Source organism: Eucyclogobius newberryi, unplaced genomic scaffold, assembly GCF_026437365.1.
Source record: "Eucyclogobius newberryi isolate DKJ021-1_F unplaced genomic scaffold, fEucNew1.0.hap1 SCAF_14, whole genome shotgun sequence".
Lineage (NCBI taxonomy): Eukaryota > Metazoa > Chordata > Actinopteri > Gobiiformes > Gobiidae > Eucyclogobius > Eucyclogobius newberryi.
In genome coordinates this window covers 18211072-18355250 of record NW_027315768.1, presented here as the reverse complement: position 1 = coordinate 18355250, position 144179 = coordinate 18211072, and the positions used below count along the sequence as shown (strand labels likewise).

The following is a 144179-nucleotide window of genomic DNA, read 5'->3' as shown; positions in this document are numbered from 1 at the left end:
CATTCACTTCCTGCACTACATCTGTACAACTATAAATGTGTGTACATATTAAGCCTATTTTTCATTTTTATTTTCATTCTATTATTATTTTTTGTCTGATAGCCTGTTGTTCTGTCTTGTTCATTTTTCATTGTTTTATTGTTTTGTGTCGCATCGAATTACCAAGTGTTTTTGAATTTTATTCATTGAAACAAGAAGAGGAGAGTTAAAACAAACTAAACATAACATTTGTATATTTAACATACTTAGCAGCTTGATAGTTTCCTTTTAAGAAAAACCTGGAGGGCCCTTGGAATCTTATGGGGAAGATGTTTTTGGGTTTATTTGTTGAAGTGTTCTGAGGTTGAAAGGGATTTGGTGGTTTTCAGAGTTCGTACTTATAAATTCACACAATAATAACACCCTTCCAACTCAGAATTTATTTATTTATTTGTCTATGGGAGTTTTTATTTATTTAAAGGAGATCTTCTACTGAAAGTGTTTTTCAGACTTCCTATAAGTGATCTGTTCTTCTGTATCTACCTCTGTATCTACCTGCGTTGCACCAATGAAATTTCCCCATGTGGGACAATAAAGGAATATCTTATCTTATCTTAGAATTCCTACTAGGAAACTCAGAACATTTCCGAGCCCGAGTTAGAAAATGCGCCCTGCTTTCGGTGACAGTTGAGCACCCGACAGCTTCATTAAGGATAATATTATTTTCCCTTTAGTTTCTCTATTATTCACTCCCTGTCTGTGAACCTGCTCCTGCCTTTGAGCTTCTGCTGTTGTAAATGTTCTCTTATGGTCTGATACAAATGCTGCTAGATGATACATCAAACACAAAAGCAAAAATTCCCTCTTGAATGATGTTTTATCTGAAAATGCAATAATAATGTCCAGGTTCATAAATGAATCTTCATCTGGCTGATTTGAACACTTGAACACCTTCTTTTTCCAACTTGACAACTGGAACACAGAAACTTCACTCACTTCGAGGTCCAAGTTCTGACTTCTGGAATGCAGCTTAAAGCTCCAACTGCTGAAACAAGTAAGCTCTGCACAGTTGGAGCAATAACAGGGAAACTACTATAAGTTTCCATATTTCCAAAGAAGATTAATTTCAGCTAAAAAAAGTTCCACAGACAAAAAATAAGCCAAAAATCTATAGATATATTATTCTGCTAATCAGTCGAAATGTTGAGGAGCCTTTTTTGATTAAAATAATGTCAGTGCTGAACGTATGGGCTCTAGTGTTTGGTCCAAATGTTTTTCTTGGTAATAAACAAACAGGGTTTGGAGGGTGTCCGGTTTGGGGACCACAGGATCTCATCTCTGCTGTTTGCAGACGATGTTGTCCTGATGGCTCCATCAAACCCGGACCTGCAACATGCACTGGGACGGTTTGCAGCCGAGTGTGAAGCGGCTGGGATGAGAATCAGCACCTCCAAATCCGAGGCCATGGTTCTCGACCGGAAAAAGGTGGCTTGCCCTCTCCAGGTGGGTAGGGTGTCCTTGCCCCAAGTGGAGGAGTTCAAGTATCTCGGGGTCTTGTTCACGAGTGAGGGAAGGATGGAGCATGAGATCGACAGGCGGATCGGTGCAGCGGCTGCAGTGATGCAGTCGCTGCATCGGACCGTTGTGGTGAAGAGGGAGCTGAGCCGAAAGGCAAAGCTCTCTATTTACCGGTCGGTCTACGTTCCTACCCTCACCTATGGTCATGAGCTTTGGGTAGTGACCGAAAGAACAAGATCACGGATACAAGCGGTCGAAATGAGTTTCCTCCGCCGTGTGACTGGGCGCTCCCTTAGAGATAAGGTGAGGAGCTCGGCCACACGGGGGGAGCTCGGAGTAGAGCCGCTGCTCCTCCACGTCGAGAGGAGCCAGCTGAGGTGGCTCGGGCATCTGTTCCGGATGCCTCCTGGGCGCCTCCCTCGGGAGGTGTTTCAGGCATGTCGCACCGGGAAGAGGCCCCGGGGAAGACCCAGGACACGCTGGAGAGACTATGTCTCTCGGCTGGCCTGGGAACGCCTCGGGATCCCCCCGGAGGAGTTGGAGGAAGTGTCTGGGGAGAAGGAAGTCTGGGAGTCCCTGCTCAGACTGCTGCTTCGCGACCCGGCACCGGATAAAGCGGCAGAAAATGGATGGATGGATGGTAATAAACAATATCAGTTGGGTAATTTTAGGTCCAGATTTGTATGTCTAAAAGAGTGGGGTGCATGGAGGCAGAGTGGTTAGAGCTTTCACCTCCCAATAATGAGTTTGATTCCTGGGCCAGAATCGGCTTCTTCTCACTGTTCAAAAACATGCATGTGTTAGGTAAATTGGCAACCCTAAATTGATTATTTTAGTGCAGTTTAAAATCTGAACTTTCAAAAGCCTGGAGATCTCTATCTTGCCTGCATCTGGAGTTTTAATGCCAGTAAAAATGCCACATGTGCCAATTTTTGCAAATTTTCACTATTTATCGAACTTCAACGGCTATTTCTCAAAAACTGCAGGGATTTGGTTTGTGGAACTTTTTTCATGCTACCTCAAGTATTTAGCTTTAAGAAAACACCAAAAGAAAGTATCCCCCATAATGTTGCTACGGAATCCACTTTCAAGCCACTTTTCTGTCTTCGGCAAATGGCCTAAGAAGAGGAAAATCACAAACAATGCCATTATAATATAAAAGGCCTGGGCCTGGAAGTAAGAGCTAAGACATCATCACTTAACAACCCCGACTGCTAATTAAGAAGCGTAAACCCATGAACTGCAGGTCAATACAAAGTCATCTACACTATAATTTTGAGTTGAAGGCACTTTCTGTGATAAAATGTGAATATATGATTATATTTCTGTGATGTATTTTATCTGCATAATAGTGATATTTTATCTGCATCATTAGTCTAAGAGAATAACGGGTGTGTGACAAACTGCATTTGTTTGTGAAGGTATCATAAAGATGAGCCAAAGAATGTTGCCCCGGGGGGGAGTTGCACCCCCCCTTGCAGGCTTTATCTCTACGGAAAAATACCAAGTGCCTTGATGTGAGGCTGACCAATGAGAAATGTGACCCGCCTTATCCAGAATATCTAATAAAACCAACCAGCATGGGAAAAAACAGGGTGAGACGCGGGGGTGAGACGCAGGAGGGTCACGCAGGCTGCTTACCACAGCTTGCGTGATCAGTCCCCGCGTTTTCTCCCAAGCTTGCCATACAAATGTCTGACGTTTCTGTGTCGTTTCATATTCTAAGTTGAATTGTGTTCTCTATGTGTTAAGGAATAGCATCGTGCATGTCTCATCCCAAGGACATGTTTGTCTAATTCCATGACATTTTCTGGTCCTATCGAGCCGGACGACCAGCTGCCTTTGCGGAGATTGACGGGTGAATCGGTGAAGTCTGTGCACAGCAGAAAGGAAGTCCACTTTTCCCGTGGCCGCCCATCGCACCTCATTCTCCGCGAGGAGAGCGCGTCGTTTCGAAGCAGCAGGAGAACACAGGCGACGAAGAAGGTCAGACAAAACTTTGTGTGTGAAAGAGTTAGCCATGAAACGTTTTATGCATAGGAAATATGTCGGTGTAATCCCTCATTCGTCCAGGCGTGTTCCATAGTAGAAAAAGCTTCAGTTGTAGTCATCTGGACTCAGTTTGAAAAAGTAGACGTTTCGACTCTCATCCAAGAGTCATTGTCAATAACAGAATTTAGGTCGAGAACTCCGATATTAATACTGTTCTGTGGTAAGACCCGCCCATTGGGAGGAGCCTTCCTGAAGTAGAAAGAGTTGTTTGTTTCAACAGAAACTCCCCCCTTGTATCTACCGAGCTAGCCTATTCAGAATCTTAATGGGCTATTAGAATCCTCTTTGTCTTTGTGAGACCCTGGCTCAACCACCCTGAGTACCTGATTAGCATCTGAATGTCCTAGTCCTCTACCACCTTTCCAGGGGTTCAGAATCCCATTATAAATAACAGGAAGATTAAACCTTAGCCCTCCATTTCTGTTTAAAGAAGGTCTTTCTTTTTTAACAAAAATAGCTTCCTTGACTCCTCTTTCAAACCATCTTTTCTCCCTGCTTAAAACCTTCACCTCACCGTCTTCAAACGAGTGATTAGAGGCTTCAAGATGGAGATGCACGGCACTCTGTGGTCCTGAACTTGTATTTCTTCTGTGCTGATAAAGCCTCTTGTGTAGAGGCTGTTTTGTCTCACCTATGTACCGTTCTTTACAGAGCAATGTAGTTTATTCGATCCAATGCAGTGAAGAAAGCTACATACATACATACATACGCGCGCAAACGTGGAGACCAAACTTTTAGAGTTTGAAACTTTTAGAGTTTGAAACATTTAGAGTTTGAAACATTTGGAGTTTGAAACAAATGGTGGTAAAACAGATTTACAAGTTACAGGTTTGGCAGTGTAAGATTACACACATAGACTGATTGGACACACAGGGTGGGGGCCCAGTGCCGTGGAAGGGGGGGCTCAGCCAGGGATGTGACCACTGACCTGTGAAAGGTCAAGAGGTGACATTGCGGAGTGGAAGACAGACGCAATTCCATCTCTTCCTTGATTACATCTTGGATTAGTGAACGTTGTAAACTATCTGGATTATTTAATTTTGTTTAAATGTAGTAGTTTGAGAAATGGGAATTCAATATCTCAAAAAGGAGGGATATGTACGTGTAAACAAATATTCCGAATCAATAATTACTAAAAAAAATTGTAAACAAGAAAACTGTTTGAAATGCACTGAATTGTCGAAAAGACTTTGTTTATCACCGCAGCAGAGAGCGTGTTGGAGATGTGGTGTTTACAGAGACGAGCCAGGTGGACGAGCAAAGTGGACGGAGCCACACCGTGTCGTCCTCACACTGACCATTGGAGGGACGAGAACATGGGTGCTCTCATGGGAAAGTGAGAGAAATGTCTGGACAACACAGCGGCAGATCCATAACATCGCAGACGCAGGACTTCGTTTGTGTGAGTTTTGTCAAGAGTCTACGGTAGAGTACAATACTTTGCTACAATGGATGTGAACACAGATTCTACAGTACGCAAAGTACTATACTCTGCTACGATGAACGAGAGCCAGAGGCTACGGTGCGCAGAGTACCATACTCTGTGGAAAAAGAATCAACAGTTATCATCATCACAGCGATGACGGTAATATGGGTGCTGAACACCTGTATTATACAATCGGGACAATCGGGACAATCGGGACAATCGGGACAATCGATCAACATACTATGGTGTGTCACAACTGTGTATACCGGGAAATGAAACATACACAGACCTAAAATAAAGGGAAGAAAATGAGTGATCATCATGGAAGGTTATGAAATGTATAATGTATAATGTATAATGTACAATTGACATGACAGAGGCTGAAGAAACACAATGGCATATTATACAGCCACCGTTGTTTGCACTAACTAAGAGAGCCTTTTTTATCTGCTACAACATAACTACATGCAATGTTAATGAGATTATGAATTGAGATGGGAAATTTACCAGTTCATATGTGTCATAGGTGTGACCGAAGCGAGCAGCAGGAGGAGGTCTCTTAAGGAACCAAGCGAGGACGTATGGTGATGTGGGGACACTTGTGGGACGTTGTGCCTATTTATCCCTTTTGAGGCCAGTCATGGTCATAACAAAGACCAGCATCACCCAGAACCATACCGCAGGGTCAAGGTCGAGAGGTTAGTGGACAATCTGGTTCCAGTAGCACCTGATACTACGTATTTGATTCTATTGGGGTGTCCAGAGAGGTCCCTGACGAGTCAAACTGACTGACCAGAGAGCAGCGGGTTTAAGGGCTTTCCGCTTGTACTTCTATATTTCCCATCACACCGCACAAAATTATAGACAAGATAAATTGTCTGTTTGTCAAATTACAGATATTGACCAATCTGACTCAAAATTTAGGACAGTAATGCTGTAGAAATGTTGTGGGCCGAGAGAAAAGGAGTGTGTTCAATGTTGAAAAATATGCATTACTTTTTGAGTGTAAAAGTGTCATTTTAACACCAATATGAAAGACATGTTGAAAACTGAAAAGAATAATGTGTTTGGCATATGAGACAGTGACTAATGCTTTGATAAACAGGAGGGAAATGTGATAAAATGTGAATATATGATTATATTTCTGTGATGTATTTTATCTGCATAATAGTGATATTTTATCTGCATCATTAGTCTAAGAGAATAACGGGTGTGTGACAAACTGCATTTGTTTGTGAAGGTATAATAAAGATGGGCCAAAGAATGTTGCCCCGGGGGGGGAGTTGCACCCCCCCTTGCAGGCTTTATCTCTACGGAAAAATACCAAGTGCCTTGATGTGAGGCTGACCAATGAGAAATGTGACCCACCTATTCCAGAATATCTAATAAAACCAACCAGCATGGGAAAAAACGAGGTGAGACGCGGGGGTGAGACGCAGGAGGGTCAGCCAGGCTCCTTACAACGGCCTGGCTGACACAGTCCCCGCGTTTTCTCCCAAGCTTGCCATACAAATGTCTGACGTTTCTGTGTCGTTTCATATTCTAAGTTGAATTGTGTTCTCTATGTGTTAAGGAATAGCATCGGTGCATGTCTCATCCCAAGGACATGTTTGTCTAATTCCATGACACTTTCTCCATGATGCTTTGTCCATTTGAGTAACGTAACGGCCATGACGTTCTACTCACAGTACAACTTGTGGGTTGTGAGTGTGATTCTCCATGTGCTTCCTTTGAGGTGTCAGAGCTATAAGCGTTGGAGAAAAGCACAGCTATAATTATTAAATGAAATCTAACATGGGTGAACACAGGTGGTGTCAGCAGGCTTCAAAGCGTGGGCTTGGGTCTGCCTCTGACAGGCAGGGTGCCTTTGCAAAAATAAACTCGAACTGACATGAATCACTTTGATTTCAAAAGTGGTAAGCACAATGGTGGTACCACATTCAGAAATATAAGCAATATCCATAACATTTATAACAGACCATTTTGCCTACAGCGTTATTTTTTCTCCTGGGTTTTTGGCCCTTTGGTTTTGTTGGACAGGACAGATGGGGAGAGAGAGAGGAGGACATTCACTAAATGGTTGTAGTCGAGATTCAAACTCGTGACTGCGGCTGGCTGCACCTGGAGCCCGGCAAACATGTGCTGTGCCGTAACCTCTCGACCACTGGGCAGCACAAGTGTTCATTTTTTTAATGACTGGACTATAAGTGACAATAAGATGTCAGCTGTGCAAGTTTAGTATTTTTTGAATGGATAATAAAATTAATAGGACTAGACTTAGGACAGCTTTCCGTTGTTTCTTCCTACAAAATGTACACTTCATGCAAATACCACTGAGTATTATGACTGCTTTGTGACAAAACACACAGCTTATTCACTGTTTCCATAAGCAAATGGAGCATGAGCACTTTTAAGACCTGCATGTTGGTAATACACACACGGAACTGTCTGGAACAACAGTTGACTGCGTCCCAAAGAAGACAATGTGACGCTTTCTTGGTGAATTGTCTATTTGAGAGAATTAAAGTTGGCTAAACAAATAAAAAGTTGGATGTTTTCTAAGTAAGAGCAGGGCCTATCTGCTAGGTTACTATAGAGTATTATTGGCCTATTTGTTGGTAAATAAGAATTATCCGGTGGTATTACCACGCTTCAAAAAATAAGTATGACACAGCTTGATTCCACTGAAGTTTAGCCTCAGAGTCACAGTTTTACATTTGTTTCTCTGATGATGAAGAGATGTTATTATTTCACTGCTGATCAGTCTAAGGTCGAGTCACACTATAGAACTTTTCTGGAAGGGGTCCACCACCAGTTTGTTTGCTTGGAGATGATATTGCTTTGCCTTCACTGTCGCCCTCCGATACAACAGCTGTTGAATTAATGTAACTGCCAGATTAACTTGAAATGTACACCGTTTTCCAAGAAGCAGACTTGAAATTGTTGTAATTTCATGTAATGTAATGTAATGTAAAACACTTACACCGTTAAACGTATACATAGTTGCTTAAATTATCGCCAACAAAATCTGACTTCAAGGTCACTATTATGTTAGGTAAAAATAAATACACATCCCAAGATCAGATATCCATTGAACAGGATTAACCTGGGTGAAAACAAAGATGACGACTGCTCCATGTGCTATTCAGAAACCTCTGTCACCTGTAAATTATTATTCATTTCTTTTTTCAATTTTCTTTTTTCAATTTTTGTATTAGTAAATATACAACAACAACAACAAAATATACAACAAACAAAACAAGACCAGAGAGTGACAAGACAATTAAATAGGTCCCATCTGTCCCAGAGTCTGATATATATTTGTCCAAATATATATGTTCAAGTCAGTTATTCCATTTAGTAAATGTCCAAAATGATTTAAATCCAGTCCTTGATAGTCGGCTGTGTCCCTGCCATTCATTTCTTTGTTGTTGACTTTTTTGTGACGCCAAAGTTCCCTCCACAGGTATCCATCAATCATCTCCTCCAGAATATTGGTGTTGAAGACAGTCGGCAGAACCTGATTGAGCTCAGTCCAGTATTTATGAATAATAGTAACCAAAACACATGGTAGTGATGAGCCACTTGTTTCTTAGTTTTTCTTTGAAACCAACAGTAATGTAAATAGGGGCATAATCAGTTTGATCTATTGTGCTGATATTTTTTAAAACTTATTCTACTTTAGATTGTGTGTGGATTGGAGAAATTAGTATAATGGAGAGAACTGGGATCAATTTCCCTCCAGATATCAATTAGCCCTGTATATTTTATTGATTTGTAAAATGTCTTGTATATACATTTTCCAGTGCTTTTTGAGCTTGATACATCCATTGTAGGTTATGTAAGGTTATATAAGTGACCATGGATCCCTGATCCTGACCTGGATTAAAGGCTCTCGGGCACACCTTCCACAAGTCTCGGATTGTTTTAAGCAATAAAAACAATTTAATTTATGCATCACTATCATTCCATACTATGGAGCATTCCTAGCAAAGCTATAACACCCTCCAACAGAAAGGTCAATGCACCTTTAATGAACTAAACCTAGCTTCTAACATGTATTTGTACTGGGACTCCATATAGTGAGTGAATTCAGGCCTGTTCATGTGCTGAGAATGTAAAAATCTATGTGTCTTCTATCCGCAGGTTAAGCCACTGGAAACACAGCTTCTGTTGAGAGTGTAGTTTGAACCACTGCACACAGTTCTTTTACGTGGTACCCAGCCCTTTTCTTGCTGACAGCCGACTCTCTGTCTGATCCAGTCCTTGTGTCTTTAAAAGCCTTAATTTGACTATTACGTCTTCTGTGTGCTCTCTATTCTATGTTTACCAGCCCTGCCCTCTGCACTGACCTTGACATTTCCTTAGTCATTCGTCATTTTATTTTATAGTTTTGTCGTTGTATTTCATCCCACAGATGAATAATCATGACATGTTTACGTGTAAGTGTATATTACATCTGCTTTCTGTAAATCATAAATTATAATCAGTGCTTCTCTGCTGTTTACAACAAATGGCTCTGGGGGATCTTTATTTATACAACTGACTCATGCCATGACATAGGAGGTGTGTTTCATTAGACAATTACAGACAGCACGGTCAAGAGCTGAAATCTGAAAAGGCTGCGAAGCAAGACAGCTCCCGAGACTGAGCAGTAGTTCCATTAACAATATATGTTACTTAACCTCTCTGGGCCAATGCGGGCAGGCGTAAAGAACAGTGTCTCGCAGCAGCTGGTAGTGTGTAGCCACGGCTCTCAGCACAGTCAAACCTGGGAGGACACCATATGGACCGGCCAGTGCAACAGTTGTTCAATTTTATGTGCTGGGTATAACTGCCTATAGTACATCAATCCTACTGACAAACTCACACAGGACTGAATCTGGAAGCAGAACAGAAAGGACCTGGTTGCTTCAGTTCTCTGCTCATTACAGACAGGGTTTCCAACAAAGTGTGGAATGTCTCAGTGTTTCCGCGATTCTCATTCGTCAGTTTCAATCCAAATACAGGCTGTGATTGTGACGATTGTGATAAAAATACCTGTTTTTCAACTGTTTCAATCACATTTGGTTGGACAGGTATAATTCAACGCACTAGAACATAGAGAAGTGCTTATATATGGGCGGTGAGCTGGTTGTTTCAGGTTTACGTATTATTGTGCAGCTAAATAAACTTGCAGACAGTTTCAATAAGCCAAATTTCCACCTGTCGGGGTGTAATGTTTTAGGATCAGACACAAAGTCCGTGCTCTTGAACGCTTTGGGGGCTTGTCCGATGAAGAGGGCTTGTGGACAAGGAAGTTTAGCTGTAAATGCTTGCAAAAATTTGTTCTGGCAAGTTGTCGCTGCCATCGATTTGCTGTAGGTAAGGATCAAAGGATAAAAAAAATCAATAATTTTCATATTCATGCACTGCTTTCCATGAAAGCAGAGATAGGCAATGACATGTGGTGACGTCTTTAAAATGGCTTTGACGATACATAAGTCACAAATAAAACCCATGGATAGAACGCAACTTACTTCTTATGTAAAGATTCTGCTCTGATTAAGAGCTCCTGCTATTGCCGTATGAGACAGAGCCTGACCTGAGTCAATTGTAAATGCAAGCCCATTCATTAGGTGTGCTACTTGAGGAGCACGCAGTCGTGTTTGGACAGTCATTGCTAACAGCGCTTACAAAAGCCGTGTGTTCTGAAGAATACAGCTCATTGTACTCGCAGGCGCAACGCTGATACTGTAATTCTCCGCCGTCACTTATCTGGCCGTGTAAATACCCGATCCACCGGCTGCTCCTGCAACACCCGAGCCTCACACGAACCTGGATGAATACCGCTGTGCGCACAGGCCCCTCCGGAGACAAGGCTGTATGCGTCATTCCATGGATCAGCCTATTATCCCAGGCCAAGGATGGCAGGGGCCGGGAGAGTGAGGTGCCCGGAAAGGTGATAGCAGCAGACAATGGAAAGAGAAGAAAAGAAAGAGCGATAAAGCTGAGAGACTGGTGGTGGGAGGTGAAATTCATAGACTGCTGAGCCAAAAGCATTCTCAAAGTTCTGGATTTTTTGTGGTTGTAAATGGAAGCTAATAACGTCACACAAATCATGCTTATTTTAGAACATAATTAATGGGAACTGATTGCAGTAAATGGTGTTTTTTTTAGTCAAGCACAAGAGGATTTTAGATGTGTCATAAGTGCTTCGAAAATATAGTCAGTGTCTATCTTTTGGGGTTGTAAATCATCTGACATCTAACATGCTTTAGCTTTACTAACATCAATAACACAATTTATATTATAGACAGGCACACATTTTTAAATCAGATGCCCTTCCTCATCCAACTTCCCAGTAATATGTCTTGTGGCAGGTAAGGTTCGCCCCCTGCATGACTCCATTGAGACTTCTGATGGAGTTTATGTCATACTTTGGAAAAATTCTAGGCGAGGCAAAAGCATCACCATGGAGACAAGCTGGGGGTGTGCTCCAGACCATGCGAGGAGTCAGGACTGTGGAGGCATAAGCATGTTTCACATCGTATTTTACAGACGCAGTGAAATAAATGCTTGAGACGGGTAAAAATGAACAACCTCACCATTCCTGTAGTGGTATTAAAATGTGCTAAGCCTATTGACACTCTTTGTTTGTCACTGTTGTCAATATAGAATAAAGGAACAGTATAACAAAATAAAGGCAGGCAGCGTAAACAGGTCAGCGCCGTTGGATAATTGCGTTACTCCCAGAATGATTCAGACATGACATGCTGTTGTTGTGTCCCACAGAAACATGAACCATAAATGAGAAAATAAAAATCCAGGGTCACATTTATTTGTCCTGGTTCCTGAGTCCACTCCGAGTGCACTCTCAGTAACAGGAGATTTAATGAATTGAGCTGCTCATAATGAAATGGATTTGAGATGTGGGACAAAGGCCAAACCTAAAAGAAAGACAATCAGATTATGAAAGAAAATAAGACTATTAAAGCTCCTCTCCATTGTGGATAATGTAAAAGCATTGGGGAGAGAAATCAAGCTTTAATACACTGGTTGCACATGGCAGCAGAGGACCAGTTCAGAACTGTCCTAAATGTTTCAATTGTGGAGACAAATCTTACACAGAATGTATTGTCAGTTATCATGTTTTACATGTTATTTTCATTTTCTGCTGACTCATGTAAATAGCTATAACTTCACATTTAATTCTGCAGTTTTTGTTTTGCTATTCCAGTTATTGAAATTAGAATGTCACAATTTTGTTTACACCTAATTTGTTGCTGGCGGTGCTCACTTTTTAATTCCCTCCTGTCCAGATGGAGTCTCAAACGTAATGTTGGTGAAGAGCAGCTGCAGCACATGCACAGAGACAGGTTCTCCCAGATAAGAGGAAAGCTCAGCGTGGATTAGGAAATCTCTAAGCTGGGGTTGAGGCAGGGTGTCCCGGTGTTAGTTTGGACATCTGTGTGTTCGCCTGCTCCAGGCATGTGAGCGCAGGAGGAGAGAGAGGGCGGGGCCGGCTTCTGCACTAAAGCCTTCCAAAGGAAAGCATGAGCCAGGGTCAAAAGGTTGGCCTTCTTGATGTAAACAATACTTTGTGTGTTGTGGTGTTGTGGGTTCGTCATAATGCAATGGACAGACTCAGAAAGTAATGTAGGGTCAAGCAAAAGAAGACAATGTGTTGGTTAAATGTAGCAGAACAAGGAAGGTTTTATAGGACATTTTTATTTAATGAAATTAAACTTGAACAGTTATTTATTCATTTGATTTGTCGGCTGAAAGACATATAAGTTAGAAAGCGCACAAGACAAAAGATCCAAACAACACAAACAAAATTAGGCTACGTCTCTTAACTATAAATAATAATAATCAAAATTATATATATATATATATATATATTTTTTTTTTTTTTCTTTCTTTCTTTTAATATATATTTATATATATATAAACATGGTCCGTATGAAATGACAGGATTGTCTTGCTTTATGCAAGGGATATAAACAATACTGTGTGAACACAGTACATCGGGTTATATTTGTCTGTCCTGTACCTCTCTACTTCATAGTGTATCGGCACAGGTTTGGAGTGTTTTTTTGTTGTTGCATTAATTAACTAAAAGACATTGCAATCTGAGAGATGTAGCCTACTTACTTCATCCCCCAGCATAGCAGTTTAGCCCCTCATGACGTTTTACCCTGATAAGGAACACCTATATCCCCCATCCTCGCCTGGTGCCTTTTAATTATCCAAAGCGAAACATCTGTTTAGTATTTAAAGATGCAAAATCTAGACTACGAGTGTTTTACATAGGGAAAGTTTCTGTTGATGGAAGGAACACAAGAGCACAGTCAAATCTACCGTAGTTATAAAATATATGCAAATATTGATTTATATGAAAATAAGAGTTGAATTTCTATGGGCTCAGTAAAGACATGGCCTACTTCATAGTAGAAACTTCTAATTCACTACAGTTATTGTACTATTGAACAACTGCTGTGTATAACATTTTTGAAATAGTGCATGATATAATAAAATCATTATTTATCATATAATTGTGTAATTGTGCACAACTGTGCCCAAAATTACAATTACAATAAATGCAAACACACCTGTTTAATATACTTAAGTTCAAATAAACAAGTTTCAATATGTGGCCAACACATTGTGCACAGCCTTTACCTAACACACCCATGGCCCGCACTCTCTGTCTTTGTGACACGTAGAGTGCACACTATGTAATTCTATTGCTGTTATATGTTGAATCATTAAACTTTAGCATTTGTACTATTTGTCCTCTGAATAAAATGCAAAGTGCAATTTATCTGCATTCACAGGTACTTTTTGGGTTTTATACAAAATGCTTTGTCAGAAATTAAATTGAATGGGCTAAATTTAGAGTGGAGGAATGGAGGAGGGGAAAAAATATTAAAATAGTGACAAAATCACCATCACCAACAGTTCAGAGTAAGTGAGTCAGATTGATGAAGGGCATGTTATACATTGAATATGATAACTTTTCAGCAAATGTGTTTCTTATTTGCTATATGTTGTTTTGTTTTTCAGTGGTTACTAGGCCTATTACAAGATAAGTAAGCCACCACTTCAACAGACCACTTCAGCCACCTCTTCAACAGACCACCCAGTGCTCCATTTAATAGTTAACCTCAGTTTAACCACAGAACTGCCCTATTTCATCTCATTCTTTATCTACTCTCACCTTGTCTTGCTTGTGAATGTCAGTGAGATAAACATCTGGGAAAGTGGAGTGATCGGCCACAGAGCGCTGCTGCATCTTTTCCAGCTTTAACTTCATGCCATTTATAGACACACGTACAGGACAGGCTTTCACACTCTCCAAATACTGTGTTAGGGCTTCTTATAATGACGGTAACAGAGCTATTTCCCAACTTTCAGCACAGATCCTGTAGCAGCCACCCAGGATGTCAGTAAAGCATTTCTTTAAAAAGTTTCTCTCTCCTCCTACACCATATGAGTCAAATATCATTATCACAGCATGCAGCTCCCTGTATGTAATTAGTCTTAGGTGCATGATGACATTTAAGTGGATTTAATGATGTTTTGAAAGCAGAAGGAAGAAGGTGGTTCAATTATTTTCTGCACAGGAGTGACAATATAAACGTCCTGTTCAGGGGTGATGTGGGTGGCTGCATGTGATCTAATAACAATCATCTTTGCACCAATTGCTGGGTGTCACTTTTTAAAGTCAACAAACCCATTACACATACACACAACTGACACAACTTTATGTATTTTTTGGCAATGATGGACCGCCAGGGATAAAACACTGTATCTGCCACTTTCCAATCAGAAGCGTCAAGATCTGCAGCAATTTGAACTTTGTCAACACAGACCACTGCTGCTAAGAAACACCTCGCTGTTTTCGAGACCCCTTTTCCAAGTTCACTGCCTATTTAGGTCTTTTGGGCTTGCAATGATGTTTTCTGAAACATTGAAGACAAAATGTTCTATCCCAAACGTGCGGTCATCTCAATTTAATCTCCTCACTGGCAGATATAATGATTTGTGCACATCACAGGTCATTTGACTATCGGATGTGTGCTTACTTTTCAAGCGCCGATTCTACTTTGCATAGAGTCAGTGAGATGCAGTGTGCGATGGTTAAAGGAAAGGTATGGCCAATGATGTCAGTAGCCTGCGTCACAGCCTCAGGAGCACGTTCACAATCCCCTTAGCCTAACTTGAGCTGTTCACTGGAGCTCATAGGCATTAATCAAAGCTGCTCTTCCAGTAGTAGCTTCTTTGTGGACCCACGTCAGTCTGTCCATATAGGTAAAGGCTCTCAGTTCATTGAAATAAAGCCACAACATTGTCTGACCTTGAAGCGCCTGTGTTTTTCTACTGAATATTTCCAGAGGAGCACTAATCTATTATGGTTATCCCTCCCAGGGGTATGACGCAAACTGGCTCCATCTTAATATGCTTTCTTGATAGTGTTTGCTGCTAATAAAGGCAGATAAGACAGGATTGTTGGACTGCTGGGTGTTTTGGCTTCCCAGTTAAACGAGCCAGTGGTTTGCATTTATGCTTGACTGTATAATAAACATTGACCTCAGTACAGACATTTAAAAGCTGCACAGACGTCATGGTGGCAATATAAAATTCCCCAAAGAGTGTTGAATCACAAGGATTGGTGTTGCATTTATGGTTTCGCCCCATGTTATATGGGCTTTTATGGAGCACAATGCCAGGTTTTGTCGAGAGATAAATCATTTTCATGCTTCATTTCATTTGTAAAAGACATACTGATTTCCTTCAATTCAACCCAGACTTATGCAATGTTCATACAATGTCCTATAGACCATTTCAGCCTGTACAAAGTGAGTCAGCAGCACATCAATAAACTGTTGACATAACTCCTGACGCTACAGGGAAGTATTGACGTGAAATGCAGCAATCTATCAAATGTGCGAGGGGAAAGAATTCCGGTGTCAGACTTTGACAATACATATTATTTCAGGTATTTAATGGGTTCTGAAAATTGGTTTATCAGCCAGAAGTGTATCAACAAATCAGAACTATCATCATTTATCATAATCATTATTTATTAACAAAACAGATTTGGCTTGTTAAAGTTGCACAATGTGTTACTTTTCTAGCAAGTTGATCAGTGGAAAGATGAGCACAGTCATTCTTTTACCAAAAGGAGAATTTGGGACTTGCAATAAAGTAAAAAGAAGTTCAAACCTAATGCCTAAGGTCAATTGCATTTTAAGGTAATTATATTGCATTATTATTTGTGGGTTAGGAGTTTTGTTAGGTTGAGTTGACTTTAATAAGTGGGTTATATCTTTCTTTTTATATTTTAGCTTCCCAGGAGCTTGATTTTTATCAGATGGTGGACAAAATGGAGTAAATGCAGAAAAGGTCAACCAGGCCTATACATACCCACTGGAATTTTATTAATCCGGCCAAACTGAGAAAGCAAAGTGTGATCATGTTCACTTTAAAGACACATCATAGCCTCCTCTTCTCAGCGTTGTTGTTGAGTAAGACTTTAGCGGCTTTGAGTGTGTGAGGTAACCCATTAACTGGTTAAAGCTGTCGGAGGGGCCGTGACCACACAAACACAACGTTTGTCCAGCATGTACGTCAGGAGGCAGCTGAGGTTCCTCCCTCCCCGCCGCACAGCCATCAACGCTGGGAAAGAAAAACAGGGAGAAGTGTTGTGATTGTGGACTGTACAAAACAACCCACTGTACAAACACACAACATAAGACAAATAAGATTACAGTGATATTTTCTTATCATGATATATCTTTTATAATCCGTGACATTGCGTCTACTATAATCCTCCTTGGCATTTAGGCTGAACCACACTAACAGGTGTCATGTTTAAGACAGGATTATGATGGCTTTAGTGTGCATTAGAGTGTGCATGTGGTTCTAATGTGCACAAGTGTGGGAAATGGCAGCCGCAGGCCCATTAGGGCTGTTTATTGGGTATTAATTAACCACATCGTGGACTGACGTCTGCTGTCTGGAGGCTTGCAGAATGACAGCATCTGCAGCTGTGCTTAATCGTTAACTAGGTCACTTTAGCTTCTGGGTTGTACATTGTACACACATTTCAGTCCGTTTCACAGGATGGTATTTTTTCAATCACAAATAATTACCATGCAAGGACAATGTGGCTCTGAATAATCCACTTTCCTTTCTGCAGCACCGGGCTCCAAGTGAAAACTATTGTCATGAGCAAGTGATTTTTCAACCCTGTTTGTTGTGAACAATAATACTTTGTTTATGCTTTTTATGCAACATATGGTTTCCACACATACATATTGACCTTTAAGGAGTTGTGTGAAAGGCTATGCCATAGAGACTGACATATTCCCAGAGTTTATGTGTTTTCATGATCATTTCAAGCATAAATTCCTTCCTGCATTACATGTGACTTTGGCATCTGTGCACCAGCTTTTTACAGTTCAGAATAATGTCTTGCAGCCAGTGTTCCATAAACACACTACAAGAAAAAGCAGCACAGTATCTCTATGTCCATAAGTCATGTAATATTACAGCTATTAAAAAAACGTATTCAAAGTTGCACTAAATTCCACAAAAATATCCCTGTGCAGCACACACAATGTAAAAGTCCTGAAAGTCAAAGAATGATCGAGAATAAAAACCTGCTAACCATAATCTGTGTGAGCTGGAGCCTCGCTGGCGTCATCAGCCCCCCCCCCTTCCTCTCTCTTGCACTGACATCACTGCTGCTGGGTCTGCTGCTGATGAGCCTATACCCTGAGGGCTCCTCATCACATGCACCCCCACCCATTCAGTGTGCGCCTGTACTTTTGTGATAGCCAGGGACAGGTGTGCCGCTTGAGCTGTGCTAATCTAGTGAACATATGCTCCTCTCCCAGGTCCTTTCAGCCGAGCGGTGTGTCATGCAGTCCTGAATGTTGTGCTCGACAGGACAATGCAATGGAGAAGCTCATTGTCACTCAACAGTAAGCAGGCATATTGGTTTTTGAGCACAATCAATAGCTCATATTCGTCATATTTAGAAAAACGTTCGCTGACGTATATGGCCGTGCAGTTGGGACAAGATGAAAAGGATGCTGTTGATTTTAATAGCTGGGGATCTTCTCTTGATCTGATTACTAATGAGTGAAGGATGATGGCACACAGTTTATTGATTTTGGGTCTATTCAATTGTCCCTTCAAATGTCCCCTTGAGTCCTCTCGTGTGCTGCCCAAAGCTGTAAATCCAAAGCCATTATGAGCTGAGAGTGAGTATGACAAATCATAATGGAAGTTGTTTGTTCTGAATTGACTGGTGAAGGGGAAGAAAATGACAAGGTCACGAGGTGGTGTCAAATGGGTTTATTTCAACATATGAGTGAAAGAAGCAACCTTTGAATGCATTATCGGATTTTGTAAAGATGCACTATATGTAACTTCTCTGTCTTGTCTTAGTGGAAATGTTATGTCCAGAGCCAAGGTGCAGGTCAGATCTGTGGAAAGGTGACCCTGTGCAGCAAAAACGCCTGTAACTAAATAAATGCCAAAATATATCAGTTTAATTCTATTCAAAGCAATAACACATGAAAGCGAGCAAATGGTGGAGCCTGCACCAGAAAAGTGACCTGGTGCTCCTTTAGTGAAATGTGAATTCAGTGCGGTTTTAAAGCCCCTATTTGCTCATTATGAAGGGAAATATTGTACAACACTTAAAAGGAGTGTGTTGCAAGTGGTTTATTGTCCATGCTGCTTGACTCCTGCAGCACCTTGTTAACATAAGAGAGCTTTTGAGTGGAGTAATGTTCTCATACATTTGTGAAATAGACTGCGGTTATTGGCAGTGGCCCTCCAAAGCCCACTGTTTGTGATACCTAACACCAGTGCGTCATCCCTCTTTCATCTGCAAGGAGTTTACGCCGAGGTTTATTACCAGACGTCAGCAGCCAGTCCTTTGTGCTGCCGTCAAGGCGCAGATATGAGGAGGCAGTGTGCGTCGCAAACCGAAAAGGAAAAGCGCTCTCTATTTTGTGTTTGTCGAACTATTTGCGATGCCACTCTTCCGGAAAAAGCCAACTATAATAATGCAGACTGAGAGACTGACAATGTGTTCTGGTGAGAGTCATTCCCTCAGGTTGGATGTTGACCCGGGCTGATAAGTTATCTATCTACATTCCTGGGAAGGTCAGAAGGAGCAGGAACAGGAAACAAGCCATATCCCACATGAAGCCGTCACATTTGGAATTTATTATTGGAAAACCCCTTGAGATGTGCACGTTTTCAAGGGGGTCAACACATAATACAGATAATAAACAAACCTATACAACAAAGTTCAAAACACACACACTATATAATACACAATACACATCATACAAACAAGACAAACTGCTCCTATGTCCCTCTCTTATACATAGTTTAGTTACTCAGCGGTCAGTTTAAATCATTTGACCTGGGTAAATTGCATTGAATTTAAATTGAATGATTTGTTTAATTTCTTTGGTGTTAGATTTTGATTCGAATTGCCAATTTTGTTAAGCCAGTACAAATTTCCCCACCCACTCCTTGGTCTAATCATCTGAAAGATTGGCAGACGTAACCATTCACAGTGAGAGCAGACACCTTAATTAAATATTTTAATTACGGCAGCTTCATTATTCGGGGGGAAACTTAAGCCGTATACAGCTTTTGGGTGTGCGATGAGTGTTTTGACTTGCTTTTAAATGCCTAACGATTATTAATAGGCTTTTAGAAAAATATCTCGTCATCAAAATCAGTCATTGATTCTGCATCAGGAAAGTACATCAGTGAGTAGGCACCAACAGCTGGTACCCCGTCCTTTTTGTTTTTTCCATGAAGACCATTTTTAAATATATTTTTAATATATTTTTTAAACAAAGGAAAATGACGTCAAACAGAATTAAAAATACATCTTTCAGAGATATCCTATATATTGGGTGGAATGTGTGGGCGCCGGTTTAGTGCACACACGCCACCCAAAGCTCATCAAATGAAAACAGATATCTGCTGCCTCCTTGTGGTGAGTTTAGTTAAACACAGTTCAGAGCAGGCCACTGTAAAAGTATATATAAATATATATATACAGTACAGACCAAACGTTTGGACACACCTTCTCATTCAAAGAGTTTTCTTTATTTTCATCAACACTATGAATTAACACATGTGGAATTATATACTTAAAAAAAATATGTCTCATATTCTAGGTTCTTCTAAGAAGCCACCTATACCTATATATATATAAATATATATATATATATATATATATATATATATATATATATATATAGGTATAGGTGGCTATATATATATATATATATATATATACCTATATATATATATATATATATATATATACATATATATATATATATATATATATATATATATATACATATATATATATATATATATATATATATATATATATATATATATATATATATATATATATATATATATATATATATATATATATATATATATATATATATATATATATATATATACACACCTATGCCTATACCTATATAACTCTCACCTCAAGCCTAGGGCCTGGGAGCTTGAGGTTTCTGCGCAGTATCTTTGCTGTTCCTGCAATGCACTTTTCTGGACCGAGATTTCCGATGTCTTTCCTGGGGTCACTGCCCCAAGTGCTCCGATCACTACGGGCACCACCGATACCTTCACGCTCCAGGCCTTCTCCAGCTCCTCTCTGAGGCCTTGGTATTTCTCTAGTTTCTCGTGTTCCTTATTCCGGATGTTACCGTCCCATGGCACTGCGATGTCCACCACCACGGCTTTCCTCTGCATCTTGTCAACCACCACTATATCTGGTTGGTTCGCCATTACTATTCGGTCTGTCTGTATCTGGAAGTCCCAGAGGACCTTAGCTCGGTCGTTCTCCACTTTTGGTGTTTCCCACTTTGTCCTTGGGGTCTCCAGCCCGTACTCTGCACAGATGTTTCTATACACTCTGCCAGCCACCTGGTTATGGCGCTCCATGTATGCTGTCCCTGCCAGCATCTTGCACCCTGCAGTTATGTGCGGGATGGTCTCAGGGCCCCCTTTGCACAGCCTACACATTGGGTCTTGTCTGGTGTGGTAGATCTGGGCCTCTATTGATCTGGTGTTCAGGGCCTGCTCCTGTGCTGTCATGATCAGGGCCTCTGTCCTTCAGACCGGCCCTTTCTAACCATTGGTAGGATTTCGTGATATCAGCCACTTCAGTTGTGTTCCGGTGGTACATCCCGTGTAGGGGCTTGTCCTCCCTTGATGGTCCCTCATCAGCCTCTGTTCCCCATTGAGACATTCACTGAGCACGTTATATATTGGGGCCTTGTCCTTGACGTACTTGTGGATCTTGGACGTTTCGTCCTGGATAGTGGCTCTCGCACTCACTAGTCCATGACCTACTTCCTTACGGCTAGTGTACAGTCTCAGGATGCTGGATTTTGGGTGGAACCCTCCATGCATGGTCAGGAGCTTTTGCGTCTTAACATCTGTGGTCCGTATCTCTTCCTTTGGCCCCCTTATTATTCCTGCAGGGTATCTGATCACTAGCAGGGTGTAGCTGTTTATTGCCAGGGACCTGTTCTTGCTGGCCTCTAAGGACTTGCCTTACTCGTTGTAGGTATTTGGCTGTGGCAGCTTTCCTTGTTACCTCTTCGAGGTTGCCATTTGCCTGTGGTATTCCAAGGTACTTGTAACTGTCCTCAATGTATGGTGTTGTTACTTCTGGGAGTGAGACCCCTTCTGTGTGAACTACCTTCCCTCTCTTTGTCACCATTCGACTACACTTCTTAAACCCGAATGACATCCCAATGTCAGTGCTATAGTCTTAGTGATTCTGGTCGTGAGAATCAGTGAGTAAAAGTCTCGCTTGTTTTTAGCATACAGTTTTATGTAGAGGAGGTGACAGATTGTGGGCCCGTTCCTGAGTCGATATCCATAGCCAGTCTTGTTGATTATTTGGCTGAGACCCATTTGGTTCAGACCTATGCAGAACAGTAGTGGGGGCAGGGCGTCTCCTTGGTATATGCCACATTTGATGGACACATGTGCATGTGGTTTACCACTGGTCTCAAGGGTGGTTTTCCACTGCCGCATCAAGTTTGCTATGAAGGCTCTTAGAGTCCTATTGGTGCTGTACATCACCAAGCAATAATCAGGCAGTAATCAATCCAGGCCGTACACAGATATTGGTGTGTAGGGTTCTGCAGTCTTGAGAGACTGTTCTGTTGACCAGGAGTTGATGTTTGACTCCTCTGGTGTCTTTGCTGATGCCCTTCTGTGCTTTGCTCATTTTTTGATCCATGTGTATAGATGCATGCAGTGTTGGGGAGTTCACTTTCTACATGAACTAGTTCAGTTCATAGTTCATACATTTTAAAATGAACTAGTTCAGTTCATAGTTCATAATTCAAAATGTTGAACTAAGTTCACAGCTCCAAAAAATGAACTAGTTCAGTTCTTTTTTTCAATATTATGCAATTGTAATTGTTCTAAATTCTTTCCTTCCCCCATTTGTTGCTGTCCATTCAGTCCACACTAGCAGCAGTTGCAGCTTTCAGCCCCACAGTCTATTCTCAAAAACATGAGGGAAAACTTGCTGGGCAAAGTTTGCACATAAATGTTAGATTGTTCCCATCCTCACCGACCTCATCATAAAACTCACGTAACTGGTCGTAAAAGGGCGACTCCTGCTGCTCCGTTGACTACACGTTGCGGTTGCGTCCTTACCAATATAATACATCCATGGTCCTCACTGCTTTATGTTTTGATGCGCATGCGCAGTGCGACACGCGAAATCTCTGTCTCCGCGATCTTTCGGCCTCTACAACTTTGGAGCTCTCACACTTGCCAGACATAGGCTGTTTTTGGGCAACTTAACAGTGTGTTTTTCGCCTGGAAGTCTCTAGAAATCTGACACTTTATTGAATGAAAATAAAAAGAACGAACGTGCCGTTCACAGACACCAGAAAGAACGCGTTCATATTATCGTTCGTCAGCAGTAATACAGTTCGTTCAGTTCACGTTCACCAAAATTATGAACGCGTTCATGAACTTTCGTTCAATGAACGCGTTCAGGCACAACACTGGATACATGTGCCCTTGGAGGGATCCTTCAGGATCAGGGTAGTACGCCCTTCGGTTAACAATTTAGGGTGAGCCCAATCCCTTAGCAGTTGGTTCATTTGTACTGCCAGGCGCTCATGTGAGTGTTGTGAGTTTCTTTAACAGTCTTCCTGAAGATGTGAGACAGGCTTCTACTCTGACAATGTGCAAATCTAAGCTAAAAACAATTTTGTTTAGCTGTGCATATGACTGAAAGGATTTTTCTTTGCACTCTTCTCTTTTATGTCTTAAATTGTTTTGTGATTTCATTAGTTTAGACAATCAGTTGGATTGATTTAAAAGGGAGTTGGACTCCGAAAACACGTTACCCTTTGTGGCTTGGTGTTTTTTTTAATTAATTTTCTAGTTAATTTTATTGTATTTCTGTTTCTGTAATTTCTTTGTGATTTGAATGCATTTTTCCTGCTGTGAGAAGCACTTTGAATTGCCTTGTGTATGAAATGTGCTCTACAAATAAACTTGCCTTGCCTTTAGCCAGAATGTGTGAATCATGTCAGGGCCCGGTGTTGTCCAGTTGTGGATAAACTGACGACACATTATGGATGTCAACCTACATTTAGCTTTATTTTTTTATATTTAAAATAACTAATCTTCATTCTTTGCATACAAGTAGGTACTGTGTTCCACTTGAGTACTTTTCTAGCAAAGGTTTAATTTTTACAATAAATTGGGTCTTTCACAATTAAGGTAAGGTTAGTTAAGGTTAGTTAAGGTTACTCCTGAAGACCTTCTATGACTCTGTGGTGGCATCAGCCCTCCTGTATGGTGTGACCTGCTGGAGCAGCAGCATCACAGAGAGGGAGAGGAAGAGACTGGACAAAGTCATCAAGAAGTCCTGCTCCGTCCTGGGCTGTGCTCTGGACTCGGTGCAGGAGGTGGGGGCCAGGAGGGTCCTGGCTAGATTCACATCTATGTTTGACCTTGAGAGACTGATCCACCCTCGCTGTGGGAAGGAAAGGTTTTGCAGGTCTTTCCTTCCTGCTGCTGTCAGACTTTATAACAAACACTGTTAGTCCTGAACACTCGCAATACTGACCTAACCATGTGCAATTCTGTCATATGTGCAATTACTGTCGTGATTCATTTGCAATTACTGTGAAATTCATGTGCCGTCGTGACACATATTCATATTCATGTGCAATTACTGTCGTGATCACATGCAATGGTATTTATGTATTTATTTATTTATTTTTTATCTTTATTATTTTTCCCCTCCATCCCTTGTTGGGAAATGGGAGGTTTTGTCTATGGGAGTATTTGTTTATAGGAGATCTTCTACTGAGAGTGTTTTTCAAACTTCCTATAAGTGATCTGTTCTTCTGTATCTACCTCTGTATCTACCTGCGTTGCATCAATGAAATTTCCCCATGTGGGACAATAAAGGAATATCTTATCTTATCTTAATTTGGTTAAGTTTAGGGCTTTGGATAGTCCCGCCCTGCACTTTAAATAGTTTATTATTTTTACATATGATGTACAAACTCTCAATTGGAGACAAGCGCATTTCAGATGTAAATCTACAAAAATGTTCTTCATCCACATCAGCTTCACTTTCAGTGGGAAACACAAACAAATCATTTGTACGGACTATGATGGAGTCCAGTCCGGGTTTCTTCTTCCACACAGAGGCGGCGGTGCAGACCATAAATCCAGTCCACGGTTTGCTTTGTGTTGTCAGGCAGACGGAGCACCGGTGTCTGCGGCGTGTTTCCTCGGCGCGCTCACGGTAAACCTTCAGGCCGTTGTCGTGAAGTACTTAAACATTGCCAGTTGCGTGTTACAGACATGTCTGCTGGGCTGGAGTCTGGGTTTTCGAGTGAAGAGGTGCTCGCGGCCCGTTTCCCGCTGCACCGCGCCTGCAGAGACGGGGACATCTGCGCCCTCTTCTCGCTGCTTCAAAGCGCCGCCACCACCGCTGACCTCGCTGTGGAGGACACGTTCTACGGCTGGACGCCTATTCACTGGGCTGCGCACTTTGGAAAGGTGCATATTTCCTCTGTTCATTCTGTTGGAACTGAACACATTTTTTTTTTTGTAGCTAATATTTCCGCGAAGACATGGCGTTGTTTCTCCTCGGCCATTTCCTGATGTTTGACTGTTCAGAGCCGAGACGAGCGGCCATCGCCACAACTCGCGTTCTTACGTCAAAATCGAAAAATTAAACTGTTATTTATGCGTAAAGCCTCGTATTTTGTACTGTGCGGGATGAGATGAGTCATTTTATTGTCACAATAGGCGGGAAGAATGTAGGCCAAAGGCACGGCTGAAGTCTACAAATAAACACGCACTTTTAAGTCAAAGGAGCGTGTTTATTTGTAGACTAGTGCTAAATATGTTTTGGGAAACTATGAACACGAATGTATCTGAAGGTTCGAGGTTGAAATGTTGACCTTGTATGCGCGCAGTGAATTAACTTGGCTGCCTTCCCCGCGCTATTTAATCATTCACACACGATAGACTTTAGTTTGGCGGTGTAACGTGCCTGTACCTGCTCTCTCTGTCTCATCATGTCTAATTGTTTGGTTGCTTCTGTGTTGACAGCTGGAGTGTGTCATGCGTCTGGTTCAAGTGGGCTGTAGTGTGAACGCAGTCACTTCCAGGTTTGCACAGACTCCCACTCACATTGCTGCGTTTGGGGGACACCCAGAGTGCCTGTTGTGGCTTCTCAAAGCTGGTGCAGATATTAACAGACAGGTAAGATGCAACATGTGTGAGTAATAAGAGCACAGCAGGGTTTGGCTGATCCCATCAGTGAGGATTTTACCACTCAAAGGTCATGAACCTTTAAGCATAATGTTGTGCCTACTTCTAGACTTGACCCATTTGCACAGAGGCAGTGATGAGGTGCTTGCAGTGTTTTTATGTAGAGCTTGGTCTACTTTCTGCTTAGACGGTGCCACTGACTCGGCGTATATTTAATGCGCTGCTGCACAGCTGAGAGAAATTGTATTTATAGGTCAGGATGACGATGTGGTGTCGTCAAGACGCCATCATGAATTTGGATTAACAAACCCTGTATTTTAGAAGAAGTTCATTTTAGTTTATGAGCGGTTGCTGCCTCATTCTTCCTCGTTCCTCTTGTTGGGTGTGACGGGAAGTGTGTGTGGGCAGTTGTGATGTCTGGGTGAAAAGTTCAGCCTCTGCATAAACTTTTACTGCTTCTTTTGGTGTTTAGTCTTTCGTGATGTTTTGAAGGAAAGTTCTCATCTGTGAATGTAACATGTTGTCATCACAGGACTATGTGGGCGAGACGCCCATCCACAAGGCTGCTCGAGCGGGCAGTCTGGACTGCATCAATGCTCTCTTGGTTCAGGGAGCCAAGGCTGAGTAAGTTCTGTGACCAGATCCCTCTTTTCAAACCTTTTTTATTTTGTGTTATTACAAATAATATACTTTTCCTTTTTTATGAGGAATCACCAACAAACTCAGTCAAATAAAACATTGGCTCTTATGTATCCAAATATTAAACTTAAAGTTATATTTTGTAAGTACAGTCGGATCAATTTGTACTAATAGTGCTTTTTTACAGTTTTGCAGTGCGAGCGTTTAAGTGCTGCCAGAATTCTTAAATTTATACACATTGAGTTCATATTTGGACATGTACTGTTTTAAAGAAGGCTTTAAAATAAAAAGTGACTTTATTATATGATAAATGAATAACATAACTGAAACGATTATCCTCCTCGAGGCCTTCCAAAACAACTCTGATGGCTACAGTGACTACATAAAATCACATCCTTTTTAATACAAAGTGAGCGATTGACTCACTAATGTCTCTAATGACAGTCTAGTATTACAAACTATTCTTTGCTGTGAAAAGTATAACTCTTGTGTAAATATTAGCTCATAAAACTTTACTGCTTATGAAAGTACTTGATTTTAAGGAGCGTACTTCTGATTATGAGCGCTTGCATTAGCCACACTTAGTTTGGGTTAATTACGATGACTTGGCGCAGTGTCGTTCGATTTAGATGCATTATGTTAACAGTTTGATGGTGATTCCTTGAATGTGAACATAAATACTAATTTGTTGCCATCAGTGCAACAATGTATATTAAGCTGCCCTCTCTGTGTCATAAGGTTTTAAATTCTCAGATTCCTTTCAGTTTTATGGCCTTATGTTTTAAAACAAAAGACTGAATTGTACGGGATGTTTAAGCTTATTTAAATGTTATGTTATTATTATTATTATTATTATACACCTGAAAGGGCATCTTAATGTAACTGTTTAAATTCCCTATTTAGACCAATTTGCATGTTTAAACTAGAGTGTAGTTTTCTATGTTAACATTTGTTTTGGTTACTGTTTTACACAGCAGGGATGGCCAAATGCACAAGTCCTGAGCTGCATCCAAATAAGTACAATTGTTGCATAGAGTGAAACCCATTAGATTTATTTCAAAGTTGGTAAATCATTTATAAAGATGTTCCTACAAACATCTCTGATAAAATATGAAGAGAAAAATGGCTTTAGACTATTGTAATCGTGATGCTGGTGGAACTGGGCTGAACTTGAACACGTCATGCCTTTGCCATGGGCCCAGTCCTGGATGGGCAGGTTTGGTGGTCCACTGTCCAAAGCGAGCCATAGCATCCTGTTTTAGGGGTTTAAAGTGCCCCAAACAATTCAGCGTCCAACACTGGCCAAACTGGTGAGAGGCATCAATTCTGAATCTCCAAACCTTTGTGGTATGAATGATATATTTTTTCCAAAATAAAACAAAATACTTGTACTTTGGTGACCGCAGTGGTTACGCAGCAAACCCCTGTCCTCTGACCTGGAGCATCGTAACTCGCTCCTTGATTAACATAAACCGTACATCACGGCCTGGGACTGCAAGCAGAAGGAGAGATAGCTTTACTGCCATTTAAAGGTTTTTATTGATGATAATAAGCAACAAAAAAGTAATTTGAACTTGACTAATTTATAGAATTTTAGTTTCAAATTCATATTGGCTTTTATTTATATGATGCAAAAGTATAATTGGATCACATGGCTCATATCTGATCATATAAGTTGTGCATCATTTTCTAAAACTATTTTGTTCAATATTATCTGCTATTGGGCTGCAACGATTAATCGAGTAAATCGAGTAATTCACTTTGATTATCATTTTATTGCCTCGATGTTTCATGTCGGTGTAATCCCTCATTCGGCCAGGCGATGATTTATTTAATTTGCATATTTAATTAAAAACAAGTGAACCTGTGGTGCGCAGAGCACATGGAACCACTTGTGGCACTTTGGTTTCACACTGAGGTTGTTCCACCTGGACCTGCAGCAACTAAAGCACATCGGAGGAGAGCGCGGCGTAGTTTAAATGTTTGAATGTGACTGGGAAGCAGAGTTTTGTTGTGGGAAAGAACATGCAGAACCGCAATTATGAAACAGAAAGTCCGCAATGACGGGGCGACGACTCAGAGGCTAAAGTGAATGGCACACGGAGATAATGCTGCAAAATGACTTGCAGCTTAAATGTCGCTGTGTAAAAGTCTGCAAAATGTAATGGTGGAAAAATCCGTCTGGCATGCACATATTTATGGCCAAATAATCACCATACAAATCATGGATCTCACATGGCGACTCAAGCTAAAGTAAGCGGCTAACATTAGCAACTTTGCGGCGTAAAGGTTTATTTAAGAGCGTTTTTGTTCATATTCTCAAGTCAATAGTGCGTTTTAACAGCTCTTCTGCTTCATTCGGTCGCGTTGTGTCCAGTTAAAAGACCCGTGGCTGTTGTTTTTCCTGATTCTTGCAATGCATTGTGGTATACACTGACCAGTCGAGTGACCATCGCTTGACACCACTTTTCAAGGTGCATTGTAGAAAATTGAGTGCACGAGTTAAAATAAATAAATACAATATTATTGTTTTAAGCAGACATGATTTAATATGCTTTTAAAGGGTTTACGGAATGTCAAAAAAATGTACAGATTACTCGTTTAATAGAAGAAAAGGATCTATACTCGATTACTAAAATGATCAATAGTTGCAGCCCTAATCTGCTTCTGATATAGATGTTATCCATGCAATATATATCCACAAAAATTATATGTAAACTTAATTGTAAATCAAATTCCCCTGTTATAAAATGTAAAGAAGAATAATCCAATACAGATGTATGCAATACAATGTACTGAACAGTTCTGATTACTTGGGACTTATAGATATTATATGAATAATTGATGCTAATTGTACTGTAATCTTATTTTAAAAGTATTAAGGTTTGAAAACACTTAACTTGGATCGTTTGTAACAAATGCAAGAAAAAGGGGAAATTATTCAATAAAATGATTGACTTCTGTATTCTATATCTATAACCTCCCAAGTGTACATTTATGAGGACATGCTCTGATTTCCTTGTGCATTTGGTTATTTCTGATTTGTAATCTCTAAAAGTAAATGTTTATCTTTTCCATTTACAGATTGAACACTAAATGGGTAGTTCAGGATCTGTAGCTTTTCACAGGAGAGAAAACACATGGTGCAGGGAGCAATGAGGCTCATGACAAACTCAAAACATCTCAATCGTTTTTGACTGATTACTTTCGAACGTTGGGTTTTGCATTAGATGTTAGAGTTTTAACTTTTGAAAAAACACATGCCAAATTAAATGCCAATAGTCATACGTGACGTTAACAAAAAATTGCATATGTTTTTTTTTGCATCTGATGCACTTAATTTCATCCATTCTCTCACTGGATTCTGTTGAGGCCTCTGTCTTGAGTCTTGTCCGATGTCCGGATATTGTATTCAGCTTCTCTTTTATATGCCAGTCTACAATCCATGTATATACCTAGCTTAATATTTGTAGTCCAGCACTTTATCACAAATCAGGATTAGGAAAAGAAGCAAATATAGATCGTTTGAAACTTATTTGGTAGATTTTACCAAGAAGAAACCTTTTCCTTTGTACCAAGTCTTTGATGTCATGATGCTTTCACCTTCTTGAAACAAGCTCCAAATATCTTGTCCAGGACAAAGAAGAAGGTGCTTTTTTTTCTTTACTGGCCTCTCCTGATGTAGAAGTCACATGACAGGAGCACCGTGTCAGTTCATATGAACAGCTCATGGATTCATCACTCATGGATTTCCTGCGTTTCTTATTCCTCCTTTTCCTGGCAACACCCCTTTATTGACATTCCAATTAAAATCATTCAATAATATATAGTTAAATCTAATTAAAATGCAACATTAAAATAAATCTAATCTAATTCAAATAAAAATGCAATTCCCAGTTTTGGCAAAAGGTAAGATGAAATCACTAATCACTGTTACCAACAACAATATGAATGAATTTGTCATGAGCCTCAGAAGTGGTAAGATGTTGTCTGGACAGCAGCTCAGAGCAAGACACGAGAGCAGGGAAAACAGGCTTTAGCTGTCTACATATGATCTATTAACTATATTATGCTAACACTCATTTTGTTAAATGTCATTTCACTGTTCTGAAAATATCTACGAAGAGATGTTTTGTTGTCTGTCTCAGTATTAACCATATACTATAATACAGTCTTGTTTTGACCTATATTCTTTGTCACCTTTTCCTTCATGAAAGTGACAATAAGCTACACCAAACGTCTTGATACTGTTAACAGAACCAGAACCGTACGTCTTAATGTTTTTCAGCTATTGAATTGGAAATGACTTGGTTTTTTCAAGTAATCCTAGAAAGGGGGAGAATAGACACTGCTGAGTCTGCCCCGTTCCCTGGGATAGCCGCACTGTTGTGGCATTGAGTGTTCTCACTATCGCTTCCTATCTACACACTGGCAAACTGTTGAGGTATTTCTTGCGGTGATTGGTTTTAATGATAGGTTTTTAAATGAATCACAACTAAAGAAATATACCTGCATGCTTTGCTTCTTATTCATAACTGTTTATATGATTAGATTTTGTTTTATTTTTTACATATTTTGTTTCTGGTCTTGTCAACTAATCATAGGAGCCTGTTAAATGGACAGGTTTAATCACGTGAGTCACATGTCAACAAGTAGCATGATTGTAGGTTGCCTCTTGAACGTTAGACAGTAGCTAGAGAAGATCAAAACTGCTTAGGACGGGAAAAGCAAAGCATACCAGGCATTTATAAAGAATTGACGCTTCCTTTTGTTTCATTGGATCTTTTGATTTTAGTTAATGATGGTCTCACAAGGAATGACTTAAGTATCGGAAATCTATATTTAATTCATTGTGAGCCATAAACTCACGATTACGACTTTGCAAATATTGTGCGCAGCCCATGGAGCACAACACGGCCTGTACAGAGCCTGTGTTTGAGTCCTAGCAAACTGTATTCTATAGTAAATGTACTTTTATTTGGGGGCCAAATTTGAGCCAAGATAAACCATGTAAGTATTTCACCTAGTAGTTTAGTAGTTCTATCTCTTGACTCTTTTTTTTCACTGTATTTATTGAGACTTTATAGAGGGGCAGAAGCTGTCTGGACCACTTGACTTGATTTGAAATGCTCGTTGAGATGTACCATCTCATTATCGAAAGGGTCCAGTTCATCATCAAATCCCGCCCTGCAGTAATGCTCCCTTAAATGATATTATTTTGACTAGAAAGAGAATATATGTTAAAAAAATAAGCTGACCAAAAGCAGCTTCATAGCAGAATGTTTCAATTAAATGTTTGCATATAGAATGTCTATTCCTTATTGAGACCATTTTATAATTTTTAGTTATGAGAAAAAAAATTGGAAGCGTTAATTTTGAAAGGTACAATGTGCAACGAGTTGTGTGATTTTACTTTTATGATTTTTTTTTTTTAAATATTTTGTTTATGAAATTGTCCACTAGTTCTTAATGTTTTCACTTTTTTCACAAATTTAGTTGAAATGCAGGTAAATCACCTTTTACACAATGATTGTTCAAACAGTAAATATGTCACTGCACATGCCACTGTAAACCACAAACTAATTCATTATCATTCACTTGTGCAGCTGCAGTAAATATAGAACCTTTGAAAGAAAGTCACACTCTTTGACAAAGAAGTGTTGTTTCCTTTGGAAACTAACTATGCTAACAATTATGATCTAAGTTAAGTAAACTATTGTTTCATGGTTAAATGAAAATCGAACACTCATTGGCTTTAATCGTGGCTTGAATTTAATTCTGTACACTTTCACGTGCATTAATGGGTACCACAGTTACACCTCAGAATACAGACCTTCATACAGAACACTGCTTGTGTGGTTACATCTTACTGTTTGTTCATTCATTTTTGTCACTTAAAATCACCTCAACTCTGCTGCGCCTTGACATGGTTAAAACAACTGTGTGTATTTTGTGCACAATAAGGAATGGTTTGCATTTTGAAGAGCAATGAAGCAAAGTGGTTTTTTTTTCTCACCAGAAGTGTTCAACTTTCTTTGACTATTGCTTTTATAAGAAGACCCATGGATTTCTTGAGCTTGAATTTTCTTTGTGGATCCTCGATCAAGAACAAAACCAGCAATGTTTTTTTTTTTTTTTTTTTAATAGCTGTCCGACATTTTTATAACCACATGTGTTATAAATGTGTTTTTCTGCAGCTTTGACTGGAATCTGGATTTTTAAAAATTAATTATATAACGAATACTCTTATACACCAGAAGAAATACTCCATACTTGAAGATCTTTGGTCATGTTGCTTCTGGAAAGTCTTCAACTTTCAACTTGCACAAATGTTGGAATAACACAATTTTTTGGCAGTTGACCAAAGTTGGCTTAACCATGTCACGTTTGCAGCAGTTATGTTTCCTGTTTGAGGAGAATTTATTTTAAATTCTAATGATCCAAAGGGATCAGATGTCATTTTCCAAAAATGACAAAGTATGTCAGGATAGTTCAGGACAGATTGTGTCTGTACATATTAAATGTGTGTGTTTGTTTGTGTGTGTGCGCGTCTGTCTGTGCAGGAATGCTCTAGAGTATAAGTGTGTGTCTGCGAGTGACTGGCCTTTGTCTGTGTGACACCAACAGCAGGTGTATGTTGGTGACACTTGTTCTTTTTGTGCAGTTTGAGGAATGCCAGTGGGCTGACTGCTGCCGACCTGGCCCACGCTCAGGGATTCCAGGAGTGTGCAGAGATTCTGTCCAATGCCCAGAACTTCCAACAAAACAAGGCCCAGTCCCAAAACGGGCCGTTTGTGAACGGCACATCCCAGAACGGGGGCCACTCTCACCCCTCTATCCAGGGACGCAGCTTCTTGAATGGCACTCCAAACAGAAAGAGATCGTTTGAAGGCATTGAAATAAATCCAGTGAAAAAGGCTAGATCCAATGGTAAGCCATTTATTTATTTTAACATGGATATATTGTTAATATTGTTGCAAATGCAGTTTGTAATAAATCTTGTTTGTAGGTCTGGACAAAGCACCAGTTTATATTAATGATAATGGGCCACTGGGAGGCGCTCAGGATGTTCAGATGGAAAGCACTAACATGGAGTTGTCCACTGCTACAAGCTCAGGTGGGCCAGGATCATTTGCATTAGAGTTAAATGGATTTTCAGCCCCGGGTCCAGGGCCCAATGATCAGTGTAAAGACTTTGTGGAACAAGACAGTGCAGGCCAAGCAGCCAAAGAGCTGGAGGTGATAACTGTGGCGTCAATGCAGACTCACTGCCACTACACCAATTCATACGCTTATTTATAGAGAGCTTTGTACTTTGTAGATTCATTTCTAGATTCCACTTGGTGTGTCTAGGCTGTATTTATGAGTAATATATGCAAATGTGCTTGTTTTGATTAGTGGGAATATACATTTGGAAAATGTAAAGTGTGTGCTTATTGCAAGTGCATAAACTTAAATCTGATTCAAACTCTAGTACTGTACACAACACAATGTGTGCATATGTGTCTGATTTAGAAATGAATCATTCCCTTTATTCTTATGATTGCTTTAACTGACTTTTTTTGGGTCAGATTCTGCAATAATGTTGCAGTAGCATTTCTCAAAATAATTAACTCCTGAAAACATTTACATGTGCTGTCTAGTGTATATATAAACCCAAAGCATATTCTGTTATGAATGTAGCCAGTCAATAATACATCATAGACCATCATATTCCATTTTCAGTATATCTTCCTAAACTTCCTAAAGTTGTAATTTGTGCAATTTATCTGTTTGTAGTTTTGTTCAATGAGTTAGAGATTCTTGTGTTTAAACCTGCACTTTGGTTGTGTGATGAGCTCATTTAGTGGGTTGCATTTAGACTTTTGTACTTTCATATACATAAAGTGCATGAATTTCTATCAATTTAAATAAGCTTTGCCTTATTACTTTTAGCTATATGCTATTGATTAAAAACGGCTGTACTGTACTTTTTTTATATACTTTATATTTTCTGTGCTTTTTTTTTTCTTCTTTCTTTTGTAAAAAGTTGAGTTTCACATTTGATATGCATCTTCTAGCGCTTAATGAGGTCCTTTTTTGTTATGGATATAACTATTAAACACAACATTTGTCAGACTTATGATTGTGGTGGATTTATTTATTTTTATTACACAATTTAATCTTTACTTATCAGATGATTATCATTGACAATGTGAGGTATTGTGTTTCTGTTTTCACCATTATGCCTACAGCTCACAAATGCTTTAATTCTTGTACAACAATGAGGTCACTGTGTCATAACCTCCAAATAAGGAAGTGACCCATTTCCAATAAGGTCTTGTACTAGTTGCTGTGGAATGTGAAGTGTATAAATGTGCAAGTTTAAATCTTAAACACTATAATATTTAACTCGCCATATAACATTTTATTATTTGCCACAAAACACATTATTATTTCTTTATATTTTTTCAAGGAGAGGACGACTTATAATATTCATCGTTTGTCGTTTGCAGTGACAGATGAAAGGCCCTTTACCCCTTACGATCACAGCCAACCTCAGCTTCCACTTGGGTGTGGCGCAGCAGCTGAAATCAGACATGCTCACAGTGATTTGCTTGAGATCCACGGCACAGCAGGCAGCCAGGTGGAGCACCAGAAGTCTGTGACTGCAGAGCAACTGTACGACCATGCCTTTTACAGCACCATGCTGCTTTATCATGGATCTTAACTCTATTTTGGCAGAATGTACTGTATTGTATGCCTAAGCCTAAAGACATTTGGCCTTGAATTTGAAAATATGTTAATCAGTGTTATCCAATAGGAGATTATTGTTTTAAGAAAAAAAGTTATTTTGTTCAGTTAAATTTGAATCTAACACTAGACCAAAAATGTGCAATGAAGTAGTCAGTTGGCTCGTATGTGTTTTGTCTTTATACAATCAGATGTGATTTTCTGTTTCAGTTAAGTAATTTTGATTTTACTTAATAAAAAAAACAAAAACTTGTTTTTTTTAGTTTTGTGATTGTAGCATAGGCCAGTGTTTCTCAAACGGTGGTAGTGTTGCATTGACCCTGTAAGTATTTGTTTTTATCTTGATACAAATCTGTTTTTGTCCTCCTTTGAACTATTTCATCCATGGTTTAGTCTCATTTTAGACTTTCTTTAGTCTCATTTTAGATTATGGTTTAGCCATAATTTAGACATGGTATTGTTCGGGTTTATGCCCGGAAAGCCAGTCATGATCTTAGTTGGCACTTGGCGTGAAACGTCTGAAGACCACTGGTATAGAGGCTCTCCTTTATCTTTATGGCCATTGCAGTTAAACTATAAAAGTGTGGAAAGGGGCCCCTGTGGGCCCCTGTGTCACGTGTACCGTGCAGCAGGCCACCTGTGGCAGAGCCCGACCTTCACGCTGCACAAACATGACGTCACACTAGCCACGCTCCTTGCCGAGCGAGTCCATGAGGGAGGGGAGCCTGCCACACTCAAATGTAACTCATGCTGTTTAACAATACGTCCTGGCTCTATTAATGGCTTAGATCGTTGTCAATGATCGCATTTATGCATGTCATGCATGTGGTTTTGCTTAGGTTTGCAAAACTGTATTTCAGTTTGTTCTATGAGCAAAGGACGTCCACGTGAATGAAGTGGTCCGTCTCTGTGAACCAAACTCGGCCAACCTGAGTGTTGGGATTAACGAAACCTATCGGGGCTAAAGGGAGCGGGTGGTGTCAAGTAACTAACCAGTAAATACGGCAAAAACACTTATAGAAGACGCCCCGCACATTCAGCCTCGTCTCGATACAAGCAGCACATAAAAGAGTCATGTCTACTCCGGCCAGAAGAAGACTTATGAGAGATTTCAAAAGGTGAGTTGTCCAAAGCGACAGTGGTAATGTTAGCTTCCTTCCGATTGCTAACTTTAGCATAGCATTATATGCCCGGTTTCAGCTTCCTGTTATATACAAGGAGGACTTTTAACTATTTAAACGATATATTATCTTCCTATTTATCTCTACGTTACCAGCGTCCGACGGTTGACAACTTACTGCTTTCTGCCGTCGTGTGTGTTGGACATAGATTAAACATTACAAATTATATTGTTTGTTTAATGATCATTGACATGACGCAAATCTAAAACCACCATTAGCCTTGGCCCTCGGCAGGTTTAAGGAGGTTTATGGTACTGGTGAAATGCTATTTTTGACTCTAACTAACTGAAGCTAACGCTAGTGTATTAGTCAAACTTATAAAGAATCAGATAAAGTTACAGAAGGTTTAATGTAGGCTAAAAGTTGAAGTGCCCATGACAGTTTTTTTTTAAATTATTATACCATTTGATTGGATAGTACCTGTTTTACATCAGTCAAAGATGTGTTGAGAAAAATATGTAAAGTAACAGGAAGTAGCATTGAGATCTGTAAACAATCCCTCCATCGAACTGTGTCAATATAGAAAACCCCATCCTAAATACAAGGGATAATTACACGAAAAGAAAACCTGTTCTGACTGTTTAACTAAATAAAGGTTTTGTTACGTGTTTTCAGTTATCAAATAATAACTATTGTGTAAATTGGACGGGCTTTGACCCTTGTTTACAGTATGGTTGCTAAGTAACAGTTGTGGAATTACCTCTGCCTATGTCACAGCTGCTGCCCATATCCAACCAGGAAGTAACATTATAAACTTCACCAACATTTTCAAACTAGGGAAAACTAGGCTAGTTCAAATGTGTTTTTCAATATGGGAGACAGTCGGCAAAGAACTGGAGTCGTTCCTTTTTGAATACTGAAAATATGAAGTTCAAGTCAACGTTGTCGAACACGTTCTGTTTATAGGCTACAGGAAGACCCTCCAGCTGGTGTTAGTGGCGCTCCATCAGAAAACAACATCATGGTGTGGAATGCTGTTATTTTTGGGTGAGTTAATTGAGAGTGAGAATTGAGTGAGATTAATTCATCTTTCTGCAAATCCTCCTTTTCTTCTTCTTTCTTTTGTCTTCATGTAAGTGACATAATGTGATTCATGTTACAGGCCAGAAGGGACTCCGTTTGAAGATGGTGAGAAATCTATACTACATAAATATTCTATACCGGTATTTCTGTATTTTTTTTACCTTATGTTGAATATGTTTTTGATTTGCTCCCAGGTACATTTAAACTCATTGTAGAGTTCACAGAAGAATATCCCAATAAACCACCCACAGTACGATTTTTGTCAAAGATGTTTCATCCAAACGGTAAGGGGCATATTTTTTTTATTGAACTCTTCAATTGACACGATAATGTTGAATATTTTCAACGCTCTGTATATTGTCCTCTCAGTCTATGCAGATGGAAGTATATGTTTGGACATTTTGCAAAATCGTTGGAGTCCGACTTATGATGTTTCTTCCATCCTTACATCCATTCAGGTAAAAACGATCCGACACCACTGTTTTGCTTAAACTGTCTACGCTACAAGGTTGATAAAGGATTTCTATTGATTACAAAGCTTGCAAGTCTTAATTAGTGAACCAGTTTATTTTTATGATTATAGAACCATTTAAATAATTTACCCAAGTATAAGAAATTGTCGTTTGTGAAAATAATGACGTTCAATTCTCTTTAAGGGCAGTTTTTTGTGTGAGACTAAAACATCTGTCGCACATGTTTCAGATTTAATCAGACTGTTGTAAATATATTTGTTTTTGTGTATAAATATATTGAGTATACTTTTTTTCTCTCCTTTAGTCTCTTCTTGATGAACCAAATCCCAACAGTCCAGCCAACAGTCAGGCTGCTCAGCTTTACCAGGAGAACAAGCGGGAGTACCAGAAACGTGTGTCTGCCATTGTTGAACAAAGCTGGAGGGACAGTTGACCTGACAACCACTGTAGCTGTTTCCATTGTGTGCGCTGCAATTTTTAGTCAAGTACCTCTTATATTTGCCCTCGTCTCCCAACCACGTTTTTATTTCAAGCTTTTATGCACTTTACCCACTATTTCTACCCTCATGAAGTAATTCTTGTCTGCTAGGAGTGATCTTTTTCAACCAGTTGAAGTCCATCAGGGGATCATTTCTGAATCTTGCCTTGTTTTTGTTTTGTCGTCACTATGGACTAAAGGGACATTACGATTCCCTCCTGGACGAAGTCCGTGGTGTTGTGCAACTGCTCTTTTACACAGCAGTTTTCAGGGTTTGTTAGTGAATGCCTGTCCTACAGGGGTAAACCATTTAAGTAGCCCAAACATCACTCGGTAAATTATATTGGACAACTTCACACTTTCTTTGCTGTGTTGTGAATTGTTACATGCATGACAAGTGTGTTCATATTTTTGTTCGGTACTTGTGTAAATAAGAATTGCATAACAAAAAATGTATGTACAGATTTTGCACTTGTTCTCATGCCATTTTTCAGTACTTGTAAATAAAAACAGCAGTTTAATCATGACATGTTAAAAGTAAATTATTTCACATGAAAAAGACAAACACCAAGCATATTCTGAAAATACCCTTTAATGAGTAACTTGCATGTATTGCATGATGGAAAATGTAAATGCGAGAGTTCTTGATGCATGCAGATCTGTGAAAAAGGAGTACTCTGGTCAAAATGATTTAATTTGCAAAAAATAACTTTACTAGGACATTCTTTACTGGCTGTTCAACGGCATTAACAGCAAATACAAATTGGACAGATATTCTACAACAATGTTCATCAGCACAGGTAGTCATGCTACCTGTTGTAAGCCCTATCCTTTTTAGCCCTTTCTAAGGCCTTGTCCATTGTCTTCTCATTGTCTCCCCTACATTTGGGACAGTACCACTTGCCTTTGGGCTTGTGATGTAGCCCTACACAGGAAAAGTGGAACCACTCGATGGGACACTCGTCATTATCACAGCCTATCATCTCACCGTACGACACCTGTTCACACAGACAGTATGTGGGCTCATCGGGATCAATTGGCAAATCTGGGGGAGATACTTCACGCTCAGACTTTCCTTTGGACCTTTTCTTCTTTTTAGAAGATGCTTTTGCCCTTTTCTCTCGAGATACTCCTACTTCATCAGAGTGATCCAAGCCCCCATAACTTTCACGATTATCTCCATTTTTCTGCCGTCTCAAGCGTTTTCCTCCAGTCTTGTCCCCACTTCCAGAGCTTGGGGTAACCTCTTCACGTTTTTTCTCATGGTGAGCAGTTTTGCCAGGTGTTATGGATGTAGCTGCTGCTGATGAGAGGGAGGCCGCAGTGCTTGTCAGCGAAGTAGCTGGTGCCACGTGACTTTCTGGAACTTCTTGCGAAGACAGGAGCACTTCAGAATGCCAATCCAACTGTCGTGTTCGGTTCTCCACCAACTCCACCTATGAGTACAGCGAAACACACAGATCCTTAACCTTAATGTATTGTGCAATCATTTTATATTCTCAACTGTGATGAAAGCACAACACTACATACCATTTGGCCAGCAATTTGAATCTTTTCATCTCCCAGCTCCTGACTTCGGATCAAAGCCCGCTGAATTGATAACTGAAGCTTTCGCCTTTGAACAGAGTCAGTTTCTTGACAATACTTTTCATAAGCCTCATCAAGCTCCATCAGGACATCTAAAAAGCACACAAGCAACAAGCATTGGTTAAAAGAACTAATCCATGTACAATTCAACAGTGGTAATACCTTGATACTTGGCATCAATTTCTTTCATGATTGACACACTTCGCTGCAAATCACATGGCAGAGACTCGACCAGGTCCAGATATTCCTCCACATATTTGACAACATGGCCTGGCTCGCCATTGGTTGGGTTTAACATGTCTGCTCCGTGTAAATGCTGGCTCTTTCAATGAGTCAATCTATACATTCAAAATAAAAAAAGTTGTAACCAGTGGCAACAGACTTATTTAAAATAGATCCATTTATGTAAAATATACATTTAAAACTAACAAATAGCACATGTCTTGATAATTAAGATTTTTTCATTTTTTCAATGTAGTCATATAACGTTATTCTCCAGAGTGAAGATGGACATAATGCCCTGTCCCAGTATGTTCGACTGTCTCAATCCTCATACATGAGTCACTCCCGCGCACTCCATGCACTTTCAGAAAAGACACACTTTAAAGATCATTGCATTAATAAGCTAGCATCTACAATTAGCGAACATAAGCGGAGAATACGCCAAGGCCAAAAGCGTAATGTGAATGCATTACATTAGCTACATGTTCTACTATAACGTTAGCGGTAAACCATAGCACCCTATAATTGTGTTGTTCGGGTAAGATGAAGAGTAACAGTTTATTCATACTTGTGTTCGCCGTAAAGGGCAGTCTTTATTAACATATGCAACTTAGCAAGCATATATTATGTTCAAATATGTGACTTATCTCATAAAAATCGCTTTGAGTTGTGATACTTTAAGCGCGCTAGATTTACATTGTTCAATACAGAGCGAGTTAGCAAATTTGGCTTTTGTTAAGCGGCAAGTAACAGTTACTCAATGCTCGCAAGGGAAGGACAAATAACCACGTTATAAAGCGAATATAGTTATAGGACACAACAAACCGTTAAAGGACAAAGCGTGTGTTGTTCTTATTGCTGTCGTGATGCTAGTTTACTCTCGTTGCTGCTAGCGCTACGTCACGTGTGTCGTGCCGTCATTCAGCAGCAGCACGCATGCGCAGTTTAAAACGTTCAGTTTCTGATTCCAGCCTCCATGTTGTACTCATGGATCTATTCATATCGGTTATACTTCATATTCTACTTCAATATTATACTACTATGTTCTAGCCACCTGATCAAAACGATAATACACAGCGCTCTTTGATCACTTCCATACGAAGAGAACAAAATATGACTACACAGGGTTGTAGTGAGGACTGTAGATGTCTAAATATATTGACCTTTTTTGTTACACTTTTCTTACGTAGAGCAGAAAACTGTTTTAGGCCGTTGTATTGCATAATTTGAGATGCATAACCACAATTGGCCCTACATATTGGCCTCAAAATATTGTCCATCAGTTACTCTGGATCTTTAAAATAAAACAATACAATGTACTGGCCACTAACAACCCATGGCTAATCTCTACCCAATCCAGACCCCCTCCAACCCCAGCCTGCACCTGGAAATTCTGTCCATGAAATAATTGAGCTCTGGCTGCACATTATGCACTGTACAGGTCTGACTTTCTCATGGAAATGCAAACACCCTAAACCCAGTCATACAGGGACCAAATCACACCTGTTTAGCTGTATTGAACAGTTGCTATAGGACTGTAGGACATTACAGTGAAGTGAAACATTCAGGAACTAAGGAAACCATTAAAATAAGTGTACAGTACAGAACAGATCAAGGAGAACATTACTGTGCTACTGGTGCGATGACAGAATAATCCAAACTTTTATTTACATAACTTTTTAACTTTCAAATAACTTTCTGAATGCAGAGCCAATCTCCTGGATCATATCTGATGTAGTAGTGGATCTGCCATTTCTCTGAAATGCTTGATTGTTGCACTGTCTGGTAAGAGAACACGCCCCATAAGCTGCAACCACTGAAGGGTTTATTCTGAAAGTAAATGAAAAAATATTATGATGATGTTGTAATGAATATTATGATAAATTACCAGAAATAACTTCACCCTCTAAAGTTTTCAGCTGTGGAAGCACTATGGGCCCAATGTGTCAATACTCCCATAGATCCTGAGAGAAGATCACCTTGTCCACCGCAACGCCGGCCACTGCCTTCAGTACTGCAGGAGATAACTGAAGGACAAAATGGGTTTTCCATTTTAAAAGTCTGTATAGTTTTTCATAACCTCTTATGCCCATGACAATACAAACCTTTGCTTCCATCTGTAATCAGATCCTGTTCTCCTTTTAACACTACAGTGAGATTCCCCATCGCGATGCTGAACTGTGTGACACTGAATTTGAGGTCACTGGTGTTCATAGGTCCTAATAGCTGTATATTCACAAAGAGAATTACAAACTTAACATTAAAGTATTTTGACTGGCTGCCCTGGATCACATACCAATGCATCATAAAGTCGGGTAAACTCCATAATGTTTGGTGTTAAGATGCTCTTGTGGTACCCTTGAATAACAGACGGCTGCTGTGTAACTAGCCATAATCCATCCTGTTGAAAAAAAATAAAAATGTTTTAATGCGAATATTCCGGGGAAACAGCAATATGTGCAGACAAAGAAGTGTACCTACTGCATCTATGACGACAGGAATGTCTCTAGCTTTTGACTTGTATATTATTTCCTAAAAGAAAAACACAAAAACAAATGTGTACTTCAAAATCTGAAAAACAAAATATTTTCAACCATTTAATACCTTAGCTATTTGAAGTATGTGATCATCTCTTCCAAGCCCTGGTCCCACCACAACACTGTGTAGCCTCGGAAGCCATTTTTCTATTTCCTCTAATGCATTGGAACTGTCTCTGGACAAACATAGCACATACAGTGACATTTTATGTTAAATAAATTCCATTAAATATCAAATAATGAAAAAATATCAGTTGAATTTCTACTTACAAGATAGGGTGAACAATCAGTTCAGGGCTGTATGATTTAATGACAGGTGCAGCATCTTTTGTGCAAAACACATGAGCCAAATCAGCCCCCTAAAAACAAAACGATCAACCAAAAACAAAACAATAATTCATAAACTACAAAGTTAAACTTAATGACTTACCACTTTCAGTGCAGAAATAGCAGCAAAATAAGGTGCTCCAGTGTACCTGAAATGATATACGTCAGTATAAAAACAGAAGTTACACAAATGTTATTTGCAACATACTCTTGGCATCCTCCGATGATTCCAATCCGTCCATCTTGTCCTTTATGCTTCTTCGATGTTAATGGAGGGATTGTTCTCTTAAACAGTGCAACGATGTCATCATTCATTCTTTGGTGTGATTTAGAGCTTAAACTGTAGTAACGCTCAAGCACTGGGAAAGAACAAATAAATGTGATTGAGCAAAACTTTATTTTGTTGGTGGAATAAAAATGAAAGCTTTGGTGTACAACACACAGTACGTGTTCACAGTGCTGAAAGGTTTCGCTGACTTAGGAAAAACACAAATATAAAACATATATAAAAATCAGCTCATATTTATTGTATTTTGCTATTGTATTTGGCCATACATAAGCAAACAATGCACAATGTGCAAGTGATCTGTATTCACAGCAGGGCAGTCAGTGTTACAATTTTAATGAAAAGTGATTGAATTTTTATCTTTCAGAACCAGTTTAACTTCAAACTTGCTACTACATTTAAAGTAACAGTTATTGTTATTTTTTTTAAACCTTTGCATTTTGCATTTACTTTTATTTTCTTAACATAAAATCCATCTCAAAGCTTCCAGAACGGCTCACAAAATACCTCCTAATTGTTGTACATCTTGGTTTAATACTGGACTGTGTGGCTTGAAAGACTCGGCTTGTGGTGAAGTGCGTCTGTCATGACTGGGCTGACTCTCTGCACATGTAGGGGTGGCACTGGTGGCACTGGTGGCACTGGTGGCACTGGAGGACCCAGAACAGGGCCTGGTGGAGGAGATGCTGGAAAACATCTGTCCCAACATCTGTAGCATGTGCATCTCTCTGCTGTGTTCAGCCTCTCTCCTGCAATCTTCTGCCTTTAAACGCTGCTCCTCCACTCGATAGAAGTTCTCCTCCGCCTGGGCACTCTGCTCCAGAAATTGCTCCAGAAGTTTCTCCAGGGGAAAGTTTGCTCTGCGTCTCCTGGGTCGCTTGGGTGTTGGAGCAGGCAAAGCGTTTCCCTTATGGCTGCTAGATTGAGGTCTTACAACATTGGTACCTTAAATAAGAATTGTTAATGTTAAACAATTCACAGAGTCACAACAGAGCAAACATTTACCCATGAATTGAAAACTGTCTTTTGACTTACTATTTCTGTTCACTATCACTTTGACAGGAACAGGGCTTGGTATGCTGGCATACTCCAACTTCACTTGAGTCTCGGCAGGACAATGATAGTCCTCAATATGTTCAGAATATGATTCTTGAGCATCCTGTCCTTCTTCATCAAGACCATCCACGGCTTCCTCTTCTCCGGGCCCACACTCCAACATCTCTGGGGGGTCTAACATGGTTGGACGGTTGCTCAGGATCCCCTCCATAACGTCATAGAACTTACAGATTTTGTGATACTGTCCGCTGTTGCGCAGGTTGCCCTCTTTAGCCAGCAAGAACTGTCTCTTGAGGCTCTTGATGCGGACCCTGCATTGCTCCGGGGTCCTGTCAAACCCCAGTGCCGCCAGTCTCCGCGCGATGTCTCGATACACGAAACTGTTCCGAAAGCTCCCGTCCAGCGCAGTCTGGATGTCCTGCTCCCCCCAGATGTTCAACAGGGTCCTGGTCTCTACGTCCGACCACAAGAAGCCCCGCGTGTTGGCGAGCATCTCTGACCAAAATGTGCCCTCACTTGCACACAAAGCTGTCTTATGAATGGTGTCTCGTTTATGACAGACGGCAGCTTCTTCTAGCCGCTAGCTGCGGTTTGGCTATCAAATCCCTCAGCTCCAGTTTGAGAAGATCAACAAAAGGTAGCAGAGTTTGTAGTTCAATAAAACAACGAAAAGGCCACCATCTTACATCTGTACAAACCTAACCGCGGCTTAATGTGACATCTTTATGTGCAAGTACAAGCGCGCGGAGACACATCACCCGTCACGTCTGTTTATATATATATATATATTAAAAAAAGCACGTAGCATGATAGAAAAAGCGGAAGAGAGAACAGTTTTAATGTGCATAAACACAACCTGCAGAGCTGACCTGCGATCAGTCTGGAGCCCACGGTCACCGCCCCCACCCAAACATTTTGACGACGACACCCGAGTCCGCAGGGTCCTAGAGACGCAAACTCATCACACAAGTGCACACGGGGGACTTGGAGCGGGACGGACACGTTTACCTGTTACGTCCAAGTACATCCACACAGCGCACAGAGGCAGCACCAACACCGTGAGGAATAGACACAGCGCCCGAGTGAGGCTGGGGCCGCTCATGAAGCCTCTAAAGTCCGTACTCACACCGCTACACTCGGCATTGTCCTTACCTACTCTGTGACAGCGTCTGAGAGCGGACAACTGCACGCGAATGATCCCGGGCATGAGGCGCGGACCCACCGGGAGGCGCGCGACCACAACAGGAAGACTTCCCCTGGTGCGTTCACGGCTCCTCGGACACAGCCACGTCGAATGAGTTGCTTGTAATAGTGAAAAAAATAATAATAATAAAGAAAGAAACAAGAAAAAAAGTTGCTCTTAATAATGGTGAATTTATTTCCTTGGTAGATGGCAGTGTATTGGCAATTAATGAACTATTTCTATATTGATTCAGATTTTCCCCTTTAAGGCATTTAAAACAATGTCGGACAGCAAATAACAAGGCAACTTTTATATTCATTTCTCATGCTTGGTGGAAATGTATTTATCTTTTTAGTCTAGACATTTATGCATTTAAGCTAAAATGTTCATGCTTTTAAAAATAGAGACGACGTAATGAAATAAAGCGAGTTTGATGCCTTGAAAACAAAGTTCGGGCATTAGCGCCATAATCCCCCTCTGGCTCGTCACCTACTTCCTGTTTGAACATCACTACTTTTCTGAAGTTTCTGTTCCCTGAATTACACTTCACACTGAGCTGATCTGAGGAATGCTGCCGCGGGGTATTTTAGATTTTCATAAAATGGCAAAACTCACAAGACTACGGGCTCACATCATTTAAAGCAGAGACTTTTCCCTCTAAACTCTGCTGCTTTCTCTAATTAACAGAGAAGCGGACCACGACGCCATGCCCGAGGTCTCGAAGCTGAAGAAGCCCGACGTGAAGCTCGTGCTCTTGGGGGACATGAACGTGGGGAAGACGTCCCTGCTCCACCGGTACACGGAGAGAAAGTTCAAAGACACCGTCAGCACAGTCGGAGGGGCGTTTTTCCTCAAACAGTGGGGGCCATACAACATCTCCATTTGGGACACAGCGGGTAATGATCTCTTTTAGTATTTTTGAATACTTAAGTGTGCTTCTGTTTGTAGTTTAATGTTGTTTACCCGAGGAGTGACCTCCTCCACCTGGGCCAATCTCGTACACGTGACTTACCTCTAGATCCTCACGTCCACATGTTTAATCAGCTGCAGAAATCTGAGATCAAAATCCATTTGGCATAAATATCCATGCTTTGTAGATAAGTTTTAAGCTGCCCTAGTGTCCTAGGGCTTTTTAACAAACCGGTAAAACCAATTCTTATCAGTATTTTCAATCCTGCTAATTTATGTGTAAAGTTTGTAGTTGATTTAGAGATTCAGTCCATAAGATCCAGTTGCTTGGCTTAACTCATTTTTTGTTTTAGAAATATTGTTTTTGTCACTTTGATTTGAATTTTAACCTGAACTAACCCTGACATACTTTGGTTGATAAGAGGGGTTTGAGTCAACATGCCTAATCACAGATATTTCTGTGACTCTCTGTGAGGTAGAAAACGCTGACTAAGCGGGAAGTAATTTCAGTGTTTTTAACAAGTGTTGATCTCTACTCAAACCCACACAATGAACTTTTCCCAGGCAAATGGCTGTTGGGCAGTTTTCACACTGTGGAGCTGTTGAGGTTTAACCATAACATGTTTTAAGAATTGTTAAGATCCAACTCTGTTCCTCTTATTGGGTCACATGGTTTTGCTGCTGTGACCGGAAGAATTGACTGCCTTTAATACACATAGTATATTCCGGACCAGATGTTTGCCTTTAATTTGGGTTTTAGGCGTCAGTGTTTTACAGAATTTACACATTTGCAAAATAATGTCAAAATACAAACATTATTCTTGCATAATTATTTACACCGAAGACATATTTTCTTACAGAATTGCCACATTTGTTTTAAGCCGAATGTCTTTCTCACACAATCAGAAATAATTTGAAAACACACAATGTGCCCTTTCACAACCAAAGTACAGCAAGGCTCCTTGTTCTCAGAGTAAAACATTTTCAGGACTCATTCCCCACCTTTCTATTTGTCTTTTAGTTTTGTAATTTCTTCAGTTTGGATTGCCACCAGTGCTAACATTAATCTATGGGACATTTTTTTTGCCACAATAAAATTGTCACAAGATGTATGTATGTGTGAAGAACAATTTCTCAATATTGTTTCCCTGTTTAGCATGGACAAGAAAGGGTTAAGTGCTGAAACGTTGAGTATCTGCTGTAGTTCCTCTTTTACCCGTATTACTATAACACAGGTCATTCAAATGTCCTTACTTTTGAGTTATAATAATAAATAATTTGTCTGTCTCTCCAGGTCGGGAGCAGTTCCATGGTTTGGGGTCTATGTATTGTCGTGGGGCAGCTGCCATCATCCTGACTTACGACGTGACCAACTGGCAGAGCCTGGTGGAGCTGGAAGAGCGTTTTCTATCACTGACAGACACTGCTAACCACGACTGCATTTACGCTGTAGTGGGCAACAAGGCCGATCTGACTGACCACAAAGCCCAGTTACCGCAGACTTTGGACTTGGGGGACCAAACCAATAGTGAAGAGTCGCAGGTGTTGTCGGCTTGTCCCACGCCGCCCGCATCCCCTGCCTCCATCTCTGGTGTACTACTGCGCAAACAGGTCACCCATGATGACGCTGTAGCTCTTTATGGGCGAATAATACGCTACAAAGGCATGGAGGAAAATTGCACCATGCCCGCTGAGAAGATGTGCTTTGAAACTAGCGCCAAAACAGGGTATAATGTGGACAGTGTTTTTGAGGCACTATTTGACCTTTTGTTACCTTCCATTCTAAGGAAAAGAAACGAGGACCAAGAGTCTCCAACAGTGGACTTGGAGCACTGTAGGACAAGTGGGGGCAAGCGGAGAAAGGTTTCCTGCTGCTAGGAGCACTTTTAGAATAATTACATATGCATATGAAATTCAAGAACTTAATAAAACTGTGATTGATATTTTACTTGCATTTCAAATATTGACAAAATCTATGACATTTCATTCTTCAAGTTTTGTGGGGGGAAAAAAGGGGACTTAAATCTTATTGCTTCTCTCTTTAATCTCTGAAATAGCACTTTAAAGGGACCAAAAGAAAGAAGAAATCCCTGCAATGATGTTTGAGGGCGTCATTGTATAGGTTTTTGCATTTTAAACAAACTTGTTGATCACCATTGTTCACTATTGGTCCCATAATATTCAGCATGGTATAAAAAGTGCATTCAACTTTTTTTTTCTTCTGATAAAATTTAATAATAAAGTTGTTGTTTTTTTGCAATTGTAATTTCTTCATAAACAAATGACAAAAGACCTTTAACAAACCCTATTTTAATATCTTACAGAAAAAAAACAATCATCTTAAATTCACTCTTAAAACAATGATTGTGCCATAATAGTGGTTAACCTGATAAAAATATGTACTGCTATTCAGTCTCAGAACAGACAAGAGTACACACAAAACCAATACCGTACTTAAAATAGAAATATGTATAACCACTCATCAGTTTAATGTCAAGTGCATATATGTAGCTCAGGTTGGTGACACAAAAGAATGAAGGTGAGGGATCAAGTTTGCTCAGCAGAGATAAATAACTAATCAGTGCATTCTGTGAACATACTTATAAACAAATTGACAAGAAAAAAGGCTGTTACATATTTTCAAGAATAAGAGTAAAAAACATCGCTCAGAAAGATGGAGTTAGTGACATTGTGTTCAAGAATATAGCATTATCTATAACATGGGAATCTTTGGTTTGGCTGTATTGATGGATAATACAATTTGAGGTAATAAGTTAAAAAGCACCAATCAACACATAAGCGTTCATAATGTGATTTAGCCTAATTAAGAAACAATACTGTATTTACATCAAGGTTTAAAATGCTGGGAGCAGTCTTTGAAGCTTGTCTGTATCCATACCTGTCCTATCCTGGAAGCATCAGAGGAGGACATTCTCACAAGTTTTTCATGCAGACCTGGCAGCGGCTGATGCGGGACAGGAGTTGGCCAGCTTTTAGTGTCTCTGCTGCTGGTTCACTGTGGAATGACTGGTCTATGGACGTTAGCCAGAAACTGTGCTTGTTAGCAAAGTAGTGACAGGTGCCCTTGGCCCCATTGCACTCAACGAAGGGCGTGGTCCTGAAGTCCTCCAGACAGGAGCCAGGAGATGACAGCGACTGTCCTCCGCCTTCATTTCCAGCGGCAGTATGCTGTGATGAGAAAATGTGACCAAATATTATGAACTCGGTTTCAATTCAGTTTCATGTGATTATACCATGACATTTATACTTCTATTTTTTCAAAAAATTCTGTCTAAAATGAACCCCAATTAAAACCCTTTGGAGTACAAACAAATGGCTTGACTCTGTGTGAAGCTGAGGCTCTGTACTTTTGTTTTCTTATGAAGGGTTTACTCTAATTATAAGTAGAAACCTCTGCACAGAGGAATTCAGATTTATATATGGTTTCTGGAGGAATTGGCTGATTGACACTTGTTTTTGTTGGGTTTGAACGATTTTTTTCTTTTTTTTATAAAGCTGAAGGTTACTTCACTAAAAGTGAGTTTTAGGGACTTGAAATAAATCAAAAATGTCCAAGGGGAATCCATAAATATGCCCGATACATTTTAAAATACATTTTAGGGTACTTTTTTATTTGTGGGTTTGGAGAACAAAATGACACTGATTCTCCCCAAAATGACTTGATTTGACTGGAAATAATTAGGTTACAGCTTTATTTGTAAGTGCAACATATCAAGAAGCTTGAGAGTTTTATCAGAATCAGAAAGGGGTTTATTGCCATTGTCAGTGAACAGAATTCACAAACTAGGAACTTGCTTTGGTATTAAGGTGCAACATAAAAAAAATAATCATAATAGTAGCTAAATATATCAAAACGGGCTTGCATAAAATTTAGAATTTACAAATGAAATAGATTTGGTCTGGATATATACACAACTTACTGATGGTCAGAAAAATAAATGAACAGTGCAATGAATGATTATTGGTTTGAATGATTATCATATGGTGGACAAAATGGAATAAATATAATACAATTCCAAAGTTTCACATGTAGAACGTCCTAAACGTAAAGGGTTAAAAAAGTAATAATCCAGGACTCACCATGAGAAATGAATATCCAATCCATAAACTACGCCAACCAACTGGACACTGTGGGATAGTGATGTCCTGGCTGTGGACAGCTATAGCCACAGACGGAGCCTCACAGACCGAACAGCGGCTGATGTAAGGCTGGATGTCCCCCTCCTCCACCGGCATCATGGGGATAGGAGCGGTTGTCGACAGCCAATAGGACTTGTCATTTCTACTGGCGTAGTAACATATGTCTCCAGGATTACAATACAAGAAGGGCATAGTGCTGAACTTTGGGAGACAAGAGCCAGCCAAACCTAAAAGCAAACAGCAAACAATAAGGTTAAATGAATATAGATAATAATAATAATAATATAGACACAGACTTATGTTTTTATGCCAGTACTTACCAAGATCCTGGTTGTGAGCTTTTTCCTGGCCCTCAAAATATAGCAGACTATATCCATCCCAGAGTTTGGCCATGCCCACGGGACACATGGGTGTGTGGTCTGTTTGACTATGTTTGACCAGCAGGTATCCCACACTGACACTGCGGCCAGGCATGCCAGGCACACCTGGGCCACCGGGTCTGCCACGGTTGCCTGGTGGATAAGAGGAAATTTTATAATACATTTTATAATAAATACTGACTTTTATCTGATTAAATCAGATATTGAATACATTAGAAAAAAGTGTGTAATAATATCTAGTTTGAAAGTTTGGACTCTAAGTCTCTCCCAGACAGAATTAGCACATGCTTACTTATTAACTAATCATTAATTGATATGGACATAGCAATTACATTGGACAAACCAGGTGCATTGTTTTTGTGTTAAAGAAAGAAATATGCAAATGTTCAACACCTGTCCATAGGAACTTTTAGAACAGTTCACAGTTCAACACTCTCAACATTATAAGTTAGTAAAGGTAGTTACTGTAAGTATACAATAATACAACATGAATTTTACTCAAATTTATCACGTATGCAACTCAGTTTTAAGTCAGTGGGAAGAGAGTATCAGGCTGGGTCTATTGAAAGAAAAACTGGACTGTTCAAAAGATGTTCTGAACTACACACTCTCCATTGACAGAGGCTCTGGTGTTTGGTCTGAGCCCTGATGCCTGACAGCCAGGCCAGAAAACAGTGGGATTCATGATTTGTCAAACATGAAAACCCCCACTATTTTCTACTGTGAAAAGATTACGTTTTGCCCGATTTCACAATGATGCCAGTTCATTGGTTTTCTGTCTAATACCTTCATTGCCTGCTCGTACAATGATATGACTGGCCTAAGTGTTGAGGGAGGTCTTTGACCATGAGATGAGACAGAAAGAGAGATGTGAGAATGTCATAGCCTCCAGAAAGAACAGAGCAGCTTGATGAGACAGCTCCCTTTACTTCTGATGAAACGAAAATGGCTCAAGTTCTGTTTAACCTTTTATGTTTCTTTAACTTCTTCACTTCAATTATTTCATAATTCATGCATACATTAAAAGGGCTATCTGAACAACGTACTCAGATTGAAAACAAATAGCAACAGTTTTATTAACATGTAGGGTTAAGTGGGATTGTGTAAGCCAGGTGTTTAAATATAAAGCAAACATCAGTGGTTCTAACATGAAACCTTGTGGCACTCCCATGTCATTAGTTTCTATCTTTTCTGTAACATGTGGCTGTACTTGTATCCCTAATAAAGATGACATGAAATGAACTAAATAATAGATTCAATAGCCTATATTTGACAGAAAAGTGATATTTTATTTGATATTTAATATATATATCCTCTGCTACTTGCCTGGATTCGAATATGGCCCCCGGAAGAAAACTTGCCCACCCCTGTTTTAGAGGTTACTCTTCCCACTGTGAGTTACTCTAGTAATCAAGTGACAAAATATTATGTGTCAATGTTAAATTAGTCCTTCAACATACGAGCAGGCAATTACTCTTACATTTAGTCACCTAGATATGTTTTTACTCTTCTTGAGCAATTTTTTAGACCACTATTTTGTGTTTCTACTGGAACAGTATTATTACAAAGTATTGTTAAAGGAATAATAGAGGAAACATATGTTAGTCCCTTTTTAAAAAGAGTGCATGCGCACACTCATCCCCGTGCGGAAGCACGCAACAGCCTCGCTGCTACACGTGTGTTTGTTTATTAGCCTGACTGATTGGATCGCATCTCTGGTCTCCGCAGATTTCCATCTCTTTTGAGCCAGGTCGAACAGTCTTTCTCTGTCGTCATTTTGTACTGTACACTGAAGGAACTCGCTAAACACACACCGGCATATCAACCACGCATGCGCAGCCAGGGAAACGTGCTGCTCTCCCGGGGACGAGCCAGAACGAGGCTGCAGCTGTACAGTAGGTGCGTCCTATGATTGACATGTGAATGAACTAGGAAATGAGACTCAGATTTGGCACCAAAAAATCCTCTATTAATTCCTTCTTACTTGAATGCAAAATGTTTGGCTAATTCTACCAATCCTTAGCTGAATAAAAACACACAGGCTCTCATCATAGTTACACATTACTTCTTTCACAATGATATGCCTCAAGTAATTTAGTTGATATTTAAATCCAATTAGGCTCCTACCTTCCATTCCTTGTAAACCAGGGTGTCCTCCCTGACCAAATTCTCCACGGAAACCAGGTGTCCCTGGACGGCCGCTAATACCAGGCATCCCCTTTACACCAGCAATCCCAATATAACCTGTACAGGGGAGGCACAGAAGTGTAATTTGGGGTTTAACTTTTCACAAATACTTTTTCATGACAACATACCTGCATCTCCAGGAGGCCCCCGTGGACCAGTATCGCCTTTGAATCCCTTTGGTCCCAGAATACCCTGTGGCCCTTGAGAACCTCTTTCACCTGGAACTTTGACTGGCAGTGGAGCTGGTCCTTGATCACCTTCAGGTCCAGGGGCACCTGCAGCAGATAATCAGTGTCATTACTACATTTGTAAATAAAATATAAAAACAAAATCACATGTGATAAGATAAGATCGGTTTACCTGGGATTCCTGTGTTTCCTTTTGTCCCAATTGGTCCTCGTTCACCTTTGATGCCTATTGGTCCAGGGAGCCCCATCAGACCCTGATCTCCTCTAATTCCTGTATTAAAAACAAGTGTGAATATGGATATCTAACCACTTATCCATATGCATAATTTTATGTTGGTATACCTTTTTTTCCTGAAATACCATTGGGCCCTCTGTACCCTGGTGAACCTTGGTCTCCTTTGAACCCTTTAAATCCTCTTACTCCTGGAAATCCATTTGGTCCTGGCACTCCTTTCTCTCCAGGGGGTGCACTGGCACCAGGGAGACCCCTCACACCAGGGAAACCTGAAGACATTTATACATATTCTTTACTGGTGCCCAGCCACATAAAAGTGTCCACTCTGACATCCACTCACCTTCATATCCTTTAAAGCCTTTGGAGCCCGACTCTCCAAAGGAACCTTTTCTCTCAGTTGTGCTGTCTAGTCCCACAGGACCCCTAAATCCTGGTAGTCCTGGTTGGCCTTGGTCACCTAAACATATCCAAAAGTAAAAGTTAGAGGAGGAGCAACAACACAGATTGAAACAATTTTGGGATACGAACCAACAATGCCCGGGAAGCCCTGTAAACCATCTTTTCCTGGAAGACCTTTCTCATTGTTGAGTTCACCATTCTCTCCTTTTGGGCCTTTCAGACCACTTTCTCCATCTGGTCCACGAACATCAAACCCTAAGGAAAAATTACAGCAGATGTTTTATAGCTATTACTACAACAGGCTAATACAGATATTTAAAAGATACATTAACTCAAAGAGAGCACCATGACTGAAATACCTGGTGTTCCAGGGAGACCCTTTTGACCTTTCAGTCCATGCAATCCATACAGCCCCACCAAGCCTGGGAATCCTTTGTAAAAACACAGAAAGCAGTTGACTGAATTTAAAATTTTGATTACATCTCAAAACAAAGGCAGAAATGAGGTAACTAAAACAAGTGTATATAGTAACAGTCTTTTGAACAGTAGAATTGGGTAATACCTTTGTTTCCTGTGTGACCAGGAAAGCCAGGGAGTCCATCTTTCCCTGGTAGTCCAGGTGAACCTTTTGGTCCTTGTTTACCAGGGGTTCCCTTCTGTCCACCTGAGCCTGAAGATATTTGATTGTTTAAATACATTGCATACAAAACCATGACTATACTTGCACTTGTTCTGCTTTTAAAATATACCTTGGTGCCCAATATCTCCCCCATCTCCTCTAAACCCAGGTCGTCCATCAATGCCATCAAATCCGGGGGTACCCCTGTTTCCTGTGTTTCCAAATATCCCCTTTTCACCTGTAAAAAAATTTAAAATCCAGAATGATCACTTTTGATGGTCTATTACATCAAAAGTGCTGTTGGAATTTACCTGGCTGTCCGGGCAAACCAAATTCTCCTCTCAGACCTGGAGATCCTGGTAAATCTATACGAGCTCCATGTTTTCCTGTAACAAACAGAATGTTGATGAAAGATTTAAGTTCAGTACAGCTCAATTTCAGTAATCTACCTTTGATTCCTTTTAGTCCTTTTTCTCCCGAAGCACCATATGCTCCTGTAATTCCTTTAATGCCCTGAAGATAAATGAACCAAAGCATCATTTATATATTTCCAAAATTATTTTTGTCATTATTATTTCACAAAAGGTCTGATTATAACACAAACTGACCTTATCACCCGGCATTCCTTCAAACCCAGTAATTCCTCTGTATCCATGGATACCTGGCATTCCTTTTATTCCTGGAAGTCCCTGAGCACCTGGGTTTCCTAGGTGTCCTTTCTCACGGCTGGGGTCTCCAGGAAAGCCAGGATGACCTTCCATTCCTGGGACGCCTGGGAGTCCTTTTGAACCTGTATCAGAGACAGACTCAAATGTAAATAAACCAAAGATCTAGAGTCAACTGGATGAGACTGACTACTTACCTCTTGGCCCAGTAAAACCATATTTCCCCAAATTTCCACGGTCTCCTTTGACTCCTTTCATATCAACTACTATATTTTGAGGGATATGCGGCTTCTCTCCAGGTCGGCCGTCAAGACCTCGAGCCCCTACAGATATTGATAAGATGCAGATAGAGTTCAGATAGCTGATGAAATGTAAACTAAGTGACTATTACTCTGAGCATCACCTTTTTCTCCTTGGGAGCCTATCAGTCCTTTCGAACCACTTTCACCTGGCAACCCAGTCTCCCCTTTGACCCCAATCAAACCCTTTTCACCAAGATCACCCCTCCGGCCTTCAAAACCCGGCAGTCCCGGAGAACCCTTATAGCCTGTGACAAGGTTATAAAGTGACCAAACAAATAAAAAGTACATCACGATAATTTCATTTTATAATGTCAACCTTTAATTCCTGGAACACCTGGTTGGCCATGTGAACCAGGAGATCCTGGTTCTCCGGGCAGACCATCATGTCCAGTGAAGCCCACTTCACCAAAGTTCCCTGGGATCCCCTTCATCCCCACTGGTCCTGGGGGGCCAGGGTCACCCTCCGTTCCTCTCGTCCCAGTGAAGCCTGAGACAGGGTATGGCAATTATTGAAGGGAAAACTCCACCGTATAAATGTTTTGACATAAATGCTCAAACCTGGCAGTCCTATGGCCCCACGAGCACCAGGGAGCCCAACACTACCATCATCACCAGGGTAGCCATACTTCCCCGCTGGTCCAGGTCTGCCCTCCTCACCCAGCAGGCCAGCAGGACCTGTTTCTCCCTTGAAACCAATCATCCCAGGCATACCAATCATTCCTGCCAGCAGAGACAAATCACATAAGACTCAAAATCTTACTCTCATCATACCATAATAACAGTAGTACATGGCAGAATCTGACCAGTGTATCCAGGCCCTCCTTCCTCTCCAATCAGGCCTTTTTCTCCCAGTGGGCCAGGGAGTCCAGTCTCACCAGGGGAACCAGGCATTGCTCCAATGATGTCCCCATGAGCACCTTTTTCACCCTGGGTCCCATATCGCCCAGGTTTACCTACCAAACCAGGGTTCCCCACAGTGCCTTTGACCCCAGATCGTCCTAACTCGCCCCGCGACCCTGGAAAACCTGTGAGAGAGATTCAATATTCATGACAGGGGACCTTTCCGGACAGCAGCAGATCTCAGTCTCATCACTTACCTGGAGGTCCAGGGCGGCCACCTTTGCCTTGTTCACCCTGTTCTCCCTTTTCTCCTAATGTTCCCAATAAACCAGGCGGGCCTTTTTGGCCTTGAGGTCCTGTAAGAAAACAAACAAAACAAGGAACAAAATAGGTGTGTTAGACCTGATAAAAATATGAAGCATCTGTAAAATCAATCAAATCCGTAGTTAGATGAGAACTACTGTCAAGAGAGGCCTTACCATGTAAACCAGGAAGTCCCGGAGATCCAGGGAGTCCAAGGGACCCAGGGAGTCCAAGGATGGTTTCACAGGGGCCTATATGAGAAAACATTACTTAGGATTTCACACTGGTTTGTGTGAAGAGCAAAGTGGGACATTCATGTGAATTCTATGTTGATGCCCAGCGTGAATGCATTGAAAAATCAATTTAAATTTTTAGCTTGTATTTCTATTGATTCAGTACATCAAAGCAATACAATATGAATCATGCATACCAGTAAAAATAGAGGCAAAGCCTTTAAGAGTTATCGAGGGAGATGAAAATTATTAGTGAATTATACCAGCTACCTGTCACATCCAACTGTTCTCCGTCTGCTGTGGGATTACAGCCGCCTTTCAGTTGTAAAGGAGATGAAAGAAAAAGGCATTCGGAACAAGAATTATTCAAAAGCACAAGCATTATCTCAAACAAGCTGAGCTGTGGCTAGTTTGAGAGTTGCAACCCCCTGCATTAAGTATACAACAGGAGCAAAGAAAGTAAACAGTATTTAAATGTCAAAATGTGCTTAATATTCATGCATTTCCCAGTTACAGGCCATTAATGTCCATTCCTCTTTTTGCATCATGAACAAAAAATACAAAGCTGTTATTGAATGGCAAAACGAAGGATAGAAGATAATGTCAGAGAAGCCTTAGAAAGGAATAAATAAATAAATAAATAAATAATAGTAAGGAGTAAAAACAGGTTTTGGTTCAATGTACCTGGTGCGCCAGGTGTTCCTGCAACTCCAGAATACCCCGGAAGGCCATCGTCTCCAGGTAAGCCCCGCTGACCTTTGACACCTCCGAGGACTTGTCCTGGTTCTCCACCATGCCCTGGAGCACCAGGTTGTCCCCTCCGACCAGGAAATCCCTTTTCTCCATATTCTCCTCTGGGACCCTCTCCCTGGAATAAGTATTAGGTTTACTCGACACATCATGTCTTTTCTGGGGTTAGGGAGAAATGAATAGAGTTGACTGCAGACTTACAGGAAAACCTCGGCTACCAGGAAAACCTGGAAGTCCATTTGGACCTGAAACCCCTGTTACTCCGGACTCTCCGTCGATGCCCTCATCTCCTGGATCACCACTCTGTCCTGTACGAATCACATGGATATAGTCAGTTTGGTGTTATAGACACTTAATGGTAATATTTCTTTTACCTTTTTCTGTGGCCAAAGTCAGGTCACCTTTTCTGCCTTGAGGACCTGACTCACCGTTGACCCCAGGGAATCCCTGCACTCACACAAGAGAAATTATATTTTAAAAGACAATTCTTATACTTTATACATATGTGCAGTACTCACAGGTAAACCGTCATTTCCCCTGAGGCCTGGGTCTCCGATGTCACCTTCTCGGCCATACTCTCCAGTCATGCCTGGGTCTCCTTGCTCTCCAGCTGGCCCCTGGGGTCCAGGAGGGGAGTTATCAGTGCTGCATTGACAATCTCCATGGTCACCTGAATGTACATAATATTATAAAAAATTAAATTGAGAAAATCAAACAAAATTTGATCACATTGTGATTGTACTGAGGTCTTAATGAACCTTTGAGTCCTTTGAACCCTGCGTTGCCTGGCCGTCCTCTTCCCCCTGGAGCTCCTTTAAAGTGCTCGCTCACTGTTAACAACAGATATAGTCAGTATCCCAGGCTACTCCAAAATTACACAGATTATGGGACCACTCACATGATCCCAGAGGCCCGGGCAGGCCTACATCTCCTGGTCGACCTCTCACGCCTTTAGGTCCTGGACTCACTGCAGAGACACCCGGTTCTCCAAGTGGGCCCTTGTCTCCAGAATCTCCTCTTTCCCCAAATTGACCCATAAAATCAAATACTGAAACGTAAATGATGTATTATTACTATTTTGTAGTAGTGAAACTCGGTGGAGAGCACCTTTAGTGAACTGACTATGCTGTTGTGAATCAAAGACAGGACGTCCTGGGGGTCCAGGGATGCCAGGGTCACCAGTCAGGCCCCTCGCTCCTTGTAGGCCCTGTTCGCCGAGAGGGCCAGGTTGACCAGCTTATCAACACAAGTTAAAAGATAATTAGTGTTGTCACCATTTCATAAAAACTAAAATATTGCATTTCATTATTCTAAATATAATTATTCAATAGAATACATTTTTCAGCCAATTGAAAATCTAAACAGTTAGTATCTGTTTATTTACTTGTTTTACCTGATGAAGACCAGGGCCAAAGAGATCCAGATGAGATCAGCTCACCAGCTTCACCGCTATCTCCCTGAAACAAACCAACTCTCCATTTGTATTTGTGCACTGACATCATAATAACCCTTCTTGTGTTCTGTTTCAGTGCAGGCTGTGTATGTTAATGTCTACTTTCTTGTGTGTATCGAGAGGACTGACTTCAGACACACCTTTGAACCAACTAAGCCACTTGGACCTGGATCACCCGACTCCCCCTTAAACAAAAATAGGAGTGATTGAAGGAAACATATTTTAGTACAAGGCACGTTTCCCCAAAACACACCCTTGGTCCAGGAGTCCCATCGACACCAGTAGGACCCTAAACAACCACACAAAAAACATTTAGATTCTTACAAAAAGTCTTACAGAAGATTTATATGTGTGTCAGACAAACCCGCGGGCCAGGAAGCCCCATCACACCAGTTTCTCCTTTGTTGTCAGCCTGAAATACACAACAATTGCATTTATTTCATAAGGATCACTGCTGTAATTGCGTTATGTTTTGCATGATTTGTTGTTTATAAACAGACTTGATCTCCTCTTTCTCCTTTTTCTCCTTTTTCTCCTTGTGGTCCCTGGAAAAGCACACATAGGCTTATAAATAACTTGTAAATGTGTATTATGTACAATAATAACAACTGAAATGTATCGCACCGATGGGGCATCCTCAGGTTGTTTATGCTGATGAGTAGAGTTTCCTGGAGATCCTGGAGCTCCAGTCTCTCCCTTGTGAGAGAAAGAGGGAACGCAAACAATCATTTTGAATCAATAAAAAATTGCCACTTGTTCTAGTATTAATCTTGATTAAGGACACAGATGGCAAACATCTGGTACTTTGATAAGACGTACACAATATTAAATATACTATGTATTATGTGTACTATGTACCTATAACATCATGTTAAAAGAAAACATAATTACATAATAATGAGATTAATACAAATATTATTATCATAAATGATTCTATTCTCCTATAGTAAAAAAGATTTAAGAGGTAAACCTCATAGAGCTGACCTCGGGACAGCCCTAACAGCACTAACAATAGCATTGGTAGAGTTCACAAGTTTACACATGAATGTGAACAGTAGATGTGGATGTAGAGTAGAACTGACTGTCACGACTGTGCCTAGGAACAGTCTCATTGAATTATTAAAGTCCACTGTGCTTCTGCACACAGGACATTTTGTAGATCCACCAGTTAATTGTCTGTTCTGATATGATCAGTGAATGGCACTCACTGGTTCTCCTTTGACTCCTTTGAAGACTTTGGTCATCGTGCCCTATGACAACACACAACACAACAGTGTATTTAATATAATCTTCATCATCGTCATCATCATCATATACTGTACATTTTTGTGTGAGTACCTTTGGTCCGCGGGGCCCTGGAGGGCCCGGAGGGCCCTTTAAAAACAAAGACAAAAATAATGCAAGTAACTGGAGTGTGCTTCAACATAAATTACATACGTCACACACTTACCTTTGGTCCAAGAATACCTTTATTTCCAGGCCAACCAGTGTTTCCAACAGGTCCCTGAGCACAAACATTTATACTTATCATACTTATTTCAGAACGAGGTTGGAGGCTTATTGTGGTTGCATCTTACAAAAATCCCATTGATTCCTGGAGTGCCTGGATCTCCCTAAGGATTTAAAAGGAAATTAAAATTTGTAATATTTTGAAAATTATGTTTGCTTTATTTAGCTGTCCGTACCCTGAAGCGTTCCATGAAGACACTCAGCTCTAGCGAGTCTCCCTTCTGCCCCTTTCTTCCTGGAAGCCCCTAACAGACCAAAAGGAAATATTTCAGTCACTTTGTAAATTAAATAATTCTCATAAATTAATTACAGAGAACGCTTTAAACCCACAGGTATACCAGGGACCCCATTGAAGCCTGACTGTCCTGATCGTCCGGACTCTCCCTGAGTCCCATTACAGCCGTCGGCTCCTGGCTTTCCCCTGGGCCCAGCTTGTCCTGGATGGCCCTACAGAACACATGAAGACATGTAGAATAATTTTCTACAAATAAATAAGTATCTGTTGTCTTTATCTTGTATTTACTTACAGGTATTCCATCATTTCCAGAGAAACCAGGAACACCGGTCATTCCCTGTGAAGACAAGACACATTGTTTTTGGTATAACACAATTAATCTGTATGGTAGTTTAAAAAGTCCAAGTAAATTGACTCAATTTTGGCATAGCAATTTAATTTACATAAGGAACAAAAAATATAAAATGTTTAATCTTAATTATTACACACCTTTGAGTAAAAGATTGAAAATTAATAAAAACCTATACTTTACCACACCGCCTTTAGGGCCCCTGAGCCCCGCTCGTCCTTGGTCCCCTTTCTGTCCTTTGTGGCCCTCAATGCCTGTGTGTCCTGGTCGCCCTGGAGGGCCCTGCGGCCCTTGTGGGCCAAGTGGCCCAGGTGAACCCTGATAATACACACAAAGCAAAAAGGTGTTTTTTACAGAAAGTGCTGATAAAGAGTTGTAAAAACTGTCCCCCGCAGAATCTGTGACTATAAAAGAGTCAATCTAATTGTATGATTTTACCAAAGAAAACCCATTCACTTGTTGGGGGAAGGGGGCAGGACTCAGAAGGAGTTACTTTAGCAACGTTACCAAGGATATTTTTTCTTAACACAAGAGGGAGACATAGGCTATATATTTCTGGGAGTAATTTCTGCAGAACTATTTTGTGGCATCTAGTGGCCAAATAGTTTACAGCATATTAATGATGACGATCACGACAGTAATAATAAAAACCTCAACAACTGAACGCACCCCGATCACATAAAAAGCATATTATTTAATATTGATTTATTCAGAGTAATTCATCTAAATATGAACAAGGTGGCTTGCCCTCTCCAGGTGGGTGGGGAGTCCTTGCCCCAAGTGGAGGAGTTCAAGTATCTCGGGGTCTTGTTCACGAGTGAGGGAAGGATGGAGCGTGAGATCGACAGGCGGATCGGTGCAGCGGCTGCAGTGACCGTTGTGGTGAAGAGGGAGCTGAGTCGAAAGGCAAAGCTCTCTATTTACCGGTCGGTCTACGTTCCTGCCCTCACCTATGGTCATGAGCTTTGGGTAGTGACCGAAAGAACAAGATCGCGGATACAAGCGGTCGAAATGAGTTTCCTCCGCCGTGTGGCTGGGCGCTCCCTTAGAGATAAGGTGAGGAGCTCGGCCACACGGGGGGAGCTCGGAGTAGAGCCGCTGCTCCTCCACGTCGAGAGGAGTCAGCTGAGGTGGCTCGGGCATCTGTTCCGGATGCCTCCCGGGCGCCTCCCTCAGGAGGTGTTTCAGGCATGTCCCACCGGGAAGAGGCCAAAAAACCCAGGACACGCTGGAGAGACTATGTCTCTTGGCTGGCCTGGGAACGCCTCAGGATCCCCCCGGAGGAGTTGGAGGAAGTGTCTGGGGAGGAGGAAGTCTGGGAGTCCCTGCTCAGACTGCTGCCCCCGCGACCTGGCCCCGGATAAAGCGGGAGAAGATGGATGGATGGATGAACAATTGCAATTGCAAAACTACATGCATTTTAAAGTGCTCGCTCAACACACCGGCTGGTTTGACTTTAAAAGGATAAAGTCAGGCTGAGAAAAGTCACTAATGTTTTCTGGATATTTATATTATATAGCTATAATTATTTAATTAATGCTTTAATGTATGTTGATAATGGTGTCGCTCTGAAAGATCAACAAGATCACATGAAGTGGATTTTGATTAGACCAAATTAAAGACCAGTCCAACTTAAAAAGGACAATCTAAGACACATGTACCCGGACACTATGGGAATATGGAGTTTTGAACGGAAAAAGAGTTCAAAGGTCAATGAGTTACACTCCCTGAGTTTTGTGAGAATTAATAAACAGAGAAAGTCTTGTCCCCAGACAAATCTGGTTCATTGACAAACACCTTCTCCACCAAAAACATTTGTCTCTGACCTTCTATCAAACAAAATAGAAATGATATATAGAAACTACATTTTTAGGGTGATATTTCTCTATATCCGGAGAAAAGCCATTTAAAACTGTTAACCGTTCAAGCGTCTGTGGAGACATTTCGTGTCGCTGATGTTGAAATAAAGTATCTTCATCCTCAATGATTGTGTCTGGAAGGAAAAGCTTCCCCTGCTCACTGTTTCACTGGGAAATAAATCCTTGGTTCAGACTTGACATTATCATGACCAAAAACAGATCTCACATCAATTAATCACAAATTATAATGAAATAAGGAAATAAATCAAGCAAATCACTATGTGTCTCACACAGCTATCATTTATATCAGACACAGTAGGAGTAAAAACAGGAAGAGCTTTTGACTCAATCATTGATACAGTGCAATATTTATAAAGCTATAGTGGGAATGTCCCATCTCTTACAAAGATATTAAGGCCAGGCAGTAAAGCATATGTAAAGGTCTCTATTGCAGAACTGTACTTGTTTTATCCTCAGACTAAATTACATTTATGTATTAATATACAATATACACAATGATTTTGTAGCTGTATAGATGTATATTTAAACTTGAAGATTTGTCATTCAAGTTCAGATCTTCATCAGAATCTAGATCACTGATCAGATTATTGTTGATTGTACTAGTTTGGATACATTTTATTATTGCATTGCATTTCAGACTTAAAAAACAAAACACAGTACATTCAAGCTTTTTGAGTTGACTCTTGGCCCATCTGCCTTCATCTCTCTCCTCATTCTTAATGCCGAAGCTTCCACTGAGAATTTCCTCCCATCCTTTCCCAGAGACTTTCCCTGCATACCTTGGCATTTCCTTTGGCTGTTCTTTTGTTTGCTTGACCTTTATGTCATATATGATGGAGACGTACACAGTCAAAACTTTGCTGGTCCTTCCTCTACATTTATACACTGTGAAAACTGTAATGGAAGTACAAATGGGGTCAGAATAAAAGATCGCCCTATGTATACAATACTGCGCAGGCCTTTTCCATGGCACTGTGGCTGTTTCGGCTCACATCAAGAAGGTCCCAGTTCCTCCGTGTCTGGGTCAAACTGAAACATTCACAAAAAATCTATCACAAAGAAATGGATGTCACCGATTGAATCAAGGACTGGGCTCAATTAACTATGAGTATTTATAGAATGGGGGGAAAAATACTTTCACAGTTTATTTGAAAATTGAAAGTGGGACAAATATACCAAGAGACAGATATTCCATTTCGTAGACAATTTATCCTGTTGTACTTATTTTTATTTGGTCTTTTACACACCTTTTCAGATTTCAAGCTTTGCTAAAATACAGGGCAATAAATTCAGGATTCTTAGACTGAAGGTGCTGATAAAAAACTAGATTTGTGTTCTTGAATCCAGGTGTTCTTACGAGCATGTCCTGGTTTTGTGAAAGGAAATGTGGACATCTTTGAAGGCGCTCATGATTTTAGCAGATTATGAAGCTCAGGAGACCAGCGCTGCCCTTTGGCTCTGTAACTGTACCTGTCTGTATTTCCTCTTCAACTCGCAGCTGGATCGCGTCACACCATAAGCCTTTCCGTCTCGTGAGCTCCGTAATGGGCTGTGGGCTGCCATCAATCATGCACTTACGGACAAGAGGACACAGGACAGGAGGACACAGGGCAAGAGGACACAGGGCAGGAGGACACAGGGCAGGAGGACACAGGGCAAGAGGACACAGGGCAAGAGGACACTGGGCAGGGGGACACAGGGCAGGAGGACACAGGGCAGGAGGACACAGGGCAGGAGGACACAGGGCAAGAGGACACAGGGCAGGAGGACACAGGGCAGGAGGACACAGGGCAGGAGGACACAGGGCAAGAGGACACAGGGCAGGAGGACACATGGCAGGAGGACACAGGGCAAGAGGACACAGGGCAAGAGGACACATGGCAGGAGGACACAGGGCAGGAGGACACAGGGCAGGAGGACACAGGGCAAGAGGACACAGGGCAGGAGGACACAGGGCAGGAGGACACAGGGCAGGAGGACACAGGGCAAGAGGACACAGGGCAGGAGGACACGTGGCAGGAGGACACAGGGCAAGAGGACACAGGGCAAGAGGACACTGGGCAGGGGGACACAGGGCAGGAGGACACAGGGCAGGAGGACACAGGGTAGGAGGACACAGGGCAAGAGGACACAGGGCAAGAGGACAAAGGGCAAGAGGACACAGGGCAGGGGGACACAGGGCAGGAGGACACAGGGCAAGAGGACACAGGGCAGGAGGACACAGGGCAGGAGGACACAGGACATGAGGACACAGGGCAGGAGGACACAGGACAAGAGGACACAGGGCAGGACACAGGGCAAGAGGACACAGGGCAGGAGGACACAGGGCAGGAAGACACAGGACAAGAGGACACATGGCAGGAGGACACATGGCAGGAGGACGCAGGACAGGAGGACACAGGACAGGAGGACGCAGGGCAAGAGGACACAGGACAGGAGGACACAGGACAGGAGGACACAGGACAGAAGCACTGTGTGGTGCAGGTGAACTGTGCGTGTCCCTGTTTTAACTTTAACTTTTTTGAAAAGTTTTGAAAAAAAGAAGAAAACAGCTGTGGTTTTATCGTGGTAAATAGATCAGGAAAGAGGAGCTGGCTTTAATAGACAGAAAATGGTGTTGTAAACCGGCCTATGAAGTCGTAAGACTTAAAAAAAAAAAAGGTTTCTTTGTTCATTCTGCCATAAATGACCATCCTATAAAAAACTCGAGTCATTGTCTATTTATGGGACCATTGAGATTATGAGGTCTACCAGTGGTGGTAGAAGTTTATTACAGAGTAATAGCAAAAGTATAAGTATTATAGAAGAAAATCTACTTAAGTAGATTAAAACTGTTAGAACGATCTGCTATCAAGTAAGTAAGTAAAAGTAAAAAGTATCCACTACTAGTACTTAGTACTAATAGTTTGCATCTGTTTGACTGGTAAATCTACATTTCAGTCAAAAAATAATCATATATATACAATATCATATCTGAATAATAAATACTTGATATTTTAGTATTGTAGGAAGGTCACAATATATTTTTTTGTTTTTTGTGAGAAGAAACATCAGAGTTCAACAGATAATTACGATTAATGACACCATGACTAAAAATCTGTGAAATCTTTAGTTCACTTACATTCACAATGACTAATAGATCACCACTCCAGGTTTGTGACCTGCTTTATGAAATTACAGCTTATTGGCATCTTGTTAACAGAGCTTTAACAGAATTATACCTCTTGTGTTGTCCTCCTGTTTCCTTAAGCCTTTTAAGAACGAGCAGACATGAACCTTCACATCTCATACTATACTTCACTGTCAATGAGATGTCCAGCTCACACTCTACAGCTGGAGGAATGTAGGAGGAGGATACAAACGAGAGAATCTTAACCAAAACTCTAATTAAACCTGACACGTTGTGGTCATTTGGCGTTGAAGACTGCGTGTGGCGTTTTACAACTCCATAATAAGATCCAGAAGTGCAGGTGTGAGATAAGTGTGGCGGGGGGCGGGCGGGGGGCGGGCGGGGGGCGGGCGGGCTTCTTGTCATTCACAGGCACAGGGTGAAGTGCTACTCAGATTACAACCAATACAACCAAGACACAGCTCCAAATCAGCGAATATAGCCACTTATGCTTGATGCTTTTGTAAAACATAGTGCTGTCTGGTGGTTTAGTGGTTTAAGCAGCAGCACATATGCCAGGCTATTTGCCGGCCTCAGCATCAAGATCGATTTGGGTCTAATAAAGCCTACGGGCTTCAGAAATAATAGTAAGAATTCAACTAATTTGACATAAACGATTATGGATAAATATCTGACATACATTTACATTAAAGTTAATACACATTTGTTATGGTGATGTTATGGTCATTTATGCTGTATAGACCTAATCTCATACCTCATAAAACCTTAAAAGTGTTTAAATATTCTATTTCAAATGAAAGCAGTTAAATACTATATTGTATATTGTTGTTGTGCATGTTGACTTCCTGCTCCTGCATGTAGGCCTGTGGAGGCCTATGTATAAATTATGTCAGAATTGTGGTGTTGGAGTGTTTTGGGGATCTAGAAAAGTACTATTACTATTGATAAATGATAAAAGAAATGTTAGACTTCACCAGTACTCTAACACTGAATTTGTTCTGATAATGATAAGATAAGATAAGAGAACCTTTATTTGTCCCACAATGGGGAAATTCTAGTGTTGCAACACAGATTAGGCACTAAAGTATAATAAACTCTTATAATCATAATAATTCTCTTGACCCCTTGAATGTTTGACCCCTCTCACAACTCCATTCCAACCCTTTCCTTAAAAAGTATGGCTTGTGCTTACTTTTCTCAGTCCAAAATCAATGATCTATTAAAAGATCCCATGTCTGACACCATCAATTTTCTCTGTAGCCCGGGGCAGCCCCTGGGGAGGAGAGTTTGGGAGAACAGCAGTAGGAACAGGATGGGAACATGCAGCCCTGCAAACAGACCTCTGACCTGGGACTGGAATAAAATAATCCATAAACAACTGACCGGAAGCTGACTCGGCTGGTGACTGTCTGGAAAAACAAAGATTGGATGCGGAAACAGTGATACAAATCTGTACAGGAGCACCTTTAAACAAAGGTGTAGCACCTAACCCGCATGGATGGGCTCATTTTCAATTTTTATTAATAAAACTGAAAAAACAAGTATTCCACTTAAAAACACACATCACTCAAGAAGAAATCCTTGGTCATTGACTGTCTGTGAGCTCACTGCAGAGGAATGCCACTCCTTATTTAGGTGTGAGAGTTAGACATTGGAATGAGTAAACGTTTAGGATGAACTGATGGGGCCGTGACTCTGCACTAAATATAGACAAATATATGAAATGGTCCTAAAATGGTCATAGATTTTGTATTTTTAATGTTTAAAATTTAAAATTTCAAAATGCCTATTTGCTTTAAACCACCAGGGGGAGTCAAGGGGCTACAATGACAAGATATCCAAATGTTGTATTTGACATGGCAGATCAGGCAGGGTCTTTTAGATAACTGGTTGGTTTAATGCAAGAGCTTTCATCCTTGGTATGCAATATAAAATAGGTATGCAACAGGTCTTTAAATAAGTGGATTATTTGTCTGAATTATTTACAGTTGCAAGTTGAAACGGTTGAGTTGAGATGTGGCCTCAATATCAAGTACAAAAGTCAGTCCGTTGCTTATAGACTCCCACATTAGTCTTTGGTGAATTACCTCCACCAGCTCACGTGTTTTTCTTGGACACATTTTTTCTAACTCATTTCCTGCACATCCATATCCCTGTATATGAGGCCTGGGGGGAACATGGGGTCCGTTCCCCAGCAGGTTGAGGCCCAGAGGATGGGGATGGCTCTCCACTGGACTCCCTGAAGACATCCAGGGCTCGGTAAATAAACAAGTAGAGATGGTGTTTAAAAATGTATGAGCGAATGTTTAGATTTTACACGGTCTCGAGTTACAGGTCAGCTTTCCAAAAATAATGATCCACTTAAGATGACGACCTATGACCCCGGTGTAAATTTTTTTGTAAAGAAAATATCCGATCTTCCTGTTGCTTGGCTTTGTATACCTCAGAGTCTTGTTGTATGAAAACATCTGTGTGCTTGACTGAGGAGGGGGACTTTATGTTGTCCTGGACTGACTCTGTGTGAAAGAGCCTTTAACAACTTATAGAACCTTCCAGTGTTTGGAAACAGAACGTCTACATTCTAAAGGCAGGTACCGTTGCCTTTAATGCATTTTCAATGGGTGGGAGAGTTAGCGTTAGCCTCCAAACACGACACATTATGAAAAAACCAGGGCAGTTTTGGCGACTGGAAACCACTTGTCCACACGTAACAGCCTCATTAGAAAATATTACTGTGTGTAGAAGTGTTAAGCACAGTTTATTCATATCGCAATCAGTGGCAACACAAGCATACACGCTGGCGACAACATAAGTACATTTTCTGTATGGATTGAAATTAAACTACAATTTTGTTGCTGCCTACGATTCTCACATTGATCCATTTTTAGTCCTTGCAATTATATTTTGAATAATCAAGAGTTGTAATAGTACTACCAATATTACTATACTAGAGTTTTACGTATAATGTACAATGGAGACTGATTTTGAAATACTTTTAGCTATTTTCAGATTCTAAAGAGTGAGTATTTCCTATGTCCATTTATAAGATTATTTTAGAATAACTGGCCCCACACAGTCAAATTGAATTGAACTCGTGCAGGCTTTGGGCAGTATACAACATATACAGGCTGTTTTATCTGGTGCTTACTTCCCACCACTGTTCCTTCTGTCCCACATTGAACTTCTGTTTGGAAGAGTATTGCATGCGTCATACAGAGATCTACTTTCAGTAATCAGGAAAACATGAGAATAACTTTTAGTACAGCGTATTTGTCCAACACCCCACGCCTCTGACTCATCCCATAAAATAACAATGTAGGGATAAAAACATATGACGTTTAGACTGGCCATCACACTGTCATCACTCTGGCTCTCATGTGGCAATTTAAATCTCAGTTTACGTTCAGTTAAACTGTTTAGACGATATTTTCACATCTGAAGGCGTCACGTGTACATGCTAATGCCAAATAGGTGATAGCATCCAGACCTGTTGGACAGCTCTCAAGTGTCCTTGAGTGAGATCCAGACTGAGGGGGAGATCCCAGTCTGGGAACTTGGACCTCCGGTGATCCCAGTGGTCTTTGGGGGCCCGACACCTACACTATTACCTCATGGCTTAGTCATGTCCCAGCTCCGAGCACACGCGTGTATAAACAGGACGCAGCTGTGGGGTGTTTCAATGAGGTGTCGACTGCACCTAAGATCACCACCTGCGAGCCTGGATCTCTTAAATCTGGCCTGTCTCAGCCTATGTTTCGAATCATCAGGGCCATTATAGAGCCATTACTGCACCATCCATCCAATCACCCAGAGAGAAGGGTCCTCCTGGTTAAAGCTGTGCTCCGTCTGATGCCTACACATCTCACCCTGGGGACGTCGGCCTGTGTATTATTCCAAATGAAGTGAAAGGGTTCAAAACCACATGAGGTCGTCATCAAATCTGCCAATCAAATAGTGCTTGATCTGAAACAGATCTGGGATTGGCCCAAAGCCTGTCGATTAGGCTTTACTCGGAAAACACTTGCCAAACCACTGTAGTCAATTCTGGTAGACGGTATTGTGGCTGAATTGTTTAGCGTCTATTTAAACATTCAAAGCAGTTGGAGACTGTCACCATGGCATTGACTCTACAATAAAACATCACCTCAATGCTGCAAATGTGTGAGATGTGTTGAAAGAAAGAACATAACAAACCCTCATGAAAATCACACTGGGCTCATGTCAGAAGGTCGAATAATGAAGGTTGACATCGTACACTACTTGTCATCCCACATTCAATTAAAATACTTTTCTTACTCAACAAACTATACAGCTATGGTGTTAATATCTCAATAAATCCCAGTAATCAAATCTCACACATGGCTTCTTTTTTGTAAACAGATATTCAATTGGATGAACATTAAGTATGACCTTTTCTAGCAATCCACGTTTAACAAATTTACTATTTTGTTATTTAAAAAGCCCAAACATTCCTTTCCTACACACAATCTGTAAACACTTCCAATGGGACTCTTTACCAATGATCCTGATCCAGTTTGGAGCGTTTTGCATCTTCCCACAGGAGGATATAGTACCGCCCGCTGTCCCAGCAGCTGTTGTGGATGTAGGCTATCAACCAGCAAGTTTCTTATGAATGTGTGTTTGTATGTCCGGATAATCTGTTTTCCGAAACAGCGTGTCAAGATCTACATTTGCGTCACGTATTTCCACATCTAGAACTTGCCCACGTCCTCCTCTCTACGGACAATGAGGTTCTGAGAAAATCCGGAAGGTTCTGGGAGGACTTCACGTGGGTGGACTTGGATATCTAATTGTTTCCTTTTCTGCAGGACTCTGTTGTAGTTTTCACAACACAGCACTGATGAGGAACACATGCCGTTGCCGTGGCAACCTGCAACTCTGGCCACATTCCACCTTCGACCCTGAGGACGCTCTTCACCGCTCATAACTTATATACTCACTACTGTCTGTGCTGCAAAAACATAGCCCAGACAATGTAAATACTGGCAGTGGAAACTGGTGTGGACTGACAACACCATGAGAAACGCAACGTTAAACAATCTATAATGTGTTATTGTTGAACGTGACGGCAGAGCAGTTAGTGACGCTAATAACCTCATTAATGACGTCATCATTTTGATCTGTCTCAGTCCTACTACATCTTACTCCAATATACTCTTGATAGAGACACGTTAGAGGCAATTCTGACCCACTTGGGGTCTAACAGAGGCCAAAAGTACAGGTGAGATAGTGAAGAGACTATGGCATTTTTGGTTATTATATGGTTTGGTTATTATATGGTTATTTTTTGTACGGCGTCAAGCTTGAAATAATTCAATTTGTTCTTATTTATGGAGGTTTTTTATTTTATTTTGTAGAGTAAGATTCCATATTAGTGATACTACAACCACAATACAGTTAAACTACACCTGAAGCCGACGGGTCCTTTCTATTTGTCCTTGACTTGCCTGTAGTGGTGGGTCATGGTTACTAAGGCTTGTATCTTCATCACTGACACGACCAAACACTTCATGTGTCTTGTACTTGCCAGAGTGAACACTGACGTTAACAGTGGCTAACTATCTTCTAACGATCGGTGTAAATCATGAGTGTGACCGCATAGAAACCAAACAATGATACTCTTGTTCTTAAAGATCACCCATCATTTTAAACGTGGCCACGTCACAGCTGGAGCGGGACACTGGGCCACACACTGTAACAATCAAAGGAAATGAAATGAAGACACAATTTATTTTCAATACATGAAATGTTCCCAGATAAAAATTTATTAAATGTATAAAGTAAGAACTTAACTTTTCATACGATATAGAATTTCAGTTTTCAACCTCTTGAGATAGTTACCAGAATGTTTGTAATAAGCAAATTACTTGAATTACTGTAACTACAACAATGGTGAAAGTCAATTATTATTATTATTTTGTAAAAGTCTTTAGTTTCTTTATTTTGATTTGTAGCAATTACAAACTGTACACTTTCAGCTGTGCACATCTATGTGGAAGGTACATCCGCCACACTGCTGTATATTTTCACCAGATCTCATCTGGGATGCTGTAGCATGTTTAAACTCTCTGACCTGTAGCGAGGGTCATTGATGGACTTGTACACAGTCCATGGTGGTGTATGAACATATGCTCACAGCTGCTGCTCTGTTTGTCTAAGACTTATCCAGAGACTACAGACTCCAGCAGACAGTCACTGTGATCTCAAATCTTAACATACTGTAGATCACAGCTAAAGAAAATCCTCCCGCTCCACAGATTTAGTAACACACATTTTTTCATCTTCAAATTGCAGTTCATATGGTGGGGTCACTACTGAAATGGATGGGTCCGCTGATTGCAGCTCCTGGGGCAGAAACTGTCTGTCCTGTGTCCCTCAAACAAAGATACGTAATGCAAATGTCAGAAGCAGCAAATCAATTCACAAACTTATCTTGGCTCACCAGACAGATGCTTCACTTTCATTCAAGAAGACAAATGAGCATGTTTGAACTATGAACCCACTAATGTAACATTAACCAAGGTAGTTCGGCTTCATGTACAGGACAAGAACCGTCTGTGGCGTCTGAAGGGTCTTTAAAGTTCTCCAGCAATCAGAGATAAAAATGAAACGGAAAAAAATTGTTGGAATCTATCTCGCTCTCATTTTTCTTTTTTTAGCAAACGAGAAAATTGCTTCTGTTGACATCTCACACAAACACAGACAACTTGTTCCTGTGCAAAGAGCTATTAAATTATAAAAAGAGCAGTGGGCTATCATTGTGCTGGGCTTCCTTAAGTGCGTCATATCCTGAACATAAAATGAGGACGTTTTTTCCGTAGATATCTTTAGATCTGTGTTGCAATATTTCACTATTACGGTCATTGTGAGTATTTTAGGCTGAGGCTTGAACAGAATGACAAATAGTGACTGCAATACCTGGTTTTGTTATCAATCGCACAAAAGCTGAATTGATTTATTTTTTGTTTGCTTTTGGGAATAGTCCACTAGTTTACTTGTCAGATAGGGTCAAATATACTTAGTGAACAGGATAGATTTCTTGGGTTTTGTTGGTTGTAATCTACTGTGAGTGCTTCCAGTTGTGCTTTAGGCTTTAGTGCATCACCTACATGTAACCTCAGCTTAATTATGTGGCAATTTACTACATTATTATCCACTTCATTTGACAATTGAACCGTTTTAGCAGATGTGCAGTGGCAGAACTGGTGTGACTTCTGCATGCCTTCAAACACAAAGACAGAGGAGTGGGTGGTGCGCTGGACAAGGAGCTTTGCCAAGTGAGAAATCCACAAGACTTTAACATCCTCTGTGGCAGAACAAGGCCTTTCATTGTCGCAGTTTGTATGCATCTAATCTAATGCTGTCTCCACTTTGACTGATCCGTACCATGGTAGGATTTCAACATTTCCTATGGTCTTTCTCCATCATTTAGGTCATTATTTTGAATTTGGTATGACACAATATGTCAAGAAATGACTAAATGTGCAATGTTCTGATCAACAGCTGTATAAAATCTCTCACCAAACAAGACAGCTGTTGAATATGAAGCATTTGGAAACACTTTTGGCTCTCACAGGGACAAAAACATCTGTGACAATCCGTCTGGAGTGCAGTTAATATTTGTTGCGCAAAGAATTGGATGACATTTTCTATCAGAGGCCTTGGTAAGTATTCTTTTTAAATAAAAAGAGAGTCAAGTGCATCAGCAAGGTATGGTGTTTCATTCTTTAAATCAGTGCTTCTCAACCTTTTTCAGTCCCGACCTCATGGTAAAAATCGTTGGTGTTCGCGACCTCCAAACACAACACAATATGATACCCACAAAATGATAAAGATTTTGGTAGGCCACCAAACAGGAAGATACTTTTATCACTGCATTTGAAGGGTGTCAAGTTAAGATATTTTCAATATGCTCCACCTCTTCTGGAAACCCCCTGAAATAATTTTCAAGGTTGAGAACCACTGCTCTAAATTAGTCTTGAGTACCTCCAGAGCTTATTATCTCACCCCTAACTTGAGTACTCTGCGAAATCTTTTAACTAGCCTATATTGTCAATTGTTACTGTTGTTTTTATAGGATAATGAGGTCCAATATCCCTCAAAACAACACAAAATCTGCGTTTGTCTGCTGATTTGACTAATACATAATTGATAATATGGACAAAAGCTCCAAAAAGTCAATTTTGAATCATAGGTCTCCTTTCTAAATAATGTAATAATGTAATGACCAATGTAATAAGAATTGGATGCTTTTTTTATAAAAACATACAATAACAATATATTTTATATATTTAGTAAAATAAAAGTTTAATTGTAATTGTTGACTGTCATCTATAAAATATAGTCATGACGCAGGGACTGCAAATCACACATTGTGTGGAGGAGCGGGCAGTTGACCCTTTCAGTTTTAGACTTCCTTCTCAAGTGGAACGTAGCTTCCTCTTTCCATCTGCTTCTGTTTCCTCTGTCAGCCAGGCTTAAGGCCTGAAGATCTGCCTGCTGTTGGCCAGTCTTCAGAGGATGCCAGAGTACAGCTTCAGGAACATTCCTCATTTCTAATTGTTCCTCAGGGAGTTTTCAACATCACCAAATACAATGTGGGTTCGACTATTTTATGCCATAGATCTGAACTCAGACTAAATATTGTATTTGATGTGTTTCAAACAAAAATGCTCAGAGGATGTTTTGTTTCTACATTTCTGAATGTCATACCTCACATCCATCCACTTAGGACTAATTAGATCATTTCAGAGTCTTCTCAGAGGTTGGGCATCAACTATCCTTTTCAACAATAACGCAAAATACATGGGTGCTGAGAGGCAAGGTACCATCGGGACAATTAATCGATATTTCAAATATTTTATGGATCACAATTCACTAATGGACAAAAGCTGTAAAGAACCAAACACTCTTTACTTATTCTATACTGTTCTTTTACTCATATGATCAGGTCAATACAGTTATGGTACAGTAAGACTTACAGTTACTCTGATGTGGACTGTGCTTTGGTGTTTGGAAATATCATGTTATGGAGAGTCCCGTGATTAGAGGCTCATATCTGATGTACAGTGAGTGTGTGAAGTGAGCTGCGATGCAGAACACAGTCCAGTTCTTATCTCTCAGTGTTTAGTCTAAGCAGAACTCTCTGAAGTCAAACCCGCCTCTCAGTCTCGTATTGTCTCCTAATGACTCCCTAAAGACTTCACGCCAGTTCAACTCACAGGACGTGAGGAAAGTCATTAGACATAATGACTTTAAGCATAGGTTTCACATTTGGCCCTTTGCCCACGCTGGCGTTAAACCACACACTCCCTCACATTTACATGAAACTGTGTGAGATACATTACATCAGGGCTATTCTAAATAAATGTTTTTGAAGGCAATTGTTTGTGTTCAATGTAGGCTTCTAGTGCCCTGCGGTTCACCAATTGAATAGCCCTGCATCATATAAAGAAATGCAGATGTCTATAGTGAAGAAAGAGGACATGTTATGCTAAATTAACTTTAATGAGGTTTTAACCTGGTTACAACGTTGCATTTCAATTCCTGCATGTTTCAGTTAATCCTGTATTGTCCTGAAACTGAGACCCGAGTGCTCATAAAATCCCTGTTTTCACCTAGACTCCAAATGATACATGTCGGGTTCGAAAATGTCACTTTTCCACTTTCCAAAAATAAAAACATCAAAATGGCAATCTGCTGCTTGTTACATTGAAATGTCAATATGAAGAGGTGGAGCTTATCAGTTCTGCAGTGTTGAACAGAAAGTATGAGCCTGGTTTTATTACTAAGCAGTTCTAGATCAATAGTGTGGTTTACAATGAAAAAACTTAAAATGATGTTTTGTTAGAGTTCAATGCTAAGTACCTGTAAAAAGCACACTATGTCTCCTTTAATGTTTGTATCAACTGACTTATCAGGTTGAAGTAACAACGAATACAGAGCAATGTATTGTTTAATGCTTTAAAGGTCAAGGACAATGCATTTAAGATCCCCTAATGTCTGCAACGACAGGACAACGGAAGCTGTTGTGAACTAAGAGGATCCTGATTAATTTGATTTAGTAAAACCTGTATAACATGTTCACAAAGGTTCCCTCTGATCTAAAAGGAGAGCGGAAGTAGAGAAGGAAGATACAGTTGTTTACAGTATCGTTGGAGGGGACTTACCCGGACACCCTTCTCCGGGAAGCACTGACATCCTCCACTGCAGTCTCTCCCTCCACACGGGCCGCTGTGCTTCTTCCCGCCCTGACACACAAACACACAACATGAGTGTTACAACATCTCCAGTGCAAATATTCAGGAATCAGTATAAACATTGGGAAATAAACCGGAGTACACAATATTGTAAATGCGTGGTGTTTGTGTACATTGTGGTCTGTCTGTTAGAATTGCTTGAAGCCGTTTAAGTTATGGGGATGGGACGGATGTTTTGGCTCAAATGACTCAAGAACGTGCAGACAAAATATGGGTCTGTATGTCCATCAAAGTCCTATTCAACCCCAGTCAAAGCCACACACCACTGGCAGGGACAATTTGTCTTGAGATGTCTGCATACCACCCACACCACCGGCTTCCCCACGCCTTGATGTGACTGAAAGGCAGTACATGATCAGTGAGGTCAGGGCATGAACAAAGCAGCCAGTTCAACAGGGTTTCCCGACCTGTGGGTCAAAGGTGTGGAGACCCTGCAATGGCTCGGATAACCAGGGACATTCCTTACAACATAATGCTGTCATCAAGAAATATGAGTAAAAGAGGCAAATATGCATCATCTGTTCATGGCCGTTTACCGTATTTTCTGGACTATAAGTCGCTCCGGAGTATAAGTCGCACCAGCCCAAAAAATGCATGATAGAGAAGAAAAAAATATATATAAGTCACACTGGAGTATGAAATGCAGTTGCAAGTGTGAGAATATAAAATAATATCACATAAAAGTCGCTCCGGAGTGTAAGTATAAGTATATAAGTATAAATATAAGTTGCACCCCGGCCAAAACTATTAAAAAAGGTGGGACTTATGGTCCGGAAAATACGGTACAACAGAAAGATATAGGTGTTTGGATTGAGCCAGAGATACTTTTAATTGATTTCACTTTATGAATACATTTTTGTAATTCATCAATATTATTTCTTCTTAAAGCAGAACTAAGTAACCCTGTCGATAGAGCTCCCCCTGCAGCTCTCTTGTGAAAACACATTGTCAGAACAGACGCAAAATCTCCCTTTATTTTTTTTGCTTTTGTTTTGTCTTTCTTTCTTTATCATATTAAGACAGTATAATCACATACAAAAACATTCCACTTCGCCAAATATAAAAAAGAGCCAGGGTTTCTCAGTCGAGTTGTTCTCAGGTTGATGCCCGGAGACAGCAAGAGGCAACATCGGACACTTCAGATGTCCCAAAAATACAAATATATAAGGGACTTACCAATATGTTTAATAAGGTCAAAATTTTGCAAGATCTTTCAACACATTTCAAAATGTTCAGAATCTCAGTTAATATCACCTATTCCCATTGTGTGTTCCTCGTGTGTATCATTTCTGTGGGGTTCAGAAATGATATTACTTGCCACCAAATATGCATCCTATAAGATAAAGCACTGATAAAAAAAAACAATTGTGGAGATTTTGTGCTATGATGTGCTTCAGGCTCCAGGCGGTCTCCTCCTTCTCCACCTCCACACTAAATGCTTACATAGCAGCCGCCTCAGTGCCCTCCTCTCAGGTCCAAAATGGTCACTTTATGCCCACGGCCTTCTGAGTGGCAAATAAAGGCCCCAAATAATTCCCCCAACTTGACTTTGACTGCACATTCAATGGTCCGGCACAAAGCCCACATTGAGATGGAGAAGGAGCACAAAGAGCTTCTTATAGTGAGCAGACGAGGTCCTTTAATGATCCCCTATCTCCACAACAAAAAGACCCTCTTCCACTGTGCAGAGGAATGCACGAGGCATGATTTCTTTGTTAGACAGCAGACGCATCTGAGGGTCCTGGGCGAAAATGTTCCTATGGGTCGATGATTTTTACAACACTAGCTAAAAGTATTAATCAGTTCATTCTGATTGTGGTCAGATATGAGAAGTGCTCATATCCAGTCGTCAGCCATAAAACAATAGTAGTTTTTACCCTGGTCATATTTCTGCTTTCAAGACATTAAACCTAGGGTAAGATAAATATGAATCATCATATTAAAGGCCTGAGCCACATCTAGACAGGTTCTACAAGAGTTGTGCAATTAATTTTAATCTAATTACGATCGAGATTCAGTTATGTATAACCGTCAATGATATCCAGTCCTCTCTCAGTCCAGTACTCTGTCAGAAAAAATATGTGGTTTCGAGCAGAATTCAAGACTCCGGAGAAAGAAATTCGCCAATCTTTAGAATTTTTTTCATGTTAAAAAATCTATATTGTTCAGGAATTTAATCATGAAATACATTTTTATTTGGTTTTAATAAGACTCGTGATCGATCAATCCAAGGAAAAAAGTAATATTTAGTTTATTGTAATCTTGCCCATTTAGAAAAAGTAATTACATATTTTGACACAATGCAGCACCAAATAAAGTTGCTTGTGTATGGAAAGCACATGATTCATTCAACAGAAAACAATGGAATTATGCTGCTGCTTCCTGGTTCCACACCCGACAATGCAGCGTTCCACTGTGCGCTACAAACAATAGCAACAACAGCATCACAAACGTATGTTGTCAAAGCAATTAGAATTAGAAACTAGAATTTCAGGACAAATTATCTCTTTATGCTATGCTTATGTTGTTAGTTTACTCCAAATTACTCCAAACAACTTCCACTACATTAAATTAGGGTTTTAATTTAAGAGTCAAACATATACTCATACGTTTAATTAACAGTATAACAGTGTGTTTATAGAAAAGTACAAATCCAACAGAGCAATATTACCCACTTAAAATGTAATAATATGGCAGAGATAAAAATATAGTTTTGTCATGAGAAGTGTCAGACAACATTGTGAGCTGTTGTTCAGTCTCTGAGCCTTTTTCAGCTCTGGCAAGGCACACATTTTATGTCCTGATAACTTCACTGGTCTGGAAAACTCTCTACCAAATATTAATCTAAATAAACTTTACATTAGACCACACAAGCATTATAATCATTCAAGAACCACAGTAAAACCAGTAAAACCAGTAGAAGTCCACACAATAAAGTTGAGGTGGACAATGACCAAATTAATAACTCACTTAATGAGGAATGCAGTCCGCACAGGTGTTTTACTGTAATAGAAACTTTGAACGTCTGTTTTCTCACTCTTTTGGAAACATGCATTAGTCAAAGTACTGTTGTTACAGATAATAACGTCTCTTGTGTTGCCGGGCCAAAGTCTGAAATATATGGATGAGATTTCAGAATAAACACAATGTAAATCCTCTCATCATAGAAGTTGAACAGGCACAAATGGATAGGCTCATGAACAGTCAACATTTTGACACATGAAATAAAATAGTTTTAATATTAAGCATGTATACTGGCTGCTGTGATTGGTTAAAACTCGGCTGAAAGTCCCTCCCCTTCCTTTTTCAATGGGAGCTATTCCAGATTGATGTTATAGACCTAACCTCATACGCACTGTAACAAATGAATTTTTCCAGGTTAAGACATAACTTTATACTTCAAAATAAACTTTAGCAAAAGAACAAAATCAAGTCAGGGCTGATGTGAGAGACAGTCACAGACAGAAACAGACACAACCAGATAAAGGCCAACTTTAGAAACATGGGTGAATTTGTGATGTTCTGCTGAGATGAGTAACACACACTGATAGAATTGCAACAAGCCAAAGCCAAAATAGGTATCTTAAGTCTCCAAACATCTCAAGCATTAAAGGTATGCACACTATGTATTTCCAAAACCTCCCACATAACTATTAACTACATGCTTTCACAGGTAATGCATGTTTGCTTTACCTGAAATAGTGATACGCTATGTTTAATGTACTTTGTGCCTAAACTAATCTATAGTTTTTTACTCTGATATTGATGTTCTTAACTATGATCAGATAATTCAACATCAACAGTTTTGCATGGCCTTCTTAAGAAGTAAAAACTTTAAAGCTACATAAAACTAACTTCTCCAATGCATTTATCATCAATACATTTAAGTATTCTGATGTCTTAATGCCTCGATCTCAAACCATACTCACATAGTCTAATATAACACATTTGCAGTCTGTATTCATGGACTAAAACACATCTGTCATGGATTCTAATTAAATCAATGAAGGATTTATCTTATTATTGCCTTATATTATGTATTACCTTATTGATACTTAATACCTTAGGTTGGAAACTGGAATAATGGAAATCCGTTGCACATTTCAACACTTTACAATAGACTTCATCTTTCAAACTGTTCTCTTGTCAGTGTCCCTCTGAAAGTGCTGGGGATGATGTCAGTTTGTTTGAGGTTCTTCTCAGTTTTCACACATGAAGGAGAGTTAAAGTGGACTGTAAACTGCGTTCTCTGACAGAGGCGCTGCTGTTGAAAGGATCAGATGAACTTAGAGTACAACAGGTCAAGATGAAACATGGGCTCACCTCACTCACAGCATGGGTCACACTTTGGACAGGACTACATGGACAATAGTTAAGATATAGGTGCTGTTAAAACACAGGAGCAACAGAAACCAAACCCCCCAAAGGAGCAGTTGTTTTTATGGGGTTTTATCACGTATCACTGTTGGTGACCATGACATTGGCCTCCTTTTGACTTTCCTTTTTGGTGGAGGCAAATGTAGGCTAAAGCAAACCATCTCATCCAATCAAATTTCACAATTCTCAAAACATAGTGAATGCAGAGAGTTATGTAGAAAATGTACCTGGTGTCATATGAAAATATACAAATGAGTGCATTCTCAGAGAAGAAAAAGAAGCACTCGGTGAAGAGGAACAAATCTGAACTCCATTAAGAATGTCATGATAAGGTTTATTTAAAGTTGTGTCAAACCTCCATATTGCAATCTTTATGTAAAAAAAAACGATACATATAACCTCTATAGACTACATCTGTGCACATACTTCCTGAGTGAATGCAAACATACAGTATATGTGTCCCAGCTGCTCTTGTTCACACTAATGATTTGGGCGTCACGATAAAGAGCAAAGCATTTAAACCCAAGACACCTGGGCGATTTCAGCAGGACTGTGAGCCCATTCATAGAGAGACGTGTCTGAGTGATAGGACCTGATAGACTTCCGCACTTAATCTAACCGTCACACGAGCTGCACTCCCTCATAGCAGCTGAAAACCATCTTGGGATCATCGGTTTGGTCTTGAATGAACTAACTTTACCGACATGTTTAAGACGGTTGAGAAAATGACGTCTTCTACACAGTATAGTATTGTGCTAATCTTAAACAGACAAAGAGCAGAATACCTTCCCTCACAAAACTCGCATCTTGCCTTTAGAAGGAGGGAGTGATGAGAAAGAAGATATACTGACAGACGACGGACACAGTAAAGGATTGGAGTGTTGATACTACACACATTACAAAACATTTCATTTCATTTTCATTTCCAAACAAATATCCGACCTGTAGATATAGAGTATATAGAGTACCAGGGCGGCAGTAGCTCAGTGGTAGAGTGCTCGTCTTCTGATCCAAAGGTCGGCGGTTCGACTCCCCGCTCAGTCAGAGCGATCGCAGCTGCCTCATGTGAATACTGTTGTGTCCTTGGGCAAGACACTTAACCCAACTTGCCCCCCAGTGTCTGCGTATATCTGGGGTGTGAATGTGTGTGTGAATGGGTGACTGGTTCCTTGATGTAAAGCGCTTTGAGTACCTTGACGGTAGAAAAGCGCTATATAAATGTGACCATTTACCATTTAGATCTCTTCTTCCAGAAAAAGGATTCAAACATTTCACAACATAGTGCCATGATCACCAAAATCAACATCCTCCATCAATCTGGGATACAGTCTCATCCCACTGGCACAACAATCCTAACAAGCACAACTGCGATCAATGTTCTGTGCATGATCAAACAAACAAAGAACCCGACTAATGCCACTAAGTTTCACAAACACGTGAGAGAGAATTGTTTCCTTCTGCATTGATGACGAGCTCCAAGGAAACTCACACTGCCAACTGCACCGAGCCTTCCTCTTGCACGAGGACAGAGAATCACAAAAGAAGATATACACGTCGAATGCTGCTGGTCTCGTGGCTTTGTGTTATTCTTCTAGTTTAATCATTTTCACTCTATTAAAAACATTTCTCATCATTTGACACTTTTGTCGAAGGGTAAAGGAAGAAGCTGAAACATGTTGTGCAGGCATCCTCTTGTCTGATGATAAGAACGCTTCTGAACAGTTTTACTGTATTTTCCGTACTATAAGTCGCACCTTTTTTTTTTATAGTTTTGGCCGGAGTGCGACTTATACTTATATTTATACTTATATACTTATATTTTATATTATTTGTTATTTTCACACTTGCATCTGCATTTCATACTCCAGTGCATCTTATATATGTTTTTCTCTTCTCTATTATGCATTTTTTGGCTGGTGCGACTTATACAGGACTTATAGTCCGGAAAATACGGTAATTTACCCTGTAACGTAACTTTTATGCATTTGCTTGGGAACATAGTGAGACCCATTTCAAACTGGGGCAGTGGAGCGGATGCTTGGAATATAAATTTGTATCTTGCTGTCTGCTTCCGGCTTTTGAGTTCAATATCATATTTTAAACCAGACCAAAAACACAAGCGGAGGAAGGCCAAACATCAAACATGCAACTTTATTATCGTTGGCAGCCTTTTATAAGTGAGGCATGTCTTGATATAACACCAGATGTCCCACAGGTCTCTATTTTGCTGATAAGGGTCATTCTTGCCCTGCCCCTGATGGCTAGGACTAATACTGCTTCCTGCTAACATTGCTATCAAACCTGTGATACATATTTTAAGTGCTACAGTGAAAGTCGCAGACACAAGACAAACACATTCGCGCACATATGTGAAGTCCAGGGGAAATGGGAAAAGAGTGGGTGATGAGAGGGCCATGGATTTATGACAAAAAGAAGGAAAAAGTGGCTGAGAGTACAACCATGGGAACAGCTGCGAGGAGAGAGTGGTGGGCTCACATGTACATGTAGGACAGCTGCGATAACCAACATTCTGAAGAGATAGTTGATTTCCAGAGATCGCCCTTCACCATTTGACTCTGGTGAAGAACAAACCAAACAAACCAAACCAAATTCCATAGCTGAATATGTTAAGTCACTTGTTATGGTCAAGGAGACGTGGAGTATCCTGAATAAATGTAATTAATCCAAAGTAAGGTTCAGATCGAAAAGCTTCCTGAAGATGCAACAGAATCGATGAAAAGATGATCTGGTTTTGTGATCTTTGTGTGATGGGACATGACTTAAGAGGTGAACATGACCCTGGCTTGTGTGAGGGTTAAAGAGCTGCCGTCAGAGCTCACAGCAGAGGTCCTCGTGTCAACACGTCTCCTGTTACTGCCCCAGGACTGACACCAACACTGCTCCACCCAGGTCACCTCCAAATCCAACTCCATTTCCCAGAGGGCCGCACTTCTAATCAGTTTGTCAAACTCACTTAACACATTGCAATGTAGCTTGGATGGGGAAATCGGGGAAATAAGCCAAAGTAAGGGAAAAATAGAATGAGAAAAGATTCCACACAGTTGGACATGGTCACGCTAGCAGAAAGTGCATGTTTAATTTTGCTAGCATTACTCCCATGACCAGCTATAAATCAGTCAAATCAATTAGACTGCAGCTGGTAGTGTGTCCTGGGATTACTTTGGCTGCTATTTCCAGAGGATTATAACATCAGACACAAAACCTCATTGAGTCACTTTGTAGCTAAGACCCAATACATTTTGTGAAGAAGAAGTTCAAACTTTTCTCACTGGGATCAGATGAGCAAAGACACAGACAAAAACAGATTTAGTGTAAAAAGCTGAAGGCCCACTGGCCCAGCCCCATTCACAGATTGGGTCATGAGATGAGAAGTGGTGAGAAGTAGACAGTTGGACATTGACCTGATGGGACCCTTTTACCCCTTTTAACCCCCTTTAATCACCTTTAACACTGAGATGAAATCCATCTACTAGCATCAATCTTGTGAATAAGATGTCAAATACACTTCTCGTTCTAGTGATCTTACACACCTAAGTCATTATCTGGTTTACTCAAAGACGCCTCCTAAAATGGAAAGTTCGTCTAAATTACAGCAGCAGTGAAAACAGCCAGAGTGACTCTCTAAATCTCTGTGGTGCGTGTCATCTGCGGCTGTCACACATGACCGGGAATGTAAATGAAGCACGAAGTGTCCTTATCCATGGATCAAACCACTGGTATTCAACAGCACTCCAGGCTCAGGCTCCACGATAACAAGACTTATGATCAAGTACAGTAGCCTTTGTGTGCAGTGTGTATCTGAGAAAGACGAGCAAACATTAACGGTTTGGAGCTCTGATCGATACTCGATTTTAGGACTGAAACAAGTTCATCTATTAATCGCAACTAATTGATTATTTACATTTTCATCAACTTATCTAGCTCTCAAATAATTATTTTTCCTGAACTATATACAAGCTCCAAAGCGTGTCAGAGCAGCAACTAACTCGAATGACACAAGTCAAATTTGCATTTTTACTGAAAATAAATAAATAAATAAATAAAGAGTCTTAAATAATTCTCAAGCAGCATTAGCATTGTTTTAATTTGGTAAAAATCTAATCACGGGCCATTCATGATCCAAACAACTAATTGATTGCCAAAATAATCATTAGTTGCAGCCATGCTCTATTCATATGAGACACTAATAATAATAATAATGATAATAATAATAATTCTGCTTCAAACCCAGGATTTCTAACACAATCGTGTGTTGCAGTAGTGAAAAAGCAGAACTATCAGTATCACAGAACAGAATGCAGGACCAATGGATTCCTTTTTACAGTAGTAGGTGAACTTGATTGATTTTATGATCTTCTGGGAGCCGGGTCCCGCCTGACTGTAAAACAACTGTGACAGAGTGACTCCGCCCTGTTTCCTCTTCCTGTTTAGAGAACTCCTCCACATAATCTATTTTCTTTTCACACAATTCTTCTGCTCCCAGGATATTTCCCCCCAAATGACTTCAACAAGGTCAAAATTTGTCCTGTAAACTTTGCATTGAAAAAGAAGATTAGACACAATAATATTTCCTTGCCATTCATATGAGCATGGGAACAAATTATCAACATATCAGACAAAATATGTCTTACTTTTGAAAAAATGTTTATTTGACTTTATTTTGCACTGTTGAAAAACCAATGGGGGAAAGCAGCCAAGCACACCGGGCCTTTCATGCTGTAACAAAAGAGAGCTTGAGTTGACAGATCAGAGAAGTGTCACGTTTTCCTGAGAAAACAAAACCTACGCCAACATAAAGATTCCCCAATGGTTTTCAAACTATTCACCCACAGGTCACCACCAGTCACCTCTGCAGATGAATTGTTGCGTAAAGGCGTGGGTTTATAGTTTAGTTTAGTTCAGGGGTTCTCAAACTTTATACAGTCACATACCCCCAGTCACAAGATAATCGAATGGTTTGTGCATTCTATATTAAAATAGAGCAGGTGCTTTACATTTTAAACATTTATCATGGGAGATACAAATAATTAAATTCTAATTGAATAAATACAAAATGGAAAGTTTATTTTTTTCCCATGACTCTTTGTGGCCTCCTGTCATTTTATGTATGCGCCCCTGGGGGTTTCCATACTGTTTGAGAACTGGTTTAGTTATAATATTTTAGTGCATTTATAATGTATTTTTTCTTTCATATCAAGGGTCCTAAACCATGAAACAACTGAAGTGAAACAGGCAAACAAAGATCACAGTTCTCTTCGTGACTTTTGATTGAACCTGGCCTAAACAAAAACAATCCTACCATGAACATCTAGAGCAGGTGGTTTATCAAAATGAATGACCAATGCAAACCTCTGTAACTTAAAGATGCACTATGTCACTTGTCTCGATGGAGCGGTAATTGCTATTTAAGGAGTACGTTCTACAATAGGCATTAAAATGATCGCCATTAAACCAGCAATAAAGTGTTTTAGCAGTGACAAAAAAGAAGAAATATTCCAGGCAAGAAAAAAGAAAAGAATGTTGAAAGCAGTTGCACCTGAAATGTTGCATCGTACACCTATAAATAAAAGGGGCGCTGACTAAAAACACATTCTTTCCATGAGCCAAAAGAGTTGAGGTATAAGAATGCAGGTCAGAAGGTCTGCTTTGAGGCAACACCTCAGTGGAAAGAGCATTTTATTGAGCAGTGCAGAGACAGAGAAGCCCCACACATGGACTTCTCCTCCAGCAGCCACTGCTTCCTGCCGCCCCACACAATGAGCTCTTCCCTTCATTGTTGAGACCAGGCACTTGCATCTACTGCTTTATTTTGGCAGGGGATGTGCCATTCATTTTTTTGCCCCTTATCAGCTACAGACATCATCCCCTTGATCCGGAAACACACCTTCCTCCAACAGAAAGAATTTGAGAGGCCAGTCACGTGTCGACGTGCCACTCCTGACCTCATTATAAAGCACTTTAGATTACTGTTTGGATATTGTACAGTAAAAAATATAATCATCTACAACTCCACTGTGTGCATCCTTTTACTATAACTTTAAGAGACTAATATTTCACTTTGATTTAATGTTGATGTGGTGTGCAACCCTATTCCTAAAGTCTTATAGAAAAGACATTCACCGCAATCATCCATTTTACCTAAACAGTGGCAATTGCTATAACAGACATTGTGGCTAGGAATCCAAGGCCACCCCCACCTGAAGGAACAACTTTCCACCGCTTGCATCATTGGCTCATTGCTTGGGCCGACGTAAACATCTTGTAATATATTTTTAAACATTTGACACTAGACCACCTCAAAGCATCTCAGAATGTCCCATGTGGAACTTCCTGTTAGCGCTACTGTCTCCAGATCCTTCCTTCCTCTGCCACTGGAAACTGATAATGGCCTTCAAGCAGGGTTTGGGGAAAATAGTTCACATACAGCAGTTTCAACATGGAGCCAACCAGGAAATCCTGACACAGTCTCTCTGATGTACAGTGGATCAATCCTTGACACAAAAACAGCTGAGCCAGAAAGGGCATCTGACGTAAAACCAATTCCAAATCAGAATATGAATCAATGCCAAAGTTACACGATTTGAAGGAAAAGAAAAGGAACAGCTGAACACAATCAAGTATGTAACAAACTGCAAGTGTTATACATACTATAAAGATGAACCATGTCCTAAAATGTTGAGTGGTTGCAGAATATCTTGGGAATGATCCCTCTTGGAAATGTGAACTATCCACAGCTTGGACATGAATGTGGGAAAGAGCTCAGTTCACTGGGTCAGCCATAAAGAGCTGAAGCTCCCAAGGGTCAGATTAGAATATAGTATTAGAAACATATTTTCTCAGACATGGTTGGAGTCTCTGTGCTTGGATATTAGAGCAGCATGTAATCTCTCTAGTAAGTATTCCTGTAGTCAATGAAGTTAGAGTTGTACCACTGCGCTCAGTGACATTGTGGACTAAAACTCTGATGTGGACTCGAAACTTGTTTAATTTTAGTCCTTTATATTATGGCAGTAGCAAAGGGAAGATGGGTCACTAATCTGCATGCCTGTTACTATCAACTTGAGTACATTTGGACTTGTTCTGAATCTTGTTCTTTTTCTGACTTGACATAAGGCCTCCCGGTGCTTGAGACCCCACCGATTGTAGTACAGTTCTGTATGTTAGTGTCTCACAATCTGAGATTGTCTAGATTTAGTCAACAGAGATTCTGAGCTGTGTCACACGCTTTTAATCAAGCCCTAAACAGATTTTATTAAAAAAGACACAAAGAGGCCTTTCATTGCAGAGGAAAAACAAATCTTAATTTAGGAGTCTTGAGTATGATATTAAATACAGCAGAGAATGCTCGGAGCATCTGAGACATTGCAACAAACCCTCACGTGTAACAAGCACAAACACATGGTTTATGCATCATGGGGTGGGCTGCAGAAGGGGGAGCAACAAGTAGGCCATGGAACGCATTTCTGGCATCAGAGTGACAGTAAAAGTCAAACAGTAATGTATAAAGTATGAACAAATAATGTTTATGGTCATTTTACTAAGCCAGAATAATTGTGATGTTACACTTAAACTTAAGAACAATGCACTTCTATGTTGTGCTGCACTAAATACTAACTTCTGTTGCATTCATAGCATGAGAATAAAGAGCAATAAAGCAACCACAAGCTGAAAGTAATCCAAACTACTGGCAAAGAAGTTTGTTGTGTGTGGGCCTTTCTGAGTCGATGCCTTCAGTACAACATGTGTCACATAGACGTTTCATTTAGAGAAGGTTCTACATCTTTCAAATTCTCCACGACCAGTTTGTGATAGGCCTATATTTCACTTCAGCTCCAAGGACGTCCTCTAAACTTGAGGTGAGTGACTGCTAAGTATACTGGTATAGTCATGTTTGTCAGTTCTGTTTTACAAAAAGCATGCAAGTATTTAAAAACTGATTTTTTAGCCAATAACGTTTCAACGCTTTTCATTCCTGATTTGGGTTTTGGTGCTGCTATGTAGCAGCAGTATGTCAAGCCAAGCCCCCTCCTCAGCAGAGGAACTCCCCACATGACACTCCCACAGAGGCCAGCTTGTGCTCCTGCTCTTGTGTCTGCTTTGAGAGTTGGTCAGCTTTACCTGTGAGCAGAATTAAATGTGTAAAAGACTCACTGCGTGAACTCCAGAGGCGAAGATGGAGAGACAGACGAACAGCAGCAGCAGTCTGCAGAAGCAAATGGTCATAGTTCGTAGTAAAGAATCAGAAGTGTCACGGTGCTGTGATGTGTAGTCAGAACCACTCATACCTCACACCGGTGTGTTGTGCCTGCATGGTCCTACGCACGTGCACCGCAAACCTCTTTCCCACGACGTGTTTTACCTCTACTGCATGACCCGCCGCCTGCCGCGCGTGTCCATAAAAGGAGACAATCAAACTAATGAACATGCTTGTACTCTGCACTTTAGGACATGCCATTCGAGCCATTAAAGATAAACAATGAAGCTAAAACTAGTGCAGTTGTTTCACTTACGGTCACTCCAGCCAGACGCGCAGATTGTAGATGGAGAAACACGCACTAACGGACAGAGGCGCGCGCGCTCCGGAGCAGAAGAGCGGCCGGTACCAGAGTTTGAGAAGCAGCAAAACTCCAATATTGAATGAAACACGACAAAGACACGGCAACTAGTCCTTCTTCTCACCGCGAAAAAAGCCGAGTGTTTGCAAGTTAGTGCGCTTAAGGATGGGCGAGGGTGGTCTTCTGTTCGGAGGAGGGGGTGTGGTGCTGTAAGAAACAAGACCAACTTGCACTGATCAGACGGTCACATCGTTCCGGACAAAGATGCAGCCAACGGCGCTGTCCCAGTCGTGAACATAAGCCGTGTATTATCTTTGGAGCGCAGAGGCAAAGGACGAGCGGAGCGTCAACAGGTGGTGTTTACGCGGAGACGGGCTGCTGCAGACGCCGCTACGATGCTGTTGCCGTGCGCGGTCCTGGTCATCCTCACGTTCTGCTTTGACCCCGCACACGCTGAGGTAAGGGCTTCAAAAGAGGCTTGTGTGTATTTGTAGAGGCAAAAGTTTGGGAATCTTTATTATAGTACCTTTGCTGACAATAGGACCTTTAATTGTAATAGTTCTGTTTCATTGTAAAGACATGTGTTTCTGCTTTATGTTGTGTCATTTTGGTTAAGGCTTGTTTATCAAAGTTTTTTATCAATTTCTGGTCAGAGATTTATGTTCACCCCAAACCATAACTTAAATTGGGTCATGCTGCTCAGACATTGCAGTGTATCCAGTGCTGGTCCAGCCTCCCGCCCTTCTGCTGTGGCACAGGGGCCGGCAGAGGGTGGGGTCCTGACTCATGCATGTGAGCAAATACTCATGTGCAACACCTCAACATTACAGGACATCTATCCACACGGTAGATGTCCGTGCCAATGTGATCAAGTAAACAGTATTACCTAAACAATTACAGCCACAGGAGGTAACAACAAAAATACAAATAAAAATCTTAAAGCTGGAGTTCCAAACTTTGTGTCCAGAATTAGAAAACATATCTTTGCAAACTTGTAAGAAAGAGACATGTAAGTCACTATATGATGCTATGGGATGAGAGCTGATTGACTGCAAGGGTGGTCATCCTGCTTTACGTTTGTGTCTGAAAAATGTCTTCTAAAGGCACAGATCCATTTATGTGAACACTAACTATGTGGCAAAGGGTTTAAAGAGAATTTACATTGATTTAAATACCTACCATACTACCTGCTGTCATGACCATAGCATGAATTGCATAAAACAAAAATGGCATCCAGCATCAGCTTGAACATACTAGCTTTCTTCATGTCTCAATATAGAGTAATATTAATGTCATAAAGTTTCACGACGGACTGCAAGAATTGTCACTATCACACAGAAAAATGCATGTTTCATAGTTTATGACCAGTTTCAATAGTTCTTCACACAATCTTCAGTGTGTGAGATAGAGCGCTGGAGTAGTATTTTATGTAGTGGCTGCATGGATGAACTGTAATACAAACAGGAAACTTTAGACACTTGGAGAAATTGAGCCCAGGAGAGGGAGAGCGTTCAGGCCAACCATTGACTAATGAAATAAACCTTACAGAGGGCTCAGCATCTCCTCAAAGGGACACCAACTCAACTCTTTCTTTCCTCCTCAAATTAAATTTATAGCTCTTGTAGAGATTTTGAGTTAGACCATGACCCAAATTTCAATAAGTTTGGACATCTCTTTGCAGAAATACCAGGAAGTGACATTGGCAGCAAATCAAAAGTTCTTGTTTTGGCTTCCTTATATTCACAGAGGTAAACGAAGGCCAAGAGGAACTTTATTGTGTCCCAGAGCATTCCTTCTAACAATAACCTGACAATTATTATATGAACATTGACCTATTTTGTGTGAGTTGGTATATATATATTTTTTAAAAACTCTTTTTCACCCTCTGCGGGTCGTCTCTATTTATCCCCCTTCAAGCTCGGGTCCTTTACCAAAGGCCTGGGAGCTTGAGGCTTCTGCGCAGTATCTTTGCTGTTACTGGACCGAGATCTCTGGTGTTTTTCCTGGGATCTGCTCAAGTCATTCCTCCAGTTTGGGGGTCACTGCCCCAAGTGCTCCGATCACTACGGGCACCACCGATACCTTCACGCTCCAGGCCTTCTCCAGCTCCTCTCTGAGGCCTTGCTATTTCTCTAGTTTCTCGTGTTCCTTATTCCGGATGTTACCGTCCCATGGCACTGCGATGTCCACCACCACGGCTTTCCTCTGCATCTTGTCAACCACCACTATATCTGGTTGGTTCGCCATTACTATTCGGTCTGTCTGTATCTGGAAGTCCCAGAGGACCTTAGCTCGGTCGTTCTCCACTTTTGGTGTTTCCCACTTTGTCCTTGGGGTCTCCAGCCCGTACTCTGCACAGATGTTTCTATACACTCTGCCAGCCACCTGGTTATGGCGCTCCATGTATGCTGTCCCTGCCAGCATCTTGCACTCTGCAGTTATGTGCGGGATGGTCTCAGGGCCCCCTTTGCACAGCCTACACCTTGGGTCTAATCTGGGGTGGTAGATCTGGGCCTCTATTGATCTGGTGTTCAGGGCCTGCTCCTGTGCTGCAATGATCAGGGCCTCTGTGCTGTCCTTCAGACCGGCCGACGATATGGATGTGTTTATATGTATCATATATATTCATGGCCATATATATAATTTGAAATGGTGTTGCTAACGACACTTCATCCTCCTCCAGCCCGAGGAATGTGCAGGTATTATCTATAGGAAACCATCATATGGAGACTTGATCTCTTGGACCTCAAAGTGCTGACAAGGGGCATGTAATTTGGTCCAGGCCTGATCCTGTAGATTATCTCTCACACATAGACAACAGCTGACCTTCTGGTCGCCGGCCAAGACACAGCACCCAGAGGAGACCGAGGCGGCTCAGCTCTGTTCACACTGCAGTAAAAATGCCTCCATTTGGAAGAGTTGTGGCTCTGTTTGCACCCTGGTGTTTTGACAGGAGTCTCCAGGTGCCAATGCAGATACTGACCTTGATACTCACAGAGTGTGACGGGGCTGTCCCACTTAGAGCATGTGGCTCCTGTAGAGTGTCACACATGAGCTTAGACAGTGGAGGGATAAACATCGTAAAGTTCTTTGTAACACAGTGTGGCCCTCCTGCAGAGATGGAGAGAAAAGGCAAAAATATGATGTAAATAAAACACCTACAACAACCTGGATGCATATACAGATATATTTTAATTTCTCCAAATAACTCCAAGAATAATATCTCTGATACAAATCCAGTCAAGTTCACACAGACCTATTTGGCCTTCAAGCCAATGTAAAATTAAGCTCTTTAACTGTGAGTCATAAAAGTCAGATGTGATTTGTTGCAGTTGATGGCGTAATGGATACTTTTGTCTAAAAGCGAATTCAGTTTCAACCCTGATGCAGAGGGATGCTGAGTGGAGCCAAAGATGATGCCCTCGAAAATCTGTTTGTCCCACCTATATACAAAAAGCACTGGTGCACAAGCTTAAGTCAGCTGATTCATGGGTTTGCTGCTGTCTTTCTTCAGCTGTTTGTCTGTAGTTTCTGTGAATGAGAGGCATGAGGCCTACTTTCACTCTTATCTAAACACACAGTTTCCTCTGGAGTCTAAACGTCTTATTACTTTACCATAACTGACCTCATTATACATACAGTTATGCAAAATGACTGAGTGTCATCTGTGGCTTTATGTGTGTCCCAATAACTGCCTGGGTGTGTAACATATGCACAACATGCACATGAATCATCAAATCCCATGTTAAAGGTTGTTTAGTGTTTGCCATTTAGTGGTTACAACAATCATGTCATCAGAGTCACTGACAGAAGAAATGACAGATGCATGTTCATCTTTGATATTTCTGGTGAAGCATTTATTGTCAGCATTTATCATCCATTTTGAACATATTGTTAAGATAAGTGACGAGTGGGTTCTGAAGAGGGGCAAACCTCCCAAAAGACACAATGATGGTATCAACTTTAAGGCTGAATAATCCAAACTTTGGGTTGGGACCCAAGGGTGGGCCGCTTTTGATTTTATGAATCCCAGCTAAATGTTTTTATAGTTGTCAATTTATGCCCATATGTTTTTCATTTTTAGGTGATTTGCTTGTGCTATAAATTGTGTGTTGAACAGTTCTCAACTTGGATAACCTTTACTGAACATAAAAAAGTTATGTTTGAATTGAAGATTACAGTATGTTTGGCCCGTTATGAAAATCTTCATATTAACTTGATCATCTATATTTTCTGTAAAGTTCTTGGAAGTACTTGAAGGAGCAGCTGAGTCTTAATGGAGGTCTGAGCTTAGTACAGTTGTGTATTTATACTTACAGTGAAACCTAACATTTACTTAATGATCAATAAACTGAACCATGGTCAGGCATTTGTACTTATTTGTTGCTAAAATGTTGCTGTGTTTCTACTATATCATACAAACAGCTGAAAGGTCTTAGATAACCAAAGCCTATCTAAGACATTGTGTTTAGTTTTGATGCTAGTGACTCACCATAGTCAGTTAAAAGAGAGTATTTGTTCTCATTAAATTCACCCGACATAAATAAAGATGGAATCAGAGCTCAGTGGAGAGGTCAGCTGGTGTGTTGGACCAGTGCAGATACTGACTGTTCTTCCAGTGGCATGTCTCAGGAAGAAGAGATGGACAATAGACAGACAGAAATAAGATTTGCCTAGGTTCATTTCTTTCTTTCTTTTTTAAGGAGTTTTTTTGGGTTCGGTGTTTTATTACACGGAACAGCTTACTGTAAAATTGGGAGGAGAGAAGGGAGGACATGCAGCAAATAGTCAGAGCAGGATTCAAACTCACGACCCTATGGCCGCCTGCACATGGAGCCTGACATGTGCTGCAATCAGTTCAATTTATTTTTCTACCGCCCAAAATCACAACAGCACATGACAGCTTCATAAAACAGCAAGCACATGTTTAGAAGTTTTTATTTAAAGTTCATCACACTATATTTTGTGCTGGCGTTAGGTGCGTTTCACCAAGTCCTCAAGTATTTCTGTGCAGTACAACGTTACTTTACTGTAGATTGTTAAAAAAAACTATAAACAGATTTGGAATACAGATTTTAAATGTTTTTTTGTATTTGTTTTAAGAATTTAGTTTTCAAAATCAACTTTGGAACAGTATGCTATACCTCTATTTGACTCTATTTGTACTTGTATGGAATAGCTGACTTTTAACAGGTGAACATAAAAAAAAACAGATGCTGACCTAATTTCCCTTCTTTGTTTATTTTTTATTTTTTTGGAGTCTATTTTTTTCCTATGACAGCATCTCTCAGGCCCTGGGTCGTTGATGTAACAATAGCGGTGAGGTTTTAGTGCTGCAGGTGATGAGGTCTGATGTGGAAACAGAACAACAATAGAGAACCTCTCACTTGGAGCTTTCAAGCGTCTGGAATGATAATCATGAGTTTGTTGCACACTTGGAAAAAGGGCAAGAACAAAAAGGGCCTTTCAGTGTTTTTATGGAAATCCCCAATGTTCGCACTTTCAAAACAATCCAGTGTGAAAGTGGTGGTGATTAGACATGATTTAACCCTAGGATCATTTTCCCCTTTTGGAGAGAATGACAGAACAATGGAAAAGGTGGTTCAAGTCATTCTTGTTTGACATCCCAATCATTGCCATCAAGTACTATCTTTGAGTCATGAATGTGTGTGAATGGATGAATTGTTCCTCGTTTCTCTTTTTTAACTAGATTTGGTATTAAAATTAGAGGTAGGTGATAGTTTATTGTTAGTTTATTGGTCACAATTTACATTTGATCACAAATCAAATGGTCAATATGTTTTTATATGCTTAAAAAGGTAAATAAAGCCATCTGCTGCTTCTGAGAATTCCCACTTCACTGTGATTGGTTAGATCCAGCTGTCACTCACTCAGATGCTTACAGAGTCTGACCAAAATCTCTTCTGCGTTTGATCAGAAACACTGAAAATACATCATGACATTCAGATCATCACAGTATGTTGCCCAGCCATAATTTAAATAATGATTTTATTAACGAATACATAAAGATTAGCAGTCAGAGTGTGGGAATAGGATCTATGGGGTTGGTCACAAAGGTCAAAGCTGTCCTCGCGTTCCAACATTTTTCCCAGGTAGTGGAGTGCTCTTTGGAGAGATGTGGAGCGGACCTGCCCCTTCTTGTCTTTGTGCGCATAAAAGGCAAGGAAGAGGCCTCGCTGCACAGAAAAGACCCACTTCCTAAAGCCTGCATCCTGTGGCCCAGAGATGCACATTCAGGCAGGAACTACAAGTGCTCCAGGCTCACGTGAAACTGTGTTTGTGTTGCATTCACTCCTCACTCAGAGAAGTGTGGGCACAGAAAGGTGCTCAGATAGCATCAGAGTCACGTTTTTGTGCTCAGGCATCTGAAACAGCCTGATTTAATTTAGTGTGTTTATTCCTTCTTGGACAGCTGCTGTTTCTGTGGGATTGATCACAATTACAGCTTAGATTGTCCACATGTGGGCACGTGAACAATGCTGTGCATCCACCAGAACGCCTGCACTTCTACACAGCCAAGGAAAACGTTTGGGAAACTGTTTTTCCAATACAATTTTCAGAACAATTTCGAGGCAGCGGTAAAAGGAGAACACTTTCCAATATGTTTTTGCCTTTCTCTGTTTGGTTCTTTGTGGTGCAGTGTTTTGCTTTAGGTTAACCAGGCTTGGACCAGTTGTCCAACTGATTGAACATGTGCTAGGTTTGCACAATATTAGAAATGATTACGAAATGCAATATGGCAGTTAATTTCTGCAATATCGATATTATTGCAACATTTTTTTGAACTTTTTGACTCAAACATTTAATTTATTAAAACAAATATGTTCATGCATTAGTTATACTCTGTCAGAAGAAAAGCTTGTATTGCTCTTAATTGTGTAGCTCTAATGTTCTACAGAAAGTAGGGCTTGAAATACTAGACAGATGTTTGTATCTGCACATCGGCACACCTACTCCACTGGATCAATGTCCAAAACCACTTGTCCTAGCAATAGTACTGACATCTGTTACTGGGTGAAGCTGTTTTTTTTCTTCTTTTTTGGAAAATTAGACCCAGGAAGTTCCTTTGCACTCAATAATTAGGAAGGACTTAGGCTTAATTGGTTAAAAGGCTAACATTTCATGCACATGTCGTCTGCTGCACTCTCAGACAGAGACAGACACAGAGGAAAACTGTTATCAAGATGACCCTGCAATTGAAAGCCCTGTTTGAACTCCTAAATCCTTGCTAATGGCCTCACCCGGGGTCAGAGGTCGGCAGGGTGAGTCATTTGGGGTCATGCCACAAGTCAAGTGGACATGGAGAATGGACTGATTAGACAAAGGCCGGGGAAAACATTGAGATTAATGGATTTGATGGAGAAGTCGTCCATTCAGTACTTGTGTTTGGTCCATCACCATGACAACCCATGCAATATGATATGCTTCTGGTCACACACACACACACACACACACACACACACACACATGCACACGCACGCACGCACACACACACACACACACACACACACACACACACACACACACACACACACGTCCCTATACAATCATTGGGACGGGTCTTTGGCCTGAGAAATCCTCTAAAACAATTTTCCCATTTGCAGAGTTAATTTTGCACATGAGAATAGCTGGTCTGACTGTAAAACATGGCACTGCAGTGTCCTGGATTATGTCGCTCACTCGCTGACATGTTGAACAGGCTGACAGATAAGTGGGACTTTCTTTTCAGCTGACTTTGTTTGATGTAGGAACTCATTTGCCATAGGAACTTGTGTATGGTCTATGTCCAATACAGAGACGCTGAACGTTTCTACTGTTTAATGTCTTATAGCAATGACAAACAACATTAACCATTTGCCTTTGCTTCTAAACACAACTGACATTCATTAAACGTCCACAATATCTCCAGTGGACTGCATGCTTTTTCCTTCACAACCAAAACAATCTAGATCTGAGGTTTAATCCTGCTTTGTTCAACAGCCATTGATTCTTGTCTTCATCAAAAACACCCGAAGAAAGACACCTTGACCTTGAATAAACGTCACAGTGCTGACATTTTAATAGCTTTTTGCCAATAAAATATTTCACCACCAAAGCATAATAATCTAAGGTACTGTCCAACCAGAAGATTAAAAGAACATTAAAATCATCACTCATTTCTCATGTCCTCACGTTTAACTTTGCTGTTTCGATGATTTCCATGTGCGCATTGCTGCTTGTTAATGCGTTGAATAATTTGGACATGTGTTTGTGTGAGAACGCCGGCCTGTCCCTGCATCTGCTTTTGGTTACAGAAGCCCTGAATGAGTTCCCACTGCAGATGAAAACCTGCTGCCTGTGCGAGCATGGTTCAAATCAAGCCGTTCCCAGCGAACAAGCGCAACAGGGCGCCTTAAATAAAGGAAACACACAACACAGCCCTGTTTTATTGCAGCGTGTACCTGCAGTAAGTCTCCTGGTGGGACCGTGACCTCTGACCTTGTTTCTTGCGAGAGGCTTTAGTCGGCTCCTGTGACTTAAAGCTATCATGCTTAAGGAGTTATTAAGTAGATCACAGCCAGCAATATAGTAGTTTTGTGAAGTTGCATAGGTTACATGTTTGTACGATATATTTCTACAGAAAATATCACAATAAACAATAATATAGAAATAGATTAACCCCAAAGCAGTATAATACCAGTAAAACATGTGCTAAAATATACGCTATTGTGAAAGAAGCAGAATGAAACACTGGCATACTTCTAACATTATCTACATAGTCACAGAAGTTACTTACTTGACTCTCTACAATTAAAATCTTGTCGTAGTAAAAGAAAATAAAGCATAAATATTTTTCTAGAATTCTTATGATTTAGTAATTATCTATAATTGTTTAGCTGGTTTATCGATCAAACTCCCATACATGTTTCTTTATAGTAGAGATAAAGTATAGTATATTAATTTGCATGTACTAATACTCAGTTACTTTGCGCAGTAAGGCTCGATACGTTGGTAGACCTGGCCAATCACAGGGCAGCAATGTGGTCTGGGCGGAAACCAAACGTGCAGCGCTCAAATGAACCAGAAACAAACTCAGACGGATTTAATTTGGCCTTTTGTTGTAGAAATCGATGTGTTCTTGGTCCCATTTCATTTTGTGAGCCAATACTGATATCCTAAATATATCTTAATGTTGTGGCCGATAATCCATATTATGTGTCAGCACTGATTATAAGACCACAAATTTAAAAGTTATGGTATTGTTTACAAATGAACTAAAGCTGAAAACAAAATGTGGTTATCTGGGAATTAAAACGATTTCTGACATGATTGTGTACAAACAGCCATATTATGAGCCTAAATGGTTTTCAATAAGGCAAATCTTATGAACTGAGGTCAATATGGAGTAACACATGGGCTCACACAGTCTGAGGCGGTGCAGGAAAATATCTGTGCTAAATCTCGGCTAAATCTTCAATATCTGACCGATACCAATACCTGATGTACCGATACCTGATATACCAACCTCTAGAGGGCAGCGCTTTGTGCATTTGAGGATGATAGATGTGTTGGATCCCTCTGTTTGTCTGTCCTATCAGCTTGAAGTATTTGTTTGAACGTTTCACCTTTTCCAAATCTATCTGTATTATTGGCGTTAGTTCATTGTCTTACCGGATATCTGGGGTACATACTTTGGTATATGACTTTTTCCTATTGGAATTTGTGCACCTGCATCTCTTCCTCTTGGTCTTTCACTGTTTATAGAGTGCATTGCACAAGGAGCTTTGTCAATCCAACACTATCCAAGTCTTTCCAAGTAAGGCGGTCTCCACTCCTCAACATCCATCAGCTCATGGCAGTGGCCCAGAATCAGAGAAGGCAAGGAATGTCAAAACACCAAAGTTCAACCTAGTCCAACCTGACAAAAGAAATATGCCTCCCACTCATCTTTGGATTTTAATGTTAGATTTGCTGGAGACGGCGCTGACTATATCTCGAAAAAATGTGAATGAGATTGACAAGATCAATCAGGGCACAAGTCAATTACACTTCCCATGTAACCCACAGGTCTGCGCTGTAAAACATAAGCTCATCCATGTCAATTTTAGCAATGTCTGACAGATGTCGAGGAGAAAGATGAGGCAGTGCTACAGTGGGAAAATAAAGGCTGTACAAATGTGGTGAAATAAATGGCTGCAGATGGCAGAATTATGCCTGCACTTCTGCAGAATAACTCAACCTGACATCCACTTCACATGGGACCTTGTCAAGGGGAATTCTTCTCAGTGGGTCAAATTTAGAGCAACATGGAATTTGAGTGTCTTCATGTGTCTCCAAACAAGACAGGCGTGTAGTTATGAAAATGTAGACAACTGGAAACGACTAATGTGCCAAAGCACTGGGCTTTTTTCAAATAAATGTATTTCTCTAGCAAGGACCACGACCCCAGATACGATGCAAGGTGTTTATTGGCAGGGGAGAAACATGAACAACCCGAATGTACGAAGTTGATGCCGTTTTGGGTCTTCTTGCGATGAGGGCTGAAGGCTCCCGGGCCTCGATACCCCCATCTAGGAGATGAATTAGAATAGTTTAAAGAGGGTGGGAGGGAGGGGCACAGGTGTGTGTGTGATCTGGATGATTAAGTAGTGTAGCCGCAGGAAGGGGCGTAGGAAGGGGCGTGGTCCTGCTCCCGAACTTAAGATAACAAACTTATCTCCATGCAATTTCACAGTGACCCACAGTAATTGGTTTATTGACCCCTTGTTATGATATCAATAACACATATACAAATAGTCCATTATTTTATTACTTTTGATCTGTTCATAGACCAAAATACCAAAAGACCAAATATTTCACTATTGTCACGATATTCAAATTTCAAAGTCGATTTCAATTCCAAGGAATATGCTTGATTCTCGGTTTAGATTTCACATAATTAGACAAAAGACTGTAATTTTACACAAAAATGAGCATGTGTTCTTCTACCAGTTTTGAGACAAATCAATAATCCATGTAAAACAATTAAGAAAAGGTCAAATTTGGTGTGTTTTTGTTTGTGCAAATGCTAGTTTTAGTATAGATTAATATGTGATTTTCAATACTTTTGACAATTCTATAATCCACTATCCTACACCCCTTCTCTCCTAAATGTCCCCGTGTTGTGGTTTTACCTTTACGCCAAAAGTGGGTCGATTTATGGGTAAGACTAGCCTAATTGTGTCCATATGCTAACAATAGTTTGTAGCTAACAGCCGGAGTGTATCTTTACGGGGTGACAAACCCGTGACAGACACAGGTTAAGCGTGCGGAACAGAACTCTGCCACTGTGTTAAATTGACTACAACCGTCTCGAAGTCGTGATGATAATGAGCAGCCGTATATCAAAGGACTCTTTTACCACATGTTCGAATTCAGGCTGACTGGAAAGAGACAGGGCTGCTTGAAATGAACGGATGTTATTTTAGTAAAAGGTTTGAGGATATGTTCAATGTGGTGGAATGTGGCGGGTCGTAGGAAAAAAAAAGATGTCAGTTACGTTCAATTTAATCAAACAGGAAACCAAATCATACATGACATACTATAAAAGAAGACTGATTAAAATGCAATTTCTCTCTTCTTGAGTAAAGCAGTGGTTGTGAGTTATAGCATAAGTCAAAGTAGAAGTAGTGGTACAAATACTAACAGCAGCAGTAGTGGTATTTCTAAGATTTATATCAGTCCTATTAGGAAACACCACCTGATGAGTTCTGTGATGGTTAGAAAACCAGAAAAAATACAAAATGGATTCAAAGAACAACATTTCAGGAGATTAATATTCATGTGTGTGACTTGCGTTGTGCTTGTGTCTTTAATGTTCTTTTTGAGGACTTGTTTAAAATCAGAAATCAGCTCTTTTTGGTCAGATTGTGTTGAAACAAAACTCAGATTAAAGTCAATCTTGACTCGTCGAGCTTCAGACTGAGCAGTGCCAACAGTTAGCTTCACTCCTCCTTCATTTTCACTGCACGTCCATTCGATGTGACTCAGGTATTAGCTGTGACAAATACACTCTCCACAAAGTCCATGCTCCCAAAGTGTGTTATCTGTCTTCCTCTTTGGGACGGCTCATATCAGTGCAGTGGAAGAAGGAAGGATCCTAGATAAGTCACCCCATAAACCACTCACCTCATTTGTCATTGCCAAGACCAAACATACACATATATGTTTTCAGTAAAGACAGTAGCGCCTACCTAAAGTAATACACATTTATAGTGAGGATTATCTGGCATGTGGGCCCCTGGTGGCTTGTGAGGCTCTTGTGAATCAGTGGGAGGTTGTGGCAGGAATGTGACGTGCAGAAAACATATCTGTGGATGACATTTGCCAGATGCTTGTGTGATCTCAACCTCCTCTTTGCATGAGGCTTGCACAATGTTGTACAGCTGGCTATGTGCTCAGAGCTGCGGGAACATGACTGCCCTCTTCTGGTCACTTCCCAGTACTGTTGCGTTTAAGTTTTTGTCTTCAGATTGGATGCAGTACATAACGGAATTTGATTTGTCCATTTTGGCAAACAGAGCAGAGACTCTGAGTCATACTTAAAGGACGTGCAATGAAAATGAAACAGGTCCTTTGTGGATCAGGGAAATCCAGTAGCAAAAGAACATAATATCGTAAATACCTTGTTTTCCTCTTCCTAGTATTGTTTTTCATAGAACAAACTGGTGAAGAAAATGAGTCATTCAAGTTTTTAAACAATAAGGGTGTGGCTCAAATGTTAATATGTACAATCTCAAATATCTTGTATTTATAGTTGTGGTCAGAGGTAAAGCTTGTATTTGTGACCATGTATAACAAATTAGTTGTTGCTTATAATCATGCACATGTATATCCTGTTTCAGTTGTAGGAAAGCTATAGAGTAATTCGAGTAGAGTAAAGCTTTTTTTTTATTATAAATTATTAGAAGGAATTATTACATATTTAATGTATTTGCATGATACACTCACTATTGCTCCATATATCATAGTAAAAGTATGGTTTGGAGAATGCACCTGTAATGCAGGTGTTCTTCTTGATGTTTTTTGTTCACTTCACATATCAACTTTGTAATGACAACTCTAGAATGTGTCAGAAATATCCTTTAGATAATGTGGATACACTTAAATGAGTGGTTTTATGCAAGCAGACCTGCTCATTATGGTCACGTTAGCCAACTGCACACTGGGTTCGCATTAAGAGTGTTTATATGAGGTCTCGGGAAAAGCATCCCTCTTTGGGACGGGGCCTGTGAGCCTCAGACTAAACATGACTCATCACTTCCCTCTGGGTCTGTCACTGACTCGTGATGTCAGACATATCGAGTACCTGCTGCTGGGCCTTTGAACCTCCAACCTTTTTCAAACCATGCTATATTTATCTGGGGAGGAAGTACAATATATTTTAGTTATAACTTGGTAGTGAAACAGAAGTGTCACCTAAGCTCCAATTGTTGTTTTTGTGTGCAATAGTCTTGTCTCCACTGTGCCATCCACTGTGGTGCCCTTGTGTTGGCATCTGATATCTCAGACTTGTGAAAGCAAACAGAGGGCCCAGCGTTTCCATGCCTGCTCTGTCTCTATAAACAGGCACAAACACACTGTCCTAGAGCCATGATTATGATAAGGCAGTGTTTTGTGCTGCATCTATACAGAATAAACACTGGCCGTTTCACAGTTTGGAGACACTGCTATCTTGTCTCAGGTATGTGGTAAATGCTGCTACAGACGTGAGACCTTTTTGATGATGTTTCCTCAAATGCTGTGTCTGCAGCTCCACAGGCCTCTGACAGTCTGTTTGCCCTGTGCATAATCACACTGTTTACCAATGGCAACGTCAGGTTCATCTCCCGTGACTTGGCCATCTTTGGTTGCAGCCCCTGTGTGTGGGAATAAAACCTTAAACGAATACACAGCTTTTTAAGAAGACTTTTTTTTGATGAGATGTAATTGTAGGATTTACAGATGTGAGTAGTGTGGATCTCCAAACCCATGTGATGCTCTCTAAGCTTTGGGGCAGGGAGCAGGCTCAGTAGTTTATAACGCTCTAAAAAGTTACTAAAAATAATAATAAATAATAATACAAAATTTGATAACAATTTACGATTATTAAGACCAAACAACGGTAAAATCTTAAAATCCAACTTTCTGAATGACAAAATAAAGTTAATGTGACCAAAACATCTAGATAAAAAAGTACTTTACATTTAGGTCTGTTTTTTTGGACTTGAATTAAAGTGGGCATCTTACTGATTTATAACGACTTAATTTCACTTCTTCTTATAAGATAAGATAAGATAAGATATTCCTTTATTGTCCCACATGGGGAAATTTCATTGGTGCAACGCAGGTAGATACAGAGGTAGATACAGAAGAACAGATCACTTATAGGAAGTCTGAAAAACACTTTCAGTAGAAGATCTCCTATAAATAAATAAAAACTCCCATAGACAAATAAATAAATAAATATTTATTTAAAAGTAGTAGATGTGGGTATTTCTCAATCGAAAACTGGCATTGATTGATTCCACACAAACATCTCTAGCAAATTGTATTTATAATCTAATTGTAAAGAGTTTTTATTTCATTTTTGGCTAACAGATGAAGGCCTACATAATTGCAGGTGGATTTTCTAGATAAACATGATCTTTACTCTCTATGTGAAGTGTTGTTTCTTATGCGAAATGGTGCATCTTCCTCTGTCATCAGATTGGATCAGCCCCTATGCCCCATCCTTAAATGTCTCTGATCACATTTCTCTTTTGACTTTTGCTGCAAGGGCAGTAATCAGACTGTTAAGAAGCCCTCAGTGATATCTCTTCTTTGGATTTAGGATAAGACTCTATGACTCTATGAGAAGTTCTATGAATGAAGAAAAACAAAAATATCACATACAGGAAATGTCACTTTGATGCAGCGGATTAGCTTATTTGGAAATGTTCTAGGAAAAGTTCAGAGGTTGCAATAGACAAACCAGTCTGACTGACAACATGGTCATGGATCCTCTTATTGCATTCGTGTACTTTTGCTCCCATGTACTACAGGCGCATGTAACCCAACACTTCGACCTCTGCCGCAGGTTAACTTCATTGAAACAAACGCACATGTAGCTACCTCAGTCATTCTCAAATAAATACCGCTTTTCCTCCGTTTGACTTACTATAACAATCTCATCTGGAGCAGCTGTTCCTTGTTTCCTGCTGTAAAGGGAAAATACACATATTATTATTACTAGCGAGCCAGTGTAAAAGTTGTGGGAGGTGTGAGAAAGAAAAAGAATGGGACGTTACGTTATTATTGCATTGAGTCACACACAGAGCAGGTGCGTTGGACTGGGGCCATTCAAAGTTCCCAGAGAACTACATATTGATTTCGTTATGAAGCATGTAAGTAAAGGCAATCTTTAACAAAATGAATGTGTGTGTTTTAGAGGTCAGTCCAGCAATAGATCAAAACTGTGGAATGAACGCAGTCGTGCGATATTTGTTGAACCTTCGGACAAGAGACAGACAGTGTTTGTAGCTGCGTGTGCTCTCTCTGCCCAGGCCATGTCCAAAAGATCCACCACTGATTTTGTCCCAACTCCTTTGCATGCGAGTCCAGAAACAGCTGAAGGGATGCTGCAGGAAAGAGAGGGAGAGAGGGAGAGAGGGAGAGACAGAGAGGGAGAGAGAGGGAATGAGAATGAGAATGAGAGAGAAAGAGAGTTTGAGAGAAAGAGAGAGAGAGAGAAAGAGTGGGAGAGAGAGACAGAGCAGTGGCGAGAGAAAGAGAATGAGAGATAGAAAGAAAGAGGGACAGAATGAGAGAAAAAGGGAGAGAAAGGGAGTGAAAGAAAGAAAGAAAGAAAGAGACTTAAGATAAACAGACTTTACAGTCACTTTTATTGACAACTCATTTTAAAACCCACACAAATCCATCTGACCATCATCAGGCCTGTTTCTTTCACAACATCTACAAAAGTAAAAGCAGCTCGCCCTCCCTCACCGTCCACACACTCTCAAACTCCTCTAGCGCCCCCACCAGAGTGATGTGCACGTGTTCAAGTCTGAGTCGTGCTGCGATCAGTTTCTTTAAGTTCCACAGAGTCCATACAGCCTGACCCAGCTCAGACTGAGCCAGATGCTCATTTTGGCCTGACCCAAAATCAAGTTTGGTAAAAGTACAGTTCGACGCTGTGTCTCCTCCTGATGACAGGAGGAGACACAGCGGCTGTGCAATGTTGGGTCAAAGCCCCCATGCACCACCCTCCACTGGAGGTCCGCACTGTCACAGAGAGAGAGAAGGCAAGAAAGAAAGAAAGAAAGAAAGAAAGCTTAAGTCTCAGAGAAACAGAGGCTGGTGGAGGGATGAAACCAGCTGCTTGGCTGATTCTCTTGTCTGTGTCGTTCCCAGCATGACAGGCTCCAGAAGTGGTCTACACTGTTGCCAGGGAACAATTGAATTTGAAACAATCTCATAATCCCAATATTGTTTGTCAATGCACCACTGTTTGCGCTGCACTGAAACACCTGCTTTATTGTGATGAATACAGAAAAAATAGTTGCGGCTAAAATTATGAACAAGTTAGACTAAAAGATAAAATAAATAAATAGAAGAATTTATTGGCGAAAACATTTTCATCAATTTTCAGATAATTTGTATTGCCAAACTGAATTTGTGTGAATTTGACAAAGAGGGATGTTAGCTGTTATCTGTCTTTTGCCAATGAACCCTTTATACACTAATACTTATACACAAAACTTGCCCTATACAAGGTCCACTGTGGCTGTGTGTGTGGCGCCTCGGAAAATACTGTGTTCCAAGAGTTTATTGGGATTACCTTTTGCCATCCATAAATACACAGATCTCCAGTCCACATACACAACAACAGGATAGATTAAACTGTTTACCTCCTCACAGCAACACCCGAACGCTTCCTTCTTCCCCTTTATATAGGGCAGGTAATTGCAGGACAAGGACAGGCAGATTGGCTCCAACACATGCAATACAATCATAAATAAGTGTCTTTGCTGCTGATTATTATTCATGTTTAATATTGATGCATGCATTAACATGACATCACACCGCTGTAATTGGTCCAACATTTAAAACTGAGCTTTGATTGATAATGGTTAAATTCTGTAACTACTGAGCACATCCATTCCTCATCCACCTTTTTGTCGCGTCTCGCCTCGACTAACATCCTGCTCTACGGTTCACGTGCCGACCTCCTCAAGAGACTCACAGACTCATGTTTTATTTGTGTTTTTGTCTGATGTGAACTGTGAAGCGTCTTTGAGATATAATATAAGGAATTCTAATTAAAAAAAAACATAGCCGACTCATTGAGGTCACTCGCACAATATAAATATTTGTTTTCAACTTTTCAATTTCTTTTTATATTTTCTTTTTAATACTGTGTTTTTGTCATGAACCTTATTGTTTGTCTCTCTGTAGGGCTGTGGGGCAGCGTGTGGAAAATGTGACTGCAGTGGTGTAAAAGGAGCAAAGGTAAGAATGGTCAGATTTAGATTTATTTATATGTATTTATTTATTTATAGGGACAGTGCATATTAATGAAAATACAATGTAAATAGTGTACTACATACTACGGCTGTACATACACGCAATAACAAACAAACAGTACAAATGACAACATCAGGGTCAGTGATCACAGATTCTTCTCGAGCCAAGGTTTGAGGTTTGTCTTAAATGTATAAAATGTGTAAAATGACTGTTTCTGATCACACAGTGTTCCAACATCACCTGGAGCAGAGGCTCGGGGCACTCTGTCACTTCTCATCTGAATTTGATAAACTCATTCTGAGGAGTTGAAGAAAGTCAATTTCTAATTGAACACGCACATTTTCTTTATATGATCAAATCAAATCTGTCTTCTTCAGACAAGTTGTCCATGTCCATATCCACGTGTGAATGTCTGTGTGTGAATCCTTTCTTTTGTGTTTGAACTTTGATTCAAGCTTAGGACCCGGCACGCACGTTTAATACGTTTTTGATTTGTCCTAACGTGTCCCTTAAAGTCAATGCTGTCTCCTAGTGGTCTTTTGAAAAAAATACATTTCTGACAATTCTTTTCAAAAAAGGGCCATTATGTATTTTATTATAAGGTACATAAGCCTTTTGCAGTCAGCCCCAGGTAAACACAGAAATTACCTTTTTAATAAAAAAATAAAAAAAATGACATAATGTATCAATCTACATAATTTACAGTAAATGGTTTTCCATCCATCCATCCATTTTCTACCGCTTGTTCCCTTTCGGGGTCGCGGGTGACTGGAGCCTATCCCAGTGACTTCGGGCCTTAGGCGGGGTACACCTAATGTCTGTAATGTCTATGTCTATGTCAGTAAATGGTTTTGTTTTTTTAACTTACTATATTTTTATATGTGTCCAGGGTGAGCGCGGGTTTCCTGGTCTTCAGGGGAACATGGGGTTTCCAGGGATGCAGGGACCTGAGGGACCATCAGGACCAATGGGCCCAATGGTAAAAATAATACACATGTTTAAAATGCATTAAAAACATGTGATCACCTTATACTGAAAACAGGACGTGGGACTGATTATTGATTATTTGTGTCTAAGGGAGATACTGGTGAATCGGGAGCCTCTGGACTTAAAGGAGTACGAGTGAGTAAAGAATGACCTGGGACATGAGACAATAGGTCAGGTTTGGTAACATTGGACTGTCCAATGACACAACAGTGTTTGTTCTTACACAGGGTCCTGCTGGTTTACCAGGTTTTCCAGGAAACCCTGGACTACCAGTAAGTTAATGACTATTATACTTGTCCATATCAATTTTTTACCACCCTCTTTTTGTGTAGAAATGTGACATTAATAATACTCTGTTTATAGGGTATTAATGGAAACGATGGCCCTCCTGGTGTCCCAGGTATCCCAGGATGCAATGGGACAAAAGTAAGCCTCTTGTCTGTTTTGTAATGTTTATTCAGCTTAGGGATCATCTCAAAATGGGTTGAAGCTGAAAAAATGTATATCTGCTTTTCTTTATAGGATTTTAACAATATATGATTTTATAACAATACCCAGAGTATTAAAAATGTTCATATCATCAGGGTAATATATTGCCCACCTCTAATTCACACGTCTGCTATTGATTGCCTGTTCTTGTATTTCAGGGAGAATTGGGCAGAGATGGTTCCCCTGGTTTTCCTGGACTTCAAGGAAATCCTGTAAGAAACTGCTCTAACTTACCTAAGTCTTGTGTTTGAGAACAATTACATTATATTTGTTTAATCCGTCTATTTTCTCACACTGCCTAGGGTATCCCAGGAATACCAGGAATGAAGGTGAGCAAACATAATATTATAAGTGATATGTGTACATTTAAATGTAACAATATTATATGTGGTATCACCCTGATGCTGTTTTGTTATATGATAATTATGTGCTTATCTACTTATGGCAGCTCAATGCTCAGAAACAAATACATCCTAAGCTTTCATGATCTGAACATCTGAGTGACTGATTAAATCATCATAAAATAATCATAAACATAAAAACATTTTAAACATCATTTTACTTTTTAGTATAGCATCAGACTTATGTTGAACTGTTCCAGACACTCAAAATTGCTTTACATTGAGTGCGTTATTCACTGACTCCCGACACTCGTTCATACGATCCCAGGGTTAGACTCATAAACAAGGCCAGTTTAGTGTCTTGTCACAACCACAGAGTCAGCGCTGGGATCAAACTGGCACACCACGATTAGGCAGATTGTTTAGTTACATGCCCTTCTTGTCACATTGTTTTTGTTGTTGTTTTTTTGTGACATGATCCTCATGAATGTGCTGGATTGTAGCCATGGCATAATTCTTACCCATTGTCCTGCGTTCACACTCACAAACACGATGTCATTCATATACAGTGTGTGGGCACTACAACCTACTTGAGATCTACATGGTGATATTTCCATCATATGGAGTTGTCACACTTCCACAAACACCACATCAAAATTGAGACTGAACTTGGACTAATTTGGGAACTACACCTGGACTTGACCATGACTTAACCAGAACCAGAACAAGATCAAGTCTACATCATCACATCTAGGGGGCTACAGTAGCTCGGTTGGTAGACTGTCCATCCATCTTCCGTTTATCTGGGGCCAGGTTGCGGGGGCAGAGACTCCCAGACTTCCCTCGCCCCAGTTCCTCTGGGGGATTCTGAGGCTTTCACAGGACAGCCGAGAGACATAATAGTTGTTAGACTGTTTGTCTTCTGATCCAACGGTATATAAACAGTGATCCACTGGCCCACAGGTTGGCGTATTGTTGTTATGTCCTTAGACAAGACACTCAGCCCACGTCATACACTGATGTGTGGATGGGTGACTGCCTGGATGTAAAGCGCCTTGAAAGTTTGCCTTTGTGGCAGTACGAGTGTTTTGATATTGTTTAAATGGTAAGTTGTCCAACAACGCCACCCCAATTTAAACTGGGGAAAATTAGTAAGGCACGCAGATAAGGATTACTGATGAGACAGAGACAGTTCCATAAATTACAACATGTTTATTATTTAACTAGATAATGCTAACAATCTAAAACACATTTTAAACAAGACAATAATATTTTTAAACAATCTAATCTAAAAGCTGAAATGCTACCACTCAACACCACGCACACCCACTCACACACACATACACATACACATGAACAAACTCAATAAGACCGTTGGAGGGGGCGCTGAGGCTTAGCCGTGGAGGTAAACAAATGGGGCAGTAACCTAATAAGAAAACGCCAAAACAACAAAACAGTGCACCACAAACCAAAACGCGGGAACCACCACCAGGGGAATCCACCACGGTGTCAGACCATCAGCCCCTATAACACAGAAACATGTATTAAAAGCGGTACATAATTTGAGTCCAGTGTAGGCACGGCAAAGGGATATGCAGGTAGAGCAGCAGAAAAATGTCTATATCGCGCCCATGCGCGACACACCCAGCGCAGAGCTGGTACAGACCACGGGAGAGCACAATCGGGCAGCGTGGGGGCACAATCAAGCGCCGGCCTGCGCCGTCAGTCCGACCAGGAGGATGTTAGTCCGCGCAAAGCGGGTTACTCCGAGCACAGCGGCAGCGGCAAAGCGGCAGCAAAGCGACAGCAAAGCGACAGCAAAGCGACAGCAAAGCGGCAGCTCCTACATACAGCGGAGGAATCAAACACTGAATTTGGTTGTTAACACTAGTTTGCCACTGACCCAGGCATACTTACTCTTTGGAGCGCGACTTAGAGCTCCGATGAGGGAGAGGCGAGAGCGAACAGCTACGTCAAAGCCTATAAAACAGGAGAGCCTAAGCGCGTCAGACGATCGCGGATCTTAAAATGAGGGGCGCTTACCTAAGCTTGCGGTAGTGAGTGACCCGCATCTGTGGTTACAGGTGACTGTCCGTGCTAACAAAAAGGAGTCTAAGATTAGAAGACAGTCCACAACATTTAGGAGGGAGACAGCGCTCCGCTTACCTGCCGTGAGGCGCTGGAGGAACGCGGAAGTGTGACGCCGGTGGGCGGGCACAATGCGAGAGGCCAGAGGGAGCGTAAAAATCAGGGGGGGCATTTTTATGAATGGCGACCGGCATGAATGGCCAATGAGAACGCGGGCTCAGATCTAAGGGCGGCCCAAAATGCGATATGGCCACATCCACTCCCCCAATCTGCATCGGCGCCCCGCCGATGGCCTAAAACAGCCTAAAAGCTGGCACTTGTGGAAGGAGCCGGGGACTCTGACTCCCCTTGAGGCTGCCGACTCACCGGTCTTGGGAGATGATGGAGGTTCTGATGTTTGCCCGCTGTTGGCCTTGTGGACCTACGCACGGACCGCTCAGTTGGACCAGTCATGGAGGTAGTGACTGTCACAAACTGGGGCTGGTCGGCAAAGGAATCAGGTGGAACCAAAATGGGTCCAGCAGCATCTGGGGAAGAGCACCATATTGCCCCAGAGGGTGGTTCAAGTGCTGCAGCCAGCCGAGCTGGTGTTACCTCTGTAACGGGCGGTAAAGCCTGCGGAAGCAGGAACAAATCGCCCTCGTGGGACGACCCCTCTTCAGGGTTTCGCACCGTGGGCTCCACTGGAGGGACTGATGCTGGAGCGAGATCTGGAACCTCACTCTGGATCAGGCACTTCAACAGGGAGCGGTGCACCCTCTTGATTTTAGTCGGTTGTCCAACTGGGGCAACTGTGTACACAGTTCCACCCTCATGTGGAACTTGCACAACCACATGTTTAGTGGGGCACCACTGGTCTTGAATTTTCTGGCGGCCTCTCACACCGTAGTCCCGGAGCAACACGAGCTGGCCCTCATTAAGGGGTAACTCCTGGACATGTCGGTCGTGGGTTGCCTTTCTACGGGCAGCAGCTAAACGCAGTTTCTCTCTTGCTCCATCGAAAGCCATTTGCAGACGGGCCTGGTGCTCCTTAACCCACTCGTGTACAGTCCCGCCAAGTGGGTCCTGTACCTGTCCCAGCAAGAAGTCGATAGGGAGCCGCGGTTCCTGCCCAAACATCAAAAAGAATGGAGACTCCCCAGTCGACTGATGTGGGGTAGTGTTATAGGCAAAGAGCACCTGTGGCAAGCAAGCGCTCCAGTCCCTCTTACGGGACACAGGCAGAGCACGCAGCAAGTTGTGCAGCGTCCGATTGAAGCGCTCACACTGCCCATTCCCAGCAGGGTGGTAAGGAGTAGTGCGCGACTTCACAATCCCATACAGACTGCACAACTGCTGGATCAGTTGGCTCTCAAAATTACGGCCCTGGTCAGAGTGGATGCGGGCCGGAACCCCAAACTTGCCAAACCACTCCGTTACCAGAACCTGTGCAACCGTACTGGCACGTTGGTCGCGGGTTGGCACCGCCATTGTGTACTTGCTGAAGACATCAGTCATCACAAGAACATTTTCTAGGCCAGCTGCGGTTGGCTCCAACAGCGTAAAATCAATAGCCACAATTTCATTTGGTCTTGAAGAGAGTAGGTGGCCCATGAAGGCATGTGTCGCATGATCATTGTTCTTTGCGAACTGACACCTCTCACAAGCCTGGCACCACTGGGTGACCTCCTGGGACATACCTGGCCAATAACAGCGGGGGCGAAGCAGAGCCAATGTCCTCTCCACGCCTTGATGCCCATGGTCTTGATGGACCTGATTGAGGACCTCCCGAACCAAAGCCCTAGGCAGGACGAGTTGGCAAACTGCCCCACCACCGTCGGAGCGGAACACCTGCCTGTACAACAAACCGCCCAGCTCCACCAGATGGTCCCACTGACTCACCAGAACCGAGGCCGGCTGCGAGAGGACACGCCGCTCTTCACGAGTGGGCCGGCGCTGTTCTACCCAGAAAGTCAGGATCTCCTGAATGACTGGGTCAGCCTGCTGGAGTGTATAAAGAGCAGCAGGGGAATGGTGGGGGAAGACTGTTACTACAGACTGAGTTGCCACCGCCTGTACCCCCTGCAAGGCTTGCTGTAATGGCTGCGGTAGAGAGGTACTTGCTGCTACCCCGGACTCGTCCCTGGGTGAGGGCCATGGCTGACGGGACAAGGCATCAGCATTCCGGTTCGACTTACCCGATCGATACTTCAGTTCAAAATCAAACAACGCCAACTGGGCTGCCCAACGCTGCTCCACAGCACCCAGTTTAGCAGACGCGAGATAGCTCAGGGGGTTATTGTCTGTATAGACCACGCACTTGTGGCCCAACAGATACTCTCTGAACTTCTCCGTCAATGCCCATTTAAGAGCCAATAGCTCCAGTTTCATGGAGCTATAATTGGACATATTCCGCTCTGTAAGTCGGAGTCCTCTGCTAGCATATGCGATGGGTCTGACTTTCCCCTCCTGCTCCTGGGAGAGAACTGCGCCTAAGCCCACATGGCTGGCGTCTACTTCCAGGATAAAGGGAAGAGAAAAATCTGCATATGCCAGCACTGGGGCAGACGTGAGTTTGGCCTTCAAGGTCTCGAAGCTCTGCTGGCACTCCTCAGTCCAAGGGACTGCAGCACGCCGAGAGGTTCTCTTCCCCAACCGACTCCCGGTCAGCTCGGCCACTCTGCGATGTAAGGGAGCGGCCAGTTTAGCAAAGCCGTCGACAAAACGTCGGTAGTAGCTTGCAAACCCCAAGAAGGAGCGCAGGTCAGAAACCGTAGATGGGACAGGCCAGTTTGCTACTACGTCAATTTTGCCGGGATCAGTGGCCACTCCCTGGTCAGAAATCACGTGCCCCAAATAGTGCACCTCCCGCTGGAAGAACCGGCACTTGCTCTGCTTTGCCTTGAGCCCTTCCTTCTGCAACCTCCCAAGCACCACCTCCAGCCTCTCCAGGTGTTGCCTTACCGTAGATGAAAAAACCACAATATCATCCAGGTAGAGGAGGAGAGACTGGCACTGCTGGTCACCAAAAATGCGTTGCATAAGTCGTTGGAAGGTGCTGGGAGCGTTGCAGAGCCCAAAAGGCATGCGATTCCACTCAAACAGACCAAAAGGTGTACAGAACGCCGTCTTGTGCCGATCGCCCTCTGCGACAGGGACCTGATTGTACCCGCTGGCCAGATCCAAAGTGGAAAACCAGCGGGCCCCCGTCAAAGCGTCGAGCGACTCTTCGATACGTGGGAGTGGAAAGGCATCCTTTCGGGTCTTTATGTTCAGTTGGCGATAGTCAACACATAGACGAAGGCTGCCGTCCTTCTTCCGGACCAAGACAATGGGTGATGCATAGGGGCTGGAGCTCTCTCTGATTATCTGCGCTTTCAAGAGCTGATGGATATGCTCTTTGACCAGCTCGTACTCAGATGGCGGGATACGGCGGTAGCGCTGACGGACTGGGACATCATCCAGTAGTGGAATGTCATGGGTGATCAGGTTGGTACAACCCAGATCCTGATCATTCGCAGCAAACACAGAGGAATATTTCCAAAGTAATGCCCGCACCTCCACCTGCTCCTCAGGGGGCAGGGGAGATAGGTCAATGGCTGCTATGGGGTCCGTGGCGGAGGAAGCGACACTTTGAGAGGAGACACTCGCAGCCACTGCGGGAAATTCCGTCACTCCTGCAGGAAGACTCACCACATTGACATTGTCCAGAGTCCCTACTAGGGTACGCGGGTAAAGCAGCACATCGTTGTCACCGACATTGACAATGGGAATGTACGCCGTGCCACGGACTACCTGGACCAGAGCAGGGGATGCCAGCAGGCCTGCAGGCAATCCCTGCTCCAAAGGCTCAAACAAGACCGTGGCACCCGAATAATGTGTCGAACAGGTAGCAGGGACGATTTTCGTAACACCCCCCGGGATGCGAACAGCTCGTTTTCCCTGCAACTTGACCCTACCTGGTTGTTTGGGGGTGGGCCGCAGGTCTGCAGCGTGGCACCTCTGAAACGCTTCCACCAATGGAGTTGGGCATGTGACCACAGGGGCTGTATCAAAAAGTGCAGGCCCATACTGTCCAAACAGTTCCTTATAACACCTGCGGAGCACATTCATTCCCAAAACTCCAGGGACTTGGGGAGAGCATTGACCAGACGGGTCCCTCACTACTAACACTCCACAGTGGGGCATCACTTTACCACAGAGCTCAATAGGTAATTCTAAATATCCAATGTAAGGGATGGACAGACCATTGGCAGCTTTAAGCTGTAGCCAATGGCAAGCCTGCAAGCGTTCTTCCCCCCATGGCTCAAAATGCCTGCGGAAAAAGCTTTCTGTAATGGTAGACACCATCGACCCAGTGTCCACAAGACATGGCACAATTACGCCATCCATGTCTACATCAAGATGTGGACAGGATGCTATCAACTTTGGAGCGTTCCCCCCTCCGTTAGTGGTTGAGCTAGTGGATGCCCCACCCGTGCGTTGGCTCCGCGACACGGTGGGCGCTAGTTTTCCGACGTTTGATTAAAGCGACGGCGGGTCGGCAAAGAGGGTTCGTGGCGACTGGGAACACGAGGGCCATCACAGTCTCTGGCAATATGGCCAGGTTGCTGGCAACGATTACACACAATCGGGCCATAACGAGGGGAGCGACTACGCTGGTGTGCAGTTTGCGTGTTCTGCAATAATGCAATGCTTTGCGTCAACAGCTCAAGTTGTTCCTGTTGCTTTTTCAACATCTCCTTCATTTCGCTAACCTCAGTCCGTGTAGGGGTGGCCTCAGGCCCCGGGTTTCCACGCATGGCATATTGTATACCAAAGGCCGAGGGCACTGAATTGCTTCGACCTCTCATGCCGGCCGGCAGACCTTCAAGCTCCCACCTGATTGCCTCTCCCCTGACCTCAAGCAGAGTCGCCCTAGGGCACCGGCGCACATACTGTTTTAACTCACGACGCAAGGAACCATCACTCACGTGCTCAATAAACTGGTCGCGCATTAAATCCTCAGCATTTGGCATGTATCCCGGGGCTTGCATTTTAACCCTTTCCATCAAGCTCAGCAGGGCCAGGGAGAACTCCTGCAATGTCTCACCTTCCTGCTGTCTCCTGGAGAAGAGGGCCTCCTGCAGAGCAACATAGGACTCTGTGCACCCGTATAATTCCTTAAGAATAGAGACTATCCTAGTCGGGTCCTGGCGCTCTGCGGCAGATCGATATTTTAGTTCTTCCTTCGCCTCCCCCTCCAGGTGATCAAGAAGGAAGTATGCCTGGTCCGCCAGTGACAGGTGCCGAGCCCTCATACAGGCCTGTGCTTCCTCGGCCCACTCACCCACACTAATCCCTGTACTGCCCCTAAACATGGGACATTTTCGGTCCCTCGGAATAAATACCAACCGGTCTATGGCAGGGGTGGCGGGGGGCACAGGCACTGCAGAGCCACCAGCACCAGAACCAGCTGCAGCGCGTCCCTGGCGCAGCTGTACATTATCTGCTTTGAGTTGAGTAATTTGGTTCCTTAATTCCTGCAGCTCTTCCTCCATGGCTGCAAGTCTGTTGCTCAAAAGAGAGACTGCCGCTTTGCCTCTTTGAAAAAACACACAAGTTACTTTTGCCGCTTGCCACAACAATCACAAAAATCAAATACACAAATAACTTTGGTGGAACTAGCCTCTGCCTCCAAAACAGCAAATCCTGCCAACAACGCCAAAAATGTGGCAGTAAAGCGACAGCAAAGCGGCAGCAAAGCGACAGCAAAGCGGCAGCTCTCTTTGGAGCGCGACTTAGAGCTCCGATGAGGGAGAGGCGAGAGCGAACAGCTACGTCAAAGCCTAAGCTTGCGGTAGTGAGTGACCCGCATCTGTGGTTACAGGTGACTGTCCGTGCTGCCGTGAGGCGCTGGAGGAACGCGGAAGTGTGACGCCGGTGGGCGGGCACAATGCGAGAGGCCAGAGGGGGCGTAAAAATCAGGGGGGGCATTTTTATGAATGGCGACCGGCATGAATGGCCAATGAGAACGCGGGCTCAGATCTAAGGGCGGCCCAAAATGCGATATGGCCACACCTTGTTAGAAAGTATGTAGAAAAGCGCTATATACATGTGACCATCTACCACTTTACATCTAAACTTTATAAAGTTTAGATCATGATTTTTTCCCATTGTTCTGTGCACTATAGGGTGACCCTGGTGGTGTTATGGGGATAGTTCCACTAAAAGGAGACAGAGGCTTTCCTGGTACTCCCGGCCTTCCAGTAAGTTTTGGATCTGGTCTTATTAACATTAAACTGTAATTGTCAATCACCCATGCTTTTTTTTTCATAGGGTCCAATTGGACCACCTGGGCGTGCTGGACCCAGTGGGCCTCGAGGGGATCAAGGACCAAAGGTGAGAAAATCCTCATATTGATCGGCACAAATTATGTTGTGTTCTTAAAACTGATTTGACTGTTTACACAGGGTGACGCTGGCCCTCCCGGACACCCAGGAGAGAAAGTAAGACACATACTAAGCACACCCCAACTTCAAGTTCTCTCTCAGATACCAAACTTACTACGTATATTGTTTTTTTGACACAGGGAGACAGGCTGGCCTTTGTGAGTGAGAAAGGAGACAAGGTGAGGATATGTTTTATCTAATTAAAAAATATGAGAAAAACAAACAACTTTTCAATAAGGGATTATTATACCCTGTATCCTAAAACCTTTCATGAATATATTTAGGGTAACCAGGGACTACGTGGCCCTCCTGGCCCACCTGGCCCATACCCTGGTCTAGAAGGATCTACCACACAATATCTTCCTGGACCACAGGTGCTGAATTTCATTAAAAAAACAACACATATTTCACAGCACAACATGAAGTTAACACATATTTGGTATGTCTGGTAATAACAATTGCTTTCTGGTTTAAAAAAGGGCACCAGGGGATTAACAGGAGAGAAAGGAGACAAAGTAGGTGTAATTTAATGAATAACAAAATCAATTTCATCCATTTGTACATTAGTTTAAATAAGGTATTATTTGCAGGGCTACTGTGTGCCACATTTGTTTGGGATGAAAGGTGAAGTTGGCCCACCTGGATCAAGGGTTAGTGTACAAAGATGAAGCTGATGTTGGTATTCATTCAAAATGCATTGTTGTGAGTTTTGCTTTTGCTGTTTTAAGGGGAAACCTGGCAAAGACGGAGACGGAGGGTTAAAGGTAATGACTACAATATATTTAGACCTTGTCAAACCGCTTTGTGTTCACAATCTCCAGCTGACATATTCATGTTTTTAGGGAGAAAAGGGGTTTACCGGAACTCCAGGAAAGGATGGTTTACTGGTAACTAATATTATTGGCCATGCAAGGTTATCTATATATTTTGATATTAATTTAGATTTTTACGGTGTTAGGGTGAAAAAGGAGAAAGAGGACCACCAGGTTATGTAAGTATTGTGCAATAATGTATATACTGCCTCCTTTTACCTCAAATACTCTATATTCTAAATACAATGTATAAACTCATAAAGTAACAGAAACCCAGCTACATTGGCATACAAGTAATATATAGTGTGTTTAAATACAATTCTATGTATATTCAGGGTAGTGGTGCTCCTGGCCCTCCCGGCCCTCAGGGTCTTCCAGGACTGGAAGGAGAGAAAGGTGGCCTTTTATTGCATTTACACACATGCAGCTTCTGCTGTTTTTTTGTTCACAATTGATCTTTTGAATCTTAGGTTTTCCTGGTCCGCAGGGAGAAGCCGGCCCCCCAGGTATAACAATAACGAAAACAAACAAATGATTCACTTGTACCAGCTGCATGAGTCAAACTGTCTGTCTGATTATTAGGACGTAATTTAGAGGGGCAAAAAGGAGTGAAGGGTCTAAAAGGAAACCCTGGTGAAAAAGGAGACCGAGGATTAGATGGAGAATCTCTTATTGGGCCTCCAGGAGAACCAGGACCATCTGGACAACCTGGAGCTCCTGGACCTATAGGTGCATCACTTATTTGATCAATGTCTTATTTTTAAAACTCATAGCCTAAAATGTCTTCTGTTTATCTTTTTACATGACTTTACAGGCAATATCTATGACTGTAAGATCCCAAAAGGGGCTCCAGGCCAACCTGGACCCCCTGGACTGCAGGGAGAGCTTGGGCAGAAAGGTAACATAACGTTTGTTTGTTTGTTTGTTTGTTTGTTTGTTTTTTTCACTTTCACTGGTGTTTTTTTCACTATTATATCTCGGACATGTAATCATTCTCTTAGGTGACAAAGGAGATACTTGTGTCCTGTGTGAGGGTCGGGTGGCCCCTGGTTTACCAGGCCCCATTGGCCAAAAAGGAGAGCGAGGTGTGTTTAATTAAACCATCAAGACTACAATTCAGATAAGAAATAAGACAAATCTTTGGGTCACTTGACAGGATCATCTTTTCAATTTTGCATAATGTTTTTCACCACAGGACCTCCTGGTACAGTTGGTGGCAAAGGTGACAAGGGACAGCCTGGAGTGCCTGGGTCCCCTGGCAGACCTGTAAGCAGACCCTCAGGTTATGATTAAACTAAGAGGACATGTGGATATTTTTTATCTCTGATATGCATTATTGCACAGGGAACCTATGGAAGCCCTGGATTAAGAGGGTCCCCTGGTGCTGTTGGTGAACCTGGTGATGTCTATATAGCTCCGGGTCTGAAGGGAGAGAAGGGTCTGGCGGGTACTCCAGGTTCTCCGGGCAGGCCTGGGCTGGACGGACTCCCTGGGCGAGATGGCCAGCCAGGGATAACTGGCCTCAAAGGAGAACCTGTAGGTTATATTAGTATGTATGCAACCTTTGGGTGTGTGGTATTTGTCCTAACTGTGATGCTTTGATTTCAGGCTAAAGAAGGCATAAAAGGTGACCGTGGACAAGATGGAGACCCTGGTCTTATTGGACCTTCTGGGGAGAGAGGTCCTCCGGGGATCCCAGGGTTTGGCCGTCCAGGTGAATCTGGAGAAAAGGGAACTTCGGGCAGACCAGGTCTTCCTGGAACTCCTGGACCACCCGGTGAGCACAGAAAATCGAAACACTGGAGATGACTGTGAAAAGAAAAATGCACAATTGTGGACTAATTTGTTTATATTTCTATTTTTACTATTTACCTTTATATGTGTACTAAACACATATGATAGGTAACAAAGGTGAGCCAGGGCAGGGCGCAAGTACCCCAGGACCTCAAGGTGCTCCTGGGCCTCGTGGAGAACCTGGTTTACCTGGACTTCAAGGTGAGTAGCATTAAAACACACAAAAGGTTGGACAATATTCAAAAGTGGAATCCAACTGATTTTTATGGGTGCAGGGGGCAGAGGACTTCAAGGAGACCCAGGAGCGCCAGGTTTCCCTGGTAATAAGGGTGATCCAGGATCCCCAGGGATTGGATTGCCTGGACCAACTGGTGCCAAAGGTACAGTAGCTCAAAGGATGAGAATGGTGTTACTGTCACCAAAGTATAAACTCTTATTTTGTACGATACAAACATATTTTGGGCAGGAATCAGTGGAATCCCGGGAGCTCCAGGATTGCCTGGAGAACCAGGAAAATCGGGCCGTGATGGTCTGACAGGACAAACAGGTCCACCAGGTCAAAAAGTGAGGATTTTATAATCTATTCAAAAATATCCCATTGAACAAATAGAATCAGAAAGTTCTCAAGGTTTAAAAAATCTGAGACGCTTAAATATATCCATTACTGTAGGGTGACCCAGGGCGTGGTTTGCCAGGGCCTAAAGGTTCTCAGGGTCCTGCTGGGTTTCCTGGTTTCCAAGGTGAGAAGGGCAGCACTGGACACCCTGGTATCCCTGGAAGAGAGGGTCCAACTGGCCCACCAGGCCCTCAAGGAATTAAAGGTAACACATTTTATCCTCACATTTCTCACTTTGTTGTGTTGTTTAGGGGATATTTTATGTTATCACTGTGAAAATACACAAATACATTTTATTACATCATATGTTTAAGGTGATGTGGGTCCCCCTGGTCGTCCTGGACAGCTGGGCACCCCTGGTCCACCTGGTAAAGGGGCGTCTGGTGCCCCTGGACCAGAAGGACCAGCTGGAGAGCCAGGGCCATCAGGTGAGCTTACGTTTAGCAACCAGATAATAATAATAATAATAATAATAATAATATTGATAATAGTAATTATTATCATTATACTAATAACAATTATTATAATGATAATTAATAGTATTATTATGAATAACGATGTGTTTTACTTATATGCATTGTGTTAATGATGTGTGATATACAGGTAGAGAAGGTGTTAAAGGGGATAAGGGCTTCCCAGGGCCTCCTGGTCTGGACATGCCCGGCCCTCAAGGTGAGAAAGGAGCACCAGGTTTTCCAGGAATTGCTGGGTCCAAAGGCCTTCCAGGTCTTTCAGGTTTTACTGGCAGAGATGGACTTCCGGGCAGTCAAGGTAAAGGTTCTCACTGTGCCTAAATATGTGCATCTTTTTATCCATTAGAATAATGTGCTATAATATTACATTTCACTTTGTATTATCAAGGGTCCAAGGGTGAGATGGGAGTCATAGGGACACCTGGAGGGTCGGGCAATCCTGGAATGCCTGGTGTGCGTGGCTCTCCGGGGTTGAGAGGTGAGTGAGACACAATCTAGTATCAAATCTATACAAAATATATTCAGGAATAATCTCTCTGAATATATGTGCTAGGTGACCCGGGGTTTACTGGGCCCAGAGGTAATACAGGAGAGCCTGGACTTAAAGGAGAAAGAGGAGAGCAAGGGCTACAGGGGCCACCAGGAAATATGTCTGTAGTGGACATGGAGCACATGAAGGGGGACAAAGGAGATTCTGGAGACCCAGGTATTCTGTACAAGCTTATGGTTAATGATGAGTTTTGTTGTGAAGTAAATTAGCATATTTGTTATATTTGTTTGTTTATTGTTACTAGGGAATCCTGGCTTTAGCGGGCAAAAAGGATTCAGAGGAATGCCTGGAGACCCTGGTATGCCAGGGAAAGATGGAGAGCCTGGTTTTCCCGGACAGCCAGGTAATATTTTTGGACATGGATGTGGCAATGAAAAGTGTTTATGCAGTAAATGTAATATTTAATTTTCAATTTTGTTCTGGAGAAAGTAAAATCTATTGTATCAGTACTATAAACTGTATTTATTTTCTATTTTACAGGTGAAAAAGGAGACCATGGCATTTCTGGGGAGCCTGGTAGCATGGGACCACCAGGGCAAAAAGGAACTGTTGGAGAAATGGGTATACCAGGTACAATAAAACAAATTAAATATGTATGGTTTTTAACATATTATTAATATAGAAAAGAACACAAATCTTAAAAATAAACAAAAAACTGTGAAAATTATAAAAAACTTCTACATATTAACACTTTTTTTTACATGTATTTGGGTGAAGTATGGAAGTGTAAATGCTTTCTTCATTCAACTCCTTTTCAAACCATGCATTATTACATTGGTTTGCATTGTGATTTGAAGTGTATGGTATGCAGGTTTGAAGTAAAAAATATCATCATACATTTAGGAGTAATCCCTCATTTGTCCAGGAGCGTCCCATAGTAGGAGAAGATTCAGTTGACTACATCTGAATCTACAGATGACTACAACTGAATCGTTTTCTACTATCATACATTTAGGTGTGATATATATATATATATATATATATATATATATATATATATATATATATATATATATATATATATATATATATATATATATATATATATATATATATATATATATATATATATTAGGTGCAGACACATACGAACGTACTGACCAAAGGGCAAGTCCACACATAAATAATAATATAGTATACATAATTTCTGCTAGCCCTCATTTTCCATAGGTTTGATGGGGTAGAGTAAAAGTTATTAATAATCCTATTTCATCATTCTATACAGTAATGACAAATATGTATAAAAAGCATACATGTAAAAGACTGATCTAAACATTTGGTTTGCCTGACAGGGCCTGTTGGTCCAAAGGGTACTAAAGGTGACACAGGTACACCGGGTCATCCCGGGTTCAGAGGTCAAGATGGAGAAAAGGGAGAACAAGGTGTCTCTGGTGAACCTGGTATTGGAGTCCCCGGTCATCCAGGTGAAAAGGTATGCAGTGGCTTTTACCTAGGCACATCTTACCAATCAACAAATTACAGGGCCTCATTTATCATATGCAAATCATCACCAAATATGAATGCTTTTAGGTTAGAAATACTTATGAAGTCCTTTTTGACGCTGAGCTGTTCCTTCTCTGCATTGCTCCAGATGGAACACAGGCGCGTGTCCCATGATGTGTCATTCTTCAATGATGCATTATTATAACAGAAGATAATCTCTATCGGCAAACAGTTTACCACATCCATCTGCCCCAGTGAATTCATCAGATGCCTTTAAAAATACACACATTTTCCAGTAACAAATACCATACAACATACACCCAAAATAGTGCAAGCTTTTTCCAGTTTGTTCTTGCAGTTTATTACCTGGATTGTAAATGAGGCCCTTATGTGATCATGTTTTTTCAGTTTTAATACAGTCGTCAGATGTTGCGCTTGTATTTCAATCAGGGTTTACCTGATTAAGAGTTGAAGTACTACAGGTAGAGGTTTTAACAGTGTATACAGAAAAATTGTATGTATTTTCTTTTTTTTTTGTTCTTTCTTTAAGTTTGTATTGTAACCTAGGAATTCCTGAGACAAGGCCATAGAAAGTTACTAGCAATCTGGACATAAAATAAATACAAAGATAAAGACCTTTAGTTTTGCTCATTTGGTTTGAGATGATTAATGTAGCATAACATCATTCACCTTGTATAATTTACTGCTATGGAATAAAATGCGACTGTATCGAGCCCTAGTGCATATACAGGTTAATGATGACTGACTCTTTCTCACGTGTCTGCATCAATACTTATGTCTTTTATAGTCAATGCATGTACTTTCTTTCCTAAATAGGGTCCAAAGGGCCAGACAGGATTCCCAGGAACCACTGGAGAGAAGGGTCAGAAAGGTCTAATGGGTGTGCCAGGCCAACCGGGTCTACAGGGCTCAAAGGGAGAGAAAGGCACTCTTGGATATTCTGGTCAGAATATAATATTTGAACAGCCAGATTTGTAATGTGTTTTTCTCTATTGATCGGCTTTTCGTATGGTCTGTTGTGTAGGTCAGCCAGGAATACCCGGGGAAAGGGGTACCTCAGGGCTGCCTGGCTCTCAAGGACAAGCAGGAGCCGATGGTCGACCAGGTATTGATATTATTAGTGATCTTAGTGATCTGGTATTGAGAGTATTAGTAGAGCATTGACAGAAGACTGAAATATGACCTGCTTAACTAATACAAAAGATCTATTAATTTCACAATATGTCTGTAAAGGTCCAAACCTTATTCATAATTAATTAAACAGGGTATATTGTTTTTTACTCTGGCTATGCTGGTAAATAAATGCAGACTTTGTGATTTTCTAAAGGTGACCACTCAAATTGAGATTAAGTTGCAATCTTGTAGCCCCACCATATTCAATACAAACATTACAGACCACTGACTGTTTCTTTTCTTTCTGTCTTCTTTCTATCAGGTGACCCTGGTCTTCTGGGGCCTCCTGGTTCCCCTGGTGAGAAAGGAGATCCAGGAGTTGATGGCATCCCTGGATCCTCTGGAGAAAGGGGAGAACCAGGTTATACTTTTACTGTGCTATGGTAAAATTGTATAATACCAAGAATTGGCAACAACACAAAATCTTCTGCAATCTTCTACAGGTTTATCTGGACAAGGCTTCCCTGGGAAGCCTGGTGCACTGGGCAGCAAAGGTAAAGGCCATGACTTTTACATCCAATACAGGTGTACAGTTTTATTCAATCGTCCTCTCTTTTCCTCTCAGGTGACAAAGGAAGCACTGGCTTTCCTGGCACTCCTGGCCATCCAGGGGTCTCTGGGGTCAAAGGTGACAAAGGCTTACAGGGTCCACTTGGTCCTCAGGGAGAGCCAGGTGAGCGGGGACAACCAGGGGTCTCTTTGGAAGGCCCTAAGGGAGACAAGGGAGTGAATGGACAACCAGGGGAACCAGGTAAAGTATTGTTTGTATTTGGTCTTATAAATTAATGGGTTTTGAACCGAGATCAGTCATTTATTGTTTGTATAAACAAGGACCTTCTGGTGTACCTGGAATCACTGGAGTCCCAGGAAGAGATGGGCACAAAGGTGATAAAGGAGACCAGGGTCATTCTGGATTTCAAGGAGAGACAGGACAGAAGGGCGACTTTGGGACTCCCGGCCTCCCTGTGAGGCACTTTCATACTTTCATACTTACCTTCCATTAGAATATTTTACAGAGGGATTAAAAAGTACTAAACTTGTCTGTTGCAGGGTCAGTCTGGTCTTCCAGGCCTTGATGGACAGAAAGGGGGACGAGGCGAACAGGGCCCCCCTGGCTTCAGAGGTACTCTACTGGGTTTTGTAAAAGCTGCCAAATGTGCAGTAAATAGACAACTTGAATTTTATGTCCTCTAGGAGAAAGGGGTACTGTGGGAGAAATCGGTTACAAGGGAGAGCTCGGGGACATAGGACTCCCCGGTGAAAAGGGTAAATACTTAGAGAGCAGAAAATTGCAATTATTAAACCAAACTACTAAATATGAAATAATCTTTTGACATGGGCTGGGCATTTTAGGCAATCAAGGCCCCCCCGGTCCAACTGGCCCCCTGAATTTAATCAAAGGAGACATAGGTCTGCCTGGACCCCAGGGTTATTCTGGACCAAAGGGATCGCTCGGAAATCCAGGACCAAAGGGTTTACATGGTAATTTATGGAATTAATGTTTACTTTTAATATTATTCCTCTGCCTTAATTCTTTCTGACAAAACTGAAATGCCCATAGGTATCAATGGCATCCAAGGGCCAAAAGGTGAAGATGGCCTCCCTGGTTACAATGGTCAGGCTGGGGCTAAAGGAGAGCAAGGCCTTCCCGGACCACAAGGTCAGAAATGTCGTTTTCTTTGTATACTAATGACACAAATGTGCCTCAACATCAAAATATATAACATGTTCATAATTTCACGTGTGAAGGAACAAGAGGACTTCCAGGACCTCAAGGGCCTGATGGTGTGCCAGGTCAAGTAGGTTCACCAGGGCCCTCTTCAATATATCATGGTTTTTTGGTTACTCGCCACAGCCAGTCAGTGGAAGTTCCACTGTGTCCCGAAGGAACGTCACCTATTTATGATGGATACTCCTTGCTGTATGTGCAGGGCAACGAGCGTTCTCATGGACAAGATTTGGGTAAGATATTTAGTCATTTTCTCAGAATGAGGACAAAGTGAGTCTGTGGCTTTTTGCTTTAGGTACTGCGGGGAGCTGTCTAAGAAAGTTTAGCCCAATGCCTTTTTTGTTCTGTAACATCAACAATGTGTGCAACTTTGCCTCTCGCAACGACTACTCATACTGGCTTACCTCCCCTGAACCCATGCCCATGAGCATGGCGCCAATCACAGGGGAAAGCATTAAGCCCTTCATCAGCAGGTACAAAGCATCTCAAATCATTATAATAGATTGTATGCACCTACTAATGTCCTGCCCACTCTGTGCACAGGTGCTCTGTGTGTGAAGCCCCAGCCATGGTGATAGCTGTTCACAGTCAGACTATCATGATCCCACCGTGTCCAAACGGATGGCACTCTCTGTGGATCGGTTACTCTTTTGTCATGGTGAGTGATGCAGGATCTGGTGTCAGTACAAGTAAACAGGCTCTTTGAAATACAAAACGTTCTCTTTCTTTTTCCAATGTAGAGCATGTGATACTTCATGAACAGTTTTACTCTTTAAATGTTATGTTATTGTGTGCAGCACACTAGTGCCGGTGCAGAGGGGTCCGGTCAGGCTCTTGCCTCTCCTGGATCTTGCCTTGAGGAGTTTCGCAGTGCTCCGTTCTTTGAGTGCCATGGCCGAGGAACCTGCAACTACTATGCAAACTCATACAGCTTTTGGCTGGCCACCATAGAAGACAGCGAGATGTTTACGTAGGAGAATTTGAACAACAACCTTCATCCAATACATAAATAGCAAGGTTTTAATATTTTCTGTCACTGTTACAGGAAACCGGTTCCAACAACGCTAAAGGCCGGGAGTTTGCGTACACACATCAGTCGTTGTCAGGTGTGCATGAAGCAGACTTTTGCCTAGTGCTGCTGCTTCAGAGCAGCCAATTCTTCATTTGGACCCTGTCTCCAGAAGATGGTGCTATTTCCCAGTTCATGAAAGAGGACAAGGACAGAGATATGACTTGGAAAACAGCTGGTTCAAACCAAGTTCAAACCAAAAACAATGAGACCAAACTGCCTTTTTGCAGAATTTGAGTTGAAAGGCTGGCACTGTGTTTACCACTGCACTGAATATACTTATGAACTGGTAAACTTGTGCCCATTTGATATGCCTTATGTCTGGTGCTATTCAGTCTCCTTTCTATGCCTTCATTATCTTTCCCTAACATTACCACATCCAGCAAGGATATAAATATATATTACTGTCACATATTTGTAAACAATGGGACTTACCACTGGGGTAATGCTAATGCACACTATGCCCAATAACTACAGCTATACTATGCGTCACTCTTTTGTAAATATGATGAACTTCTTACTACATAGTCCTCAGGTTATCATTGACATTTCTGTGTGTTGTTACTTTATTTATAAGATTTATGAAAATACTTGGCTTGAGTGTATCAAAGCAGTGTTCTATTTCCACCACCAAGCAGACACTTTCCAACAGGAAACAGCACTGAAATTAAATTGGCAGGTGTGTGATTGAACTTTGTGTGTAAGAATGTATGTGTGATGTCTGCTATGTTATGTTGAATTACTCCAAAATGCACATGTAACATTTAGATCCCCCCAAAACACATGTATATACGGTTGTTAATGTTATAATGCTTTTGTGCTATATTGTTTTGTTGTTTCTCGCTCTCTCTTTTGTTGAACTATTTAAACACCAAACATTCTATGTTTTGCCAACCCATTGTGTGAATTTCTTTCAATAAAGTGATTTGTGGGTAATTTTTTATTAATTTAACGTATACTGTTTAAATTATGGTCCATTGTTGTCTTATTATACAAATATGATAAGATAATATGATATGCACCATTAGCCTGTTTGTAGGCAAACATACTTAAAGCTGCATGAGGGTGTCTGATATAAATCTAACTAGTTCCTAGCTCTGCAAAAAATATTCACATGCATTTATTTTCACGTAAAAGCACAGCTGTAGAACAACTTTTTCTGGTGGGATGAAGCTGGGGTGGACACCCCGTGAGCAGACAGTGCACAGATACAATATACTCTTTGGGGAAACTAAGAAATGTACTAATTTACAAAACAAGGTGTCAGGAACCCCAGCTAAAATAAATATATGTAATTAAAACATCATAAACACAGAGAGAAGCTATTTGTTACAATGAGAAGTTGCCCATTTGTGGCTCTTTTAGTGTTTATTTATTTTTTATCTTTTACTTTTTTTCCACAATTATAGAAATATTATTTGAGTCTTTAAAATCTCAATAGCGCAGAGACCCACATTCCACCAGAGGTCAGCAGAACCAAACAAACTGAGACCCACGTGGTTCCCAGTGTGTCTCACCATAAACCTGACTCTAAACTGGCCTTTGCCCTCTTTAACTTTCTCTTTATTCAGTCATCCTCCTTATTTCCACACTGGTGGGATTAGGCCTGACCTCAAATGTCGCACTCCAATTACAGTGTTGTTTGTGGAGTGCTAGGATCACTTTCACAGCGCGTCTTGAGCACCAAACACTACCTCAGCACTTCTTCCACCGGGAGCGTGTCCAACAAACCCGTTCACCCCACGAAAACACAAACAGATCAATAACACGCGGCGCAGAGGAGCAGATAACCCCCGCTTTCATCCGCGCTCTCGCCTTTCAACTCTTACTGGAAGCGCTCTCGTTGTCATCATCAGACAGACAAACACGAGGGGATGACCCTACAGTCCCCGTAAATAAGACTAACAGGGCCCTGACCTTTGAACCTTTGCAGCAGGGGTCAAGATGGTGACACAGACTCTATTGAAACAGACGGACAAAGGGGACAATTATTATATTTCAGGGCGCAAAGCTCAGATGCAGGAGACAGTGTGTGAGAAAGTGTCATCATTCACCTGCCTGTCATTTGTGTAAGACGTGACAGACTTGTTAATTGTAATAAGCATTTGTTTTCAATTTCACAGACGTTTTTGCTATTGAAAAACAGATACAACAGAAGATCAGTGGTGGAAAGTAACTATACAAAGTAAACTTACCGCACTTAAGAGAAATGTTTCAATTTTTGTACTTTACTTAAGTAGATTTTACATGGGACACTTCTTTTCTGAAATATTGATGATATCTTGCCTGTAACTTTTGACTTTAAGTCCTGGCTTTGAGCAAACAGAAATATATAAAAAATGACCAGGACCAAAATTAAGTTATCGATTCAGTGGCCCAAAAATCTACAGAATTACAATTAATTTGTTTTAAAATCTATGTGAAATACTTCCATAGACTACTTTAAGTTAAGATTATTTTGTGATACGTTTACTTAGGTTTTCTAGCACCTGTACTTTTACTTAAGTACCACTGCAGAAGATTAATAGAATACAGTAACTATAATTGAGAATAATTATGCTTTAGTGTTAATATCATTTACACCTTTGAATTTAGCAATGGGCCCATTTGAGTTCAGTCAATTCAGTCTTTACTCCAGGTTAGAAAACAATTAACACACACACACACACACACACACACATAGTATAATACAATTTAACAGTCCATATAAGCAGTTCTTCCGGTGCCTCCAGAGCTGAACCAGCATAATGAGGTTTACCAGACACTGCTCCATCCAGGCACCACCAAATCATCTATTATATCATTGTATGTGTCTTCAAAGTGCATCACAAACCTGTACACAAAGCTTCAACATGGGAACATCATTTTCAACAAAGTGAGGACCTCAAATAACATACGAAGTGCATCATTGTCAATATAGGTTGATGTAGAAATACTTTAATAATCCTTGTTAGACCTTCTTCCCAACACTGCTGTAGCTGCAAGATTCACTGGTGGAAGTTGAATCCATTTCTGTTGAAGAAACCCACAGAAAAGAATATAACCTATTGTTTCAAACTGTTAATTGCTATGGCAACGGTTCATTTATCCTCATTCTGAAACCCATGTATAGCTGCATGTGGTTGAGCTGAAATCTATTCACGCGCAGAACAAACATGGAGATGCCCAGAAACTCTAAAACACAGAGGGCACATACAATCTGTAGAGAGTAAATGTTATTGTTGTGCAGTATAGTGAAAGTGATAAGCCTAATGACTGAAGAGATTTCCCTGGTTTTAATCACGCAGCCCAGGCCCATCACAACCCACTGTGCCCATATGCTGCAAATCAATGTTTACTTCCAATCTAAATCCGCTCTGAAAATAGTTACCCCACATAGGTCAGTTGAAGAAGGGATTCTCTGAGAAATTCACACGCAAACTTAAGACCGTTGTGTTGCTCAGTTTTTAGTCCTGTTGAGAGGCTTACAGGTTCAAAACACCAACCTCTTTCCCCCTTAAGTGTCATAATCCTGCAGCCTGTTTGCTAACACTGCTCAGAGTTTAGAGTGGACCTGTAAGCTTGTCATTATGCTCTTACCAGAAAGAAAAATAACAGCTCCATGTACGAGTGCCTCCGAGGAGTGAAGCTAGTTGATTTACTGTGCCATCAAAATATTATAATAGGCCTAATCTGCTGCGTTTGTTGCCGTGTTGCTGTTGAAGTTGTTTCAGGATGAGGAGCGTATTCCTGACCTTTCCCTGAATGAAGTTTTTTCTAAAAACAGATTTAAATGTTAAGCATTGTAACACTAAACATGTCTGTGTCGAGCAAATGCATGGACCTTGGACTTTTGTGAAACTCCCAAAACTTTAACTTCTCTGCACTGTGCCAAGTGTAATAACCACGTCTTGATTTATCATTGTTTTTGAAGTAAATGTCAAGTTATGAATTTAGGACTGTTATAATTTATGGTGCTAACAGCTGTTGTGGCCTTGTTTTGGCACCTCTGATTGTGATTTACCACATTCTGTTATTATTACAGCACAAACTGTGAATGTTTCATGTTTTGTTCCAAGTGAGGAACATGATGTGACAGTGTCAAAACATATGCAAAAACATATGCGTACCAGTGTTCAAGATATTGGAACACGTTTCGCCTTTGCCACACTGAACGTCTGATGCCAGAATATCCCTTTTTCTATATTTAAAGAGTTCAAAAATAGATCTCAACAAGAACGTTTCTAATACATATCTTATCAATGGAAATAATGCTGAATGGATTGGATGAACGAGGAGTAATAAACATAATGAAAACATTGATGAAACTTAACTTTTTTATCTGTTTTTGCAAATGAACTCGTCATGTGCCTTGTTTGATACTGTGAAAAGCCTTTATTTGTTTTCCCCCAGGATTTTCATTATAATCATCAAAACAAGAGGAAGGCTACTCCTTATCGTTTGTACTATTTACCTTGAAATGATAGTGTTGCTGATTTATAATGTTATTATGTTAAAGGTTTGTGTCATAAATCCATGTTATGAAAGGGTAATAAAGGTCATTATTTAAATTTGACCAAGTGACTATGAAGCAGCGTATGTCTGGCTTAAGTGTCACAAATGGTTTCACTGCATCTACAATGCAACTATGAATGTGAAGTGTTTACCCACAAGTCACTGCTCACAACAACGAGGCAAAGCGTAGTTTCCTCAAAATGCCTTTTACATTTATATGGAAAAGTTGGCAAACAAACCAATCATGTGTGGCGGCACAGAGCGTAAGAACGAGTCAGATTATTATGATTGTGTATTCTAGCCACTTCTTTTATTAAGATGAGTGTACATTGTGTCGGCTTGTTTAAGGATTGTCAGTTCAACAGCACGTCACTCCTGAGCCTTTGTTGCCGGGTACATTTAGCTGCGGTCCAAAATCCTACTTGGATCCAGACCAAGTGCTAAACCTCCCTAAAAATGTCATTAATGTGTATGTGCGAGCCTCACACTCTCTTTTGAATCGCTGCTCGCCTCTATTCTTTTTGTTGCCATGACAAATATCAGACTACTAGATCAGACAGTGGCACCAGCTCGGCTCTGAGGGATCATTTGAGGACACTTCCTACTACTATTCATCCACGGGACAAAGATGACACAGTTCCAACTACACCATGTGATCCCATCTCAGCACCATTCCGACTGCTAATCTCCCACACCACCACCACCACCAAACATGGCTCTTCCTCACTTCCTCACTTCCTCTTCCTCCTCCTCCTCCTCCTCCTCCATGCCTAAAACCTCAAGTCTGCTCCAAAATATGGAAATAGCGGTGTGTCTGCGGTGGTGTGTGAAGAGGACGCCTCCGCAGCAGAAGGCTGGAGTATAAAAGAGAGGCACACGTCATTCTAGCAGGGAGAGTGTGGGCAGTGAGTGGGAGTGTGTCTGTGGGAGGACTTCCACACTATCTGCTTCCTCTATTCATCTTCTACCAAATAATAGTGAATGAATGGTTTCAGTTTGAAATGGAAGAGGCAGTTCTGTGCACCAGCAGTTCAAATCTAAAAATATATATAATCTGAGGTTAGAAACCTTGATCTTGTCTTTTGAGGTGCACTACATACATTCGGCTGGAGGGTTTGAAAGCTTATTCGCCAAAGACATGCTTTTGTGTTGCCTGGAATGTCCCACAGAATGCCAATTAAACATCATCATCAGACAAGCAGGAACATTTACATTGTACACTTTTATTATTATATATTTTTTTATTTTATAGGATAAAACATACAACAGACACAGCACATGACCAGAGAGTGACATCTCAAATAAAGATACAACTAGACAAAAAAAAACAACAACTCACAAAGATATTATTGAAGTATGTTGCTGTATTAAAGCTGCACTTTTAGCCATGTTTCCACTGGTTCACTTTGGAGTGCGCAAAAGGCCTTTTCCTTTAGTACCTAATGTGGTTATGAGTGGCTCTACTCGACTCGACTCAGCCCTGCATTAGTGCATTTCCATTTGGTGCTAACTCCTCAGACCCGGTATTGTTGTTAGGACACTCTTCCCCATCAGGCCAGTAGAGCCAAGCTGGTACTAAATGTGACGTCCACAGAGCGTCGGACGCCGCTGTGTCCTATAAACTACCCTGCAGAAAAAAAGACCTGTCAATCAGTTGTTTCCTGTCCAGAGTTCCATAGTAAAGCCACTCGCGTCAAGAGCGCTGCACTTAAGATGCACGTCCAAACTGTGTATTTATTATGTATGTATGTATTGTTAATTTACTATTAACTTTAGCTATAATTTGCAGCATCTTCATCAACTCGGCAGCAGCTACACTGTTCCTTCTGCAGTTAAACAGTGATTCTACAGAAGGTAAAGTCCATCTTTAGTTCTTTATGAATTCAAACTAGGACTCAAGTATCACCTCTCTCTCTCTCCATGCCGATTTTGAAATGTGCAGGGGCAGCTACAAGCCACAGTTAAAACAGACAGATCAGGGGCACAGCTGGGAACAGTTTGGATCCACATTTGTATTCTACAAACCACAAGTAGCAAAACGGTCTTTAGATGATGAAACGTGGCCCCATATTCAAACTGTGAAAAAGAGAGAACGAAACAGGACGTGCGATGCGTCCAGCTGGCGTGGCTAACATCAGAGCCTTCCCCGCGGCACGCACAAAGCCAAATTGGTTAAAATTTCAAAATAACGTTTTCATAAATGCAAAATAAATCATCAACAGTTTGCATCCTGTAGTATTTTCTAGAGGCTCGATCTGTTCTGAAGAAGGGCAGGAGCAGGGCTTCTGGGGACACTGGAGCAGGGGCGGAGCAGGGAAGTGTAGGGACTTTTGGGGCTGTCATAATTAACGGTGTAATGAGTTGCTAAAAATATTGCATCTAAAATACACCAGAATACAGAAAACTAAGATTAACATTAAGACATTAAGATTTTTTTAGTTTTAGTTAGTATTCTTAGTTGAGAGCCCTCAGATCCCACTTAGGATTGTGATTTATGCAATATTTACAAAATAAATGTAAAAAAAAAAAAAAAAAAAACCTTCGGAAATTGTCAAATGGGAACAAAAATACGACAAGGACACTGTATTTTACCTTTAGCGTCACGAGAGGTGAGTAATAAAGTGTTTTATTGGAGGCTATTTTGGCAGTTTTGTTACCTGTAAGTTTGCCTGGTGCGTCATCTGCTTGTCTCCATAAATGTAGATAATTATGCTAAATGCCATACTCCTCCTACTGGAGAACTGCTGCATGAGTAATGATCTTTGAGCTGCAACACAGTATTTAAACCCAACTGATGCAGTGAGTGGCTTCTCATTTTTTGACAGGTAGTGTGAAAATGAATATGAAGAAAAGTGAAGAATATGAAGAAAATCTTTAAATAAGAGAAAAATCACTTTGTGTCAATCCTTTCTCTGAACCATGACAAGCCATAACTATAGGTCTATGTTGCCATGTGCTGAATACAGTAGGCTCTTCTCAAAGGCTGACCACAATAAAGAAATGTATACCATTGCATTGTGGTCACAAGCTAGAGTATTCTTTGGATGCATTTTGGATGTACTGGGAAAATCCAGTGTAACCAAAGCAATATCATTGTAAAAATGCAAGCAGGTGGTTTACAAAAGAACAGCAATGAATGAATTGGTTGTACTTGATTTAGCAATTTTCTGGTAATTATATTGTGAGACACGAGGAATGGTCTTCTGATTCAAAATGAAATGGATTGACAGTAGTGAAGCCTGGCTGCTCCTTCTGGATGGTTACAGCAGATGGTTGGCATTCAGTCCACAGCTCGCTTTGTAGAATAGTGAGGAGGGATTCTGGAAATTAGGAAGCCATTTGCAACAATTTGGAGATGTCTCATGTTTCATTCATCCACAGTAATACAAGCAGAAGAGCATGCAGTCTCAGAGACCTGGTTTATCGTGGCATTCACAGCATGTCTAAAGTGGGAAGTCATGATGTTCCAACTGTTACTACTCTCACGTATTCACAGTACACCGTGTGCGGAACACACTGCTTTGTAAACATTAAAAGAGGGCAATCGAGGTCGGTCACAAGGTGCTGCTTATTATTTGTGTTCGTGTTCATGACACCACGCTTCAAAAAGGACAATTACAATATGATTTTACACCTGGTAGAACCTTCTGGCCTATAAATATTATATACATCAAATCTCCTGTTCTTGTCCCATACGTAAGATTATTGAGCTTAAGCAATGCACATGTGATTGAGCCTGACACATGTGTGTCACCTCCTCTTGTAAAGGTTAGAGAGGATCTAGTGGTTCAGTGCACAGGCAATGTCTGTAGGCCAGTATCATACTTAGTGAATAACCTTACACATGAGTTTTCATGGTGCAGTAGTTCACTTAATATGTTCAGAATGCCATTTACGTGTTGAGTGAAGTTATCGCTTAACGTGAGCATCATTACACAAATGCTTTGCAAAGGAGTCTAATGAAAAGCGCAACCTGGTTTTCTTGTAGTGTCAGAAAAAGGGGTGTAAAATGCCAAGATAAATTAAATTATGAGTCAAAATTATTATCTATATATTTATTTCTTGTTCAGTAAAGCTCTTTGAATTATTCTGTTTATGAGTTGTGCTCTACAAATAAACTTGCCTTGCATACGATGTGTTTCATTCCGCACAGATAAGTCATCTCTGTAGCTGATCAGGAGAGATACTGCATGGAAATGTGTCTTGCCCAATGACACAATAATCATTTGTGTCACCTTATGATTTGTGACCATCATCTATTTGGCTTAATATGATAAATATGAACTACAACAATTTCCCTAAAATGTGTAATATTATTGGGAGTTTTTAGTTTTTAAAATAATTTACATAATTACTGAGTATTTTGCAGTACCAGTCTTATTACTTTTGTGTAGTCCCAGTTTTCTTTTACAACTGGCTATCTGAAGAGGTTTTCTCCCTGCAGGTGCTGAGTTATAGAGTCGAGCTATCATTACTCCAGCAGTTTCACAGTACTATTAGGCCGCACGCGGCTGCAGGTGAGCAGTAGGTGCATCCTATGATTGATACATGGCAGGACTAATCGGCAGTCCACGCCACGAGGAAATGAGACTCAGATTTGGGCCAAAACATCGTCCATTACGCCTTTAAGGATAACGGCGTAGAATTGTTTTTGACCGTTGTTTTCAGCTGGTTGCACACATCGGTGGCGTATTCAGCTCGACCTGGTTGTGTTACCTGTACCTTCACCAAGTGTGCGGGTCATTTGTGGAGTTCACTGCTCGACCTGACCCCGCTGCGCCCCTCTTACCGGGGTACTGGTTATTTGTGTTATAGAGTCGCTAGTGGTGTTCAGCGAGACTCAACTCTATTGGGCTCCTGTGATATAATGCTGGAGTCCCTGTGTTGCCCGTCCTGCCTGGCTGAAGTCTGATGATGGGCATGAACTCTGCACTTCATGCCAGAAGGGGAACTGGCCATTGCCTCCCTCACTGTCCATCCAGAGGAGACTAATGCAAGAGACTAATGCCAGGTGTCGGCAACAACAATGCCACATTACAGACAACCTTCTTTGTAAGGCGTACAACATGGGATCTCGTATGGGTCGTATTGGGAACTCCTTGTCTCGTCTGATGTTAGGCCTGTTTGTTTCCCTCGAGACGGTTCCAGTGGATTAGCCAACACATGGGCTGGCCGATGCTTCCTTGCAGGCTTTTTCCCTCATGTCAAGGGAGCAAGGGCATCTGCTCTCAACACTAGTGCAAGCTCGCTGTCAAGTGTGGCAGGCACAGTCTCTGCTCTCTGAAGCCAGTAGGAAGACCTTAAGGGGTGTTCCAGTTCTTCATGGAGAACTACTCTACTCGGCCGGCTGGGAGGCTCTAGAGAGCACCACCCAGGCAAGCCGTACATGGCAACAATTGGCAGCGTTTCATTAGCGGGGTTCTCATCGACTGGCTTAGGCACCCTCTCCTGTTCTTCACGGAAGTATGCACCACCGCCACATCACTCCCCTGACATTCATGACTCGGTGTTCCGCTAGGTCCTGTTCCTGCCTGACGGGAGGTTGTGTACACTGATGCATCCATCCTGAGCTGGGGTGCAACATGGCAGGGGCGGATTGTGCAAGGGTCATGGTCCCAGAGGCAGAGCAGACTTCACATGAATGGAGTTCTTGGCTGTCCATCTAGCAATGAGTAATTTCTTGCCACATCTGTGCAGTCGTCATGTGATTGTACGGTCTGACAAATCCAGTGTGTACGGTCTGACAAATCCAGTGTGTTTTTCATATATATCACCAGGGCGGCATCAGGTTGATGACCCTTTTCTGGATCGCACAGCGAGTCCTGACTACACCTTCGGAATGTGGTTGCGAACTTCTTGTCTCGCCACCGGCCACTGCCGAGGGACAGCTTCACCCGGAGGTGCCTCCAGCAATGCATCACACTGCTCTCTGTGGTTTTCGCTGGCGAATGGTGCAAGACCAATAGGTCATTACGCACTCGCTCACGACTAGCCTAGGATGCTGCTTTATGCATTTCCCCCATTTCCCCTGATTTACCAGATGCTCCTTAGGGCGGCCACAGTATCTTTCTTGTGGCCCCGTTTTAGCTGGGGAGGTCATGGTTTCCAGGCTCTGCTGCAGTTCAGTGTGACGTCTCCCCTCCAGACACGATGAGCAATGCTCATGCTCCGTCAATCCGTCTTCTGTATTTCTGAAAGTAGAAACAGTTTGACGCCTGGAATCGCATCAGCGGTGAGGATCCAGTGCGTTGTGTGTTGTCAACGGTGCTCTCTTTCCTGCAGGAGTTACTTGGTCAGGGGCGCTCTTCATCTACCCTGAAGGTATACATTGCTGCAATCTCCTGTTGGCATGTGGGGTGGGATGGTTTCTCAGTTGGCCGTAACCGAGATATTTCCTTGTTTCTAGTTCTGTGATCCTGTGGGTTCTGTCCCTGGTGTTGCAGGCGTTGCAATCCCTTTCATTTGAGTCTCTTTTGCAGATTGACCTTAAATGGCTTTAAATGAAGATTGCATTTCTTCTGGCGATGGCCTCAGCGAAGAGGGTGAGTGAGCAAACCCTCAGTCTTTATTCTGATTCTGATCTTCTGTTGCTACAACTGGCCCGTTTTGGTGCTGGATCTGCTTCTGAACATCTGTGTCCTGTTGTTCTGACGTATGTGCGTTCTACAGCATTGATATGCAAATCTGAGAACCTGTTTGTTTGTTTACCGGCTCGCACAAAGGCCAGGCACTGTCCAAACAGCGTCTTGCGCAATGGATTGTGTAATCCCAGAAGCCTATGCTCTACAGGGGCGACCGCTGCCTCCCGGAGTGAGGTGCCATTCCACAAGGGGGCTCTCAACTTCGTGGGCTGCTATGAATGGGGTGTCTTTGGACATCCCGAACACCTTTGCAAGATTCTACAGAGAGAATGTGATTACCCCACAACCGGTCCATAGGAATTCTCGCGCTTTGTGAGAAGGTTTATCTGGACGGAGCTACCGGCATCACCTGATGACATAGACCCATGTGAGCCACTGGGAGGTCAAAGTTGACTTTGTTATTAATTCTGAACCTGTGTATGCGCAAGGATGATCATCCAGTTCTTGATGCACTACTTCTGGTGGTCATCCGGGATTCATAGAACCGTAGTTACAGTCTTAACTTTCGATCTAATCCATAAAACTGAGCACCTGCATCCACACAATCATATACTTCTTACTGTTTATAGTGTCATTTCCCACAAAACTGGGTTGTTGTTTGAAAAAGTGCTCTTCGCACATCAGAAAATGTGCTTACACAATGGCCTGACCACTTGCTGGCTCGACAGTATTAGCGAGTGCATCTGTCCGGGAGTGTCTCAGGAAGCTGCAGATTAAAACCACCATCATGTGTGGGCCCTCGGTGGCAGCGGCGCTGACGGATGTACTGTGATTGGAGCTCAGGCATTTCCCTATCACTTCAGTGTTTATCCATGCAGCCTGGTGACCACTCGTATGTGCACAGCAGTCATCTTCTCTATAATCACAGGAAAGAGAGAGAGTTGTAAAAAACCCTGCTGATCCCTTGGCCTTAGCAAACTCAAAACATCCGTGTGAACAGTTCTTGCTGCTGTGGTTTTAATATTAGTTAGGGAGGTGGCTGTGGATTACAAACTGGTATTGGGTTTGTTTACTCACTGGAAGTAATCAGTGTTTAGGTCATATTGTGCAACAGAAAACCATTAGGAAGATTGTGAAAAAAATACAAGAATAAAAACCTTGAAAGATAAAATATAAAGCAAGCATAATAACAAGGGAAAAGGGAAAAAAAAGAAAAAAGAAAGTTGAGTTGTGAATGTACATAATGTATTGTACGGACAGCACCACAAGGGAAAGTTACCTGCATAATTCCATAGACATATAAAGTTTAACCCATACTATAAACTATACAGTGGAATGATATAGCTGTTAATCTGTGAATGAACGGTTCGTTTTCAATGTAGTCTGACTTTAAATCCTTACATCCTTACATGTGCCATTTAAATAATGTTCTTATAGATTGTTTGTTAATTAAATCTATTGATTTGAGGCATTATTATTATTTCTTTTTTTTTTCATAAAAGGTCAGCAATGACTAAAGAATATGTTTACCGACATAATACCAAGATCTAAGTCCCTATAATCCCCTAGTCTTTATTTAGTCAGAGGAACCACCCAGACCCTGTTGACTTGTGTTCACACAGCAATAAAACAGAATGTAGTATCTGTGTAGTGTAGATCAGCCGTCTCCAACCTTTTTTCTCATAAGGACTGGTACAATCAGACCTTTTTTTCCCTCTAGGGTGCGGTTGATGGGGGCAGGGCCAGTAACAATAACGTAAAATGTGTACATACTCTTGTTCTAAATATTTTGTAATTATCATATTACTGATACTTATTCATGTTTATTTGGCTCTATATTTTCATAGTAAAACAGAAATACATTGTAATAGACTATGAAACAAAAATAAGGTACATCTTAATATATAACTTGGCCCAGGGCCCGGTGGGGACCCTGGGTGTAGATGACATGTCTTCTCCCTCCTATTTTTGAGCACTGTAAATCATAGACATACAACTGTGGTGCACAAAAATCCCAAACAAGCAATGAAATAAACAACAAAACACAATGATTTACAGTTATTCTGAATTTTACCAAAAAAGGAGACAGAAGATACTCCAGCCACCTTTATTCCTGCGTCACTCCTTGTTTGCACCAAATCTCCATCATTGCAAGATAGGGCCATACCAGTTACATTTGAACAAAGTGACTGTTAGTCCCCACACTATCCCTCATGATTTCCAGCTGAACGTTGCACAAATGAAGTGAAGTGATGCTGACAGACTCCTGCTGTGTCGAGTCTGTATTTATTAAAGCCTGACAGGGTGTAACCACACAAAAGTCACTGTGGCTGATGAAGACAAGTGGCACAGTGGTGGAAGCCAGTGCTAAATCCTGCTTATTTCAGCACGGTCACACATGAAGGCCCTCAGATCTTCAAGTACCCCATTTCTGGCGTATCAGCAACCCCCTCCCACACGCCGCCCCCTGTCAAAGTCATCTCTGGAGGCCACAACCTACACCCCACCATTGCCCTGAACCCACGGAATAATGAGCTCCCTATATGCATAAATATATATGTTCTTTTCTCTATGTATAATTCATCTGTACACAAGGTACTCAAGCGTTGGGGGAAAAATGCCGTTTTGCCCTGCCGTTATTCCAACTTTGCAGCCTTTCTTTTGATTGCAGAATTAAATGTCATATATAACAAGAAGAAGCTCTGCGTGCAATTTCAAACTGGAGAATGATTATATTTCCAGGTCCATGTGACACGCTATAGTAACTGTATATATGTGCAGTGTCTCATCGCTCGTACAGTTACAGTTTCTCGCACAGTAACAGTGTTTGCACCAATAAGCTATTCATTACCTAGACCACATTCCTACCACCACGATGAAACATCATTAAACACAGAATAGAAGGGTGATATGCTGCGATGTAAATGTATGCAAATGATCCGCAGTCTGGCGACTCTGTGCAGCGTTGGACGCATAGCTGCAAGAAGAAGTTCACTCAATGGCGCGGATTTGGCTGGCTGCTCTTGCGAGTTAAACCTAGAAATGAGATTTATCACTGCATTCGTTACCAAATCATTAAATTGCAGAGATTTCGATTCTGGCTTAATAAATGCACAATTAAACCAGTCTTAATCAACTACAAAGTCTTGATGTGATGATAAACCTACAACCAGTTTCATTCACAATTAAAGTAATTTTGAATTTGGCTTTGCTGTGAGCTGGAATGTGAAAAATGTCTATATTTTCTGAACATTTGGACGCAGCATGGTCCGGTAAGGAATGGTGAACCAAATATATAACATGCAAACACCACCAATAAAGCAAAGTTGAGACTTCACAAGACTCTCATCTGCCATCTCATCTTCTGCCACTCGATCGCCAAAACCTTCTCTCTCTCCCACTTTCATCTGAGCAGAAGAATCTCCTGTTTTCAGAGCAATTTACCTTCAGGCACTTGACGTCCAGGAACTATCTACCCATTCTTACCACTTAACCAAAGATCTAGATTTTGAGAGCTTTATTTGAGATTTACAATATGATATTGATTTAATTTTGATTCTGTTTGTTGACATATTTTCTTATGATATTTCCAACTATGATGAAGATAGTATAACTTTAAAATGACTAAAGATAAAAACTAACAATGGGGAAAGTTTCTCATTGGCTGTTAAGCTTGAAATGAGAATTTTTCAATGTTAAAAAAAAACACCGTTATTAGCTAAATCTGCTATGTTTGTGTACCAGCGTGCCAAATGTCCAAGGAGATGCAATAGCTAAAACAATAATGAAAAAGCTGCAACAGCACAGCAAAGAGCGAAGAAACAACCCAATAAACTCTACTACTGGCAAATACATGTATCACATTAGAGTGTCATCCCTTTGAATAAACGCTAAGTTTAGTGTTTAGCATCTTAAAATCTCCATTTGTTTGACATTCAGCTTCATTAAAATTCACTATGACAGGCCTAGACTCTCATCATACTGAAATACATTCACAAATACATTTTAAAAGTAATTGAAAGTATTTTATTTAGGTTTATTAAGTAAATCACCAGGCCTACTCAATGTATGATTCTGAATTTAGTAGATTTTTGAATATACATATATTGGGTATTCATGTATATGTACATACTTCTTACACTATTCACGGGTTTCATTTTTCTGTCTATACTTTATATTTTTGTTTTGATTTGATTGATTAATTGGGACGGTGTCGGTGCTTTCATCACTCCGAATATCTCTCATTATCACGTTCTTCCACACTACATCGCTGCCCTCTCTCAATCTGTGCACTGAAAGGTCAAGCTGAACCTAGTCCTCAGTATATCAAATAAAACCATAGGAGTGTGTTTGTAAATACTTCAAAGCAAAACCAATTCTACAAAAATGAATTTCAAAGAATGAAATACGTTGTTTTCTCAACTTGATTTGTGATGAACATATGTTGTTATTGATTTGGTGAGGTCTGGCCCAGGACACGGAGAGGATGCTTCCTGTTCTCTGTAGTGGTCCGCCTCTTCACATCCTCACACCCCCATCATCGGCTAAAAGCTCTTGAATCCTGGCTGCTCGTCCTTCCCACACGCTCTGCTGTGAGTAAGAGTAATACTGCTGTCGGCGCTTCCTTCTCTTCTACTCCACGTCAGATTAGACACTGCCTATTTGAACACATCATGCTGTGTTCACGGGACATCACAACATTCTAGAAAACCCGGGGTTTACAATGGAGCTGAAACAGGCTAGAATTCAATGGAAAGATTTACTGTTAAAATGTCATATTGAAGGTTCCTATGAGCACAGTGGCCTACATCAGCTGTAAAGGGAAAACATTTTGAATCACAGCAACTCTTCCTAGAGCTGGGCCCGTCCAAACCGAAGTGCGTCTTCTCTTTCTCACCACTTTCACTGGTGTCAGAAAGTGGTGCCATTATTCAACCCCAAAACGTGATTGCTCTCAGTTGAAAGGATATTATATGCAAAAGCAACTTAATTGAGCTTTTAATCTTGTAACAACAGTGTTTCCTTTCTCAAAGTTGTATTTTGAATGATTCATGCAGGTTTGAGTAATCCTGTATTGTCCTACACCTGAGGCTCAGATAATTCGACCCCCATCCCCTCGGACGTCCCTGTCATTTCAACAATTCAGACCCGAGTGTCAGGTACTAAAATGTTGCGTCGACGCTTTCCAAAAATAAAAACACATAAATGACAATCCGCTACTTGTTACGGTGAAATGAAGAGACAGTGCTTATTTGTACTGCAGTTTTGAACAGGAAGTCAATGGACCTGTTTCTAATATTAAGTCATTTTAGAAAGAAAAAAAAAGCGTGTCTCTTTTAAGCCTTAAGACTGTAGAGCAAATTCTTTACAAATAATGAGAACCAACATCAGGCTCCATGTGCAGCAATCCCGACTCCGAAAATCTACTGCATGTCCTCCCCTCTCTCTCACCCGCCATTTAAAAACACTGTAAAATCTATCTACAATAGAGTCACACAGGCCTCTGCTCTCCATGTGAAAATACGACATAGTCTAATTTTACAACGTCAACACAACCTATTCATTGTCGAAAAGCAATACGCTCATGGATTATTGTTAAACTTAAATATTTAAGAGCTGCAGAAGCAAGACAGAACGATCCGTATTCATGTGGTCATTATGCATGCTTTTTTCATACATATTACCTATCACTTCCATTTTAATTGTGCATAGACATAAGAGGAGGACGCACATCAATAACACGGCATAAAGACAAGTATTGTAATTTTTCAGATCATTTGCTTGAGCGCAGATACGAAGCAGATGAATATATTTATGTGTCTAGAATACACTATTATGACCGATTCCTTCATTAGTGGTGTGTGTGAGCATGTGTGCCCCCCTCTTCCTTTGTAACTCCCGTGTCCCTGGAGAATTACATTTTAATTCCTATCAACCTCAAATTTATTACATATCATGACTCAAATCGAAACATGTTGCACTTCAAAACAAACGTGTTTCAGCGTTGTGGCCATGCTCACAATGGACGTTCAACAGATTATTCATTTCTTTAGAGCGGTACAGAGAGACAATTTAATGCAAT

General features: G+C 41.3%; 7 protein-coding genes across 12 annotated transcripts; 4 read left to right on the top strand and 3 right to left on the bottom strand.

Moving 5' to 3' along the window:
- Nucleotides 1–24781: 24781 nt before the first annotated feature.
- Nucleotides 24782–35184, top strand: ankrd10b (ankyrin repeat domain 10b). Its single transcript, XM_072444657.1, has 6 exons — nt 24782–25096; nt 25655–25807; nt 26349–26440; nt 33120–33385; nt 33465–33572; nt 34951–35184. The coding sequence occupies exons 1-6, from the start codon at nt 24899–24901 to the stop codon at nt 35163–35165; spliced, it is 1032 nt and encodes a 343-aa protein (XP_072300758.1). The 5' UTR covers nt 24782–24898; the 3' UTR covers nt 35166–35184.
- Nucleotides 35185–36022: 838 nt separating this feature from the next.
- On the top strand, nt 36023–38853 carry ube2al (ubiquitin conjugating enzyme E2 A, like). The gene is made up of 6 exons (XM_072444645.1): nt 36023–36306; nt 37276–37356; nt 37472–37497; nt 37587–37676; nt 37762–37850; nt 38170–38853. The coding sequence occupies exons 1-6, from the start codon at nt 36263–36265 to the stop codon at nt 38296–38298; spliced, it is 459 nt and encodes a 152-aa protein (XP_072300746.1). The 5' UTR covers nt 36023–36262; the 3' UTR covers nt 38299–38853.
- A 163-nt stretch (nt 38854–39016) lies between these two features.
- Nucleotides 39017–41079, bottom strand: ing1 (inhibitor of growth family, member 1). Its single transcript, XM_072444644.1, has 4 exons — nt 40978–41079; nt 40093–40268; nt 39874–40022; nt 39017–39779 (listed from the first exon to the last, which is right to left on the bottom strand). Exons 2-4 carry the CDS (start codon nt 40226–40228, stop codon nt 39153–39155), a joined length of 912 nt encoding a protein of 303 aa, XP_072300745.1. The 5' UTR covers nt 40229–40268; nt 40978–41079; the 3' UTR covers nt 39017–39152.
- Nucleotides 41080–41794: 715 nt separating this feature from the next.
- naxd (NAD(P)HX dehydratase) lies at nt 41795–45641 on the bottom strand. 4 transcript variants are annotated; one of them, XM_072444652.1, is made up of 11 exons: nt 44338–44877; nt 43810–44247; nt 43225–43375; nt 43120–43165; nt 42960–43048; nt 42757–42865; nt 42634–42684; nt 42449–42553; nt 42258–42378; nt 42056–42179; nt 41795–41982 (listed from the first exon to the last, which is right to left on the bottom strand). In XM_072444652.1, exons 1-11 carry the CDS (start codon nt 44849–44851, stop codon nt 41832–41834), a joined length of 1899 nt encoding a protein of 632 aa, XP_072300753.1. In that variant the 5' UTR covers nt 44852–44877; the 3' UTR covers nt 41795–41831. The 4 variants fall into 4 exon arrangements, with proteins under 4 accessions (XP_072300753.1, XP_072300756.1, XP_072300754.1 ...); XM_072444655.1 differs by lacking the exons at nt 43810–44247; nt 44338–44877 and adding an exon at nt 45511–45641; XM_072444653.1 differs by lacking the exons at nt 43810–44247; nt 44338–44877 and adding an exon at nt 45367–45580.
- Nucleotides 45642–46031: 390 nt separating this feature from the next.
- rab20 (RAB20, member RAS oncogene family) lies at nt 46032–48395 on the top strand. Its single transcript, XM_072444643.1, has 2 exons — nt 46032–46437; nt 47745–48395. Exons 1-2 carry the CDS (start codon nt 46248–46250, stop codon nt 48326–48328), a joined length of 774 nt encoding a protein of 257 aa, XP_072300744.1. The 5' UTR covers nt 46032–46247; the 3' UTR covers nt 48329–48395.
- Nucleotides 48396–48784: 389 nt separating this feature from the next.
- col4a2 (collagen, type IV, alpha 2) lies at nt 48785–89665 on the bottom strand. Of its 3 annotated transcripts, none has more exons than XM_072444647.1 (48): nt 89453–89665; nt 89232–89326; nt 89098–89149; nt 76459–76539; nt 61442–61576; nt 61202–61246; nt 61005–61121; nt 60851–60919; nt 60743–60778; nt 60616–60669; nt 60504–60539; nt 60374–60415; nt 59790–59861; nt 59666–59710; nt 59530–59577; nt 59419–59454; nt 59306–59350; nt 59106–59169; nt 58835–58948; nt 58611–58760; nt 58471–58542; nt 58231–58382; nt 58087–58159; nt 57914–58020; nt 57647–57830; nt 57233–57277; nt 56906–56980; nt 56684–56782; nt 56390–56611; nt 56145–56306; nt 55903–56073; nt 55688–55831; nt 55482–55607; nt 55228–55409; nt 55069–55132; nt 54931–55005; nt 54750–54857; nt 54563–54670; nt 54360–54431; nt 54130–54255; nt 53942–54058; nt 53709–53870; nt 53539–53637; nt 53307–53453; nt 53119–53235; nt 50932–51123; nt 50552–50838; nt 48785–49639 (listed from the first exon to the last, which is right to left on the bottom strand). In XM_072444647.1, exons 2-48 carry the CDS (start codon nt 89255–89257, stop codon nt 49385–49387), a joined length of 5010 nt encoding a protein of 1669 aa, XP_072300748.1. In that variant the 5' UTR covers nt 89258–89326; nt 89453–89665; the 3' UTR covers nt 48785–49384. The 3 variants fall into 3 exon arrangements, with proteins under 3 accessions (XP_072300748.1, XP_072300747.1, XP_072300749.1); XM_072444646.1 differs by having other exon boundaries at nt 89457–89647; XM_072444648.1 differs by lacking the exon at nt 57233–57277 and having other exon boundaries at nt 48786–49639; nt 89457–89647.
- An 82-nt stretch (nt 89666–89747) lies between these two features.
- On the top strand, nt 89748–127963 carry col4a1 (collagen, type IV, alpha 1). The gene is made up of 52 exons (XM_072444650.1): nt 89748–89959; nt 106959–107012; nt 107917–108006; nt 108105–108149; nt 108242–108286; nt 108378–108440; nt 108662–108715; nt 108806–108832; nt 117085–117159; nt 117230–117292; nt 117364–117399; nt 117483–117521; nt 117627–117716; nt 117822–117857; nt 117933–117992; nt 118071–118106; nt 118185–118229; nt 118301–118333; nt 118490–118550; nt 118625–118660; nt 118737–118883; nt 118969–119052; nt 119156–119239; nt 119350–119420; nt 119499–119690; nt 119763–119931; nt 120057–120149; nt 120224–120328; nt 120415–120512; nt 120619–120769; nt 120879–120992; nt 121168–121335; nt 121426–121515; nt 121591–121743; nt 121832–121930; nt 122068–122157; nt 122880–123019; nt 123868–123994; nt 124076–124156; nt 124487–124585; nt 124668–124718; nt 124790–124975; nt 125056–125189; nt 125275–125347; nt 125419–125490; nt 125578–125706; nt 125786–125884; nt 125974–126186; nt 126249–126426; nt 126497–126611; nt 126751–126923; nt 126999–127963. The coding sequence occupies exons 1-52, from the start codon at nt 89897–89899 to the stop codon at nt 127084–127086; spliced, it is 4917 nt and encodes a 1638-aa protein (XP_072300751.1). The 5' UTR covers nt 89748–89896; the 3' UTR covers nt 127087–127963.
- The last annotated feature ends 16216 nt before the right edge of the window (nt 127964–144179 follow it).

Excerpts from the sequence above, each read along its gene's own strand:
- ankrd10b (XM_072444657.1), top strand. The coding sequence starts at position 24,899 with ATGTCTGCTGGGCTGGAGTCTGGGTTTTCGAGTGAAGAGGTGCTCGCG. Across the intron at positions 25,097-25,654 it reads GGGCTGCGCACTTTGGAAAG|CTGGAGTGTGTCATGCGTCT; the intron begins GTGCATATTTCC and ends CTGTGTTGACAG. Across the intron at positions 33,386-33,464 it reads GAAAAAGGCTAGATCCAATG|GTCTGGACAAAGCACCAGTT; the intron begins GTAAGCCATTTA and ends TCTTGTTTGTAG.
- ube2al (XM_072444645.1), top strand. The coding sequence starts at position 36,263 with ATGTCTACTCCGGCCAGAAGAAGACTTATGAGAGATTTCAAAAG. Across the intron at positions 36,307-37,275 it reads CTTATGAGAGATTTCAAAAG|GCTACAGGAAGACCCTCCAG; the intron begins GTGAGTTGTCCA and ends TTCTGTTTATAG. Across the intron at positions 37,851-38,169 it reads CCATCCTTACATCCATTCAG|TCTCTTCTTGATGAACCAAA; the intron begins GTAAAAACGATC and ends TCTCTCCTTTAG.
- ing1 (XM_072444644.1), bottom strand. The coding sequence starts at position 40,228 with ATGTTAAACCCAACCAATGGCGAGCCAGGCCATGTTGTCAAATATGTG. Across the intron at positions 40,023-40,092 it reads AATTGATGCCAAGTATCAAG|ATGTCCTGATGGAGCTTGAT; the intron begins GTATTACCACTG and ends TGTGCTTTTTAG. Across the intron at positions 39,780-39,873 it reads TTCAAATTGCTGGCCAAATG|GTGGAGTTGGTGGAGAACCG; the intron begins GTATGTAGTGTT and ends CTGTACTCATAG.
- naxd (XM_072444652.1), bottom strand. The coding sequence starts at position 44,851 with ATGCTCGCCAACACGCGGGGCTTCTTGTGGTCGGACGTAGAGACCAGG. Across the intron at positions 43,376-43,809 it reads AGATGTACAACAATTAGGAG|TGCTTGAGCGTTACTACAGT; the intron begins GTATTTTGTGAG and ends GTTCTTTCCCAG. Across the intron at positions 43,166-43,224 it reads ATCATCGGAGGATGCCAAGA|GTACACTGGAGCACCTTATT; the intron begins GTATGTTGCAAA and ends ATATCATTTCAG.
- rab20 (XM_072444643.1), top strand. The coding sequence starts at position 46,248 with ATGCCCGAGGTCTCGAAGCTGAAGAAGCCCGACGTGAAGCTCGTGCTC. Across the intron at positions 46,438-47,744 it reads CTCCATTTGGGACACAGCGG|GTCGGGAGCAGTTCCATGGT; the intron begins GTAATGATCTCT and ends CTGTCTCTCCAG.
- col4a2 (XM_072444647.1), bottom strand. The coding sequence starts at position 89,257 with ATGCAGGCACAACACACCGGTGTGAG. Across the intron at positions 58,021-58,086 it reads GACTTTGGCCACAGAAAAAG|GACAGAGTGGTGATCCAGGA; the intron begins GTAAAAGAAATA and ends TGATTCGTACAG. Across the intron at positions 57,278-57,646 it reads AGGAACACCTGGCGCACCAG|GCGGCTGTAATCCCACAGCA; the intron begins GTACATTGAACC and ends TACAACTGAAAG.
- col4a1 (XM_072444650.1), top strand. The coding sequence starts at position 89,897 with ATGCTGTTGCCGTGCGCGGTCCTGGTCATCCTCACGTTCTGCTTTGAC. Across the intron at positions 117,993-118,070 it reads TTGGCCCACCTGGATCAAGG|GGGAAACCTGGCAAAGACGG; the intron begins GTTAGTGTACAA and ends TGCTGTTTTAAG. Across the intron at positions 124,157-124,486 it reads AGGAGCCGATGGTCGACCAG|GTGACCCTGGTCTTCTGGGG; the intron begins GTATTGATATTA and ends TCTTTCTATCAG.